General features: G+C 41.7%; 8 protein-coding genes, 1 long non-coding RNA gene and 2 other non-coding genes across 15 annotated transcripts; 4 read left to right on the top strand and 7 right to left on the bottom strand.

The window, feature by feature from the left end:
• The first annotated feature begins 8,616 nt into the window (after positions 1-8,616).
• On the top strand, positions 8,617-9,243 carry rasd4 (rasd family member 4). The gene has a single exon (XM_073495317.1). The coding sequence runs from the start codon at positions 8,617-8,619 to the stop codon at positions 9,241-9,243; it is 627 nt and encodes a 208-aa protein (XP_073351418.1).
• A 3,137-nt stretch (positions 9,244-12,380) lies between these two features.
• Positions 12,381-22,859, bottom strand: LOC141019266 (phosphoribosyl pyrophosphate synthase-associated protein 1). 2 transcript variants are annotated; one of them, XM_073494121.1, is made up of 11 exons: positions 22,461-22,859; positions 22,007-22,059; positions 21,058-21,124; positions 20,789-20,961; positions 20,570-20,685; positions 20,389-20,444; positions 20,066-20,211; positions 17,027-17,097; positions 15,871-16,017; positions 14,917-15,099; positions 12,381-14,726 (listed from the first exon to the last, which is right to left on the bottom strand). In XM_073494121.1, exons 1-10 carry the CDS (start codon positions 22,541-22,543, stop codon positions 14,941-14,943), a joined length of 1,071 nt encoding a protein of 356 aa, XP_073350222.1. In that variant the 5' UTR covers positions 22,544-22,859; the 3' UTR covers positions 12,381-14,726; positions 14,917-14,940. The 2 variants fall into 2 exon arrangements, with proteins under 2 accessions (XP_073350222.1, XP_073350221.1); XM_073494120.1 differs by having other exon boundaries at positions 12,381-15,099.
• Positions 22,860-26,430: 3,571 nt separating this feature from the next.
• Positions 26,431-33,048, top strand: LOC141019818 (cytoglobin-1-like). The gene is made up of 4 exons (XM_073494837.1): positions 26,431-26,498; positions 26,592-26,734; positions 31,436-31,667; positions 32,433-33,048. The coding sequence occupies exons 2-4, from the start codon at positions 26,592-26,594 to the stop codon at positions 32,595-32,597; spliced, it is 540 nt and encodes a 179-aa protein (XP_073350938.1). The 5' UTR covers positions 26,431-26,498; the 3' UTR covers positions 32,598-33,048.
• Positions 33,049-39,473: 6,425 nt separating this feature from the next.
• On the top strand, positions 39,474-50,915 carry LOC141020266 (fas-binding factor 1 homolog). 4 transcript variants are annotated; one of them, XM_073495362.1, is made up of 31 exons: positions 39,474-39,856; positions 39,974-40,004; positions 40,769-40,816; positions 40,935-40,980; positions 41,074-41,143; positions 41,230-41,280; positions 41,394-41,535; positions 41,650-41,730; positions 43,077-43,220; positions 43,312-43,444; positions 43,744-43,898; positions 43,984-44,077; positions 44,153-44,608; positions 44,856-44,921; positions 45,009-45,079; positions 45,323-45,529; positions 45,610-45,662; positions 45,746-45,793; positions 45,885-46,016; positions 46,296-46,396; positions 46,545-46,751; positions 47,484-47,591; positions 47,787-47,926; positions 48,049-48,167; positions 48,259-48,381; positions 48,463-48,639; positions 48,848-49,024; positions 49,107-49,244; positions 49,336-49,435; positions 49,541-49,671; positions 50,722-50,915. In XM_073495362.1, the coding sequence occupies exons 1-31, from the start codon at positions 39,854-39,856 to the stop codon at positions 50,803-50,805; spliced, it is 3,636 nt and encodes a 1,211-aa protein (XP_073351463.1). In that variant the 5' UTR covers positions 39,474-39,853; the 3' UTR covers positions 50,806-50,915. The 4 variants fall into 4 exon arrangements, with proteins under 4 accessions (XP_073351463.1, XP_073351462.1, XP_073351461.1 ...); XM_073495361.1 differs by lacking the exon at positions 50,722-50,915 and having other exon boundaries at positions 40,940-40,980; positions 49,541-49,860; XM_073495360.1 differs by lacking the exon at positions 50,722-50,915 and having other exon boundaries at positions 45,613-45,662; positions 49,541-49,860.
• On the bottom strand, positions 50,633-52,209 carry LOC141020269 (uncharacterized). The gene is made up of 5 exons (XR_012180806.1): positions 52,112-52,209; positions 51,712-51,775; positions 51,464-51,531; positions 51,212-51,273; positions 50,633-51,023 (listed from the first exon to the last, which is right to left on the bottom strand). It is a non-coding gene; the product is annotated as an uncharacterized lncRNA (long non-coding RNA).
• Positions 51,107-51,176, bottom strand: LOC141020280 (small nucleolar RNA R38). Its single transcript, XR_012180808.1, has one exon. It is a non-coding gene; the product is annotated as a small nucleolar RNA R38 (small nucleolar RNA).
• On the bottom strand, positions 51,352-51,425 carry LOC141020281 (small nucleolar RNA SNORD49). Its single transcript, XR_012180809.1, has one exon. It is a non-coding gene; the product is annotated as a small nucleolar RNA SNORD49 (small nucleolar RNA).
• Positions 52,210-54,554: 2,345 nt separating the features above from the next.
• Positions 54,555-69,975, top strand: LOC141020268 (sphingosine kinase 1-like). Its single transcript, XM_073495363.1, has 5 exons — positions 54,555-54,988; positions 62,767-62,916; positions 65,742-65,836; positions 67,508-67,623; positions 69,066-69,975. The coding sequence occupies exons 1-5, from the start codon at positions 54,562-54,564 to the stop codon at positions 69,973-69,975; spliced, it is 1,698 nt and encodes a 565-aa protein (XP_073351464.1). The 5' UTR covers positions 54,555-54,561.
• Positions 69,976-84,603: 14,628 nt separating this feature from the next.
• LOC141019753 (uncharacterized) lies at positions 84,604-90,293 on the bottom strand. Its single transcript, XM_073494752.1, has 2 exons — positions 87,877-90,293; positions 84,604-85,600 (listed from the first exon to the last, which is right to left on the bottom strand). The coding sequence occupies exons 1-2, from the start codon at positions 89,878-89,880 to the stop codon at positions 85,049-85,051; spliced, it is 2,556 nt and encodes an 851-aa protein (XP_073350853.1). The 5' UTR covers positions 89,881-90,293; the 3' UTR covers positions 84,604-85,048.
• On the bottom strand, positions 90,051-97,906 carry LOC141019243 (protein FAM83G-like). Its single transcript, XM_073494098.1, has 5 exons — positions 97,209-97,906; positions 95,369-95,536; positions 91,352-91,476; positions 90,219-91,009; positions 90,051-90,130 (listed from the first exon to the last, which is right to left on the bottom strand). The coding sequence occupies exons 1-5, from the start codon at positions 97,659-97,661 to the stop codon at positions 90,051-90,053; spliced, it is 1,617 nt and encodes a 538-aa protein (XP_073350199.1). The 5' UTR covers positions 97,662-97,906.
• A 5,115-nt stretch (positions 97,907-103,021) lies between these two features.
• Positions 103,022-133,534, bottom strand: grapa (GRB2 related adaptor protein a). The gene is made up of 5 exons (XM_073494595.1): positions 133,174-133,534; positions 128,039-128,136; positions 126,876-126,995; positions 114,548-114,716; positions 103,022-104,205 (listed from the first exon to the last, which is right to left on the bottom strand). Exons 1-5 carry the CDS (start codon positions 133,249-133,251, stop codon positions 104,020-104,022), a joined length of 651 nt encoding a protein of 216 aa, XP_073350696.1. The 5' UTR covers positions 133,252-133,534; the 3' UTR covers positions 103,022-104,019.
• Between the last annotated feature and the right edge of the window lie 977 nt (positions 133,535-134,511).

The raw sequence follows: 134,511 nt of genomic DNA, 5'->3' as shown, positions 1-134,511 counted from the left end.
TCTTAATCTGTCAAAGTTTAACGTGAGCAGTACCCAGAAACCACAAAGGAGTGACAGCTCCACCACGAATAAACTTCACCTTACGTAACCCTGCAGCAGCCTGTAGTGAGGACACACATACTAAACCAACAACACTGGTAAGGAACATGAAATACTGAAGGGCAAAAAGTTTCTTTGTAAACTTCTGTGTGGAAAATGTTGTGTAACTGTTGTCAAAATTGGGTCAAGTAAGAAAAAAAAACAGCAATAAATATGAGTAGCAACAACTCTGACTTTGTGCTCCAACAAATGTAATTTTCACATCTTCACCTCAGAGACACTCTGATACAACGCTGAAAATAAAGCTATCCAGTTATATCTGCAGCTCTCTGGGTCTCAGCAGTGTAACAATGTCACTGCGAGAGGGACAGCAGTGCTCTCATGACGAAAAACATTTATTTAAAAAGATAATGATGCTGTAGGTGTCAGTGAGGTGCAGAGAAAGTAGCACTCGTCTTAAGTTTTTAATTTTAATATAGCAACCTCATGATACATAACACCTTTCACCAAGGAAACTGAAAACCGAGCACTGAATCATCGAGTCTCCAGGCAGAAAACCAACAAACAACTGTTCAAATTAAAGAGATGCTTTCTGCAGACCGCTCCCTGATGCCTGAGACGAGAACCGAAGGCAGGCTGCACCTCGCAAGTGAGCACGGAGGAGCTCATAACGTCTGCAGTGATGGAGAAGCTCTCCGAGGGCTTTTATTTCTGTGAACCGTGGCTGCGCGGCACAGATCGCAGTCATGTTTGGCCTGCTCGGTGCATCGGGGGCATCGGAGGCAGCTTTTAGGATTAAGTGTTCCTGAATCTAATTAGAGAATTATCCCACCTCTTAGGCAAAACAAACTATTTAGAAACCCATCGGATTATCTGAAAATGTATTGTCACAGCCTGAAATCAGTGCTCATGAAAGAGAATTGTAACCAGACTGGTTTTCAAAATGTTTATGTGACTGCCCTGGGTATTTTTAAAGGAGACCTTGTGAAAATTTGTGACGACAAACTCCAAATATATTTTTGACAAGATGTCGAGACAGCTCCAGCCGTGTTCGTGTTGACCAAAACAGGTATTTTTAGCCAAAGCATGATCTTTTTCTGGATCAGGGAACTGAATATCCCAGATAAAGTGATTAGATAACAACCGACCAAAGTATACAGGTATCTGCTTTTCCTAAAGTAAAACATTTCTTCATGGACTTGCATAAAAATGTCTGTTTTTCCACTTTATATCATACAGAATAAATGTGTGACTCTAAGTTCACTGACTGTATGAAAGAGGAGACTGTAAGTCATACCTCCCTGCCATTTCAAACCTAATATAAATGCTGCTTTTCGATGACATTACCCAGCTGCCCTTCACCTTCGAAGCCACATGTTGCATAACGGCGTCCTCGAACACCCAGTCCAAAATGTGTTCAGCTTAATCATGGGATGTCCTGATTCACTGTGTATTTTTATCCGATTTTCTCACCTCGCTGTGCTCCTCTAATGGCCTGACAGCTCTGCAGACCTTTGATGCTAACAAAGACTTTCCTTCAATCATCCTCTTGACAAAGAAAAGAAGCTGCCAGTGTTGTTTTGTCACATATTTGTTGACCCAGAAAAAGAAAGATGAAAGGAGACAGGGCTCCATTGATTGCTATCGATTCAAGTCTTAGAACATGAATGCAACATGAAAAAAAAAACCTGACACAGTTTATTCTCAGTATGCATTTATAATAAATTGTGCAGACAGGTAAAGCCTTTTTAATGCTTCCACAAACAGAGATAACACCCTCTACTGCAGCGAGGTGTAATGAGACCAGCCTCCTCTGGTAAACTGCTGTTGTTCCTGCCCCCGCCATCGCCGCCACACCTCGTACTATCCAGGACATGATGTTCCAGAGCCAAAGGACAATGTCAGAGGACCTGTAGCCAAAAACTTAGCAGGGAGGAGGTTTGAATTCACACCTGTGAGAGTGACCTGCTTGTGCACTCCGTCTTAAGTCACAAAGCCACTGAATGAAAAGGACGGATTAAGAGACAGGTTAAGAAATTATTGGAGTGGTGTTTGCTTTTGTGAGCTTTCTGGCCTGTACTACTTGTTGACATGCATGTTAAAGGTCATATTGATAACATTTTTATGTACACAAATCAGTTTGAAAAAATAATACATCTACAGACCTTGTAGAAAGGTTTAGAATAAAAGTATTTCTTTACTTCTAAACTCTAAACATTATTATGACTGCGAAGTAATAATTTGATGTTCACACTGATATCATGACCTTCATGTCACTGATGTTCGGACATTGAACATGAACGACAATGGATATTAATCACGGATCGTAGCCGTTTGCGGACACCCAGAGCTGTACGATAACACATCTACCCGTGCCAAGACAGGACAAATAAGGGAAGTGAGCGAGAAAGTAAGACTACCTGGTAAGTTTTGGAAGTTTGTCTCAGCACAGCATAGCTCTGATCGATCTGAACTCATTTCAGGGAACAAGCATTTTAGTAACTTGAAGGTGTTGTTTCTACGCTAGCATTCAAATCAGAAATGTTGGTTTCTTCACTGATTAGCTATTGATATTTAGCATATTTAGCCTTCACCTTCATTAGTGTGTATGTGTAGCTGTTAGCTGTTTTTAGTATCCATTGTATTGGTCATTATTACACTGAGTTTAGTACAGAGCTGAGCATGCTTGTGTACTTTGACACTTTCATCTGTATATCAACATTACAGTGATAATGCTGCATTGTGTCTTTTCAGTTTCACTCCAATTTTACATCTTCGTGCACCTTGAGTGCGCGATAAATATTTGGAGCTTGAAGGCTACATCCTGACTCATGTTTTTTGTGAAAGACTGGTGCTTGTGAAAGTTTGGCTTGCTGTCTAATTGAGGTTGCCACACGGTAAGGAGGACATAGGTCGCAACATTAGCATTAGCAAGGTGAGCTATGACAAACCACTGGAGGGGGCAGATGATCCTAACAACAGCGGTGTAGTAACGCAGATGTAATGAAAGGGGGATGGAACGGCTCATTTAGTGTTATCAATAACACCGTGAACAGAAGTCTGGAATAATATTAATAAGAAGAAAACATATGAAAACAAATTAAGACAATGACAAGAAAGTTCTGGATTTATTGTCTCCATTTCCAAGCATATGCACAAGCAGATCAAGCGATATCAAGCTGTCTCCCTGGTGACATACGTGCTGTGCAGCTGTGTCTTGATGCCAAAATCCTGAAATAACACAAACCTAATTTGTATCACCGCTTGGCTAAACCCCGCCAAAATCAATCATTTGTCGCCTTTCATTTTAAAAAAGTCACAGAGCTACAGTCTCCACGGGGGAAGCATCCATCCAAAAATCCACTGTCTGAACGCTCCCGCGTCCAGGCCATTATGTTTGTGTCATATTGCTTCCACTGTGAGATGGATGATGGAGCAGTCTGCAGAGTCAGACATCAGAGTAACATCTCTGTCAGGCAGTGTTACTGTAACTGTTTGTACCAGCAAAATAATTAGACAGTCCGTTAAAGTCAGGCCTGCCAAAGCCAGTTCTGGCTTAAAAATGTTAGACATGCGGTGTCCTAATTAGCCAAAGACATTATATTGTTTCTTGTGCAAATAAGTAAGAACAAACTGTACTGTAGTTAAATGAGATTAATAGCCTATTGGCCTCGCCATTACTCCATGAGCAAACAGATCGTGCAGATCCTGTGTCTGTTCTGACTTCATCATACCCTCCACTGGAGTGCAGAGTCCTTAAATTGCCCACTTAGCTCAGCTGTAAAGAGCAAATGACTTTACAGCATGGTGCAGTGTTTCTGGGTCAGCCTCCATAACAGCCAATATCACATCTGTGTTAAATCATGCCACAAGAGAATATTTATACTTAAATGGGACACTCCCATATTATACAATATTAGCATTAGCTGTTTGTATTGCACTCCAAACTCCAAGTATAGACTCGTGACCTTTTCACCTGAGTGCATATCGGTGACGGGGCTAAATGTAGGCTGCACATAATGAGACACGGCATGACTGTTTGACTGACGGGCCGGGTCCACCTCTCAAGTCAACACACCCTGCTGAATAAACACACACAGAGAAACAAACCACTGTTACATAAAATAAATACACATTTACCCAACTACTTCATGCTCCTGTATTGGCTTATCAAACACTGTTGTGTAACTCATCAGGTTCCATCTAATGAAACTGGATCCCTCTCTTTTCTTGGTGTTCTTCTTATGAACTGGACAAACTAGTCATACAGATTAAACATCCCTCCCACTCGTCTTGAGTATGAAACTGGAGAGCACTGTACAAAACGCCTTGTCCTCTGCGAACAACTGTCCCTTCCATTACCACCGCCGGTCATAATCCCAACCTGACACCTCGGAGCCAGTGAGGTCGACCAGCAGCTCAATACTGCAACACAGAAAACTCTCAGCGGCTGGAATGGTGGCTTAATGGTCATGATATAGTAAGGCTTAAGAGATAGATAAGACTAGCCATGCTTGCATCCCTGTGACACGGTTTGTAAGCACAAAGTTGCTTCTAGCTAAATGCACATAATGACTGATGTTTAGCGTGTGTAATGTTAAAGCAACATTATGTAACCTTTAACCTTAAAACAGCTTCAAAATCATTTTGTTGGTACAGTGTCTTGAATGGTGTCTCTGCCCCCCATCAATTATTTCTGCACTATGTAACTTCAGTGAGAGGGTAGGATATGATGTAAAGAGGTTTTTACACCGGTCTGACAAATCACAGACCTGGGATCTGTCTTTACAACAGTATTTACAACAAGTTTTACATAATGTTGCTGTGAGCAGATGGAAGTTAGCATAGGTGCTTCTATAGCATCAGTTTTTATAGGACTGGAGAGCCTTTCTTCATTGAAAGAAGAGCAAAGAACAGCACTAAAGACTTTGTTGATGGTAAACTTTTCTTTCTTTGTGTGTGCTCCTGTCCTGCCCAGTTTGATTTACACCGTTGTAGCGGTTTCCTACTGTTGATCTTGTTGAAGTTAGCCCATTATAGATGCGAAAAACAGATGGTTCATCCAATCTCTGGCCAAGTAGTTTTTTTAAAAAAACCTGCCCTTTTCTAAACAGCTTCCAAGAATGAGGTCCCAAATGGCATAGGGTAAGGGTTGGACCACCTTGCGTGTCAGGTTGGGTCAGTGTTGCTAGCATAGCTAATTGATTTAACAACAAATCAATACAAAAAATGTTAATATTGTCTGATTAAAATGACTGTGAGCGAGCTGAATGTGGCTAAAAATACATTTAACCTGTCAAACGTTGTGCTGTCACCAGTTAATTTCTTTTCTTTTCCACATTGTTTTCCACACGTTTTTCATTGAACTTGAAGCTGCTCTAATCAGTATTTCATGTCAACGATGGCTCATATGACAATGTGTAATGTGAAAGGAGACGCTCACAGTGAAGAATCCACATAATAATCATCCAATCGCAGGTCCCCTCAGCATTTTAGTGTTTTTTAGCTGTTTGTTTAGTTTTTTATTGCCTACAATTCAACCTTGTTTTGTTTTTTGAAAAGATAATGCTGTATTCATCCCTCTATTCCTCAAAGTTTACTCTTTTTTGCTCTTTTAATCAGTTTTGACAATATTCTGGTGGATTCTCCTGACCCGAAACGCTACCAAAAAGAATCAATAGTTTGACAAATATAAAACATATAGGCTCCGACGCTGGCACTGTCTTGCTCCTGTTTTTAATGAAGTGAAGAACCTGAAAGATGGAGTTGAATTGCTTGGGGGCCTTGAGCTGCAGTCTGTAACTGCAGCTCAAGGCCCCTGAGAGGGGAGGAAGTAGAGGTCAGAAGGTCCAGAAATTAATATCCCAGAGTCCCTCGCTGAGAGAAATACAGCACACAACGGTGACATCAGGAGATGTACTTCAAGCGTGATTGAAGAAGACATTTATTTCCAAATGAAACAGACCTGCTGCATTACTGCAAAAGAACAAGGTTTGTGTCCACAGCAGAAAACTAGATTTACACAATTATAACAGAATTACGAACACAGGTCCACACTCCTGTAATCACTTTAAATGTATAATCTCGACACTGACATGGTCAAATCTCAGTGGACAGGCAAAGAGAGACGCCGGTGTAGAAATCTTCAAATAATGTGCCTGAGGCATAAGAACATCAGACTTCAGAGAAAAGCTACTATAAAATATTGTTATTACTCTAATTCACATACCCAAGGTCTTAGGCTCATTTTAATACGTCTAATTAGCTCATACACACCATACAAGCCATAACCAGTCTCCAGTGTGAGCAGTTGGACTAACTAATGAATGATAGCACTAAAAAGCTGCACATTTCTACTCATATATCCATTTTAGCTCAGGTAATTGATTCGGTGGTATCATAGCAACAAGTGACCGTCTGGGCCGAGAGCATGTGAGAGATCCGAGTATGATAATGAATACTGTCATGTATTATTTTTCTACATTGCCCAAATTGAATGCAGGCCACAAAGCCTCCTACACAGCTGACATTTGAATCCAAAGAAGCGCAGCGAAGACAATGAAATTGCATCTTTTGTAGAGGTCGATGCATTATGATAAATAACAGTTGTGTTAAACATGTTCAAAAACATCACGTTTGTTAAGAGAGAACATGTGCGCCGTCCTCCTCAGCCTCTGACAAGTGAGCCTCAGAAGGTGAAATGAAACGTGTCCCTTTGTGAGGGGTTGTTAAAATATGCAAGAAATGTCCACTGGAATAACATCCGTTTCAAAAAACAAGACCAAACAGCATGTTGCAAGTAACATATTTGCACGTGAAATGAAATGACAAATGTATCAAATAAAAGGGCATTTACAATCATGTTTTAAAGATATAATGTGTAACACTTCTGCATTAAAATGTCTGTAAACATGTCGATCTTTGGTATATATTTTGTTGAGTTGTGTACTTACATGATCCCAAATGTTTCCCACAATGTTCAAAACCCAAATAAATCTAAATTTTAACTCAACATTACTTCGTCTGTGAACATTTCCGCCTGAACTGTGTCAGAAAGATTCCAATCGGCAATGGTGGTTGTTTAACAATGAAAAACAACAACACTTTTTTTTTTTATTGGTGGACTACTAGTGGCAGAAATTACATACTGTGCGTTAAAAGTGACCACACGGAGTCTAGGGAAAGTTAGATTATATTCAATGTTATTCTACTTAGACGTGGTCAAGCAATTGTTCTATTTAGTTTGTATACTATACTTATTTTCATAAATATAAGCCCAAAAATGCTGGAGCTTTCGATCATATCCCCAGATCTTCATCAGCAGACAGATGAAGATCATCAGAGTGTCCGCTAATCGAACCCCAAACTTTGTCACCTGCTTTCTTAAAGATCAAGACCATGAATTTCCTTCATATTAAGTTAATATTCACTTCATTTAAGTGGAATTTTGGCAAAAAAAAAAATTATTTTGTATTTTCAACAGAAACAAATGAGCTATTGATTATTCATTAGAATGTTTAATCAGAAATATTTCAACACTTTTGATTGTAAGGAGGATTTTTTTATATAATGAATTTGTTTGTTTTCCTCTGTTGAATTATTCCGATGTAAACTAAAGCTTAAAGGTGAAATATGTAACAACTGACCAGCTGTTGAAGTCATACTCAATGTTTAGGACAGGAGCTTTGGACCAGGACATGCTAACTTCAATAGATTTCTCTGCAACACAATATAGACATCATAACGTCAAGAACTGTTACTTATTCACACTCTGTTGATCATTTTAGTTCATTTTTTTAACATTTTCAACTGAAAAACTTACATATTGCACCTTTAAATGATATTGAATGCAAACGATTAGAAACCAACACTTTCTTCTTGTTGTTTTGGTGATTCAGATCCAATCTGTTTTTCAGCTGCAGTCAGGAGAGACCAGTGTTTCATGGAGACTTGGCATTAAAAAAGCATGACAGTATAATGCTTGTGGCTTTTCTATGCCTTCACTGTAGCCGCTCTAATGATCTGAAAATCGTTGCTTATGCACATGTTGATAAATCTGCAACATTTAATCAGCTGCTGTAACTCTCAGCAGTAATTAACAAGCAACACACATCATCAATAAGACAGTGTGAGATGAAAGATTTGTGGAGAATTGATTGATTATGCAGAACACGTGCAGTGAGATCTGATTGAGCGTCCTCCCTGGATGGAAATGTTTTCTGTTCGCAACAAAAGAATTTTAAGTGAAGTTTCTTCTATCACCTTTTCTTTTGTTCTTTTACTCTATGTATACGAGTGTCTGTGATTGGCTTCTGAGAGAGAGGGAGACACTGCTCACTCCTTATTGGCTGGGTGCAGGAGGGGGCAGGTGCTGTGTGTGAACATAAATAGAGAGTGCAGCCTGACAGCAACATTCATCTGCTATCATCCTCTCGAACACAACGGCATCCACCAGCTCCATCACTGACATCAAAGCCAGTTATCAGACAAGGCAAAGAAGAAGAGAATAAAGGCAAAGCAAAGGAGGGAGATTCTTCTGTGCAGTGTTCTGGAGAAAAGGAGTAGCAGAAACTCATCATGTCTTTTGAAGTGAAGCAGAAGACAGACGTGCGTCTGGTGTTTTTGGGAGCAGCTGGAGTGGGGAAGACAGCCCTCATCCAACGCTTCCTCAAAGACACTTTTGAGCCCAAGCACCGCCGCACGGTGGAGGAGCTCCACAGGAAGGAGTACGAGGTGGGGGGCGTCAAAGTCACCATCAGCATCATGGACACCAGCGGCAGCTACTCCTTCCCCGCCATGCGGAAGCTCTCCATCCAGAACAGCGACGCCTTCGCCCTGGTCTACGCCGTGGATGACCCTGAGTCCCTGGAGGCGGTGAAGAGTCTGCGGGAGGAGATCTTGGAGGTCAAAGAGGACAAGTACACGCCTATCGTGGTGATAGGCAACAAGATAGACCGTCAGGACGAGCGTCAGGTGTCAAGCAAGGACGTGCTGTCCACGGTGGAGCTGGACTGGAACCACAGCTTCCTGGAGTCCTCGGCCAAAGACAACGTCAACGTGCTGGAGGCTTTCAGGGAGCTGCTCCAGCAGGCAAACCTGCCCAGTTGGCTCAGTCCAGCGCTGAGCCGGAGACGGGAAACTTTCCCCAAGGAGGGCAGCAAACGTCCTCCTATGAACAAAACCAACAGCTGCCTCATCTCGTAATGATGTGGAGCAGCACCAAAAGACACTGAGAGAAAACTGCAGCCTGAAAGGGCTTTGTCAGTGGGGAGAGACAACCAAGAGACAGTGTAACATGTGTAAAAACTCTAATCAGACACTGAGGCAGACATTGAAGTCTTGCGTGAAAGCATCGCATAGAACCCCACAGCAGAACAGGAAGCACAGAGATGCTGCAATGATGAAAACAGATCCCAACTTAAAGACTTAAAGAATGCAGTCGGACAACAGCCCGAACGGCGACAGACAAGAAACTGCACAGACACTTACTTTACTTTGAATGTCCACAAAAGAAACACAAAGAAATGATGCAACAGATCGTGACAGTGCAGAAGCCATGAACTCGGCTTCTCCCCACATGTATATGTGATGTTTTTTGGTTTTTGTGTCGCTGGTGTTGAAAAAGTGCAATATAAATAAAGTTGTTTTATGAATCAAGTGAACGACAGAAGGAGAACTTAACCTGAAAATGATGTATATACAGTTTAATATCAACACATCCAACATTATTTTGTGAATTCTTTTGCAGCCTGTCCTGCACTGAACTCCCAAACCTCATGTAAACCATGATGTCACATATACTCTGTTTGACTAATATATTGTTTTTGTAATGGGAGTTTGCCTTCTTACATAGCTGACTAATGTCTCTGTACATGTGTGCACCACGGCTTTGAGAATTTAAATTTTGTATTTTCTTTCCACCGTAACAATTAAAAGATGTTTGATGAGTTTTTTGTCCTTGTTCAGTGCTTATTTAAGATGAATAAAACAGTTTTTTTTTTACTACTGATAACACTTTTCTTGACGTGACAGAGCAGACGGACAGGAAGTGTGTGTGAGGATATGGTATATAGATCATGTAAATCATGACGTCCCACTGAATTACAGTGAAGGTAAAACAAAGCTTGCACGGTCTGACAGAGGGAAACACATTCTGAAGTCTCTCGATGTCTCTAAAAGCCTCTTAATAAAACATGAGCATATAACATGTGAATATAATACTGTACACAATGTAATGCTCTTTAAACTGCAAACACTTCTGTCAGAGCACGTGAGTCTAAATGCTGTTTTAAAGGTGCACTGCGTAGTTTTGGGGAAGAAAAATCTTCACTGACTGATTTTTTTTTTTATGCCTAAACAAATTAAATAAACAAACTCTCTTTGTTTTCATGACTGAATATACTGAATAAACAAACTGACCTTAAAGGACAACACAGTTTGTTTTACTTTGTTTATATTTGGCAGACCCTGCCACCTTTCTAGCTTCAAACAGTGTTCATGGGGACTTATTTTCCTCTGAGAACAGCTTGTTTATTCAGTTATGGAAAAGATAAATATTTCTGAGTTTGTATTATTACCTCATTAATATTGTAAATATTAAAATTCTGAGTCTGAATCTCTTCTCCAAAACTACATAGTGCCCCTTTAAATGACCAAGTTGAATTGTGTTGACAAATAGTCTAAGAAACTAAAACTGCTGCGACACTTGACAGTCCTGTCTGTATTTGAAGTGACTGGTGTTCATGTATGTGCAAAAAAACTCCCTGTTGAATGAAATAAAGTTAATTATGGACTTCTTGCACACACAAAATCAATGTGCTCTCTGTTCTGTCTTGTACTGCCCTCTGGTGGTCATCATGCACCTTATTTTCTTTCTGTAGGTCAGTGTGAGAGGAAAGATTTTGTTCAAACTATGTCAGGATATCCTCAAGAGAAAGATTACAAAGGAACCATAAGCCATATAAAAGACATGTTCAACTCTGAACAATCACTTTGGGAGATTAGCGATTCGAAAATGTGTTTTGAAACATGATGACTGGTTAAATGGATCAGACTATTTGTTCTGGACATTAATAGCCTGACATACAGTTTAATACAGTGAGCACACTCCCCTGACTGTTATAAAGGCCACACATGCTCTAACAGAGAAAAAGGTATGCTTCCTCTTTCCAAAACAAAGTTCAGAGACAAGGTGCATTGTTTCTTCAGAATCAGACAAGGAAGTGAACTATGATTTTCAAACCTCTGGTTCCTCTTTGTGTCGTGTTTAAACTCACAGCTGCACGCAAACCCGTCTTTTTCCGCACATGGACGGACACGGAGAGCCAGGCCAACCTTTTTAAAATGCTCGAGTGCACACTGAACTTTCCATTCAGGCTGTACAAGTAAGAAACGTAGTCATTCGATTCTTGTGTGTCTGTGTGTGTTTGTCTCTGCTCCTAGACTTGGTCAAAGCTCCTCAGTGTTGCATAGATACCTGAGAAGTTGTGAACAAGTATAGGATCTCTGACTGTCACTGCATCAGGTGTCCTGTGCCACAGACTATCAATTACCAAACAACTTAAAAAGAAAGTTTACTGTTCTAAAGGTAAGCCTTCTCAGACACCTACAATATTTTAATGTTTGCATAACCTTTTACTTTGCTACTTACTAACTATTGAGCTATATTCATCAAATATCTGCAGGCATTAGTCAACAAAACCATTGCTAAAGATTGACTTTTTTGATTCAGTGCAGCCACCGTGAAGAGGAAAATATATATATATATAAAAATTTGCTTAACCAAACAGGTGTGCACTGATACATCTTGACCATCAATACAAATATGAATAGGATAGGTTAAGATTTAAAAGGGACAGTTCACTCAAAACTCCATGTTTTTTTAGGTGTAGTGCTATTTATCCAACTAGATAGTTTTCATGTGAGCTGGAGATGTCTGCCTTCTCTCCAATGTTGAACTAGATGACAATCAGCTTACATTTGAAAAGCTCAACAGCCAATGTTTATTTTAAGAAAGCGTAACCCAGCTACTCAAGACAATCCACAAACCTTGTTGTGAGCAGTTTCATGCGGGAACTATTTTCTTTCGACCGAACTACACCTGCCAAACGTATGACCACGCAGAAGGAAGTGGCATCTACTCATCGACGAGAGGCTCTTTAAAAAGGGATATTGTGTTACAATACAGTTGGAAGAGATCCCTATTCCAAACTAAAACCTAATAAAATCACATTTTTCGATAAATAAAGTGACATAAATACACCTTGGACTAAGTCCTGTACCCATAAGGTCATTGACCAAACCACAATCTTATTATTTATTTGGTAGAGAAGAGGCACAACGAGAGGCAACTGCTTTATTTTCATACACATTGACAAAAGCCATGGAGCGAGACAGAAGGGTGTGAGTGTTTAAATTGTAGGTCCTCAACATCACAGACACGTCAGGAGAACAGTGAATACAGGGAATACATCATGAAATACACTAACGACAGATACAGTCTGAGCTGGCATAGCAACAGTATTTTAATAAAGACAACCTCCAACTTTGTGCCGACACACCAGCAGCGTGTGCACTGAGCTGTCAAACAGCCATCCAGTAGCACATCAGGAGAAATGTAGTATCTAAAACAAAAAGTGGGAATAAGACGTACCGTGCTGCCGTATGGAAGACATTCTTAGCAAATGTTTTTCAACATGTGAAACAGGAACAAAGCATCGAAAATAAACGTGAGAACAAGTAGTTGTGCATCAGCTTGTAAAGTATATTTCCCTGAGCAAAAGGCTCAATCGACACTACTTTCTCCTAAAGCATCACTTTGACATTTACTCAGAGAGTCAAAAAAAGGTGTGCACGCTCAAATGACACGTTTCTAATGAGGAAACACCACAGATATTGTGGGCAGACATCAAGATCACACTGGTGTTTTTGCATGTTTATGCCAATCTACTAAAGAATGCTTAGATATTACACTTCTGCTGGCCTTGATTCAGTTTGTATGCACACATATCTTATCATCCAGGCAGACATCAGTTTCCATTCACTTTACTGCAGTACAAAAAACAACTCAAGTAGCCCACCCTTTTGAAGTAGTCATTGTAAAGTGATGCACCTAAACCATGGATCAAGTTGACACACCACACAAGCAGCCTTTCAGTCCAGATAACATTACTGTAGGTGACGACAAGTAAAACCAGGCAGGAGGTTCACAGGCTCCGGCAAGCTGATTTTTTTTATTGCTAACTGAAATTAAAACGGCTGACTGCTTAGAAAACCTCACACAACATACATAAAGAAAACCGTTGCTATGCTTTGAAAATTAGTAAACAGTAACGTTTAGTGTTAATGGTTTGTGGTCAGTCACAGTCAGCATCAGGCAGGTAAAATAAGCCTAATATCTGACTAAGGAGAACCCACACTTCCAAAGAACTTGGGACGCTGAGTAATAGATAAATAAAACAGTGTAATTATTTGCTAATTCTTTTCTTCATGTACTCAATTGACAACAGTACAAAGACAATACATTTAATCGTTGTAAATAAATGCTTATTCTGAATTTGATGCCAGTAACACATTTCAAAAAAGTTGGGACAGAAGCAACAAAAGACTGTGAAAGTTGTGGAATGTTTCAAAAACACCTGTTTGGATTATTCCCCAGGTAAACAGATTGATTGGAAACAGGCCACGGTATCATGATTGGGTATGAAAGTGACATCCTCGAAAGGCTTAGTTGTCCACAAGCAAGGATAGGGCGAGGTTCAATACTTTGTGAAACACATGGTTGTTGGCAAATGATTGCATTCTGTTTTTATTTACATTTTACACAGCATCCCAGCTGTTTTTGGATTCTACTGCGAGAAAGATACAGCATATCAAAGGGTTGGTTTGTCCAAATAACAATTAAAGTAAGATAAAACATTTCCAACCTGCTGCTATATGTAGCCATGCAGTGTTAAAGACTGCCTGCTAAAGGCACAATACAATGGGAGTGAATGGAATTTAATTTATGGTCTTTTAGGATAATCCGCAGACCTATCTGAACACCGAGAAATATCATTTTCAGTTCCTTCAGCCAGATATTGATAGCATATTGATGCTTTGAGCGGCATAAAATAAATTACATTCACTTCCACTGTACCGGGGGATACAGCAAGAATCTCAGAAGCAGATTTCTCAAACCCACAGCATCAAACCAAAACTCTCTTCTTGGCTAGATACAACTAAAGGTAAACAGGAAACATCTTTTGTTATAATTTAATCGAACTGACCCCTTAATACATGCATGGCGACCCATACATTTCTGCAGATACTTGTTGTGTTATATTGGACATTTTCCCAAACGTTCCCACAAACGGTGCAAAAAAAGCTGCATAAAAATATAATGCCGGCAGCAATAAGCAGGATCAGCTCAGTCATGTATTTGTGGTTTGAATCAGCACAGCCCGTTAAACAGAGAGAAATCACACCGCTGAGCAGCTATGCTTGAAGGTCAGTCATTGGATATGAGGTACCGGCGTGTATGACAAAATACATTTTTAAAATACAAAGCATCTTTTGTTGAAGTTGGAAAATCAGCAGGAGCAGCAAGACAGGGAAAAGGCTTCAAAACGTGACTGAATGCATCGAAAGCTCAAAGTCATTCTTTGCTCTTTTATCCTTTCTCGACAAGAAGAAGATGCATTTCTCACCTTGGAAAGGAAATACATTTTTACAACTTTTGAAAAGAAGTTAAATAACTTTGGATGATTCTTATCATTTCACTTACTGAAAATTAATTAGGATACATGTAATCCTGACATACACAATGCATGGAACATGACATTAGCATGTTTTTTTACAGCACTGGGAGAAAGTGCCCTCGGTCGCTATCAGACCCACCTCAGCCCTCCCTCTCTGACTCTCTTAGTCGTCCACCGTGATGTTGCGGAACAAGTAGGCCATGGACTCTCCGTTGTGGATGCGGCGGATTGCTTCAGCCAATATCATGCTGACGTCCACAGTCTTGATTTTGGGACACTGTAGCTTCTGTACTTCATGGGGGACTGTGTTGGTCACCACCACCTGAGGGTCGAACAAGCACAAAGGTTGTGTTTAGACTCAATGAGACGGTTTCATTTTGAATTAAAAAGCAGTTTAACCCTGTTTCACGTAAAACTGCTTTAATTAAAAAAAGGCTGATGTGGCACAGTTGATAGTTACACTTTAAAATATTGTTTAGGGGAACTTGAGACTACTACACTACTGTTTTATTTAAATTAGAGCACACACTCGTGTTCTCATTTGTGCAATATGGGTAATGTGCAATTTGACACATACATGTAGCTAAATTAAGCTACCCGGTTTCCGCCTAGTACGTATAAACAAACTATGTTATACGTTCATGTGTTTTTTATTAAAACAAATATCATAAGCCAAAACACACCTCATAAAATGTCCACTTAACTGTTATGGCTGTATTCTGAACCCTGGATAGTTAGGAGGAACTGAAAATTGAAACCAATGGTTTACAGAAATGCAACTGATATTATTACACTTTCCTTTGTCTGGTTACAACTTATTTTGTGCCCTAACAATTCAGAGGAAAAACCCTCCATTAAGAGGAAGTATTTTCTCTCACATTGTGTTCATAAAAAAATGAATGAGAACTAATGAACAGGCACATTTACTGCTGGTTTCAAATGAGTTCTTCAGCTTGGAATTGTTTTCTTCCCTTATTACTTCTCCTTTAGGTTCTTTATAGATATTTGACATTCAAACTCAATAAACACTGATTTTACTTAAATATGGGAAGAGACACACATTATTAAAAACAACACGTATAGGCGTCCTGACCTCATTGATAGCGGATTCCTCTATGAGGCGTGGAGCATCGGCAGACAGTAAGCCGTGTGTGGCCATGATGTAAATCTTATAGGCTCCTCTCTCTTTCAGGATCTCTGCAGCGGCAACAAAGTCTCCTACATCATCTATAATGTCATCCTGGAAGAAGAAAGAAGAAAGAAAAATATGGATTATATATAAATGTCTCTGGCGAAGACTTAACAGTCACACCCCCCTCTCTTTCTCTTTGGTTATTTCTCTGATATCAGTTGTCTGCTAGCACAGTATGACTGACTAGCTTAGGATAATGAACATGTGAACAACAGTATAGGGCCACTGCATGGAGTAAAAGCAAAACTGGATATTGTCAGAAGTGTTTTTTTCTTGAAAATATAAGCATATGGGAGAAAGTCTTGTTAATATTGCTGCATTGTAGTTACACGGTTTGGCCACTATGTCAAATTGGCTTCAAAGCCAGGGGCTCTTCAGGGGACTTAGGCCACTGTGGCTACAAATGAGATCATTATAAGTATGGGATAACAACAAAAGCCAAAAACATTGTGTATTTATCAATGAGCCAGTAAATTGACTCTACAATGCCAATTATACAGGAATATCTATCTAATGTTTGCTAACATTAGCATTAGCCACCAAAAACCATACCAGATACCAGATCAAATAAGGCTATAGCAGCAAAAGCTACAAATTCCTTGATGTATGCATCAGTATTTTTTATTACTTATTAAACTTTTTTTATCTGTATGAGGAGGAAAGTCTTATTACTTCTTTAAAAAATTACATAGTCTCTCTTTAAGGTGTGAAAATGTAACTTAAAGGACCAGTGTGTCAGATTTAGGGGCACCTAGTGGTGGGGTTTATGATTTTACCCTGTCCTACTGTGGCCGCTAGAAAGGCAAAAGAACGTGAAAGGCAAGAAAACATATTTATGAATAAATATTCCAGTTCTGCCAATAGATCCTCTTAAATCGGCCATCGCATTAGCCATTTAACAGCCATTTGCAGTGGTAGTACATGAATGAATGTCCTGAATTGCTCTGAAACGCTGTAAACGAGAACTAGGAGAGAGTAATAATTAGAAGACGGCAGAGCAGAGGCCGATGACAGCTCCACCACTTAGGCTACAGGAAGTGAATTCACTGCGTCTTACCACAATGATGGCAATTCTCCCTCCCACATCTCCGACTACAGTAATGGGAGGTTTCTCCTTGGCCATCATCACTGCAAAGGAAAGTGGGACTGGTTACCAGGTTACCGTCGAGGAGGTCATGTGTGCTGCATTTCACCTAATCAAAAGTAAATCTCAGTAGATTGGGTAAAATGGGTTGAGAAAATGCGATTTAGGCAAATTTGCACCCTCATTACTGGATTATTGAAATGATTTGTGGAAGTTCTGTTAGAGTAATACAATGCTGTATTGAATTTAAATTGACAATCAAGAGTTGATAATTTTCCCCCCATTGTACCCCACCTACCCCTAGAAGATTAAACTGAAATACCAAACTTAGTACAGCACATGCCATGCAAAAATCAAATGACAGGGTTTTCTGCCCAGGATACCCAATCAGAAGGCAACATATAACCGCCTGAACACACACAACCTCAGGCCCGGGGCTGTGGCAGGCATGTGGCAGCAGTCTGCATATGAACCAATATGCACCAGACAGGTTTATTTCACACAGGACAACAGTGGCTGAAAAAGCACTGATGAGGGTTTCTTCATACACACTTGCCAATGTTCTGGGGTCAGTCCTCAGTCGAACATCACTGCTGCCAGCGGCTACTTTTACATGCACACAATAATCTAACTGCATTTAACCTGACAACCACAGGAGATGCAACAGCTGCACTGTTATTTTAGTTTTAGTTTTTTTACCAATACCACACAAGAAACTATTGCATTAGTTACATTACTTAGTTTTTATTTCTCTTCACCCCCCACCCAGACTACAGGCAGCACCCATTTACTCCAGACAAACTGTGATGTGCTTTTGGTTGCTAAAATAATACCATGCAACGTTTCAATGTCTATAAACTGTCACAACAACATAACAACTAGAAACAACTAAATTACTCTACACAGCATGTTGTGAATCGATGCATTACAATTAAACTGGGATTAGATTTAGATTTTTTTTTTCATATGTAACCCAATCTGAAAAAAACAAAAACACAGCTGCATTCGAAGTATTGTTCTGCATGTAAATGTAGTAATTCAGAGGGTATAAGGACACAATCAACTGGTAAACAATCAGCCAGCCAAGCCGATTGTAAAGGAAAACGTGTAAAGAAGCAGAGAGAGGAGGAGGCATGCCTTGCAGAACACTTTGCTGAATACCGTGAGTCCCACAGCATCAGAAAACCTGGCAGTGTCACATTCAGATTTTTATCACTATCAACCAAAAAAACAGCAGAAGCCATGTTGTTAGCAGTACACACACACCTCTCGAAAAATATCTTGTTCTTACAGCTTGCTGAGATACTGAAACAAGCTACCTGAGAAATGTTTGGTCAGATATCTTGGAATTAATTGAAGATGTTGTCAATAAAACACATTAATCAACATGGTCCTCTGACAGATTTGAAAAACTTAAAGGAAGATTTCCACAACGGGTTGGAATTGCGTTTCAAAAACTTCTACCGTAGAGATAAAAGTAATGCTATGCTAAATGCTGCTTGTAAAGCAGTGCTTTTAGGACACTAAAACTTGACTTAGCAACCATTCAATTCGTAAAGTTCTTCTACACAAAATTACATGTTAGGTTTCCAAAGCATGCTGTTCAGTTACTGTCACATGCAGTTTATGACCAAATGTTAATCAGGTTTAAGAGAGCGGGTTTAATATGGGTGCACCATGTGTTGATTGGCAAGATGAGTCCAGATGTTTACGTAAAACGTAAAAAAAGAAAAAAAAGAAAATGTTTGGCATGGTTCTGGTTTGATTTATGGATTTCGAAAAATAAAATCAGAACACAACAAAACAAAGAGGGTTTGGCCATCTTGTAGAACTCGCTGTCTGGAATCTTAGAAAGGTGCAATAAACATGAGAACTGCTCTTACAACTCAAACATGCCATGCAGGTAGCATTTTATCACAGAGGACACTGGTAAATGCAAATTTTCTGTGCACTGTAAACCAGTTTTTTCACTAACTCCCCCTCCTGAATCCAGACTGTATTTTCACAAGATGCAACACAAACCCGTCATCTACACATGCACGATTTGAGGAACCATTTGAAGAGGAAATCATTTTATAGTCAGATGTAAGTTCATGTTTACGGTCGTACTTGGGAGCTCTATGCCAGGGAACGGAGCTTGTTGTTTGCCTGCTATTACCAACAAATAAACACCACGTTAACACAAATGCACAAATATTTGACATGACAAAACACATGATGCCAAGACTTGGAAAATCCTCTCACTAGATTGACAGAAATTAAAAAAAAAAAAAAAAATCAGTCAATAAACCAGACTCATTGTGTTAAAATTGACATCTTCTTATGGTTGAAGCAATTATCGTTCCAAAGGAGGATTTTTTAAGTCAAGGGCGAGAATAGAAAACACAAGTAAGAATAGAAATATTTTTTGTAAATCATAAAGTGAGTACTGGACGCAAATACTTCGGAGTCATTTGCCAATGACACAATCGTTTGATATTATTATATAATGGCCTTACCAGGAGTTAACACTGTGAATATGTTAAAAACTAAATGCCAGCGTCACGTTAGTATTTCTCTCCAAAAATAAATATTTGAAAATCAAAGTGCCAAGAAACAGCGACTATGATTCTATGATTATTGAGCACGTCACTCTTTGTAAGTTAGGACTTGCAGCTTGTGGAGGATGCAGCATGAGTAGAAGTAGTGTATCTTTGGAATTAAAACATGCAGAAACACAAAAATCAATTTCTTGGAGTATGGTTGATGGCATGAGTGAGAAACAGCAGAAACTACAGCTCGAAAGAGGCTAGCACAAATAAGAGCTGAACTAGCTAAACTAGCAGAAATTATAAGAAATTTCTTGCTGAATTAATTAATGGTGTGACAATAAAAAGACACCTAACTATGAGAAACAATAAGCAGGATAATGTTTTCTTTTCAGGTAAAATCTATCGAGCTTCGGACCTACAAGTCTAATGCAAAGGAAAACTGAAAACGTCAACAGCGCTCTACAAAAATAGGTGTTCTTACAAGGAAGCTCCAGCCCTGTGTGTCCAGTGGTGTTGCGTACACACGGTGGGGAGTGTCTTCCATCGGCCATGTCAGACTCTGAACACTGAGCCTCGCCGTGAATCACAGCCAAACCCAAACGCAGGCGTTCTGCATACGACTGAGCCCTGGAGGGGAGGAAAAAAGGGGGGGGGTCAGCACACATTACAAATAACACACTTTATCTATATAAAGAAACATTTGTATGATTGGATGGTTATGACATAATGTAATGTTTTATTTCAAGATCATTCAATATTTGTAAATAAGTGAAAAGAGTTTCTTTCTGGGGTGTTTTCAGTTACCTCTTAGCTGCTGCTGGGGACTTTGCAACAATGATGGCATTTCTGTAATCAGGAATCTGACAAGACAAAGGGAAACAGAAGTCAATGTTTCATATATCACACCGTTTGATTGATTTGGTTTATAGAGGCTGGGATACCAACACTGTAAAACACAGAATAGACATTAAAATGGAATTATGACCTCTTCTTGGATGTACTGAATCAAGAAAGGGGAGGCACGCAAGTTGTCCACTGGAAAACTGAAGAAGCCCTGGATCTCTTTCTGATGCAAGTCCATGGTGATGATGTGTGTTAATCCTTTAGGGCAGAAAGACAGATAAGTATTTTTACTGTAATCTTATTGTTGAAGGATAAAGAGACTGAACTAATCAAAGGTTGACAACCATTTGGTTCTCTTTACCTGCTTTAGCTAACATCGAAGCTAACAACTTGCTCACTATCGAGCCTCTCTTTCTCATCTTGCACTGTTTGCTGTAGGGGAAGTAAGGAATAACGCCAATGATGTTCTTTGCGCAAGATGTCTTGAGGGCATAGGCCATAACCAGCAGCTCCATGATGGCTGTGTTGACATCCCTGGTCACAAAAAAAAGAACACAGGTGTGTGATCACCTGAAAGAATGTGAAACAAGACTCTTTTGCAATGAAAATGACATGCCTCGCCTTACTCACCGTGGAATAGTCTGGATGATGAAGATAGTTTGTCCACGAACAGACTCCTTAACATCCACTCTAGTTTCTATTTTGGAGGCAAAAATGAGGACATAATCAGTGAATTTAGCAAATCTGCATCTTAATTTTGACACTTTCTTATTAGGGCTAGGCATGCCCGTTGTACCCCCCCACAAAAAAGTTCAATCAAATGTCTGGAAATACTATGGAGTCCACACTAAAGATTGACAGGCCACCTGAGGAATTTGCCAGAAGGTGTCTGCCGTGCAAACTAGCTGCTCCAATTAGCACTCACATCTCTGTGACTGTTCATCCAGCTCTGCTCGCTGAACTAGAAAAATATGTTTCCTGTCTGTGACGCAATAAAAATATTTGTCTCCTAACAAAATGTAACTTTAAGTTATTCCAGTATGTTTCCAATATTATCGTGACATTTTCAAATCATCCCATGCCTAGTGGGCAGAAAAATGCCTGACGTGTTTATGTTTTCCATCGTGTCCATTTGTTTGTTTTGTTGGTTGGTTTATCAATATGTTGATCATACAAAAGCTACACAACAGAATCCAACGAAAGATGGATGGAAGATGGGTCTCAGACCAGATTAGACCCCATTAACCTTTGGTGCGGATCCAGATATATTTCCCACCTGTTTTAACATTGCGAGATGGGGCTTTTATCAATATTTTCGTTAATTTCAAAGGAAATAATGCATGGATCTTGATGAAAAAAAAAATCAGACATATTTAGGTTGCTGGTGTCCATGAGTGAGTACAATTTGATACGCAGTTACATGTGGTTTGACATTTAGAGTGGGGCAGGGCTGTGAGTTTTGATATTTGATTAGGCTTGATTGAATTAAAGTGGACTATTGGGCCTTGGCAGAGGTCGGCACCATTCTAGTTTAGAATAAAATCCTGTCAATCCAAAGCAATGATGACCAATCCCTCACCTCTGTTAGACTCCTGAAAGACCACAGACTTCCCCAGTTCAACTCCCAGCCGCCTGTTAAACAAGAGCACAAAAGCACAGCTAGCATGTAGACAACTGAGAGGTGTAAGTTAATGATCATACTATCTTGTCAAATGCTGTCTCACTGACAAACCAGCATTAGAAATTTAGCACATCATTCATTCATTCATGATCAGACAGACTCTTGTTAGCAGAAACGGATGGAGGTGTTCCTCAACAAATGATTTTGTCTCATGTTACACAACAACCAAGCATCAAATGATGTCTGTCGTGGTGGTCAGTGCTGTATTTAGAAAGCCAATGGTCATTAATCCTCTAATATAGTCTACAGCTGAGTATTATTCATGCGTGTCTCGGCCTTGTGCAGGAGAACAACACTGTTTTTTTGTCTGTTTTTTCACATTAACATGAGAGAAACGCAACACTTCGCTTACTCTGTTATCTTCTTGGCCAATTCTGTGCATGCTGCGGACGAGTTAGCGGAAAACACACGGTAACAACTTTTAGGGACGTTCATTCTGGCACTCCTGGTGATTTTATTTCCCGGACACTGAGACAGCAGCGCCTTTCACTCGACCGACCACCGCGTTTATTTCCGTCTTCCTTCTTGCGACGCTGCCGTTAGCTGACTAGCTAGCTAACCTAGCTACCTACCTACTGCTGCACACTAGCCTGCTAGGTGTGTTAATTACACGACAGGGCGTTCAGTGTGCGATATAAACTCAACTACAGCATACCTACTAAATAAACATTAGTTACTGTCGGTATCCGGCGTATTTATTCGGATTGTTGGTGAGCTAACGGATGATACCTGTCACTTAGGTAGTACTGCAGCCTAACAAGTGACAACTACGGAGTCCGCTTCGGGTCAAAATGACCAGCTACGCTTTGCGGTTTTGGCTGAGTTTCCTGAAATAATGTTGATGATTTCTGGATTTTAAAAAGAAAAGAAGAAGAAGCAGGCGTTTTAATCCAAATCGACACAGATGTGCCTGTGTGACTGAACAATTTTTAACTAGCTTTTAAAGGACTTACATCTGGTTGGGTACAAATGAGATACATTCATATTGACTGATGAAGGGTATTAAAGGAAAAGTTCACCAAAAAGTAAAAATGCATACATTATTTCCTCTTCATGCCGATGGAAAAATCAGGTGAGGTTCCTTAGTCAACAAAAAAAATTCAGGAATGTTGCAAAACAGCATTGAAGCAACAACTAAACAACTGAAGTACATGGGGACTTGTTTTAAAATGTAAAAAATAAAAATAAAATAAACAACTAAAAGAAAGAAAGAAAAAAACATTAAATGGCTTCATATAGCTTGTCCAATGTAATCCAAGTCTCCGAAAGCCCAGAGATCCAAAATTGATTTGAAAAGATGTTATTTACACCTCCTTTCAAGCTGAAGTCTTCACTGTAGCTGCTAAGCTAAGGGTGTTAAAGGTGCACATTAAGGGTGTTAAAGGTGCACAATCTAGTTTTGGGAGAGACATTTTTATCAGAAGAAAAATATCTTCATTGACTGATCATATATATATATATATATATATATATATATATATATATATATATATATACATATATATATATATATATTACGGAAGCCCTAAAGGGCCATGCATTCATTCATTTTATTTCCTCTGTTTTCCCGTGATAACGAGTTAATTTCATTTGTTTTCTCGAGATCTTGAGTTATTATCTCGAAATAACAACTGCCGTTTTCCCGAGATAACGAGATAATTTTCTCGAGATCTCGAGATAACGAAACTTTGTTTTCCCGAGATAACGATATAAATAATTCGAGATCTCGAGATAATGACTGTGATATGATAGGCCCGAGATTATGGAGACGCCCGGGACCTCGTAGCTGGTCAGCTATGTAGTGAACGACGACATCAGGCTCACTTAGATTGTGCCGCCGATATAGCTGAAGCCTTGCTAACGTCTTTTTAGATTACGCACACTAATGTGTATATTATCTGTAATAGCAAAGCATAATGCTATTTCAGCCTGTGTCAGGCCTTGATTGAAAAGATGTGACGCGGTGATCGATTTGCTCCTGCTCCTCTGACATTGCTACACTGAATGATGTTTCCTGCAATGATTTAATATACTACACTATCGTTTTGTTTTCTCAAGATCTCAAATGAATTATATCGTTATCTCGGGAAAACAAAGTTTCGTTATCTCGAGAAAATTATCCTGTTATCTCGGGAAAACGGCAGTTGTTATTTCGAGATAATAACTCGAGATCTCGAGAAAACAAAATGAAATTAACTCATTATCACGGGAAAACGGAGGAAATAAAATGTATGAATGCATGGCCCTTTAGGGCTTCCGTAATATATATATTATTAATATTATTATTATTATTATTATTATTATTATTATAAACAAACTTTTCATTTTCATGACTGAATAAACAAACTGACCTTAAAGAACAACAGAGTTTCATACTGTTTTACCTTGTTTACATTTGGCGGACCCTGCCACCTTTCTAGCCAGAGTTCTAGGGACCTTATTTTCCTCTGAGAACAGCTTGTTTATTCAGTTTTGGAAAAAAAAATATTTCTGAGTTTGTATTATTACCTCATTAATGTTGTAAATATTAAAATTCTGAGTTTGAATCTCTACTGCAAAACAATATAGTGCCCCTTTACATTTTGAAAAAAGTCCCCATTTACTGCAGTTGTTTAGGAGTATGCCGCAAAACATTTTTTTGCTGTAAAGCTCCAGAAATGTTTTGTGAAAAATTACAAAACTTAAATCACTTTTCCATCCGCATGGAGAGGAGATAATAACTGAATTTTCATTTTTTAAAGTAATTATCTTTAAAAAAAAAAGAAAGAAAGAAAGAAAGAAAGAAAAGAAAAGAAAAATACATGACTTGCGTGACTTTGCCTTCTGTTTGACAGAGGGGTCCTTCTCATAGATAATTAAAAAGTGACTTTTCCTTTAAATAATTTAAATAAACTGCCCTCATTTCATTCATCTCAAACATTGCGTTTCTGACCGCACCTGAAGAGCAGTGTTACTCCAGCTGTCCACTAGGTGTCATTACTCATTAGCCTTGGATCTACTGAGTATATGTCTTTGGATGTAACATAATGAGATAACAAGATCTTTGTTCGTCTGAGGAAAGTGGGTTAAAGGTATGAAAGACAGACTGGATTTGCTAGTGTGGGTGTGGGCAACAGAAATAATCAAAAAGCATACTGTATCTGGTTTCCTCTGTAGAAACATACAAGCAGATACATGTTGTTCTACAGCCATTGGCCAAGTCTCCTTGTTTGACTGATCCACTACAACCTAATCTGACCCATTTTCTGATCCAATCATGAACCTGGGCAACAGGTTGAACTCTTGTTCATTGTAATAGGGAGTGTCTTCACAATTAACCAGCATTCAAATATTTACAGTGTGATCAGTAGATCGGTAGATTAACTGACTGTTACTCTGCTGTTGAGGAAGGTGATATAACTGCCAGCAAAGGCTAATCTTCTGAGGTATTTGAGACACAGCAATCCTGGAAATATGAGGTGCAGCTTCCTTACGCACAGTTTTTTCACCAACTTAGGACTCTGTCAATGATTAACATGTGGCACCTACTCTCCATTGTCCCACGCCGCTGAGACAGCAAACGTTAGTCTTGATTTTTATAACAATGTCAGGTGTCTTTTTACTGCTACCACACATTCTTGGCTAATTGGCCCTTTTTGCCTTTATCAACCAAATGTGAAACTTGAATCCCAACATTCTCAGAATCTCAGCTGTGACAACATAAGCGAGATAAGACTTCGAGCTGATAACCCCTGCCACAACAAAGGTGAATAATGTAAAGTGCGAGGTGAGAGCCATGTGTGTCTCTTGAGGGTGTGTGCATGTAATGAAAAATGTAAAAAAAAATTTAAAAAAATGGACAGAAAACATACTGATCTCGTTAGATACAGGTTGGCCTATTTCTGATGGACGTCACGCTGTTTAATTTTCAGGGTTTTTTACATTTACGTCGGCAGGGCTTTGCGAGAAACTCAATATCATTACAGGTTAATCTCCTGGATGGTCTGGGATGGCGATGGTGGAGGAAAAAAGGTCAGAGTGAGTTCCTTTATTTTATTTTGACGTCATAATCGTGCATCGTGTCCATGCTACATTGCACGTAGACTTAAGGATTTGTTTTCTCATCTCATTATGTTTTCATCAAAACACCACCTACAAAGGTGAGTGGTAAAGGGAGAAAGAAAGAGAGAGAGAGAAGGAGAGAGAGGGAGGGAAGGGAAGGGAGAGTATAAAAGAGAGAGTACAGAGGCTCCTCCTCGTCCGCTGCGTGTGTTTCTTGTGTTTTTTCAGCCTGTTCTTCACTCACACTCTCGCTCAGCAGAGATTCAGAGAGCACTCACTGGGAAAAAAAGGGGGGGAAGGGATTTTCTTCCTCTCACACCAAGAAAAAGACATAAACAAGAGAAAAGAGGTAGAAATATAGTGTTTATTTTGAGGCAGGGGGTACTCTCATCAGAGCCCTGCCTTCTGCACGTGCTCAGCTCTGCACAACTGTGTTTCCCAGATGGAGAGGATGCAGGGAGAGGGAGAGCTGAATCACCTGGAGCGACCGAGTCCGCTGACTGAGAAGGAGAAGGTGATGATCCAGGACTCCTGGGCGAAGGTCTACGAGAACTGTGATGACGCCGGGGTGGCTATACTCATCAGGTATTTCTTTTTTCTTTATGTTTGAATTTTTTTTAACGCAGGTCGAGGTCAGAGTTGGGAAGATGTTCATTGGAATGTGAGGGGCCAAAGGTGACAAATGCTGAGGCCACTTTATTAGACACGCCTGTACGATCTAATGCAATTCAATACAACAGCTCAGCCACTGCGTCTGCCTTCGTGAAGTTTAGAGTGTTTAGTTTTTGTTGACATTTTCAGAAATGTTCAAATGCAATTATATGTTTGTCATTCTACCAGCTTGATATGTGTTTTATGAGGAAATCTATGTACTTTATAGTCTGCTGTATAGTAAGTAAGTTAGTAAGATTTTATTTATATAGCACCTTTCAAAAACCTATGTTACAAAGTGCTTTACAGGAGGAAAAAAGGTTAAAGGTTAAGTGATAAATGTGACACCAACATTACAATTAAAAACAATAAAAACAATCATACATTCATGATATCCTGTTGAACTTTATACGTTCTGTATCTAGTCCTCTGTAGTATTGTGACTGGATCAGCCAGACTTTTTAATGTAAAACATGTTTGGATCTCATTATCTTAAGTAAAATGGGAATGTGTGTTCGTATTTTTGTGTGATGGAATTATGGTGGCAATTGCCAATAGTCTATTTATATTTAGGAATGTGACCATCCTGCATGTTCAGCTGATCAGCACCTGATCATTTAAGGAAACACACCTTGGCAGTTAAAGCTGCTGTTAACCACAGATTTATATAGAAGAACTAGATACCAGATGCAAAGATGGCACCCATTCAAACCAATGAGAATTGCTCGCCAAAGTCATGCGGCAAAAAAGTTTTCTACCTTCTGCGTTTACTTGCTGGTTTCCCTCATTGGCCCTGCCCACGAGTTCCTACTCAGCCCATAGACCTCACATTGGGATGATGTTACCGATTTTTAAATCGCTTTTCTGCCCTTGAGGGAAGTTTTACAAATATAAAACCTTCATCAAAAATCCATAATACAAAGAGTCATAATCAACCTTGTTGGCAGTTCTTGGTGTCCTGTCAACAGTTTTACAGACGTCTCTGTTATAATGGCAGTCTAAGGGGGAGAATGTTTTTTGGCATGCAGGGGAATTTTTCCCTTCATTACCACGAGTGGCCAACATGCCGGATTGGAAGCAAGGCTGAGCGGGACCCTCCAGGGACTGCTGTAAGCGTCATTTTTGCTAACTTCCTGTCCATTCTGCAGTTATCAACCCCGTCCCTCCTCTCTAGCCGTATCACCAGACATAGCAGCAAACAGGAGGATCCTGTTCTCTGCATGTTCATTAGCAACCAGGACCGCGTCTTCATGGAGTTCTCTGTCCTGATTGGATAAAGTGGGCAGGGATACCATGAAAATCTTTTTCTCTTTTGCTGCATGAGCAAGAGAAGGAGAGACATGGGTTATTGACCAAACACTCTGTAGCGATTAGTGTTGGGATGCTATTGAACACTTATTTTGATTTAAGAAAAACAAACGAAATCACTTACAGCAGCTTTAAGCACCGAGTGAATCAAATGAAGCAATATGCAAAACTTGTAGTTTGTTCTGGAGCTACAAGGCCTACTGATGCTTCTCTGTCACATCCAATTAACCATCTTAAGTCAAACTGTGGGATTATTATCTCGTTGACTTTACAAGTTTCCAATCTGCTCAAAGAAACACAGTCATTTTCATTTTTCCATGTTATATTCTCACCTCCCCTCCTTTTTCTTAATCCCATTTTTCAAATAGTAGAGGCAGAGGATAAACATTATAATCCATCAGTTGGACATTTTTGGCACTCAAAGGGCTTCCTCCCCTGGAGCAGGTCATGTTTTGAATGCCTGCAAAGAAGGCCGGGCAACCTACAGCAGCATGACCCCATCACAGGCAGCCGGATCTTTAAAACCAGAATCAAGGCATGAGGGAGTTTTTACAATGTCGGTCAGTGCAGGTGCTGAATTCTTGTCATTTCAACATTTTATGGTGAGTGTTCAATCATGTCGAAGGATTCCTACAGCTGTCAAAGTTGCTGCTGCTATGTACGCTAAAGGGCTTTGATGGTCTTGAAGTGTGACGAGATTCACAGCCTGACGCAGCATGCCTTTATAATCCTTCGTGATTGCAGGAGGTGAAAGTTGAGAGCAAGGTTAGTGAAAATGCAAAGCGCAATAAAACTCGGCATGTTTTTTTTTGACAGGGTAAGCTGCAGCAATTCATCAAAAAAAATCAGTATCCCACCCCTCTTTTTTCTCTCAAAAACATGTTGAAACTCCACATTCCTTCACAAAGACCCTACCAACCTTGAGGAATTTGAGGAATGGGGATTGATTGACAAGCATGACCACGGTAAATCCTCCTTTTAGCAGTAAAAGCACATGCTCGGCATCAACTTAAACCTTCAAACTAACTGTCTTTAGGGTGGCAGATAAGATCCAAAGTAGCAAATTATAGCTCTGAAATGAGAAACTTCCCCTGGATTCGGCTCTTCAGTTAGTCTTGGAGAACAGATAAGGAAGGATTAAGACTCCAATGACCATATAAAATACTAATGAGGCTATTTATATGCAACCACAGGTCATGCAATTACAAGAGAGACAGATAAAACACCACAGTTCCTCATTAGTTTCAAACTAGGAATACTTCGCTCACGCACTTGCCAAAGCACTCCACCCAGAGCTCGAGAGATTAAGACACCACCTTCTATCCTCCTCCCGTTTCAGACATTTAAATCCACGAGTGAGAGCAGCCATATGCTTCAAAACTAACATAAAAACTATTTGCTTACTTTTTGTGTTGTGACAGAGGGAGATGGGACATTGGGTTTAGATAGCCAGCAACCAGATGCATTGGCCGTCTTCCCAGACTGTGGGAGGGGGGAGTTTTTAGGTTCCTCTCTGCAAATTCACCCTTTGATACCTCCGAGGGTCAAACAAGGATAGAAATCAAAGAAAATGTTTCTGAATTGACTATTTGTTCACACTGTGCGTCAGGATGTGTAAAGAAATGTAAAATCGGACTGGAAAAAAAATGTGAATAATACAATATTGAAGCCAAGTGTTAGCTGTCTTTGCAGTAATGGTAATTACAATCTCAACCATAAAGTAAAAGGTGTGCTCACGGTAGCCTGAGTAGGCAGCCGCATTCATTTTCTCCATCTGCTCGCCCTCTAATTAGCACATTTCACCTTTTGTCAGAGATTGTAAAACAGTGCACAGTCCTGGGCTCTATTATTTTTTTTTCCAAGAGGTATGACAGGAACCACAGTAGAGAACCAGTCGGACGATGTTATCTTCATCGTGCATTAAAGTGAGAACAAGCACAGGGACACATTAACAGCCGAAAGAGACTATACAAGATTAATGACAAAAACAAAGAAGACACAATCGGAGCGAGGGATACAGTGTGACAGGATTCAAGCAGCGAAGAGGGAGGAACAGCAGAAACTGTGTATGCAGATTGATGCGTGTCTACGGTATGTGTGTATCTTGTTTGCACTCTGGATAATAGGAGTTGGGTAAATAATTAACAATAACTGTTTCTTCAAAACCCAGATTTAATGAGTTAACTGTCACACTGAGTTCACAGGGAAGAATCACAGCAGCAAATTCTATTTCTTTTCTGTATCGGCGTTATTTGCTCAAGGCTTGGCCCAACTTGCAAATAAGGTGAAGTCAAGTATGCATCATTGTTGCTCACATCGTGTACAAACGAAATAGAGATGGTAATCAAGAAGTGGAACCGTTGAGAGCCAGTTCCAAATAATACATATTGCATCAATGCTAGCAGGATTTTCTGACCAAACTCATGCGTGTATGTTTCTGGAAACTTGCAACAAGAAGGATTCCCAGGATTCACGATGACAAATAGTCTTTTGTTACAGCCAGCTCACCAAAAAAACACCTCCCTATGATGAAATAGACATAACAGCTAAGAGTAAGGACAAAAAGGCTTGACAAATAAAAAATAGATTTATATATAATTTTATATTAAAAAGCAAATACTACCAACAACATAAATATTTGGGTTACACTATAATAAACATGATTAATAAATGTTACATTTATAGTTGATTCAACTATATGAACACCAGTTGCAAGTTGATAATGGCCATCCAAATAATGCTTATAAATGAACTGCACAGTATTAATTAACCATTTACAAAATATTATCCATCAGTTGCAACTTCAAATAACTATTAAGTAAAGTTTAATAAACTTTAAATGTACTGTTTATTAATGATGGTTACCTGAAATTCCCTAAATATACAAGACAAGTGTGTCTGATAGATATGGATAAAAGATCAGCCAAATAAGCAGAAGAACAGAAGAGTCAGCTGGGATAAGATGAACTGATAAACTTGTCACAGTCACAATAAATGTATAGACATCAATTATTCAGCCATTTTGCATCATGTTTACTGTGCAGCTGGATGTTTTTCCTTCACTTTTTTTTCCTTTCAAGTATTTTATGGATGACATGCCACACAGTACCTAGATAACGGTTTAAAGCAAACACTTAAAGGGAAAATATGCAGCCCTCTCCTGTCAGTGCGGATATTTACTTATGGTATCTTGCCAGCTCCGAAAAAAATGAACGTGGGTTTGCAGGATGGAGCCGGTGCAGGCTGAAGGGCGATGGGATTAGCGGAGCTTCACAGCAGCTGCTCATACTCATATCTCTCATTGAGGCTAACTCTTCTCCTTCACAGGCTGTTTGTGAACTTCCCCTCGTCCAAGCAGTACTTCAGTGACTTCAAGCACGTCGAGGAGCCAGAGGAGCTGGAGAGCAGCGTCCAGCTCAGGAAACATGCAGGCAGAGTCATGAATGCCATCAATACACTGGTGGAGAGCCTTGATAACTCAGACAAGGTGGCCTCAGTGCTGAGGCTTGTGGGAAAGGCCCACGCACTCCGACACAAGGTGGAGCCGGTGTACTTTAAGGTAAAGTGTGTGTGAATAAAAAAAAAGGAAGTGACTCACAGAGACACTCAGACATTAACTATAAAGGTTTGGATGTGTTCAGCAAAGAAGTAAAAGATAATTAAACAATTAAAGCTGCATAGAGGGATTTTTCACCACTAGAGGGCAGAAAGTAGACTCTAAAACATAAGCTGCAGAAAAGTACAGATGTACGTTCTGTGATTTTTAACACTTCCCACCATCTTTGTCAGTGACTGGACTCAGATAATCACAGTGAAACAGTGAGGAAGCCTAGGTGGAGCTGAGGTTGGAAAGGAAGAGAAAGAAAACTCAGTCAAACAAGAAATAAAATACTTTTTGAGCCATAGCCTTGTATAAATGGAATAATGATTTTCAAAAATTACTAACCAATGAGATAGAACATGTGAGCTTTTGAGTAGACCAGGCTGACCCTCAGATTCCACCGGGCCCGTCTCCACCTTGTTCCAGCCTCAATAGTCGATGGTCATGTTTCCACCAGAACTGGGGCATCATATTTACTGTACAAACACGAAAGTGGTATCAATCCTTTGCAAAATGTCCCCATGTCTGGTTAAAAATCTATCATCATAAATCTGCAGCTGCTTTCTTCTTCATTTTGCTTCGACACATAAACATGGAGATACAAAAGACAGCAAGTTTTTAGGCCATTGAGGAAATGCACACAACGGGCAGAAGGAATGTTTTAGTTCCTTGAAAACCACTTCGAGTTGTCTTAAGTTCTGCATTTGTTTGTGTCTTGCCCAGATCTTGAGTGGTGTGATACTGGAAGTCCTCGGAGAAGCGTTTCCAGAGGTTGTGACAGCAGATGTGGCCGCAGCGTGGACAAAACTCTTGGCTACGCTCTGCTGCAGTATAAATGCCGTCTATGAGGAATTGGGCTGGACTTCGCTCTCAACATCAACTGGGTGAAGCTTCTAGTCTGGGTTTCTTGGACCACTGGCACCCAGAGACTTCACATCTAATTTTTGTGCCACAGGTCATTGGCTGTACTGACCTTTAAAGGGAAGCAATGTATCTTTACAGAAGTTATCTGACAAATTATGGAGACTACAATAATGTTATCTAAGAAAATTGTGGGTTATGAAACATACACTTACATGTGTGTGTGTGTGTGTGTGTGTGTGTGTTTGTACCTGTTTTTACGACCTACTGGGGACCTATGTCTGGCATTACCTATGTCAGGACCAATAGTCCAAAGACTGGTTGTAATACAGCAAAATGTTATTTTTGAGGTCCTGGTTAAGTTTAGGGGTAAGGTATGAATTGAGGTTAGGTTTAGCTTAGGTTTTGGGTTACGCTGTACAAATGAATGGAAGTCCTAATAAGGATAGCTGCGCAAACCTGTGTACCTGTGTGTGTGTGTGTGTGTGTGTGTGTGTGTGTGAGAGAGAGAGAGAGAGAGAGAGAGAGAGAGAGAGAGCAAGTAAAATACTAAAGCTCTCCGGTTTGTTTTGTATACTCTTGTAAAGGACCAAATCATTCAAAAGAGAGAGAGCAAAGAGGAATACAATGCAATCATGAACCCAAAATGGGACAAGAGATCACATTTGACTCGGATGTGCCTTCTACTTAATGTGTATATCTCGAACCTGCCATGTAAATACCATTCTTTCTAAATACCATCCATCAGTCTGTATCCACTGGTGTCCCGTTTATGAGATATTAAGAGGACATTTCATTTTTAACAGTTAATTGTGATTATTTTACATTTTTTCATGATGCCTTTGTACCTGTATCTGACAACATTTAAATAAAAAATACAAAGAAAAGCGTGTAACGTTACTGCCATAATGTTGAATCCTTTTAAATTCATCTGCTCCAATCTCATTCCCCTGCATTGCTGCTCACAAATGTGTCGACAAAATTAGACCTTTCCTCCGTCTCGCTTGGCCCACTGCTCCTTTATTCTCCACTCGAGTCATCAGTGCTAAGTACAAATGGCTCAGCTGCAGAAATACCCCCACTTATCCCACTTGGCTCTCTCTTTTAAAAGTATATGGTCGGAACTCTGCACTCGGCCATCGGTAATTAGTTTTATCCAGATGTACAGTAATTAGATTGGCATGCTAATCCTTACTGTAAACTGGTGCTGTTAAGTGCCACTCAAAGCTAATTTCAACAGGCCCTCTTACAACATTCAGCCCTTCCTTGACAAAAAAGGGCAAAATCGAGGTTGATGTGGCGTGCTGTGTTGACGACATGGTGGCGAGGTCGGTTGTTTTCAGAATAGAAACACACAGCATGCTCTGTTTACCTCCTAGTCCTACCAGCGAGATCCAACCCCCCTCCTTGATCCTGGCTAATCCTCTGAGCTAATCTTCCCAATCATGAGTCAGAGCCAAGAGGAGAGACAGGAATAGTCAAGATTGTTACACCATAAACTCTGCCTTTTACCATTCAAGCCTTTCGATGGAAGAAGTCTCAGACCTCTAAAACACCATCATACCCCAAAGGCAGGAGGTCCTCGGGGAGTAGGACCATGTGCACCACTCTGGCAGTCCTCACCACCATCGCTCTCATCCTGCGGCATAAATTCTCCAACAAAATCAAGCCGTGAGTACTGATCATGATGACCTCTTGTGATTATTAGCAGGCATTCAGGAGAACAATGTTTGATTTTTCAAACAATATACCAGCTCTGTCTCATTAAGTAGCGTGTGAATAACACATCAATGTCTTAATTTATTTTGCGTGTTATCAGAACGCTTTGGAAACACTTAATTTAACAGGTCCACAAATCTCATGCTAAGTCGATGCTCTTTTTCCAGCAAGTCAGCAAGCTAACTTCTGCTGATCACGTTATTTTAATTTCCAACTCGTTTCTGTCTAATTTCCCCTCAGCAAGCTACTAAATGACGTGAGTTGCTGCAGCTAAATTTCCAACTAGTTTCTGTCTAACTTCCCCTCGGCAGGCCACTAAATTAGAGTGAGTTGTTGAAGCTTGATTTCCAACTCGTTTCTGTCCAACATTTGCAGAACATGCCAGTGTAACTTCCTCCTAGTTTCTGTCTTACTGACATGCAGAAGTTGGACAGAAACGATTTGAAAAATTATAATGCAACAACTTGCTTCAATTTAGTGACCTGCTTTGGGGAAGTTAGACAGAAACTAGTTGAAGTTTCCTGGAAATCTATTAAAGAAACTACTATTTATGAAATACGTATTGGAAAATAGCAAAATATTATTATTAAATGATATTGGGGTAATTTCATTGTTCACTCACTCAGAACCGTTGGGTGTGTGAACAATGAAATTATTCTAGGTAGTAGTTCTGATCAGTAGAAAATCTGTATTTTCAACAACACAAGCTCTAAAATAGAAGTTCAAAAACGACTATGTAAGTTCAACAGCTTGAGTCTTGTGAGAAAAGCGTTAAACACATATAAAATAGACCAAATATGGACCCACATACAAGTGCATGTCTGTTTCATGTGTGGGAGAGTGAGGGAGGTCGGGTGAGACGTATCTGCACCATTGATTTGAAATCACTCCTGTGATTATTTTAGATCTCGCCTCGAGCAGCAGCATGTGGATTAAGTGGCTCGATACATAACAACAGTGTATTCCAGTTTTCTAATGGAGGGATGAATGGAGGGGAAAGCATCAGAGCTCTTGAGCTCATGGCTTCTAATTGACACAAAGTGCAATCTCCTCAGCCCGCGGGCCTGTTTAGCCACTCACACAGCGATGGCAAACAATACCTCGTGGCTACAGCACCACGGAGCATGGCAACAGCTAGTTTACACAATTATGAGCTTATAAAAAGCAAGACCTCGCCCTTACATCCTTTACCTGTTTCCAGATAACTGTGTGTTAAAGTAGGCACTGTGATGATTAATATGGAGTATTCTGTTCCGGATCAACCATCCCAGGCAGAAAGAGGCTGCTGAGAAAGACGTGCCATACATGAAGAGCAATGGAGCAGCAGAAACCAAAAAATGACAACAGTGAGCATCCCCTGGTGAGGACACACAAACAGTCAAGCTAAATGAAAACAGGCTGAGTCAATGTAATGTACTCATGTGATTTTGTGTTGCTCTGAGGATCAAAGGGACAAAACATTTAGCACCAAACTTCCACTTCCTGTGATGCAAATTGAAAGCATGTTTCGTTTGAGTTCCCTGCCTGGTAAACACAAAAACACAAATTGAGAGTTTTTTTAGTCAGTGCATAGTTGGCCATCTAAACATGCACAATTGTAAAGGAATAGGTTATATGACTATAAGTTGTTGACTATTTTTGACATTAATACCAATTTCAAATCAGTGCATTTGTCTTCTAAGTGTTATATAACATTAGATTTACCTTGTAGTTTTAGATATTCTTTTGTTGACAACTCACAATTCCTTATAAAATGCACAAGTAGACAAGTTCTTCCTCTTGTTATCTGATTTTATTTTTATGGAGGCAAGCGTATTCAGCTGAGTCAGAGTGATTCATTCTCTTGTGAATGGATATTTTCCTACATCATGCATGTTTGCTTTGTTTCCCATTGTGCTCCTCCTCCCATGCAGACATGAACTATGATCAGTGATGGCCATCAACTCAAGTCTGGTGAGCATCTTAAGGAATGAGTACAGGTACAGGTACTTGGTTTTGATTAGAGAAGTATCTTAAGGAAATTCCTCTGGACATCAACAGCAGAGTTTAGTGTCTGGAAATCTCCAGCCATGTTTGTGGTGACCAAAAACAGGTTCTTTAAGCCAAAAGATGATCTTATCCTAACTCTAACCATGTGGTGTTGGTGACAGCATAAAACAGGATAATTGAACCTAAAGAAACATAAAGTTGCAATATAAAGAAATGTAAAGTTTCAGCATATCTATGGTTATCAGAAATATCCATTGCCAACATGTATTCTGGCGATTGGAGCAAAATAAGTAGACAGACATTCATACACAATGTTAAATGGGTGTTGTACAGTTTTAAGAATATAAACTTTGTGCTTCACCTATAAAAAAGACCCACATTTAATCACCAAAACTGAGGATCACGGTGAGCGAAAAAGAGACATGAGAACATCCAAACAGACTTAGAGACACTGACAGTGATGTGGAAGAGGTGTTCATGTTGTGTGTGTGTCATTGTGTTAAGGCAGGTTTACAGAAGAGGCTCCAGACAAGGGGAGAAAGTGGAGCAGTGGAGCATGTTACAGAGGCACAGATGCATGAAGAGCTAAGACGCCTGCCCCACATTTAGCTTTTAAGTATTCACTGCTACACTGCTAATACTAAATGATTCAGAGGCAAAACAACAATCCATCATCTCTTCAGAGGGTTTTTATAAATACATTACCTCCCTACAACCACATGGTAGAGTTCAGCTGTGAAAGATCTCAAAGTAATAAACTAAGTTACTATTGTACCTGCAGATCACGGCCTTTGATGTGTTATCTTCCTCTTGTTATCTGATCTTATTTTTATGGAGGCAAGTGCATTCAGCTGAGTCAGAGTGATTCATATTTCCCTTCATCATTCATGAGTTTGCATGTTTGCTTTGTCTCCCGTTGTGCTCCTCCTCCCATGCAGACATGAACTAAGATCAGAGTTGGCCATCAACTCAAGTATGGTGAGCATCAGGTGAGCTTCATTTGCAATAATTGACTTTAAATCAACCGGAGAACAAATGTCTTATAGAATAACTTGTCAGGGAAAAAAAGGCGACAAATGCGTGTTTCCTAAACAACTTTGAAATCAACAAACCACAATTTGTTTGTTTTTTTCAGCAGCATCTGCTATCAAGGCTTCTTTCCCTGGATACTACAGGAGGAACTTCCCTTTATCTCTTTGTTGTTTTCTCTCATTGATCAGATTCTGATTCATGTGCACTTGACAGCTCACGCCAAGACTCCCACCGGGATTTAAAAAAAAAAAAAAAAAAAATGTGGGCTTGAAAAACAATGAGGCCTGTATGTGTCCTGCATATGCTCTCATTACTGAGCCAGGAAACAGCAACCGACTTAATTCCAAGAAGATGTAGCCGAACAAATGCTGCGTTTTCATCATAAAAGCTGAATTAACAAGGTTGTTTTCTGTTTCAGAACAGATGTGAAAAGGGTTTTAAAGTGATAGAACATGTTCTGTGCCTCCACATAAAACCTAGCCATGATTATTTCTTTGATTTTCTGTTTTGCTTGCTTTTAAAATGATTTGATTTATGTATGAGGATAGGATCTTCTCGTAAGATCTTCTATAAGTGACCTAATTTCTTCTGAAATAGGGGTTGAAGTCGTATTGTATCGTATATGGCCATTCTACGAATCCCTTAAAGGTTTATGTTGATCTCACAGGAAAAACCCACTGATTAAATAAAGCAATGAAATGCATTTGTGTGTCGTTTGTGTGTCGTTGAGGGACCCATAGATGAAGCAGGAGTCCAAGTTCAGCCATAGCATTGTTGATTTATTTGAGTTAGTATGTGTAGTTTAATTTCTGCAAACAGAAAAAATTATTAACGTGGAATCAAAATTCTCCAGCACATCAAAGACAACATCCCTGCCAGCCTGGACCCTCACCAGTATGGCACTCAGAACCAACAGATCCACAGAGGCCTTATCCACTGCCCTCCACTCAGTCTTCACACACCTTAAGAATAAGAACAGCTACATCATAATGCTGTTTGTTGATTTCCGCTCAGCATTCACACACCAGAAGTCACACCTTCTCTAATTTAGTGCTCAACACCAAGTTATTATCGTCACTCTGTGCTGTAAGCAATGTCTTTTGACTACAAGGAGTAAAATAAATATTCCAAATGTAATGAAATGTAGGTTGTCATTACAGTACATTCTCCATCAAATGTAGTACAGCAATTTCTGCCAGAATATTTACTTCAAAAACAATTTTCAATTTATAAAAGCTATATCTTTCAGCAATTTATGCCCTGATTGAATAAAGGGGTAGATTACCTGCTTTACAGTCTTCAATGAACTCAAACAACAAAACCTTCATCATAGTTATCTACAGAAGACACACAAGAAAGATGAACCCATCACTACATCACTCGCATGTACATCAATGAGCAGGTAAAGTCCATCAGACATTTGGTGCTGGTTTATCTATTAATTAATGAAATTTGTGGTCAAAGAGGATGTTTACAGATGTAAATGACTCCCCACAGCCACAAGTAAACAAAATACTCTCTCATGCACGGGCCAGATGTTTTAAACGGAGATTGATTCCTTGAACAAACTGTTTTCACATAGTGATAAAAGAAAATAAAATAAAATAAAATTTAAAAAATCTAGTCATTTTGGCATCCTATCCCACCTAGTCTGCTTTTGTGACATTGGGAAGCAGAGGAAGTAAGACTGTTAAAAAACAAAGTTTGAGCAATGTGCTTACAGGAGTTATCATTGCACTGATTAAGAGCAACATCTGGCCTCCACCTCACTGAATTAAACATAGGCTGAAGAAGATCAATTATTCAGCTCTTCAGTTTTGCTCCATCTAATTTGCTTTGACTGTTCCTTTAAGCTCTGGTGCCACCTGCTGGTAAAACTCTTTCCAAATTTTTATTTCGCAAAGTGACAAGCAGGCAAAGATGTCCAAGGAAGTCCGAAACGTGCAATTTCATGATTTAAACGCAGCACAAATCAAAAAGTCTTATCTGAAAACGTGTTTCCATATGGTGAACGTTAAAAACTACTCTACCCACAATGCAATGCGAACTGTAAACAGGAAACGTCTGTCTCGCGCCGGTTGGTAACGTCGCCGCTAGAGTTAATATCTCAAAAATAGATGCTTCTGACACGAGTTTTGCTTCATGTGCATCTCAAAGCCAAACTTTAATTCATAAAGTTTGTTTCAGACGACTGACTGAGCGTAATTGGTCATTTTTAGCTAACGAACAGCCTTGTCCATGTAGGCTATGTGAGGTTAGTGTGCAGCGGCGGTGTAGTTCGCTTCAATGTTGATTTATCTCGAGTTAACAGGCTTATTTATTAAGATATCCGTCGTGACTGAGCACGACTGTATTAAAGCATGAAACAATGCGATATGTATACATGCAACCGTTAAGACGATCATGCGTTATGTGTATTAGCTGCATGCTGACTGGTGTAACACAGTGGTTACCAATGGAGACAGGAGACGCCTAATCTGATTTGTTAGCTAGGTTAGCTAGCTAGCTCCTCTCGAATTAAACGCTAAAAGGATAGATTCAACATGGTGAGTGGAATAATATCGGCATTTTCACTATTTAATAGTGTAAAAATGATTCTTGGAAAAGCTAAGGCATGACCCTGTGAAACACAGCAGCTCATTATGTTTCTCTGTTATCTACAGGCTACAACGCAGAAGGGCAGGCCATCAAAAAGTAAGTTCCTCAAGTGTTTTTTTTAAAGCTATGCTACATAGGTTTGTGCTATATCATTTTACTGATATAGCTCATCGATGCTCTGTCTGTAGAGCCAGAAATCATGTGGATGATCCCTGAATCAGTGCAGAGAAATGATGGAGCAATGTAACAGTTGTACAAATAAAATTACAACCAAGAACTTTAAAGTAGTGAAGCTACAAAATGATTGTAATACAGAATAACAGTGTCAGTATAATCTGAATGGAAAGTATGTAAATAGAGATCAAGGCTACATAATAGGGGTCAATTGATATGCCTTTTTCAGGGCCGATACCAATAATGATTATTAGAAATCAAGGAGACAAAAAACAACAACAGATATTTGGGACCGATATTCATTTTCTGTAAAAAATAAAACTCTTTGTGTCACTGTTATTAAGTAAAATTTCCAGGTTCTTTACCTGAGTATTTTCTGCTACTTTATACATCATCTCCACTACATTTATTTGATGCTCTTATTTACTAGTTACTTTGCAGATTCAGATAATTCAGTGTTTATAGGCTATTAATTGTGACATGTTACCAATCAGCTGTGTGGGCTGGACATTGTGCAAGTATGCTGCATCAGAGCCAAAGTAGCACATTTTAAATGATCTTATTCTATTCGCAATCTGACAGCAATCACTAAAGGCCGATAATCAGTCTATCCCTACTACTCAAAGTGAATAAGTTGAAGTATCTGTATCTCACATGTAACGTGTGTGCCTTCATGGTTTCCCAAGGTTCTTTCAGAGATGACGATTTGCTTGACAGCTTATTTGAAGATACAAGTAAGTGAGCAGTTCTGCCATTTTTTTAACCAAACAATATTATCGTTATCTTTGTGGTGTTGTATAACTGTGAAAGTTTTGTGCGTTATAATAATGTTATGAACAATTTACTCACCAGAACAGCCTGTCAGGGGGAGAGCAACTCGCGGTGGACCACTGAATCGGTAAGTTGGAGGAAATCAAGTGTTACATACCATTAATTATAAATTATAACCCATGCTGTTTGTGAGTTACATCATTTTTTTCTTCTTTTCCAGCTCTTCTGCCACTGATAACATCTTCAGTATGCTAGCAGAAGAGGTAAAGAAGGATGGTGGGGATGCTGAGGTATGTGGCCGACAATTTCAAAAGGGGCATATGGATGCATGTATAATAATTTTGTGTCTTTATTAATATTTTCTATTTTGTCCAAGGACTCAGATGTCTCAGCAGCAGATCCCAATGACATCCTGAAGAATATGAAGGTAGGCCTTTATAATCCATGGAAATGCACACACTGAGTTCAGCTTTGTAATTGTCTGTAAATAGTCCCAGGTCCACTCACAATGCCTGTTGTTTTTCTCTTTATCTTGTTCAGGACATAGATGATATGGATGCTGACCTTTTTGCTCCAAAGAAAAAGCCTAGTTCAGCTCCTGCACAAACAAATCTGTTTGGTAATGAAGGGCCAAAGAAACACTCTTCCACATTAGAAAGTGATGGAAAACTGGAGGGAGCAGGTAATTCAATGCCAAGTGCACTTGCATAAATCATTTTTCTCATTATTACCAGCTTTGAGGTTTACATTAATAACAGCAACTAAAGAGAGCCGTGCCTGCCCTCTCTTCACTCAGATGAACGCACCAAAGCAGGGAAGAAACCGAACTCTGCACCTTCGTCTACTGCACATAACTACAAGAAGTTCACTTTCTCTGGTGAGTGAGCCTCCTGTCCCATCCATCTCTGATGCTGTGCTTTTCAACAGTTGTTAACTGACTTTACAGCGTTGTTTTGTTTTTCTCAAACTGCTGCATTAATGTAGATAGTGGTGATGATGATGAAGGTCTTGTTCAGACATCTCACATTAAAGGTACATTTGTAAAGATATGTGTTTGACCTTTTACCCGTGGTGGAATCGTATCAGTTTGTAGTTTCCGTGGGTGTGTGTGAGTAGTTTGAACAGGACAAGTGCACTAAATACAACACAGAAATACCACACAAATGTACAAATCTGCAGTGGGGATGTTCCTAACGATTAATTTTAATGGAAGTTTAAACTTACACTAATTGACTAGTTTAAAATTAAGAAAACAGTCATAAAACAGTCAAAATTGAGCACAATTTAATCCGTAAGGTTAGATATTGTCCATAAATTATTGTGTGTGTTGTAAGAGCCATTTTAAACCATTAATCACATTCTTTAATGTGTGTGGCACTTGATGTTGTGCATAATGGACATTGCACATTTTCCTACAAAACATAACAACAACTCACCAAATAAAATTTAACAACTAATATTTATTGAAAACGATATTCAATGTACCAAAAAATCTGTAGGAAACGTGCCTAACTATTCCAGTGGCATTTTCACTGGGTGAACGCAATCTTATGTTAAATGCATCTTAGGTGGAACAGGTAACTGGCTTTGTTGATATTAGTAAAAAATGCTTGCTTTTCATAAAAGCAACATTTGACTAAGAAAATGATACATTTCCGTGCAAATTGTATCAATATGTGTGTGTTTATGTGTACATTAAAGTGGAAACAGACGACTTTTACCCCCTAACGTTTCCAAGTGGTGTTGTTTTTGGCACCACTGTCATAGTAACAGCTAAGAGCAACACAGGACAAAGCTTGAATTTATTCATTCATTCATTTAGTCTATAATGGAGAAGTGAAAGCAGTTAGAAATGGTGCCAGTCACCCTTCATTGTCCACCCCGTTTACATACATGAGGGAGACAGTATGTAAAAAAGGCCTCTCAATGAATGCAATCCAACGCAGCACCACCCCAAGTATTGTATTGGTACAGGTAAACAGGTGTACCTACTAAACTGGTAACTCAGTGTATAAACAAACAGTGTATGCTCAGTTAAAACTCATTATAAATGATATATAATTTAATTAATATGAGCGTGTGTGTGTGTGTGTGTGTGTGTGTGTGTGTGTGTGTACAATTTTTGTGAACTGTGTCTCTCCATATACAATGTCTCTTTGTCATTCACTGCTTTACAGTCTGTTGTCCAGAAGCAGTATATAAAGAATCTTATTAATGCTGCAGATCCAGACGACCCCCTGGCTGATCTGCTTGATGACTTGCTTCCAGATGAACCCAAGCCTGAGGCTAAACCAAGCATCCAGCGGGCAAAACCTGTCAAATCTGCACCATCTCCTGCATCATCTCCTATCCTAAAGACTGAAACGCGTGAGCCTCAATTCTTTATTTTGCATCTTTTTCCGTGAAATCAAACAAACACTTATGCGTGATACGCATGTGTATATTTTTTGTTCGCCAGCTAAGGCGGCGAAGAATCGAGGTGATGTTACGTTTGATGATGATAAGGACGACCTAATGGATGCACTCGGATTTGACAGCGATAAAAACAATGCCAAGAAAAAAGAGACCGCGCTTTGGTCCAACAAGGAAAGGTAACAGCTCTGTTTTCACTCTTACCGTCTCTCTCTTATTGTTGTCTTTATTTATAGTGCTCAAATGATAAATAATTACTGCTCTAGTGCTGTGGGCTCTGGGGTGCAGCTAAAAACAAAGCCAAACTTTGACAATGTATTACAAAGCAACATCTTTCAGCACCTGGCATGTTCTGTTCTTTGTTTTGTCTTCACTTTGCCTGTTTATGTTAAAATGGCCAACTCTCCCTGACTTCTTTTGCATCTTAACACCACACCATTTCTCTGTCCCCTTTTTTCTTTGTCGTGTGCAACCTCAGGGGTGAGGGCCCTCAGAGAGCTCGGACCAGACTAGATGAGATTCTGGAGAGTTTGACGTCACCCCGTCTTCTGGAGCGACCTCCGACCGGTGAGAGGAAGGACCAGCCTCAGTCTTTAGAGAAGCAGCAACAAGGGAAGACCCCCGTTGTGAAAGGTAGAAGAGCACCTCGGCCTTCTGCCTTGGCATAGAGTTTTTAAAGACCGAAACATTTTAGGCTAATTTTGTTCCCATTCATCAGACTCACTTTTAGAAGATGACCTCACATTTGGCTCCTATCAGCCCACGCTGGTATCCACGCCTGAAGGGCGCCAGTCCCGCAGACAGTCTGTCAGGTGTGTGTAGTTCAATCTCGATTCTTTGCAGTAGGCTTTACCGTGTTAAACTTAACACTTTTTCCTAATCATCAGATTTTCTACTGAGGATGTAAGTTCCCCAGAGAAGAAGCCTAAACCCTCCACCCCCACCACCCTTCGACACCGAAACTCAGCTGACTGGTTAGGCCTCAAGACAGACGACGACCAAACCTTTCTAGATTTTGATGCCAAAGAAACCAAGGCTGCGACAGAGTCTCCAAAGGCTCCCTCCTCTCCTGCTTCAGAGAGAAGACCCTCTCTGACCGGTAGCCACGCCACATCTGCTGCTAAAATGGCAGCAGACACCCGAGCTCCAACTGATAATATCACCAAACAAACCAAGCCTGAGGTTTCTAAAAGCCAGAAAAAAGAGGAGGAGGATGATGACTGGTTATCAGGAGCACTGAGCAGGAAGAAGGCTCTGTCGGTGTCAAACTCCGAGGCGAGAACATCCAAGCAGGAAGAGTCTTTAGGCCTGGGAGAAGAAGTGGATCTGGAGTCTATTGTAAGGTACAGTGGCTTGAAAGTTTGGAAAATGTTTAATTTTGTTATGTTTTCAAGGTTACAAATACATTTGTAACAATTTAGAAGCAATGATAACGGCTTCAACAGTCTGGAAATGTTTGATGTAGGTACCTTGAACGTGCTTAAAAAGTTCTTAAAAAGCTGTACGAACTATGTGTGGAAGTCAAACAGCACACAATGACAGGAGAAGCTTGTTTCTCAGCACTGAACGGTAACTCACTCTTCTTTTCAGTAAACAAGTCACATCACAGGCTCCCAGGGGCAGAGAGGACACTCTTACATCTGTCAAGGAAACAAGGTAAGATATGTTTTTATTGTTTAAATCCGTTAAAACCACGAGTGACTATTTTGCTCCTTTGTTTCATCCTCTTTTTGTTTTGTGCAGTGGCACTTTTCTTGGACAGCCGAGCCCCACTGCTCACTCCACTCCTGTCAGAGAGAAGAAGACCACGCAAGGTATTTATCTTAGACTACAGAGTGGTGACGAGGAGGTGAAATGCAAAATAATTACATTCTGCTCCTCTTATACAGATACCATTCCTACTTTCCTATCAACCCCACCACAATCCCCCTCTATAGTTGCTAAGTATACACCTACCACCCAGCCTTACCTCCCCTCCACCTCAACACCCTCCTCACTGACCTCTCTCCATGCTCAAGTAGACCTCGAACAAACTCCTGGTTCATTTCATCCCTCAGATAACCCTCCTCAAGCTTCTGGTCCCCTGCCAGTCTCTGCTGCTAGCATTAGCCACACCCAACCTCAGCTTCAGTCCCAACCGCACCACCTACCGTCCGAAAGGGGATCCAAGGTGCTGCGAGGGCCCGGTCAGGTCTCAGATGAAACCTTGCAACAGCTGCCGTTGCTCAACCCTGTGTCTGCTATGGTGCCTGGCTCCATTTGGAGTAGGTAGACTTGGGGAAATCAGAAGTCATTTTAGATACATCGTGAATATGGCTGTTTCTCACAGTTGTTTTCTTTCCAGCAGTTCCACAACAAAACCAAATACAGAATACATCAACTGCTGTCCAACAACAGGTAATCATGCTTCTCTATAATCAGGTTATCATGATGTGGGAGATCATATGTCATCTTTAATCCCTTCCATGTCTTCTGAACAGGTGACACTGTCAGCAGACAGTCTGCAGCAGCTGCTTCTACAGCAACAGGTTAGGAATATAAAAGTCTCAACTCGCAGATATATTCAACGTGTCATTTATCAGCTGGTTTGTTCTTGACTTGCTCACTCTTCTCTTACAGATGATGCAGTCTCAGTTGCTGGGTCTAGGGGGCGTCATGGATGCAGGCGTCCTGCAGAGACTGAAAGAGAAAGAGCAGCAACCCGTAGATTATCAAGCTTTACAGGCTCGCATCATCCAGCTGGAGGGACAGGTATGTTGTAGCGGAACATGAGAGCCATATGTCTGTATGTATGTCTTTGTATGGATTGAATAATAGAGCTGCAACAATAAGTCGATCAGAAAGAAAATTGATGGAAAGTCATTTTTTGAGCAAAATGTCAAACATTTGCTGGTTCCAGCTTTTTAAATGAGGATTTGATGCTTTTCTCTCTCATTTATGAAAGTGAATGAAGAGTCTTTGGGTTCTGGGAAAAATAAGCTTCACTCCATATACTTGCGCAATCTGACCCTCCTATGTGTCATTGTCCAGGTGAAGACTCTGCAGCTGGAGCGAGACCAAAGCCAAATGTTGCTCGAGAATGTCCAGCAGCGGCATAAACAGGACATGGAAATCGTGGAGAACGCACACAAGTAGTTAGACACACACACACACCCACTCTGTCATGCAAATGTGTACTTCCTGTGTACATGTTTAACATACATTATGCAGTATTTCCTGCACTTCAGGCAGCTTATGTGCGTGTGTGTTCTTAAGACATACTGTTCTGTGCACGTCCAGGGCTCGCGTGAAGCTGCTCGAGGAATCGGCGGCCCAGAGGGAGACACAAACGCGGCAGGAGTGTGAAGACCTAATGGAACGGCTGGCCGCAGTAACACGATCGGCCGAGCAGGAACGCTCGGAGCTGCAGGCTCAGTACCAGCGCAAACTGGCACAGACCCAGCAGGACAGAGACCGCGAGGTGGAGAGACTCAGAGACCTCCAGAGGTACAACTTTACTATAGTGATAGACTGATTCTATAACAATAGCAATCATGTTTACTGAATCGTGACATTTATTGAACAATTATAATTACATGTACTTACTGAAAAGGTGTAATTTAAATAAAATATATACAAAAGACTAAAAACAAGAAGAAACAAAAAACCTTAACAAAAAATATACAAGCCAAGGGCCTCATTTATAAAAATGCTCTTAAGTTTGTACTTTATTTAATTTTATTTATCACGTTTATTTCTCAGGGAAAGCACATGTTAATGAACATTACTGTAAATAAGCCAGCTCCATGCTCACCATTCGGACTGCTAACTGCACTGCTTACTGAGCTAACTACCTAATGGCACCTACAGTTAGCAGCAAGGGCGGTATCTCTGGTGAAATGCTGGCCCCTATTTTGAGTATGAATTCGACAGGTGGCTACTTCTTGCATATTGCACCTTTAATCTGCATATAATTTAATGCAGCTTAATGTTTACTTACATCAGGAGTCTGACTCAAGAGGCGAGTTTACTGAGTTATCTGGAGGAAACTGAGTAATACCCAGAATCCATTGATGTCTAAATACGCGTCCTTGACTGTAAAAAGGATTTTACTCAATAAATTATTCAGATAACTTGGCAAATAACTAATTGAAGTCCCAGAATGAGCATAAAATGTGTTATGATTACATTGAAAAAAGACCTCAGATGACCAAATATTTGTCCTACTTTGCTGTCAAGGAAATCTATCTTAGAAATGAAGAAAGACCATGAGGATCAGGTCAAGAGACTGAAGAAATTAAAGGATGAGGAGATTGATGCAGTTACAAGCGCAACATCTCAGACCAGGTAAGAAGTTATCCAAGGACACCAGTCCCATTTACAGTCATACTAGTACTTATACACTTGATATGTGCTGATAAGTCCATACTACACAGAATTATTCTTTTTCATTGCTAATTTTCTTTATCCAACCAGATCTCCCTACAAATCTTGGTCAGAATTTCAGAGATTTTACCAGTATGTCTGTGTTTCTGTGTCCAGGTCTCTAACAGTGGTGATTGAGCAGATGGAGCAGTTTACCTCTCGGCTTGGAGAGCTTTCTTCTCGGGTGGAGAGCACACATGAACACTCAGCTCATGGCCTTGAGCAGGGGGCACGGCACAGAGATGAGCAGCTTCGAAGTACTTCACACAGACACATGCACACACTTTGTACAAATAGGTCAAGATACAAGCTGCCTAATAGCCTGCTGTAGTTTGGTATCACATTGCAAGTGGGTTAAGGTCGTTCTCTAATGTGTCAGTGATGCAGGACCGTCTGGCCCAGCAGCAGAAGGCCATGGCGGAGGAGAGAGCTTACCTCAAGGAAATCATTTCCAAGATGGACACTCAGCTCAGTGAGCAGCAGAGACAGCTTGAGAAGGTCGGGGAAAATTAGGCTTTAAAAATAGACATTTGAAATAAAAACTGATGCTTTTCCCCTCAAAGACTGATTTTTTTTATGTACACCTCAGGAACGCTGGAAGATGACAGCAGAGCAGGCCAAGGCAGAGTCTACCCAAAGAGGCCTGGAGGAAGAGCGGCGTTCCCTCAGCATGCAGATCAACATTGAAAGAGAGGAGCTGGAAAGGGCTAAGGTGAGGCTGATGACAATCCACATGTCAGTGCTGGTGGTGGACAAGTGTTCCACCTTACTGTCTGTCTCTCTTTTCCATCAGAGCGCGTTACTAGAGGAGCAGAAGACAGTGATGCAGCATTGCGCAGAGGAGAGGAGGAAGCTTGCAGCTGATTGGGCCCACTTCCACGCCATGGAGAAGCAGAGGCACGAGAGGGCTGAGCGGGAGGTCAGCAGTCTGTTGGAGAAGAGAGAGGGCTCCATCATCAGTCTGGCACAGGTGAGCTTCACCAAAGACAAAAGAGGCACATCCTCAATACTATTATGTTACACAAGTAGATATATTTTTTTTAATTGATATTGTGATTTTGTTTGAACCACTAAATACGATGGGACACATTCATTAAGTCAGTTTTTGACAGTCTTCTCCGAGACACATAGGACCCTCAAAGACACATTAAATGTATTTTTCTCTGTTTCTTTTGTAGGAACAAGCTGACCTTAAGCTTCATACTGCAGAGCTGAAACAAAAGGAGATGGCTGTGAAACAGGAGAGAGAGACTCTGGAAAGACTAAGAGAAGAACTGGACAGAGAGAAAGAGAGAATCAGCAGCACGGCCTTGAGACTCAAGACACGAGCCCAAGAGGTGGAGGCCTTTAGTAAGGTAAATTCAAAACCACACAGACTCCCTAACCTAGAGTTAAGTAAACAATATTTATTAATCGACCACGCTTTGTTGTTCGCAGCTTGCTGCAGAGAAACACGAGGAAGGAGAACGAGCGCTGCAGGAGGCAAAACGCGTTGAGGCTGAGCACGCGGCGAGGCTAGCTAATATCCATACGCAGATAGAGCGGCTGAGGCAGCAGGAACAGCGGATCCTTCAGGTACGTGTGTGTCACAAGCTTCTTCTTTGCAAAAACTATGAACAACAAATTAACAGTAACTGTGGTCTTAATTTAACATTTGTTATTACAGGAGCGAATGCGGTTAAGTCATCTGCAGAAGGAGACAGAGCAGCTGAGACAGGACCCTCCAATTTCCTCTTTAGCACACATGATTCCACCCATTTTACCAGGTCAGGTCAATTCTGGTTATTCAAAGTATGTTAAACAATCTCTCATACATAATAATCCTATTCAATATTACAAAAATAAAAAGGTTTTGATATTTTTTTCTGTAGATGCAGGTTCATTTGTGCCAAACCCTGAGCTGACATCAACCCTGAATGTTCCCCCTGCTGCTTCATTTGCCAACTCTCAGTCCATGGCTCTTCAGGCTAGTCTGGCTCTGTGGAGGTACACTGGAGAAAAGGTAACCAGTGAAGACACACTGCATGCTGAAGGTTTAGGAGGTCCAAGTCACATTATAACTACGTGTGACTTCATGGCTGTGCTCTAATACCAATACGACCATGCTATTTGGTCTACCAGAAAACTATTTAGTATGCCCCAACAGAGTTTCAAATTCAGTGTGCCACACAAAAAAAAGACTTTGACTCATTCTGACCCACAATCCTCCACTCAGCATAAGATGCGTCACATTGACTGAGTCATCAAGGGAGCAAAGACACGCTGAATCCAAATGTCGACTGTAGTCGTACAGTGTGACGTGTTGTCAGGATGCAAGGTTGTGACACTGCAAGGCTAATACAAGCCATTAATCAACAGGCCTAAAGACTACAAAAATAAAATATAGTGTATACCTCTACATGTTTTTTTGTGATGTGGGAGAATATTATTTATGGCCTACAGGATTCAAGTAAGGTTTTAATAAAATTGTTTTACACAGTCAAGTTCTTTGACGTCAAGACTGTATTACAGTGAATTGTGGGTACTTAAGTCCAGTTAAGTTTGCACACCAAGCAGAAATCTACAGAAAGTCTGCTTGAGGCCACTTGTGGCTTGTCAGTTTGGACTGCCCATGAACGCACCTGGCCTGAACATTTGGATTGCGCCACAGATGAGTTCATTAGCTGTGTCCGAATGCCATACTTTCACTTTAAATTTCAAGCAAGAGGCATGTTATTAAGTAGTATGTCCAGATTAGTAATGTTCACTGCATAGAACACAACTAGGTATTGCAGTGAATGTATTGACTTTAGTAGATACATTATACAACCAGTGACTCATGTTTAATGCATTTTAACAGTTTCATGACATCTGAGTAATCGGCCCTAAATAGACTAACAAACCATTTCAACTGATGACGGGTAACTGTACAATAAATTACCTGTCTGACTTCAGATTTCTTACCACAAATGAGCACAAGTTAGTTAATACAGAACACTTTTATTGTCAACCCAACATGTCTTCAAACATTTTTTCTTTTCCGTTTCTAATTACTTTCTTCTCCTGCACACAGGACCGTGAATACCTCCAGGAAGAGCAGATTTTCTTGGACAATTTGAAGAAGAAATCTTACAGATCGTCTTTCAACACAGATTGACCAGCACATGCTGGGTGCTCCCAGTAGGAGTCATGTTACATTTCACGTGCTGGACACTTGAATTTTATCCCACATCTATTCATTTAATTAAACATTTTTTTAAAGATCAACTGTGGTTTTCTAGTTTACATAAAATAAAATGCATTTAATTAAATTGTGGTGCAGACTTCTCGATCAGTCTCATGCTGGTAATATGTCCACTTCCTGGTGGGTTTCATCTGTAAGGTAAAGAAAAGGGAGATTAGGAGTTTTACAGTAAAGTAATAGACACTATTAAGAGTCAGCAAAAGCTATTCTGCAGTCAAGCCTCAGGTTACCATAACTCCACACTGTAGTTCAGACAGGGATAACTTTTATCATCACTGGCTTGACTTTAATCATCAAGTGTCAGTCTTGCGGCATTTACCTGTTCAACTCCTCTCAGCGTCCATGTGTCGTCTTATGATCTCGCTTTGCAGATCTTGAGACCTGTAGGGAGACATTTTATATCTAAATTATCAAGTCTTCACATTATACCCACCCAAGATAAAAAGGTGTGAAAAGATTTCTCAGAACAGCTATTTCCATCGTCAGTTATCGCATCAGACGGCACTTCCTATGCAGCAGTTTTCATCACTGAATCAATGGCAACGTGGTTAAGAAGCAGGATTGTACAAACCTTGTCACCATACTCCCGTCCTTCTCCATGTGGCTGTCGATCTCAAGTGGGACAGACGAGCCATGAACCTGCAACAACACATTTCATTAGTGATATGCAATCAGCAGCATGTGATCACACACTTCAGTATGCAGCAGGTCAGATACCATTGATTTCCACACATTTTTTCAGACAGGGATAACAAACTCATCATATATGCACTGCAGAGACACTGAAGTGAAAGACATTACACCACTTATCAGGCTTACCTTTCATTATGATGAAGCCTTTGTTGGCAGGAAGATGAGCCTCATTCCACATCCGCCATAGCTCCTGTGAAAATAAATTAAGGATTAGATCTGTGATCAAAGACATGCTTACCAAAGGCAGGCCACGTTTCCTATCTGTCCTTCCCTTAAGTTAACATTACAGGAAACAAATTGACATTTTAACTTAAAGTAATGGTTCTATACGTGCTTTAATGTAATGCATATTCAATGGTTTTCAAAAAGCACCTTCTTAAAATCCAATTTCTAACTTTTGCCCAGCATGGTCATCTTGCACGTGTTAGCCTCCTAGCTAAAAGCTACTAAGTTAGCATAGTTCGTATAAAACCTCCTCCAGACTTCCACACACTCAAGTCTCGTGAACTACTGATTAAATAGTTACCTGTTCACGGCGGCTCATCTGCAGTAAACTCCATATTCAGACATATATGCATTATAATACATGAAACCGGCATGTTAAAGCTTCCTGGTACAGGTCCGTCCTCCTGCTAACGAGAGAGCGCAAGAAGACCTGAAATCTCGCGTGATAACGTTTATATAGGTTGTTAACGTCACATCCCACGTGATTTCTGACAAGGTGTGGCTAAAGTTCAACTTGTGTTTTGAATTGTTTGCCAAAGTATTTACATAAACAGGCTTCTGGTCCAGACTGCAGGACTGAATAATAATACAGCTGTAATTTAGAAATAAATATAAATGATTTAAGTTATTATACAAATGTAATTATCATTAGAATAGGGCACATTTGCAGCAACAAACAAAAAACAACATAAAATGGACGGGTAATGTGAGAGGAATTACATTAAAGGGGCACTATGTAGTTTTGGAGGAGAGATTCAAAGTCAGAAAGTTATTATTTAGAGTATTAATGAGGTAATAATACAAACTCAGAAATATAAGTAAATAAACAAGCTGTTCTTAAGGGAAAATAAGGTCCCCAGAACACTGTTTGAAGCTAGAAAGGTGGCAGGGTCCGCCACATATAAGCAAAGTAAAGTGGTATGAAACTGGGTTGTCCTTTAAGGTCAGTTTGTTTATTCAGTTTATACAGTCATGAAAACAAAGAGAGTTTGTTTATTTAGTTTGTTTAGGCATAAAAATCAGTCAGCCTTTCTCTTCTGATTAAAATGTTTTCCCCAAAACTACAGAATGCACCTTTAAGGTACAGAAAGGTCACAATTTAATGTATTTAACTAGGATACGCTTAAGATTAAGCTTTTATATTGTTGAATGAAGAAAATATAGTTAATATAGTTTGTTTTTTGTAGGCTATCAAAAAGAAAAATAGCTCTTTTAACAAAAACATAGAAAAGAGACATGATATAGCCTTTTATCATTGAAGATATAAATCCAAAGTGCATGTTAACTTTCCTGCCTCAGGATGCGACATATAAACCATAATTAACGACTCACAGTCAGGTCTGTTTTGGGGGCAGAAATATGCAAACTAAGTCCAGCAGCCTCTAAACTGGTTCACAAGGAGTACTGTTATATAACTGAGGCTAATAATTTGGATCACGTTCAACAAATAATTTGAAATTCTCTGATCTTTTCTGGAGGACATTTAGGGGGCACAGACTTTGAGTGTATAAATATTTAACAGACTAATTAGGCCTCCATGATGGAACAGTTGATAGAGATTGTGCACAGCCTGGGCAAAATTACACAAATAAAAAGGAATTAATTTATTCTACAAATACGGGATCAAAAGCGTTCAGGGATATAAAGTCCTGCCTCTTCAGTTATGTCTGGTGTAGTTTTGTGATATTCTTTGTGACAAAACAAGACCCAAGCACTGTATTTAACGAACAGGCTAAACAGGCAAGCAACTAGAGATACGTATAGGCCTAATGGTTTCACACTTTCTCTGGAACTTTCAACCACAAGTCCTGAAAAAACAAGGAAACAAACTAAGAGCAAGAATGATCTTTCAAGCCCTTGTGTTTCAAAAATCAGAGTCAGAAATTAAACTCTTCAAATAATTGATGTTTTTTAAACATTTGTATACAGTGATGGACTCAGGATGTTTGAGGGAAAGAGGCAAAAAATAAAGAACAAAACCATATGTCTTCTGTTTATGTATATTTTTAAGGTCATATTTTTTGGCAATGTACATTTTTTTGTTATTGTTGTTGTTATTGTTTTTTAAAGCTATTTTGGCAATGTACATCTTGTCTTTTTTCTTTGTTGTTGTTGTTGTTTACTTGTTTTGCAATATACATTTTTTATTTTTGTATTTGTTGTTGTTATTTTTTATTTGTTTTGGCAATATACATTTTTTTATCCTTGTTGTTGTTGTTGTTGTTCCTTTCATTTGCTTTGGTAATGTAAACTGTCAAATGTAAATTAAATAGTGTCCTGCTGCAGATCTCTGTCATAACTTATCCAGGCAAGATGCCCTCTGTTCTGTGGGAGTCAAGTCAAATACAAGCACAGGTGCAACATACACAAGTTGAAGTAGTGCAGGTCAGATCCTCTGGTGTCCGCAGGTCAGATCCTCTGGTGTCCGCAGGTCAGATCCTCTGGTGTCCGCAGGTCAGATCCTCTGGTGTCTGCAGGTCAGATCCTCTGGTGTCTGCAGGTCAGATCCTCTGGTGTCTGCAGACTTCACAGTGTTTCCTGAGGAGCGGGTGGAGGGAGGACAGTCGGCTGCGCTCTCCTCCACCTCCATCACTGCCATTCCCCATTTCAGTCACTAGGGAGAGACTCTGAACTAGGAAAGCTGCTGTTGCCTCGCTCAAAGGGTCCCACAGCAGGCTCTCAGGATCACAGTCTGCACCGCACCGCCATCCGCACACCGGCCTGCGGGACGCGTCGTACTCTCCGTCCGGGATGGAGAAAGACGCCTCTGAACCGGACCCATCCCGCCAGCGGAACGGGGTCCTGGGCGTGCTTTACGGGGAGTTCAGCGACACGCTCAACGACAGGGTCCGGTACTCGGTGAGCCTGACGGAGAGCGCCCTGACCATCCAGAGGATCTCAGCGTCACCCGGCCGGACGAAGGTGGTTTTTAACCTGACGGACTGTGTCGGCTGCCGGGCGTACAGAGGGCCGGACAGCGCGGACGTCGGCGCCTACTTTACAGCCTATTTCTACCCGTTCAAGAGGCGCTGGATGAGCGCCGGAGTGGCCCGGCAGAGAGTGGAGCAGTGCTTTCGGGTCGCGCTGGTCCAGGACCCGCTCGCCAACCTCCAGGAGGCTGAGAGGTGGGCTCGAGCCATCAGAGATGCCTCTGTGCTGCAGGCGCCCCGGAGAGACGGTGAGCACTGTGGGACATTTTATTAACATGCAACTTTATATCACAAAGAAACTACAGGCCTTAAAGGAGAAGGCTGTCAGATAGGTTGTTACTTTAGTGTGAGGATGAGGAGTTGTACGATAAGAGAAGTGTTCTGCCACATTAATATCTTAATAATCTTTAAAGGATGCAGTTTTGGAGAAGACGTTTTAATCAGAAGAAAAAAGATCTGCAAACTAAATAAACAAACTCTCTTTGCTGTCATGACTGAATAAACAAACTTAAAGGACAACACAATTTCATACATTTGTGTACATGTGGCGGACCCTGCCACCTTTCTAGCTTCAATCAGTCTTCGGACCTTATTTTCCTTTGAGAACATAGCTTGTTTTTTCAGTTATGGAAAAGATAAATATTCCTGAGTTTGTATTATTACCTCATTAATATCATAAATATTAAAATTCTGAGTTTGATTTTCTTCTCCAAAACTACACAGTGGCCCTTTAATGTGATAGAAATCTTGTAACACCTCAACCACAGGACACCTTCCTGATGCCACAAACAGGTTTGGCAGAGATGTTGTACACATTCCTCTCAGCAACCTGCTCTACCTGCCCTGAAAGTGATCCACCTGCCAGCAGCAGTTACCACTGCCTCATTCCTTCCTTCATTCATTCGTTCATTCATTCAAACCGCCCACATCATTAGAGCGACGACTCAGGATCTGGAGCAAAACTCCCAAAACTGATCACTTTAGTAGTTACATTCTCTCCTGATCCCCCGTCAGCTGAGAGTGCAGCCTCCACTGTGCTCGGGCTTCATTATTCCTGCTCGGTGAAATTCCCACGGAGACTTTCACTGTTGACGGGTGGAAAAATCACATCAAAACAAAAGCCTTGTTTTTCATCCGGCTTCGCAGCAGCTTCGTCTAATTAGGTCTCATCATGTCTCGCTCTGTTTAAGATGCAGACTGTCCTCAGGTTCCTTTGTCTTCCAATCTCATTAGCTTCTCTGTGCTGCATCCTGGTATACAATGAGACAGTAATTAACATGAATACAATGTGAGAAGTGTTTATGTAGCTAATTAGCCCATCACTCATTTGGGAGGAAGTGGTGATACTTGCTGATGATGAGACAAAGCTGTTTTGGTCCCAGATTGATGATCATTAGGGTGCAGATCCTGAGTCGGGCCGTGTCAGGGCAGGTCGTATAGAAATATTCAGCTATTTAAAATATAAAGCAGGCATGCTCTCCTAGGCAGCCAGAGCCGGGGAAGCGGATATTTGACTTGACAGTGACGAATTAGGAATGTTGGTTGCCATGTTGGACAGAGGCGAGTGCTGCTGTGGCGGGATAAGGAATGAGGTCGCCCTCCTGGTTGCAGCCTCCAGGTGTACACAGTGAACACAGGAGGATGGATGAAGAGGGAGGGAGGGAGACTGACTGCCTCCCTCTGGTCTGCAGCCAGCAGGAGTTTGGGTTTCAGGCCTGGACGCCAGGCAGGCAGATGGTAACCTGAGAGGTAACTGGGCGCCCCCCCTCCTGCCTCCATCCCCGTCCTCTTACTGGACTCATCAAAGAGCTCCAGCTTGGGAGGTTTGCAAATCACACATACTAATGAACCAGATCATCTAACAGCTCTGTATGCTCTCCTCTCATCCCAGATTTTCCCTGTTTTTTTCCCCTATTCACACGGCGTCTCAGTGATGATGCGCTCATATCATTAATTTATAAGCTTGTTTTAGCATTCCAGATCCAGGCCAGCCAATAATACGGTATTTAACAGAATATATTATGCGATTTGAATGAGCAATGTTGTGGTAACAGACGCAGCAGAATAGTGGCCCGTCCCTTGTAGAGGGTGTATGAAAGTCAGTGCGATTCACTAATCCCTCATAGTGTATTTACCCCCCTAAGTTAATTGCATGTCATCTCATCTGGCATTGCAGATGGAAAGGTTGGATTAAAAGTGCTGCTGCAGCACAAGACTGGTATTTAGTCGGAGAGCGATCACTGTGACGCACTTTCACTGAAGTGTAAAATTAATAAACACTAAATATGTGAAGTTTACAATGAGGCTGTGGGTCCACTAATTTACTCAAGGCACGGAGAGTCTCTGAGGCTGTTTTAGTCTCGGTGAAGGTTCATTGGAATGAATGAGCCGTAAATAATGAAGTGCATACACTATGATACAGTCCTGCACACGCTAATGGTCTGCTACAGTATCCCCCATGCTTAGAGGAACCACAGGGAGATAGCATGCAAAGGAATGAGATGATGGTTACTTGATTTGACTTTTTTCTACCAGTGGCTGCTTTTATCGCTACTGGATGTTTCCTTTTTTGTGTTTCCAGCAGCTGCTCGGAGGACAGTTTCAGATTTAACATTTATACTTTGTAGATTCCTTTTTGTGCCACAGTGTCGTGATGGTGTTTGTGGATTGTACAGATTTTTCCAAAACTTCAGAGTCCGACCCTTCAAGGGGCAGTTTACCCCAAAAATGAAAGTTCAGTTAAAGTCGGAAGTCATTCCTGGAGCTTTACAGCAAAACAGTGTCGCAGCATTCTCTCAAACAATTGAAGTAGATGGGGACTTGTAAAAGCAGCTGAAAGAAAACATAAAATGGCTCCATACAGCTTGTCGAACGTAATCCAAGTCTCTGGATCCATTTCCGTAAAGGGGCACAAATGAGCCTCAAGGAAAAAGGGCGGGAAAACAGACAAAGGTGGGAAGTAACTCATGACAAATGAGTATGAACTTTCAACATAAAACAGGAACTCACAAAGCTAAAACTCAGGACTATGACAGACTTTCTATCAGCACAGGGTTGAGAAGAATACGACTGAATTTTCATTTATGGGCCAACTTATCCTTGAAAATGGCTGAATTCCTTCAAGCTATTCCAGCAAAATGTGAGCACGAGCCTTGCAGTGTGTGTGTGTGTGTGTGTGTGTGTGTGGAGTAACAAGTTGGTGTATGCAAAAGAGAGGGAGGCAATTGTTTCCCAGCAGCCGCAGGGTCAGGTGTGTGTCTGTCAGCGTGTGATCTCTGCTCCCCGAGGCTCAGCCGCTAAAATGCGTCACCAGACGACCCCTCACCCCCGTCCAGCATCTCGGTCCCTCAGGAGCCTTCGTCCTCCGCTCTGTGACACACAGCCGTGATGGCCTGTCAACACCACTGCCCTCCTCCGCCTCCTCCTCCTCCGCCTATTCCTCGCCCCCGGCCTGGTGATGCCTCAGTGGGCAGTTGTGTTTGTACCCTTGGACCTCCTTCCCCTCCTCTCCAGCAAACACTCACCCAACCTCGGAATGCAGCTTGTTTGCAGAGCTGTCCGGTCCAGTTTGGATATAGAGTTGCTCTCGAACAAGACAGCTTTCAGTGAATAAGCCACATATTTGTTTCGGTGTCACGGTTTAACAAATCCCACCTGTGCTGCAGTACGAAGGTACATCGCTGCTTTATTTAGCATTTTTGTAGCAATCAGGATACGCTTGTGGCAACAAGATGAAAACTGAAGCTCTGTCAGCTCTGCGCTTGTTAGCGCTGTCACACCGTCACACCCAGTCTGCCTGTCGCCCGGCTGCCTGTTGGTGTGTGTGTGTGTGTGTGTGTGTGTTTGCCCACTTGTAACTGTGAAATACATACACTGCAGTTGAAAGTTTGCTTTGCCGGTGTGACGGGCAGGATCTGCCTGCAGGAATCTGACTTCACATCATAGATAGATTTCACATACACCCTCACTCCCCCTGCATCTGTCTTCCTGTCACACACACACACACACACACACACACACACACACACACACACACACACACACACACACAGCTCAGGAGGAATGTCTGCGAAAAATAATCATGAATTAATCAATGCAGTATTGAGCTGCCTTGATGTCGGGAGGCCTTTTGGTTATAAAGTATAAAAGACTTTAGATTTTTTGACAAATGTTATTGACTTGCGATCGCTTCAAAAACAATTCAGAGTCTATTTGTGACCTCTCGTTGGTGGTTTCATGTCACTGCTGGTTATGTCAGTTCAGCCAAAGAGTGATTTTTGTTTTATTAATTTACAGAGACCTGAGGATGTCAAATTTTTCCGTAATTCACATAAAAAAGAAAAGAGAAAACACAACATATACATCATTTTGTGTATTTTTCTTGTCCCTGCCCTGTTATTAATCTTGTGACTACTCAGATTTATCTTGTGACCCCTTAACATGGTCCAAACCTGCAGTTTGGGAACCACATATTTATGTTTGAGAGTGCATATTCAAGAGAAAAACATTTGCTCTTTGACTTTATAACCTGCATCATCTTTTTCATAATGACGTTATTTCAAAATTAATCTAAGATGCATGTTTGATGCTTACACACCTCATTGATAACAACACTCTCACTAACATTAGACTGGAGAGGTTATTTATCTTTTGGGCCACAGAATAAAAGACAGCTTGAGTTTAACCAAACTAGCAGCCAGTCAGAGATATTGCTGCTGCGGAGATATCGAAGAGGCTGGCAAAGCAACACAGTACGTAAAATAAGCGGGACAGAAATATCAGATAGGTTGGACCACCGTGTTTAACCATATACGTTTACAAGCTCCTCCATGGTGGAGCTGGTAGCAATGTTACTATTCCTTTCAGCTTTATCTGTTGTTGCTGCGTGTTATGGTATGACATCATTACGTCAACAAGTCAGAATATTGACGTATCGTACGATGCGCTACCGGTATTATTGTGAACAATGACTTGGCACACCCCTGGTATCTGATGTTTTGTCCACCATATTTATTGTATCGATATCACCTTTTATCAGTGGGAAGATTTAATAGTAGAAACATGTCTGCATTGCCTCATAATCAAACGTCATGACAGATAAAAGGATCAGAACATTTCTATAAAACTTATCAAATGCAACATTTGTGCACAGCTGTTTCTGTATGTGGGCTATAGATTCATTCAAAACTCATCCCGATTTCTTAGCTGTCAGCTTCAATTACATTGCAATTAATGATTAATTTCATAGATAGATTAATCTGCTAATTAAGTTGCTGTTTGAAATTGCTTCTGTTGTCCGACCGACACTCTAAAATGTAAAGATATTCACTTTGTTACCACATCAGACAGCTCACATCAATAAAGGAATACATGCTTGAAAACTGACAGACGATTAATCAACTATCAAACTAGATGACATGTAAAACCACGTCTTAAATTCTGAATTTTGTTCTTCCAACCCAGAATTCCAGCCCTCTAAGTAATTCAAATCAGCAGAGTTGAAAAGTAGATTCTCTTCGCAGGACAAGTGATTTGAGTGGAGCCTGTCAGAGTGAAGCTGCGGCGTCGTAATCAGACTAAATCTCCATTTCTCTGCACTTTAATATTCATTATTCAGTTTGAAATCAGAGATGTGTGCAGTGAGTCAGAGGTCTGGACTCCGGAGCTATGTGCCGGCGACTGAAGGCGCCGGACAGGACATTAAAAAACATTTCTCCACCTTCTCTGTGCTTTATTAAGGCTGCATGAACACCCAGTGTCAAAGTTACAAGAGGAAGCCGCTGCATCTGTATCTGTGCAGGTTTGACCTTGCAAGGGTACGCCGTCATTTGGCTCCGCACACTTGAATCTAAAGCTCTTACAAAAGCCAGTTTCCACTATATTCTGGAAGTGCAGAGAGGAGCTTTTGTGTCTGAAAGCCACATTGTGCTCTGACACAAGTAAGAAAACAATGGTGACCCTGTGTGGCTGAATGGAGGCACAGTTTGGCATGTGCCTGTGTGTTTTCGCACTCGACGCTCACTCCTCTGGTGGGTTCGCACCTCTTTCTCTGAGATATTTTTGCACCTCCGCCGGGTCCCGTCATCACGGGCTGCATCACAGGTCACAGTACCTGGAAATTGAGGCAGATGTTCCTCTCTACTGGTAATTTCGTCCGCCTGATACCAAAGTCAGCCTCGTCCGCAGCCAAATAATGATGGTGGAAACTGATAGTGAACTTTCTGTCCTCTACCCCCAAAATGGATTTTACTTTTTGTCCACTCCGATTCATTTGATATGGTCTCTGGTGAGTCTGTGTCTGCTTTAAAGGTCAAGGGCGCATGCGGAAAAATCCACCTCTGGAGGAAGCTGCTCCCCGCAGTCACTTTATAAAGCTACAAACCTTTTAGTGGTTGCAGTTTGACAATGAACCTCATCCTCCCACATAAATATGGATTCAAAATGAATGGGAACTTTATGAGGTGGAACAAATAGCTCAGTACTCTTTAAGGTAAAAGTCATAGCTATTAATGCAATGTGATCATTTGGTTCTTTATTAGCTTATGTTACACTACAACCATTTGGCCAGTTTTATCCAACCACTACTCCACCACTTGAGCCTCCATCACATTGTCTGTTCATTTTAACTTCACAGACATGTTTTAATCAATACACCTCTACCCCATTTCCCTTAAAGCAAATGTTTGTTTGCTAGTTTAAACATTTTGGGAAATACACTTAATCCCTTTCTTGCTGAGAGATAGAAAAGGAGATTGATCCCTGTCCCTTGTTTGCAGTGTTGTAAAGCGATACCCACAAGGTCACCCATTCAAATAGTACTTGAATAAAATCATCTGATATTAAACAAACTTAAGTATCAGAGGTAATTTTCTGGTAAGAAATGTACCTGAGTGTCCAAAGTACAAGTAAAAGTAAGATTATACAAACATTTGCATGTGTATATTGTATACTATGAGTTTCCACTGTTTGCCTGGCAGCTGTTCCTGGACTAAACAAATGACAAAAAATCTAGAGCTGCATCAAATAACTGATAAGTTGCCAACTATTTTGGTAAACGATTAATCACTTTAAGTATTTTTTCAAAAAAAAGGCAAAATTCTATGACTCTAGATTCTTCAATGTAAATGTTTCTTTTTTTTTTGGTGGATCAATCGAGAAAATGACGGATTAATCGACAATGAAATAACTGTTAGTTGCAGCCCTGTCAGAGGTGCTGGCAGGTGGATGTTGTTACCTTTGGCTAGAGCCAAACAAACTGTTTCTCCATTTCCTGTCATAGTGCTAAGCTAAGCTAAGAGGTTTTGATCTATTAAAGCCAACTATCTGCAAGAAAGCAAAGTGTTTGTTACTTTTTTATCCATTACTTAAAGGTGCAATATGAAAGACTTTGCCACCACAAAAAGGGGCAGCTATCACAAGAGTAACCTCTAACTGCTGCTAGCTGTAGCTGCTGTTTGTTAGTTAGCTTGGTAAGTGAGCAACAGATCGAGCAGTTTAGAACTAAAATTCTTACATACTGCACCTTTAATTAGTCATTTAACCTAATTGCTCTCTTTAACTCTTTATCTAATTACCGGAGCCTTGAGTCTTCATGAAGGCAGTTGAATGATCGGTAAGTAAAGAATGTGTGCTGCAAAAGTGCCCTTGAGCAAGATGCTGAATGCCTGTCAATGAAGTGCAGCCACTCCATTATTCTGTCTTATGAGAGACATAAGCAACAGGAGGACTTCCACGTGAGGATTCATAAAATGTCACAGAATTGCTATTAATATTCGGTACGATCCCGACTGAGAGGCATGTAGGCCCTTGAAGAAAGGAGCACGTCACATTAACATTTAGCATTGTCTATCTGAACGCTGTCACAGCGTATGACTTCAACGTTTCATGCTCTTTTATCCCCGGAGAGACGAGCCTGTCCTTATACATCCTTTGAAATATTTCATCATGCATAACGAGACCTCCTCTTATACTCTTGCTTCATCTCTGTTCATGCTCTGTTCACATCCACCTCTCTGTCTCCCTTTAGGTGCGGTCTATATGGAGGTGCGTCGTCCCTGCAGAGTCATGATCCTGGTGAACCCTCACAGTGGCCGCGGCCAGGCTCTCCAGCTCTTCACCGGCCACGTACAGGGCATGCTCACTGAGGCTTCTGTGCCCTACACACTCGTCATCACAGGTCAGTAACATTCACACACACACACACACACACACACACACACACACACACACACACACACACACACACACACACACACACACACACACACAGACCTTTGAGCCCCTCTTAAGGTCACCCTGACATGAAATAAGGTTGAAGGGATTAATCCTCCGCAGAGTAAACAACTTCTATATTCAGCGGCGATTGTACTCTCTGCAGCCGTGATGCATTATTTGTGTAATGCCAAAATTCCACAGGCCGCGTGCGCACACGTCTGCAGCCACTTGAGCAAATGCACACTGATACTCATTAAATTCTCGTTGCAGTCTCCCCCAGCTGCTCCACATTCTGTGTGAGTGGCTGGTGGCTTTTTGTGACCTTAAATAGTGTCATGTGTTGGTTACTGTCATCAGAGGCTCTGAACTCCGAGCGACCCCACTCTGAATACCAACCGTGAGCCGCCGGGAAACAGGGAAAGGCTTTAATGCCTAAAGGAGAAACATGCGCAGTGCATCATTTAGCCTTCAAGCTTTAAAGGGGCACTATGCGGTTTTGGAGAATTTTAATATTTACAACATTAATGAGGTAATAATACAAACTCAGAAATGTGTATTTTTTCCATAACTGAATAAACAAGCTGTTCTCTGAGGAAAATAAGGTCCCCAGAACACTGTTTGAAGTTAGAAAGGTGGCAGGGTCCGCCACATATAAACAAAATAATACAGTATGAAATTGTGTTGTCCTTTAAGGTCAGTTTGTTTATTCAGTTTATTAAGTCATGAAAACAAAGAGCGTTTGATTATTTAGTTTGTTTAGGCATAAAAAAAAGTCATCTTCTGGTTTAAATTTCCACATACTGCACCTTCAACTTTCACTTTTCATCTCCACTACAATGACCAAGGACCAACAGTTTGACAGGTAAGACTTCGCTGTCTCTTCCAGCATCACCCGAACGTCTGAGACAGACTATGAAAGCAAAGACAGAGGGAAAGGGTCGAAATAACTGTTTGTTTACTTGAGAAAGAGTCCTGATGCATGTGCAGACTCTTTGTGTGGCCTCCAGGGGCTTAAAGGAAGGTCAGCAGCTGGATGGTGATGGAAAAAGACAGAGTAATTACCGACGGTGACCCAGGCCGAAAAGGAGCGGAGCAGAACAGAAAGGAGGGGGGAGAGATTGGGTCGCTGAGGGCCTTCGGTGGCCGGATACCGGTCGCAAGAAGTGACGATGAGCGGATTAACTGGCACATCCCATTTAGCCAGCACGCAGCTCCTTGATGAATGTATCACACTGCCTTTGCCTGAGGAAGGACAAGTTCCAGCAGAGGCGCCTCTTGTGTCAGCATGTACCTTTTACATACTGTATGAAGCATGCAGTGTACCGAGCTTCAGCTTCACCCTGGCTAACCTCAGAAGAAGGCAGCAGAGTGTGACACGAGGAGGAAAACTGCATTTAGAGTGAAACAGCTGGAATGAAAAAGGCGATATGAAGAAATTCAACCTCAGAATTTTAATATTTACAATATTAATGAGGTAATAATACAAACTCAGAAATATTTATCTTTTCCATAACTGAATAAACAAGCTGTTCTCTGAGGAAAATAAGGTCCCCAGAACACTGTTTGAAGCTAGAGAGGTGGCAGGGTCCGCCAAATATAAACAAAGTAAAACAGTATGAAACTGTGTGTCCTTTAAGGTCAGTTTGCTTATACAGTTTATTCAGTCATGAAAATGAAGGAGTTTGTTTATTTAGTTTGTTTAGGCATAAAAAAAATCAGTTGATAAAGATCCCCAAAACTACATACTGCACCTTTAATCCCAGATATCAAGCGGGTATCCATGTACGGAGTCTAATTATCAGCTATAATCTGTGCAGCCCAAAGAGGAATCGACAGTGTCTTCTGGTTTGCGTTTGGCAGTGACCCCGTGAATAAGGAAGTGGCTGGGAAGTAAAGCATCAGCCGGAGCCTCTCGGCAGGTTTGAAGTGCTGAGTCAGCTTTTGCAGTGCAGTTACTCCCTCTGCCTCTGTCTGTCAACACAGCACTGCATCACCGCCTCCACAGCGCACGGCAAACAAACAGCAGCAACAACGGGGAGCACCGTCGGGAGGGGGGGGTGAGGGGGGTGATAGAGGGGGGGGGGATGGGGGGGGCAGGTAGAGGTTGAGCAAAGTGAAAGGAAAGTAGAGGACAGTTGTTTTCATTCCAGTTCTGTCCTCGATCGATAAGTGAAGCTGAAGCGGAAAAATATTTCCTTCATGATGGCTGTGCATCAATACTGGCTAACTTCTTTGCTGTCTGCCTCCCCCCTCTCTCTCACTCTCACTCTTTCTTTAAAGCTGTCTCTTCCACACACACACACACACACACACTCACGCACCACTACTCTTGGGAGTCTCGGCTGCTAGGACTGTAGACTTTAATGCTGGCAGGATGAGCCCACAGAGACCTCCTGCAGAGGGACCCACTCAAGGACGCTGCCAATAAAAGTGGGCTGAACAAATAGCTCAGTCCTCCACCAGCCGCATTAACCAACACTTAGTGTACACTCACATGCGTACAGTGAGTGAACACACTCACACACACATGCAGATATTTGTCGGTCACAGATGTTTGCGGGGCGGCTAAGCTGCCTTGGAGCTGTTGAGTAGCCCCTGGATGGGCTAATGTGATGTGAGGAAATTGAATCTCTTTTCTGCCTAATCTCCCTGATCCTGCCCCAGAGCCTTGCCATGGAGGCAGCATGCCTCTTTCTCCGCCCTTGCCCTTGTTTTTTGTTTTGACACTTTTCCACATTTTCTGTTTAGTCTCCCTTATATTTCTCTCTCGTCTCGTGTTTCCATCAGAGCACCAGAACCATGCACGGGAGTTGGTGAAGAAGGCGGACCTGTCACAGTGCGACGCGCTGGTTATCATGTCTGGAGATGGGCTGCTGTTTGAGGTGCCTGACTTAACACATTTCTCTGTGGTTTCATTGTGATATGAGGATAAGTAAAGAGGACTTAAAGTGTCTACTAAACTAAAATGAAATACAATATTCACTGCTGTATGTATTTTCTTTGTATGCGTGTGTCATAATCAAATAAAAACAATTATTTGGCTTCTTATAACTGCTGGGAGTCACTTGCAGATGTTAGTCAATGTACAGTCAATTGAAGTCGCCCACAGGACACTGATTTAATGTGAAAGGCTGTCTGTCATGGCTGCCATCAGCTTCGCAGGCAATTATAATCTCTGCCTCCGAGCTGTGATTGGACAGTTGATTTTTTCTACACTTTGGCATGAGTGATGCATCTTGCTCTTAAAGGCGTATTACACTCATTTTCAGGTTCATGATTTTATTTTGGGTTACTACTACAATAGGTTTACATGCTTTAAAGCTCAGAAAACACAAATGTTTTCTCACACTGTCCAGTGCTGCAGCGTTGTATTCCCCCTCTGTCTGAAGCGCTCTGTTTTAGCTCCTGTCTCTTTAAGGCCCCCTCCCCTGAATATCTAGTCTGCTCTGATTGGTCAACGCACGCACGTCTGAGCCAGCAACATAGCAAACTAGCTGCTAGGCATGAAATTATGCAAATGTGTGACATGGTGACGTAGTGTGATGTTAAGAAGTCACAGAATTAAAGGCGGGGCCACTGATGAGGAGTTTCAGGAGCAGTGTTTTCTGTGGGAGAGAGGAGCTTCTGTTGGTGTAGACTTTGAACTTTCAAAACATTTTACATGCACAAGGTTATAGATAAAACACTGAAGAAAAGGAAAAAACAAAAAAATCACAATAGGTCTCCCTTAAAGGTCCAGTGTGTAGGATTTAGTGGCATCTAGCGCAGTGGTTGCAACAAAAACAAGGTAAACCTCGTCTCAGCCTCCCATACTCAAAACGGGGAAGGCCCCCTCGAAGGTCAACATTTGATGGTTGTGGGCTTCTGTAGAAACATGGCGGCGCGACATGGCAGAGGGCCTGCTCCCTCTGTATATATATATAAGGCTCATCCAAGGTAATGAAAACAAAACAATTCTTAGTTTCAGCTTATAAATGATACAAAAATGAATATATGTGAATAAATAACATTTCTGCCAATAAATTCCGCTAAATCCTTCACACTGGACCTTTAAATAAGGTTCCTTTGTATCTCCTAATGAAAACTAATGACTTAAATGACTAATGCTTTGCATTTGGCAGCTCTGTGATTTGGTTCACTCCTTTCCTTAGTTCGAGTGTTGTTGTTTTTTTGTTTTGGGCATTTTAAATCTTCCATTAATCAATTAATCATAGATTGAACTGAAGTTTCAAACCCTCTCATTCCTGTTGCTATTCTTAGTACTTTTCCGAATGGTCCTGTAAAAATTTAATTTGTACTTAGACAAGACAAAAGAGCCCTGTAGCTGTGAATCTACTACCTACAATATCTGCAGTCATTTTATAAAGTCCTTGTTTTGGTTCTGTAGATACTTCAGGTCATCATAATTGACTTTATTTACCCAGCGTGCACTCAAGCAAGGACTGTGAGAGCAGCTGCATCTAAAAAAGTAACACATTTTATCCTAACTTTTGGTCATACACACTCTACTTTCTATCTGATACCTTTTTTTCTATTTGTTCTCGTTCATTAAGGTGATAAATGGTCTGATGGATCGAGAGGACTGGCAAGAGGCCATCCAGATCCCTCTGGGTATTCTACCAGGTGGCTCCGGCAACGCCCTGGCTGCCTCCGTCCACCACTACTCACAGTGAGTTAGGCCATTAATGAGTCATTTAAATGCATGGACTAACAGCACAGAAGGAGAGCAAAGAAGAACCTTCCTGGGCCTAAAAAAGAATGATTTATCTCCTTTCTGTGTAATTATGCCAAAGGCTGACTGGGCACATCATTCCCCTGGAGGGAGGACAGACAGAGCAGACTGGAACTGCTTCGCTGTGCAGCGGAGGTCATTTCAGGCTGCCGATAACTCTCATAGGAGTGATGTAATGGGTTTAGAAACTTGCACATTATGAGTGATTATAGTACAGAGTGCAGCTGTGGAACCAGTGGACCCAGCACAGGACCAGGGTATCATCTCCATCTGCTGGCTAGCTGTGGGCACCACATCAAAGAAAAAACAAATACATATTCATCACCTCAGGGTTTGCACTTGTTTTCTCCCACCTACAAGCTGCAGGTGTTGACAGGGCTGTAGCCAAGAATACTGTGGTCATGAGTCCAGGTGCCCCCCCCCCCTTGTTACTTTCCTTCACCAAAACACTTGTCAAATGTCTCTCCCTCAGCCTCAGCTGTACTTCGTGTTTACTGCCAATTAGCGAATGTTAGCATGCTAAAGTACAAAAACGAAGATGGCGAACAACATCAACACGGTAGCATTGATTGGGAGTATGTTAGAATGCTAATGTTAGCATTTAGCTCAAAGCACCGGTGTGCCTAAGTACAACCTTCCACACTAACATTTGCTTGGAGGGATTGGAGGGAGTCCTCCTTATACAACTGTTTCAACTCAGCGAAGTTGGTGGGCCAACATCTTTCCAAAAACCTTTCTATTGGATAAAAATATGGACTTTGACTCGGCCATTCCAAAACATACATTTGTTTCTGCTTTAACCATTATTTGGTAGATGATTTGTGTGTTTAGGGTCATGCTGCATGACCCACCTTTTGTTGAGCTTCATTCAACAAACAGGTACGTTGACATTTGCTTGTCCAAAATTCATAGTTCCATCAATGATTGCAAGCTGCCCTGGTCCCAAACCAGGACACTGCCAACATCGTGCTTCACTGATGGGACGAGGTTCTTAGGCTTCTAGTTTAGAAGTTCCATATCGTACTCAATCATTCGCACAACATTATTCCAACAGACTTCCTTGTTGCCCTTAGTGAACTTTAGACGAGCAGTAAGTCTTCCTGGAGAGTCATGGCTTTCTCATTGCTGCCCTTCGGATGGTGGATGGAGAAGATTGACATTAGGCAATGCAAGAGAGGCCTGTAGATCCTCAGATGTTACCCTGGGGTTCTTTGTGACCTCCTGGAGTATCTTGCCCTTTGAGTGATTCCTGTTGAATGACCACTGGGTCCTCTTTATCCTGTTTCTCTTATTTTAGGACTTGAATGAAGATATGATCACATTTTAATGTCATATTTACGCAGAAATACCTCTTACTCTTGTGTGTAACCATCTCTCAGGTCGTCTCCTGCGTGGAACGAGGAGCTACTACTGAGCTGTGGTTTCATGCTGTGCAAAGGTCTGGTTGGTTCCCTGGACCTGGTATCGATCCACCTCTCCTCTCGGCAGCGCCTCTTCTCCTTCCTCTCCCTGGCCTGGGGCTTCGTGGCTGACGTCGACATTGAGAGCGAGAAGTACCGCCACGTCGGAGCGATCCGATTCCTGATGGGCACCCTGGTGCGTCTCGCCACCCTCAGAGTCTATCAGGGCAGGTTAGCGTATCTGCCTGTGAAGGAGGGGCCAAAACCTCCAAAAGGAAGCATCAAGGCAAACCATCCTCCCTCCACACCTCAGCACCCCTCGCTCTGCTCCTCCCTTCCCTGTCGGCTCATCCCCAACACCTCTCCGAACCAGAACTCTCGCCACAATCACAACAGCACAAATTCCAACCGCAACACCATCACCAACTCCTCCAACAACGCTATAACCACCAAGAAACCTGAGACTCAGAGCGATGGCAAGACCAGAGCACCATTGGACTCTCTGCTTCCTGGCCTGGACCAGCCAATCCCAGAGAGCTGGACAGTGGTCAAGGAGGAAGACTTTGTCTTGGTGCTGGCGATTTACCAGTCCCACCTGGCTGAGGACCTTTGGACAGCCCCTGGTGCAATGGCAGATGACGGGATGATTCATCTGTTTTATGTGACAGCAGGAATCTCCCGTCCTGCCCTCCTGCGCCTCTTCCTCGCCATGGAGAAGGGTGCCCACTTGGCGTGCGGCTGCCCCTACCTTGTGTACGAGAAGGTGAAGGCCCTGCGGCTGGAGCCCATCTCTCCACAGGGCATGATCACTGTGGATGGGGAGATGGTGGAGTACGGGCCTGTTCAGGCTCAAATCCACCCAGGACTCGCCAGACTTATATGTGGATGAACTTGGATTATCTTAATCTTTTTCTGGCTGTAGAGCTTTCTAGTTTGGCCTTTTATACTCAGTGTCAGTTTCTTTATGTATGCTGTGTTTTCAGAAGTGCCAAAGACGTTTTATCAGCCTCTGGAAATTCCTCTATTTTTCTACAGAAGCAACTTGTCCTATTTTTATGGACCCACCCCCGCCCCCCCCCATCCCCTCTTTCTCTCAATGTTTGATTCAGGGTCAAAGCCATGGATGGTTGTTTTTGCTGCTGGCTGGTCCCAGCTTAGAGAAATGGGGAGGGATTGTATGTGTGTGAGTGTGTATGTGCATAAAATGGATCTTTACGTGTGTTTGTGTGCACACGAGTGCGTGTATGTTTGCGATTGTGCATGAGGAGCTTTAGCACATACTGGCGCGGTGGGGTGGCTGAGAAGTGCATTGTGCACTCTGCTGTCTGACCTCATAAGCATGACACACGTGAAGAGAAGCACATTTTCTCGTCCTGCGAGGCTCGTGGACAAACCACACCCCTTGTCCCACCGTACTCCTGCCGGGGCGGCAGTCTCCCTCCTGGGCAACCAACCACTCTGGCAGCATCGCCTCCCCCTCAGCCTGGAGCTTTCTTACTGAAGGGATATAAATCCTCTGGGGATTTGATGTTGAAAAATCTTTAATCTTTGCATAGCTTATATTAAAAAAAAAAAAAAAAAACTCGAACAATACCAGATCTAAGCATTAGTGAATTCAAGCCCCTTGTCTCTAACCCTGTTCTTGTGTGTGAAAACTTCCTCCAGCTGATGATGAAGTGCTGGTGGAGCAGAGAGAAACCTGTCCCAGCTGAGTTTACACCTCCACCACTGGCCGATCCATTCCCTGTCCTGTCCGCTCTCTCACGCCGCTTCCCCTGCAACCATCATCAAACTATAGGAACCGCCTACACTCACACATAAACACACACTCTCACTTTCTCTCCCCCATCCCCCCCCCTCCTCCTGTACGCTCATACACACACATTCCCGTGCATCTCTGCAGCACTTAGTGAGGGGGAGGGGTATGGTCTGCTACTGTGCATATGATCCCCTCTCCTCTTGCCATCTTAAGATTGTACTCTCTCTCCCTCCTTTGGTTAATGAGCCATCAGCACCTAATGTGTCCTTAATATGAAGCTTTACTTCTGCAAAATAGAGTCAGAGACGGTTTTCTTTTTTAATCATGCGAAAGCTTTTAAGTGAGTTTCAGTATTTAACACTTCTCAGACTGGCCGCAGCTCACTTACGTGGATATAGCTGGGTTTCACACCGGTTCAGTCAGCGTTGCATATTGAGAGGCGTGCGATCAATGTGAGCTGCAGGGAGTCAAGTGCTCTGCTCCCCTGTGTGGCCTTTTTCAGCTGGTTTGCCGGTGCTGTGGTGATGAGCATTAGTGCACCGGAGCAGAGGAGAGTGCAAATGTTAGCATTATCATCAGTGCCCCCTTCGACACTCACACACACACACTCTCTTTCTCGCACACGACAGTTTATTTCAGGTCACGATGGCCGCGCCAGAAGTGTTACACCCACAGGTACGCAGCAGCAGCTCGGCCTGTCCTCCCTGACCTTAAAAAACAAATCATATTCTTCAATTCTAACAAAAACCGAATGTCAACAGGGTGAACGAGATCATACTGTGTGAATGCTGATGCTAAACACAAAAACACCTCTTACGCTCAAAGTGAAAACAGGCTAATGGGGGTTCAAGGAAACGCTGGTTAGAAGCTTTTCAAGGTTTTGATGAATACATCACTGTCATCCTGAGTGCAATACAGTCAATGCAGTGAGCTGATAGCGCACATTATTTTCCTGCTGCTTTCTGTTGAGCTTGTGAAAAGAGCAAAGTGTTGGTGGCTTCCACTGGAAGAAGCGTAAACATTAGAAGTATCTTCACATAATGAAAATAGAAAGAAGGTCTCCATAGGGACTGTACGGAAATTATTGTGGCGTGGACAAAAAAGGCTGAAGCTCTGCCAGTGTTATTGTATTTGGATGCTCCTTTTGACTAAGAAAAAAGTTGCTCCACTTACATTATAGGCAAAATGTATACAACACATTTGGGCAGGGCGATATGGCCAGAAAAAACAATCCCTTTTTTTCCAGGCTTTGGACGGATTCGCTATTTAATCGTTTTCTTACTTTTTGGTTTTGTGTTACAAAAAAATGATTGAAATATCATATCTTTTAGGAGCAGGATAACTGAGCATTAATAATAAACACCCTGCACAATCTGCAAGACTGTCTTAAGTATGCGCATTCAAAAAATACAGGTCATCCCAAACTGTTTTGGACTGTCAGTACTCAACGTTAGATGTTAATTATCAGTTTCAGCAGAGATACAGCACAAATTCATCTCCTGCTGTTTGTTTATTTTTCCTGACCCTGATATCTGCAGACAGATGCTTGCTCGCAGCAGGTAGAGGCACACTGAATAAAGTAAAAAAATCCACACACCAATCATAACGCTCCTTTGACTTCACCTCATGCAACCAGGGATCATGCATCGTCAACAAAAACAAACCGAGAACTGAGATTAGCCATTTTTCAGTCTGTTCCACTCAGATGTCTGATGCCTGATGACCATTACATTAACCACGAGACAGCCAGAGCCAGGTGGAGACACACCTGAGGTGATACATGTGATACATCTCCCAGCCTTTAAACATCACTTTACCGTAGTTCTGCTGTGTTGATCTTATATATTCTGATATCTGGGAAGTTTGGGGGCTCAATTTCCACACTGTTTTGTTTTGTGTCTGTAATAACAGACCCCTAGTGGTCAAGGCAGGGAAATGCGTGTCTTTGCAGATTGGTAGAAATACCGCCGCTTACGTGCCGGTCAGCGCATGAAGCATTATCGAGACAAAAACTGGACCAATAGACCAAAGTTGACCTGCCAAGTGTTTAGCCAGTATTGTGAAATGTAATGTTATGCATGCACATTATGACTCAGCTAGCATGCTACCAAAGTTTGTTAGCTAAATACGGCATCAGACTTTCCACTCAGAAAAATATAGCTTTATAAATATAAATATAGCTTTCTTACATTCATTAATCAGTCAGCTAATTTGCTCAGCTAAAAGAAAAAATATAACCCCTCCCCTTTTCCAATCCTCTCCCACCCCCCAAATAATTTTTGTACAGTCCCTTTATGAACTGTAAAATACTTGAAGTCGACCTCTTCCATCTTCAGTCTTCACTGCAGTGCCGATTTATTGCCTAAAACTTGATTTTACACATTTACACATTACATCCTCTGTATGATAGTCATAGCTGCGACTCGTGTACAACATACTGTATCTTCTACCATTACTGTATCCTCAGTGAAGATATCCAGGTGCTTTGAATGCATTCTCATGTTCTGCAGGCTGCACTCGTGCAACTGCGGCCGCCCCACATGCACTGTCCATTACTACATGTATAAAGTACATCTCATAAGGGTAGAGATTAGCTATGCAAACGCCTTGTCGTGGCTGCAGATATCTGGAGTGAGGGGTCCCTCTGCTGGACCCTCTCTCACACAGTATTGCTCACCGAACTGACATGGAGGGAAGATTTTTATCTTGAGTTACATCCTTATGTCATATAATACTCCAGACTGCCACCTCCCTCCTGCTTCTTGTATGACCGGATTAGTCTGACAACGTTAAGCTCAGCCGCAGGAGAATTCTTCATACAAGTGTTCAGTGATTGAAGCCAACATCCAGCTTATTGTAATCTATCATCAGAGAAATGTACTTGATACTTGCATAGAAACACAGCTGCAAATAATAATCAATGTCGAGATGTTGGTGTACAGTGTTGTTACACTACTGTTAATTATGGTACTATACTGTTAAAGTGTTTATTCCACTGACTGCAGCAGTTTTTTTTATAACACAAATGTTAATATTTGTCTATGTTAATATTGTTATGACATTTTATAAATAATTTCAGAAAGACGTGTCACAGAGCTTGAACTGAAATGAAAGCGGTGACCTTTACTGGTCTGGGAAGCCGATGGTGTTTATACGATGAAGAACGTTTGTGTCGCGCTATCATATCCACACTTATCAAAAGCCTGAATATGATTTACAAATCAGTGATGAATGTTTTCCTCGTCATTTTGTTGTTTAATGTGGTGACGGACGCTGGCTATTAGTGCAGTAGATCAGAGGATCCACGTGGTACACTGGAATGTGTTGCAGTGTTGGTTGTTTTGTGTGCCGCTTATTTGCAGCTTTTCACTTCCAAGTAAGTGCAAATAGGAAAAAAAAAAAGTTTCTTCAGAAAGTGCCTTAGCCATGACCCAAGACAGCAGATAGGTGGTGCACAGAATGAAATTCTTCAACACGTGCCATTCTCACATTTTACGCTCACGTGGCGGCCATTTTCCTCGAACATTACGCCCAAGGAGGGAGACTCGAATGTTGTACTGGAAGTGAAATGCACAGGATGTGATCAGATGGGGGGCTAATGCTAATGGGTTGTTTTCCATTGAAATATGGCCCGATGTCACTCCAGATTTTCACTAGCCATCATCTTTTTAGTTGCAGATCAATTGGAGAGTGGACATTATCCCGGCATCTGAGCTCCCCACCCTGAGAGTGTTACTTCAGAGGAAAATGGCCGCCCTGTGTATATGCTCTATGTGTCAGTGTTGAGGCTGCTCCCGGCTCTGATCTGTACGGGGCACAATTCAAACACAAGGAGTATCCTATATACTGATTCTTATTTCAGGCTGTATGATCTGTGAAGCATCGTAGAAGACAGGTTGACTGGGTTCTAAGTTCAAACATCCATATAAGGTTATTAACATACATGAACTCTTTTATTTTCTTGTAATTCTCTGTTTATAGACTTCTTTTTTAAAACGACCAATAAATAAATTCATACAAAAAAAATGCTTCATTTTTGTGCTTTCCTTTCATTTCATTTAAAAAACATTCAGGATGATTTGATCATTGAATACTCAGGAGAGTATTGAGGGCTCTGTACTTATGGGTATGCCCATCTTCAAACTTGCTCCTCATTTGAATCGCAACTACACACCTGTATCAGTCTGTGCACAAACAAACAGACATAAATATCAACACCTGGCAATATACTTAAATGCTCTGCTCCTGTGGTAGTTCCTGCTCCACAATACGTGTCTCCATGACCACATTTTTCCATGATGACACACACACATACACACACACACACACACACACACACACAGACCCATGAAGTGAGCGCAGCTGGTAATTATTATTAATATGTTCCAAATATATCCGGTGTTCCTTGGAGCTAAAAAGCTGAGACTTGGAAAAAACCTGAATACAAAAGATCAGAAGACCCGTAACACATACAGAGGGGTGGAAAAATCATTCACCAGAGCCATCATTGATAGAAGACAAGAAAATAAAAAACTGGAGATCTTCTAGTTAGACCTGAGCACTGTGCTGCTGCGTAGTGTAACTGGAAGGTGATTGAAAGACAAGGTCAGGCATCAAACTTTAACATCTGGCTTTATTGATAAGACAGCCTGAGAGATGACAGGACATGGGATGAGAGAGAGGGGGGTGACAAGCAACAAAGTGCATCCTGGATACAGATGTCTCTGAAGACAGCAGGTTGTGGTGACTGTAGTGCATTTCATTTTCTCCTCCACTAGAGGGAGACAGAGATTGTGTCTAAAATCACTTACCGCCTCCTGCTCTGATGATCACCTTCGGTCACAAGTTTGGATGCTTTAGTTTTGTGGTGCTGTTGAAAGTGCAGCCATCATTGACCATGAAGTGAAATCATTAGCGCTCAGTTTCAACAAGAACTGATTTTATAACCTCCACGAAGGGCGGATTTACTGCAAGGCTGCATTAGTCGACTCTTACCAACTGCTTCAAGGATCCATGAAACTGGACAGCCTGCAGGTGGCGATACAGTCTTAAGCAGTGATGGTTTTTGGGGGCAGAAGTGGGACTTGTCTGATGTGTGTGCAGTTGTGAGAAAGCCTGCACGAGTATTGTTCCACAGGAAACCACACGTCGCTGCTGCGTGTCCTGTCTCTGTCCGCCTGACAGCCACAAAACATGAGTCACAGTGAAGATCACCTCTGAGCTGCTGCTGTGTCTCAAACATGTCAATAAAAACACAACAGGATTAAGACAATTAAGTCAGAATTAAGGCTGCTATCTTGAGACTCAGATGTCTTCAGGGGATCAAGGTCAATCAGTGAACTCCACTGGGTGATGAGGTTCCAGAAAATGACTTTTAAAGACAGAAATACCCCGATGACATAATAAATACTGATGGTATTGCCATCTAAGAAAGCTCTGGAGCAGCTGTGACATACATACGCTCAGCTGCACAAGTCTTCTCCTGCACAGGTTGAACGCTTTTTGCTCAAGGGCTTGATGATAGTTGCACAGGGAGGGGACTGACATTTACTTTCACCACCTGGATCTGTGTTTCAGACTGCAACCCATAATAACCTGGATGCTTCAAATTACAGTGAAGCGTTCAGTAGGCTTTAAATGACACGCTGCAGATTTATACCTCCATCACTTACCCAAGCCTTCGTCTTTGTTATGCAGGTTTTACCAAATTCAGTTGTCTGAGGAGTGAAGCTCGGCTAAATTGCTTTTGGTGAAATTAATTGTTTTTCCGTTGGGGAGTGAGGCGTCGTACAGAGTCTCTCCCTCTGTCAGTGTCGTTAATTTTGTTCCCTCCCTTCTCTCTTCTCTTTCTTAACCTTTTCTGACAGGATTAATTAAATGCCACTCCAACAATCAGGTGCGTGCCAGAGGAGGGAGTGGACAGGACGGTGTGTGTGTGTGTGTAACCTTAAGCTATTTCTTTTATCTCTTCTAGGACCCTCCCTGCTGCTCTGCCTCAACAGATCCAAGATCATAGTTCTCTATCTATCTGTCTGTCTGTCTGTCTGTCTGTCTGTCTGTCTGTCTGTCTGTGTACAGTATGACCCCATCTGCTGTGAGACCGGGACAGAAATACAATTTTACAGCATGGCACTTTCAATAAAGACAACAGTTAAAGACAACCTCAAGCATACAGGTAGTGTTGCCGGAGCGCACCAGCAGCTTTTCTTTCTCCATTATCCATCTTTTTCCATTTCTAGAATATTTGCAGTTAGCATAATCCCATTGAAACTTTCAATTTATCGACTTTTTTTTTTTTTGGTGCTTGAAGATTCAATCATCACTGAGGCACGTCACGCCAGAGAGACACCAAAAACAATGGGATGGTGTCTTGATCGAGAAACAAACAAGAAAATAAATTCCACCATGAGAGCAGCGTTAAGCTGCCAGTAGCCTTTGTACGGAAGCACAGAACGGCCATTTCTTGCAATTATTTTATTATTTTCTTTACGTGTCATTATCTCGAGATAAGAAAACATTCTACCCAGTGATTTGAGGGTATTAACATCATGGGTAATTAATATTAATATAAGAGATAGGCTTCTGTGAACGTGTGAGCTGAACTTTGAACTAGTTCTTCTGAAGTGTAACCGGCTCAACACTGGCAAGCTTGCCACCTCAAGAACAGTGTACAAAGGCACAACTTAACTGTGCGATTGCTATTGTGCGCGTCGAAGCACTACAATGACACTGCACCTCTGTTCTCGAGTGCTTTTCGAGATGTGCCAGTTAGCCCTGAGCTAGTCTCCAAGTGCCTGGCTTACCCTCCACCTTTTAAAAACCAGGTGTGGCCCAATTTACAAAGTGCCAGCGTGGGATTTTTGACGCGTCAGTCACCCTGTGGCTCTGCTGTGAAAGACAAAGACTGGCTTTCACTTGCAACTTTCATGATGTAATAAATCACATTTCAGTTATACACTTTGTCGCACCAAATGAATATATGAGTTGTTTTTTGTACTTTTCCTTTACTTTAGGTTTTTTAAATGGAAGTGTTTTTCTTTCTCATCAAAAACAAACCGAAGCGCTCCAATGAACAATTTCTTTTAAGCATACCATTAGACGCCCTCCGCTTAGCAAACAGCGGATGTTATTTTTCCGGATGAAGAAGAAAGGCAATTTGATAAAGCAAACAATAGTGATTTATGGATTAAGTCAAGGGTTTAATATAAAAGTTAATGTGCTGCAAAGCAAAATTCCCATCCGCCTCAGCTGAGGTTACTTGGCGTGCCAATTAGCATGCTAACAAGCTAAACTAAAGGACAGAACAATTATTACAGCACAGTGTAACATTTATTTCTGCTGAGGTGAGGGTCCACTGCGTCAGTCTATTTAGTTCAGGCTTTCTTTGCAAGATTTAACCTGTTTAATAAAAAAAGAGATCAATTACAGCTTTCATTTGAACTACAGGTCATCTACAGCAGTGGTGGACTCAGGATGTTTGAGGGGCAGGGGCGAAAACAAAAAAATGGAGCACCAGTTGTACACCACGTACAACTGGTGCTCCATTTTTTTGCACCAGCACGCAGAAAGTTGTGTTTAGAGGGCACTTCACCACGTTTTGTCCACTGGAAGGGCACTCTACAATGTTTTATCCACCATAGGGGCATCCAAGAGGGCACGTTGGCAGCATTTTTTCAAACATTACCACCACCACTGCTAATGTTCAGTTTCATTTCTTCATCATAATGTGTCATGATCCTGTGGTTCCTGTTTCCTGCTAGTCGAGATGTATTCCCTCTGCACTCAGTGACTGTGTAAAGCCTGTTATTAACTCCTCCCCGACTATGAACGTAAACTCCAATACTGTAAAATAAATAAACTGTGTTCTCTGTATATCTTTATCCTGAAAGGAATGGAGGATAGATGCCAGGCTTTAATTCCAGTTTTACTGCTTTTCTCCTGCATCCAAACTTTAATGGAATTTCCCTCCTGCCGTAAAATAACAACGCAACAAATGATTATGCATTAGATGTGACATTTAAAGCCGAACAACCAGAGTCGGCACCACGCTCTGACCTTTACTGTAGATAGCTTTGAACAAGCCCGTGCACCTGACTGCTCTGTGAAATATGTAAACGGCCTCTCCCGCTCTCCCTCCCTGCAGATCCAGACACATAATTCACCTGGGTGAGGTCCCTATACTTCTGTCTGATCCTGTGCCACCTATGCATTTCTTCTAAGTGTTTTTGACCCCCTGTCAGCTGGTGTTATAAACTATGGGGCCTCCAGAGTAACTGCGACCGTGAGAGGGTTGTTTTCATGAAGTCTGTGCAGCCAGCATCTGAACCCACGCTGCTTTACTCTTGTTTCTCCGAGACAAGCTGCACCCAAAGCCAGGTGATCAAACCATTTCGCAGCAGTAACAGTTGTGTAACGGGGCGAGCCCTGCGGTTTCTCCAAGCTGCCACCGCAAATGTTAGTGTCCTGGTTTTCCACCGCTTTAACGCCGCTTCAGTGTCGTCTCCGCTGCCACCCTTCCTCCCACCAGATCGCAACAACCACCAACCAGCTGTAACTGCACAGACACCCCGAAGTTAACAACTTTATTCAAAACACAAAGCAGTTTTGTTAACGTCTGCATGGAATCAGCATTCCACTCCCGACTGTTGCTCACCGCGAGCCATCTGTACGTGGATTCTTTTAAACTGTTCATGCTGTTGCTGGTTTAAGACGAGATATTCAGAATTTTGTATTTTGCATCAAGTGACACATTTTCAACATTTTCTAAAATACATTTCTTCATCCCTTTCTTAAAAACATCCAGAATTGCAGTATGTCAACACCAGCTGCTGTTCCTCCAACTACGCCGTCCATCATACCGCTAAAAAATGTTCCCGAGCATTTTGCGGGGACTCGTATGGTGTGTTCCCACAGAAAGCGAAGTGTCAATGCAAAGACACGAATAGAAGTGAATTTGTCTAATCGAATCGAGAGCGAGAGGAGGAGAACTCAGAGATTACTCTTCAAACATTTGGGTTTAAAAAGTGGATTGATCTTCACTCCTGCTTATCAACCTGACTGCAGCAGCGATCTGCGTAGGTGAACTCCAATGTCAGGTTTTTTACGGACTGTATGACTGCTGACTGGGGCTGAAAGGGAATTATACTTTATGATATGAATGTAGATACTGTATATATAAATGAAAAGAGAAAAGAAGAGAGAGAACCGGAGTCTCACACACACACGCACACCCGAATAAAGAGGAATAAACACAAATAATCCCACAATCAAACTGATACACGTAATGTGAGGTGAAAATTGTAGGTTCTGGCCTCTCATTACAGGCATTATTCACAAGTGGGAAGCCAGTGAGGGATCACACCGTAGTAGCACATGTCACATTCCTGGCCAGGTCAACAGCGGAGTCTGTTTGGACAAGGAGGAAAATGGCCAGAAAAGCAATCCAGCTTGATATGAACTGTTTTGACCGGTAAAACACAACTAATAAGAAGACATGATGTGACACTTTAGTCTGCCAGCCCTCCACTGACATCTGTGCTCCTCTTTCTGTCAGACAACAGAAAGACCAAGAGCAAACCCAGCAGATAAATCCCAGCAGATAAATCCCAGCTGACTTCCAGAAGAGATTAGTGTCCCTGCTCCGAAAAGTAATATCTTACTTAATACTCAAAACCCATTGGCTTCATTGTCTTCAGCTGTTTAAAGGAACACACGTTTTCTGTCACACAAATGATGCGTCTGTTGGAAAGACACCAGGAAGAAGTGAACTTGAAACCTAATACTTTCATCTTCCATCATCGCCCAGTGTCACGTAAAGAAATGTGACCGGGCACGTGTGTGTGTGTGTCTTTAATCAAGTCCGAACTGGCCAGTAGGACACTTCATTACCCAGGGGACCCAGTGAGCATGAGAGCACGCTAATTAAAGAGTGACTCACGTTATGTGACGGAAATTGTTGACATCAGACGATGTCTTGACTAAACCCCTAGTCCACCTCCACCTTCATCTGCACACACGCACGTACACATGCTCACACACACACACTCATATCTGTGCATCTGCGAGGCAACCGATGTCGTGCGTGTCTGTGTGTGTGTGTGTGAGCTGCTTGGCAGTTGAAGGACCCGAGGGGCTGTCCACAAAGCAAGAGACCAAAAAGTGGGCTGAGTCACTGCTCTGTGTGTGTGTGTGTGTGTGTGTGTGTGTGTGTGCCATTGTGTCATCGTGGTCTGTATTGCGACCCCCGAGGCTGAGTGGAAGTCTGGCATTATCATTTATGATGAGCTCGGAGGGGCTCAGCTGAACGGAGGATGTTACGACGAGCCCTATGTGCCACTTTTGTGCGAGTACGTGCGCTTGTGTGTGTGTGTGTGTGTGTGTGTGTGTCCGCCTGGTAACCAAGTCTCTCATCTCCATATAAATGGCCTGTGGGAGAGGGGATGGTTTCTATTTAAATGTGAGTGTTTGAATGTGTATGGTGTGCTATTCTTGGACCGAGCCGCCGCTATCATACTGTCCAATCATCCACACAAACAAAACTGTCGTCACTCCCATGAAGGCTCTGTGCGTGTGCACGTGTGTGTGTGTGTGTGTTCACTGGTAGAGCGATTTGCATCATGTTTGAGTTGAGTGGTGAGGTAATGAAGCCTCGCAGTGTGTCGCTGCTGACTTCCGGCTGCACGGCTCGCTGACTGTACAGTATGTCTCACGGAGCCGGTTACCTGATTCTGGCACACATTCGCACCACAGATGGCTTTTTTTTTTCTCCTTTTGTGTTGCAACATGTCTGTCCAACCTAAATACCACCCAGGCTCCACCCTCATGACAACAGCAGGCTGTGAAAAAGGCAAGAAAAAGGCCTCTTTCTTCACAGTTTTTCCTTCTTTCTGCAACTTTTAAATAAGTCAGCCATGTTTGAAGTCAATTTCAAGGCGCCCAGTGTTTGGTGTTCACGGGCATGTCAGTTTTTATAAACTGTACAGAGCATTAAAAGGCTGGCGATACTCCATATTTCTCCAGGTGTCAACAATCCAACGAAAAGACCAAAACTGCTAATGAATCATGACACATTCCTTCACTGTAGTTTATTTTGACTCAGCCCCGCATACACAGTCCTGCTGCTGCTGTAAGAACTCACTACGGCACCAAATGTGTATTAATCCACGGCTGAAAATTGTCCCAAACAATGCCCGGATGATTTAGGAAATTAGAGTCCTTTTTAAACTGTAAACTTTATATTTGTGATTCATTTTTAAACAACCGATGGACTGACAGCCACAGACAGGGCAGGTAAGTACTGTGAAATGCACCAACGAACCGATGCTTGAATTGAAAAGTTGAAAGGTAAATTTGCCCGCCCGCACTGTGGAAGATGAGGTCGTAAGTCTATTCAGCAGATTTCTTGTATCTCCATGTATATCAGCGTCTCTCCGTCTTTCCCTGCCTCTCGCTTTATTCGCAGAATCTCCGCCGTTTGTGTCTCAGTCACTTCAGATAAGAACGAGGGATCTTGTGTCTCTATCCTCCTGCTCTCTGCATCTCAATCACTGCTCCGCATCCCATCCTCCGTGTGCGATATGAGTGTGTGTCTGACTCATTCCAAATCTGGATGCGTGACCCAGATATCTTTCCATAAAGCATTTCATCTCATGTCTATATGACTATTTTTTCCCCACCATCATTCACATTTGTGTCTCAGAGGGGAGGTAAGACAAAATCACACATAATTTTCAACACTTTACGTCTTTGTTCATACAGTTTGCACGTGACACAACCTCTGTTTACCTGAAATGAAAATGAAGGTGAGTCAGTCAGGTGTCAAGTGTATGACTCGTCCCTGCCGGTGTGACAGATGTGTGTGTGTGTGTGTAACATCACACAGAGATCATTTCACACATTAAAGCTACACGTTCTCCTGCTGTGAATATAAACCGTAAATCATCACACCTCAGCTGAGGATTTTCATCCTACTCGCACCACCTCACCTTTTGCTGTCTGAATGTTTGGTAACATTTGGGATCATCTTTATTGAAGTATTCTCTACTGGAAAAGCTTTTCACAGCTCACAACTGTGTCTGACATGGCTTACAACTCAAGTTTGTAACTCAACCAGGCATCATGGGATCGTAACCGTACCTCTGCTTGCTTACTTCTGACTTTTTTTGACAGGATTGAAGCTACAAGACATACACTGAGATGAATCAGATGTATAGTACATCTACTTCTGCGTCGACGTCGCAGATGCAGAGCTGCCTTTCACGGCTCCAAAGGGCAGCCATCCGTGATTCATAATCTATATTTTATAAAAGAACATATCCAATCGTGGTTTGCGCTGAGTTCCTCCCTTCTAACCCTGAACAAAGTGAGCACAAGCACTCGCAGAGCCGAACAGTGATATGCGGATCCACTGCAGTCAAATAAAGCTGGTTGAGAAGTTAAGACGCAGACAAACATTCAGCAAGTGCACAAATTCCTTCTCTGTTGCCATAACAAGGTGACAGACTGGAGCTTTTCTCATCGCAGTTGTTTTTTTCTGTCCAACACATGAATTACTGTTTCATTGATGCCATCGATGAGTTTATTTCTCCTGCTCATTTCCACTTTCCATCAGAGAAACTCAAGGGCACCATGTTGTAAACTGCTGTAATAATCTGCAGGACATCTGTAGCCTGTCTGCCTTCAGAGAAACAAAGCTGTCCCGCGTGGTGTTTATTGCTCTCGTCTCCGCAGATAACTTATGCTTTGTTCGGGCTCAGACGCTGTGACTTTGTCTTGGAGGCAAAAGAAGCATTTTGAATGTAAATGGGATTTGGGTGTGAACAAAGAATCGATAACCTCGCTGCTTTATAGTCTTTAAATGTACAGCACACAATGGAGGAACACTAAATAACCAAAATAAAGGTCTGAGACGTCAAAAAATAATGAGATGAGATTCTGCTTCAACAGTTTAAGCAGTCAAATTTAAATTGGAAGCACATTCTGTGGAAACACTTGGCTTGTTATAATACAAATGTAAGACAAACGCTCGCACAATACAGTATAATACATATACATTTTTTTTATAATTCACCTGTCATGAGGTCAGCCACTTATCTGTCTGCTCAAAGAAGGTAAAGAATTGTACAAAATACAGTACATCTCTAAATACAGTATTTGTATGGATGAAAAACCCTCAGATTGTCACAAGCATGTAGCGATAGTACCTATTTTACATGTGCATTTGGAGAAATGAATCCCAGTCACTGATAGAGATGAATTCTCCTGAATTCGCATTTACATGGCAGCAACAAGAGATGTCATATTATTGTAAGTAAACAAGATGCCCCACATATGAAAGGGCAAAAAAGGGAAAACAAACTTAAGTGAAAGTGGTTTACAAAAATAAATTTAAAGGGAAGTGGCAGCTTTAAGAATTTAGCAATAGGTCAAAAACTTGACCCTAGGACTCAACTTTAGGGTTCATATATTATTTACATCGTTATCCACAAGGTTGGGAGGGTTACAAACAAAAAAGTATTCTGATACAGTAACTAATTACCTGTTAAAAATGTAGTTAGTAAGTAATGTAAAGTGATTTCTTTGATTACAATTGGATTTCCTCAATACCAAAAAGTAAAAAGCAAATTAAGACTAGAGAAATGAAAAATCCCTAAGATTACTTTTATTTAATCTTAATAATCGTGTGCCTTCTTACAGAACACACACACGTATTCGGTTTCACTCAAGACCTGATTACGTCTTTTTTCTGTAACTTCGCAGGAATCCAAATCTTCATGAGAAAATCAACAAGAAAACCGTTCCAAACCATGCACTACACCATGTAATAATTTAAAAGCAGCAGCTATTGTTCGACTCCAGATGTCCAGACCATCGGTAGCATCCGAGGTCGTGACCTCCTGAAGAATGAAAGCAGGCAGCAGGGTTTTTAAACATGAAAAGACCTCGACATTCAGCGATATGAAGAAGACTCGTGTCCGGGGATGAGAAGCCAAGAGAAAAAGGAGAACACTTATCCAGTCACACTCTGTATGGTCCAGTTATGAGCATCATTACATGCTCTCAGGTTAAAAACTGCCATGTGGAAATCTACTTAAACCATGTCCTCTGTTTAGATATCCACCAAAACTGTCTGTAAGGTGTTGAAAAGGTGGTCCAGAACCAAGTCTTTGCTGTGAAAACTGGTATTTTATTTCAACTTGCCAGACTAGCTTGTGCTCTTACGTGACTGCACCGCAGAGCTGGTGCTGCCTCGCTGTGCTGGCAGCTTGCTCACCTTGTCCTTCAGGCCCTTTAGGCTGTACAGCCTGCTAAAAGTGAAGCCAAACGGAGCCTTTCCCTCTTCCGGGGAGTGCTCCACCTGTGGTGAGACCGTTTGGTTCTGGGAGGAGTGAGGATTAAGCAGTGCCTGGGAGTGTGAGTGGAGAAACGAGGCCTGTGGTCTTGGGTAAGAGTGTCGATTCGGAGACTTTCCAGCTCTCTGCCTGCTCGGCGTTGGTAGAGACTGCCGAGTGAGGAGGCTCTGCTGGCTGTGGGAGACCTCGGCCTGCTTCCGCCAAGCACCGACAGCACCCGCTACCGCTGGAGGAGTTGGCCTGGACGGGCTCTCTGCCTGGTTTGGCTGACGGCCTACCCAGGGACGAGGCCCCAGCCCTGGGTTGCTTGAGAGGGATCGAGCGGGTCTGGATGGTCGGGAAGGGGAGGACCCTGTGCTACCTGGCTGCTGCCCTCGTGAAGGTCTGGGAGGAGTATGCAAACGCTAGGGAATGAGACGAGAATGGACATTGTATAATGAAGTATTGATACAATTGACTACACATTGTTTATTTAAAACGGCAGACACCAAAGTCTCATATTATATTCTATTAGTGTGCCGGCAACTTATCTACAATGCAGTGAAACATTTTCACACTCACAGACGCAGAGCCAAGCGGCATAAAAGCTTTGTTGCAAATGGAAAAGAGAGGTTTTTGGATGTGAATTGGATGGATCCACTTTATTGTCACTCTTGTTAATATTACATGACAGAACTGAGTTAAAACATGCCAACAACACCTCACAGGCTTCAACAGACCATACTTAGATGAAAAGTGTAGACTCAGGTCAAAGGTGAGCGAATTAAACCGTGCCGATAAAAGTGAAACTATCAATCATTTACCGATTCATTAATATTTCAGCCGGGGTGAACGCACGCAGTGCTTCATTAAAAGTGTGTCACTTTAATTCACATTCAGTCTCCTTGTTCAATAATGAAGTGTCGTGTGTTTCAACTTAGTGACGCTCCGCTGGTGCATACTCAACAGAAGTAGACACACACACACACAAGAAGACAGACAGACAGAGCTTTAAGTTACATTTACAAAGGCATATTCAACACAAACACACTAACTTTGTTAAATATTTGACAAAATATTCAAGCAGCCAGCTTTGGAGCTGAATGAGAACCAACAGATCTGAGCTAATGAGTGTAACACCTCACTGAGACTTCATGACTTTAACACCTGAAGTTTTGCACCACATCATTCATTTATTCTTTTTTATTACCAACCTACTACTGATATTGCTTTGGCTTAATGAAATACTAATGATAAAATTCTGTTTAAATTTCATACAACATGAGTCAGACTAACTTTCATAGGTAATTTTATTGAACAGTAATCAGAAGGAAGGGCCATTAAAGCACAAGTTTGATAGTTTTTGAAATACCCTCATTCAAAATCCTCCAGAGTGTTAGATGAGAAGACGATACCACTCATGTAGATGGCTAATTTAGATCAGCCCAAAGGCTGGAACCATGGGAGAACAGCCAGCTCTGTCCAAAGGTAACAAAATCTGCCGACAAGAACCTCCTGAATTCACTAATTAACATGTTATGTGTTTGTTTAATCTGTACAGAACTGAAGTAAAAATCGACGTTTTACAAAAGGTATGTTCTGGATTATTTCTTTGTCAGAGTAATTACTTCCACCAAATTAGTTTCCACCTGCCTGGCATCTGGTCTTGACCAAGACATATCTGTCTGCCTCATAGACCCAGACGAGCTCATATTCAGTGTACAGACCCACAGACCGAGACTGAGTGGTGTTGGAGCCATTTTAATGACCAGGATGGCGCTGTGGGAACCAAGGTAGTCTATGGTTTATGGTTTTTGTGCGTGAGACGGTTGGTGTATTTATTTTGAGAGATGTTCTTTTTTGGTGTAATGTGAAAATAAATGGATTGACATATCAGACTATAGTTTTTGGCAACTTGTTTTTTGATGACAACAGACGATACAAAGAGCCAGGAAGCACGCCGTCTACACCGGAGCCATGTGCACATTACTGACCAAACAAAACGATTGGTATCAGTGTCGTTATCCAATGTCGCAGCCCACAAATGTTGAAATGCTGCACTCTTGCATGCTAGCTGGCTGTCGTTAGCTAGTTAGCTCAGTTAGCCATGCAGCTAGCGTTCCAGACTGGGAACTCTGAGCACTGGCTAACATACTGACTTAAATATCTCTGCAACACAATGCATAGATGTCATAGCAGCAGAACTATCATTCACACTCTATTTAGAAATGTAATTCATTTTTAAATTTACAACTGGATTTCTTACATTTTGCACCAGAAAGCTTGAACCCATCATTTTTCAAACAACTTTCGTTTGGTGACATCGTTTGGTATGTTGGACTGTGGTTAACCACTGAATGGAGAAGCATTCTCTGCTACTCAGGAGTGTTTAAACCTTTTTTCAAAACTTCATTTCATAATACAATTTCACTGCCAACCAGATAAAACGTCTTCACAGATGTTACGCGCTAATTTTTTCTGTTGTTTCAATTTGCAGTATGTGATGTGTCGTACGAATGGGATGCCTCATTTTGTTAAGAGCCTGTTGCTTCGACTCCTCTCTCCTTGTGTTTCTCCTTTGCCTCCTCCGCTCGCATCTCATGTAGGAGGGACAAAGATATGAGGGGAGGAGGCGAAGAATGGAGGCAGAGATGTAGAAACTGACAAATGTGCAGAGGGGCTGCTGCCTCACGGCTCATACCTTCTGTCCCTCGGTCTCTCTGCTTGACTTTGGTGAGCCTTTCCTCGCCACGCCGCTTGGTCCTAACGCCGCCCTGTCCACTGCCTTCTCTTTGTCTGGCATCTTTCCCTCTGAGGAATTCCTCTTCGGTGTGAGGTCACCTGCAGACAATCGCTTACGCTCTGCTCCCTCATTGCTTGATTGTCCTTGATTCACTTGGTTTGGCACCTTCTTTCTCTTGAGGACTTGGGGTTCTGCCTCCTTGTTTTTTTCCACTGTCTCTGTCAAGTGTTTGCCTTGTTTAAAATGGTCTGCTGGTCTCTTAGCCTCATCTCTGCCTCTCCTCTGTGTCTCCTGGGAATCTCCTTCTGTCCTCCTCTCTGCCATGCTCCCCTTTGCATCTACTTCTCTCCCATTTTCTTCATTTGTCGTTCCCTCCTTCCTCATTTTCACTCTCTCCTCAAGTAAAGAAGACATAGAGGAGACACTAGCAGGCCCAGACAAACTCTGTGATTCACTGCTAGAGCTATTTCTGTTTGTAGATTCTAATGTAGCAACATGAGTGTTATGATTTATGCATACGGGACTAGTAGCAACGGTTGTAGCACTAGGAGAATTTGTGTGCGTGAGGCTAACATGATCCTCTGTCGCACTGTGGTTGCGGGAAGCCGCTCGGTCAACAACAGGCTCTTGGAGGGGAGAGCAGCTACATTCATAATACTCGTCGGAGGCCACGGAGAGAGCAGAGTCCGGTCTTGGTGTGACATACCCATCGGGCGTGGGCGTTCGAAAGTCTGGAGTGAATGAGCGTGGATCAGGCGTGTGCGTTCGTGAGTCTGGGGTGGGCATGCTTGGAAGAAATCCGTCTGGAGTCGTTGTGCGTGCGAGAGCTGCGAGCAACGACGATTCTCGCTCAGGCGTCTGCGAACGCAAGTCCGGCATGTGCATGTCAGAGTGATATAAGCGCAGGGATTTTTCAGGCGTTTGTGTGCTTCCCCGTGATTTGGTAATGAGTTCTTGAGAGGGGCTGTGTGGGTTATGCTTCGCAGTATTTGGCAAACTTGGATTACCTTGCTCGACATGACGTGTGTCTGCAGGAGATGTTTGTGTGCGATCACCAGCACTGCCTTTGGATAATTGTGGATTGCGCGCTTTTAAAGAATCCAAAATGTCTAAAACACCTTTATTCTCCGGAGTCAGTCCACAATATGACATTGTCTGAAGTTCAGGTGCACTTGTACGCAATGTTTTGCGTTGTGTCACAGTCTTACTGGTTTCATTCGGCACTTCGGCAAACTCGCAGCCTCGTAGGGCTCTTTTTGTGTCCTTGGCCCCAGCCTGTGCTGCCTCCTCACAGTCTTTCTGTGGGGTTAATTTGCAGTCTATTGATGTCAAAGTCTCGGGCTCAACATCTTTTGGAATTATTTCTCGAATATTCACACTGTCTGCCTTTGGCACACCACTAATCAAAACGTCTGACTGGGTTTCTAGGTTGGTTCCAGCGAGGGACTGCATTCCTGCTCTGTCATCATGTAGTCCGACTGCTTTGTTATTCTTTGTATCTTGTGCAGTCCCACCCTGTTTGTGCTGTCGAGCGTCTATAATATTTCCTGCATTCTCTGCATCCTTTTGTGCTCCTGTTTTGCTTCCACTGTCCTTCTGCAGTTCTGGGACAGTGTCAGGCCCTTTTTTCTTCTCTACAGCGGGCTCATTGCAGACCGCTTGCGGCCCTGTGCCGGTCTCAAGTGCCCTGATGACACTCAATTCCGGCAGCTTCTGGCCACTGCTAATGCTGCTGTCTATGATAAGCAGCTGGATGGTACGAGGTTTAGGGACGGGAGGAGTTGGAGAGGAAGAAGGGAGGGGAGCGGTGAGAGTTGGAGAGGTAGGAGGAGGGCTGATGGAGGACGAGGGGGTACCTGCACTGGTAGTCATGCTTGTGGTGATGGAGACGGGGTTATTTACAGAAAGGGAGGTGGAAGTGACAGACTGAGAGATGATGGCAGAGGTAGAGGAGGGGGACATGGTGGGAGTCTGGACGTTAGGGGTTATTTCAGCAGAGTTTTGTGGCTGTGTGTGTGAATCTGTATGTGTCTTTGTCTGTGTGTTTTCTACTGTGTTTGAGTCATGCAGGTTTGAGGTTGGAGTGGTACGTGTCCTGTACACGACAGCGCGAGTTTGTTTTATCTTTGCGTTCAATCCAGGGAGGGAGTCGGGCTCAGGATCGTTCGTGGTTTGTGAAGGCGTTCCTGTGATAGGAGGTGATGCTTCGCTGCTGAATTTGGGAGGAGTGTGTGCATTGAGGTGAGGTGTGGTGTTGTGACACGCATCTTGATCGGTGGGTGTGTTTGAATGCAGTTTACCCTCATTGTTAAGAGTCTTAGCAGTGTCCCACTTTGGTCCAGATGTAGGTGAGTTCTTCTCAGATGCCTCTGCTTCAGTTTGTGCTCTGAGTTGTGTTGGCTGAGCCTTGGTTTTATCCTGTGCTAGTTGGACTTTATTCTTCTCCCCTGGCTTGGTAATAAGCTGTCTGGGCATGGCCACCTCTGGAAGGGTTTCCTCAGGCTTGCTGAATGGACTGCTAAACTTGATCGCTTGGCTGGTTCCAAACATCTCAGATCTCTGTAGATGGACCTGATTTGGTTTGTTGGCATCCCGGATGTTAATGAACCCAATCACATCCTTGGATGGATCAGGCTCTGGCCAGGTGGGCAGATATGATATCAAGCTTGCCTTCTCTAGATCAATGAGTCCAGGATGGATCGGAGGCTCCTGTATGGCTTCTTTACTAACCCTCCTCCTTCTTCGCCTCCCTGTCTTGTTATCAGAGATATCTGGACTCCTGGAGTTGTCTGGACTTAGGGTCTTTTTGGGGCTGTTGTCGCCAGCAGACGAGGTCGGGCTGGGGTTTCCTAAAGCCAGGGCATATTTGGGGTTGTACAGCTTCCTTGCGACAGCAGCAGAAGGAGGGGCCACTGCGGCTGGTTGAGGGAGGGGCTCCGGTTCAGGTTCAGGCTCCTTGGCGACCTGCCGGAGGTCAACCGAGCTGGAGGTCCCGTAGAGGGTGCGAAAGAGCTTGTCGAAAGCATCCACTGCCTGGCCTGTAACCACGGTGATGAGATTTTTGTCCAGCCGTGATGACATCCAAGTGAAACTACAGAACACACAGTGAACACAAATTCAGGCTACTTTAGAGAACAGCGAGGCACTACAAAACAAAAACAACTTCAAGGAAAATGTGAGCGAAGTAAACACAGCTCATCTGAAGTAGAGACCTAAGTAAATGCATCAGGAACTGAACTGTTCACGTGTTTATGTCTCTCGTACATCAGATACATTTACAACCTGTTTGTCTAGTACGGTGCATTCTTTATTCATATCTCTCCATGCCACACTGATGGGTGGAGCACATGCAGATAATCTGATTCTTTAAAGTCATTATCTCTTTCTCACACTCTCGCTGACAAACACACGCACACGCATGAAGTGCACTGACCTGTAAGTCCCAGAAACAGCTTTGTCTCCATCGATGAACATGAATCTGTGTCCCATTCGCCCTTTAACCTTAGTGGAGAACCGGGTGTGGAACACTGAACCTTCTGTACAGCGGACACGGAGGTGCTGTAACAAACAAAGAGTAGAGATGTTATACCTTCTCCACATTCAGATTTTACTTTGTAATCTGTGAATAGAAGTCTAAAAACAAGTCTAAACAAATACCTCAAGTGCTTGTTAGACATTAGAGTACTTTTTTAATAAAAACCCTGTGGCCATACAAACATAATGGGAGCAGTGATGTTCCATTTAAAGCCTTTAAACTCAATTTTTTCAAAGTGCTGAGCACTTCCAGTGTAAGTACTTTGATTAAATCTTGCGTAACCCGCGTCATGTTAATGATAACCGATTGTGGTTTTATCTCTGTCTTGTCTTTACTTGATCTGAGTACACCATGGATCACACCATTCTCATCATTATCATTATCATTATCTTGCCTTCTCGTCTCTTGCCTCATGTCTGTCTGCGTGTAAATGAAAAAGACACTTCTTTATCAGATTAAAGTCTGGTGTCCCACAGGGGTCGGCTCTCTTTCCACTTTAGATGGTTCCTGCATTTGAATCCAAATAAAACCTGTTTTTCTTTGTTTTCTTGTCCTTTGGTCCAGCCAGTCAAGAGTGCTTTTACGAAATGTTTTAAAAGCATTGATGGCAACACAATCTCATAGTAATACAGTTTAAGGTGCAATATGTAAGTTTTAGTTTAAAACATTCAAAAATTAACAAAAATTATTAACAGAATGTGAAGAAATATTAGTTCTGATGTTAAAAGATGTCTATGTATTGTGTTGAGGAGGTGTCTACTGAAGTTAGCATGCCAACTAGCTAGCCCCTGTCCGTCAATTCTTACATACAGCACCTTTCAACACACAGTATGTAATTTATGCTGCTAGGTGCCTCTCAATCAAAATGAAACAGAAGACGTTTTCGGTGTGTTAGGTGCTGTTGTGTCAAGCTAATGCACAGTAATCAGGCTTTTGTTTTGGCAATTTGTCCACATCAATACACTCTGACAGGCCTACAGATGTGACTGTATAGCTGTGCAGCATCATAGTCAATGAGTGACGGTGTTTAGATATAACCAGCATTCATGATCATAAATGGGCAGTGCAGTATATGATGCTGTAGTCATAAAACACTCTTCAAACAACATTTCAGATAAGAGGTTACACCTTAAAGGTACTTTGAGCACTTTCTGTATGAAGTCTTTGTCAGTGCCACCTTGACACGACGCTGTGCTTACCTTTATCGGTATTTAATGAATCTTGAAAATACCTGAACTGCATTATATGTGTCTTATTAAAAAGATGCCTCTATTGAATTTTTTAATATCATGGTTGTTGTTCTCATTTGGAGAGTTGAAAAGATGCAACTTCATGAGCTACATCTGTCAGAGCGGCCAGGTCCTGAACTGTGAAAGCAGCCAAACAAAACTGCATAACCAGTTGTCATGATGCAGCTGATTATTCCTGGCATGGCTTGTCTCACAGCAGAAAGTCCTGTTTTCCCTCCTTCTGTTGGTTCCACCCTTCACTTTCTCTGTCCAACGGTACATTCCTTTCGCTAACTGATTAGATAAAATCATCAAAATGATTTATTTGTGAGTAGTCAGCTCTAAACTGTGGATGATGAGTAGCTGAGCTGTCCTAGGAAGAATTTTAAGCGACAATACCACCAAAAAAACACTCAGGGTGAAGGGTCGCTGCTATAGAGCTGTGAATTTTGCAGAAACACCCTCAGACAACTGAAGAGTAAGAACAACCTGGCACCTCATGCTCCTCCTCCCATCGTGTCTATCCACTCCTCCCTCCTCCATCTTGTCACTTACAAGTTACAGTAGAAACTCAAGCTGTTCTCAAGCTGTCCCACCTGTCGTCTAGACTTTCTGCCATCATCTCATTCAGCCGCCCGACAGACTCGTCACAGATTTTGCGTCAGCTGCTCATTACTGTTCCTGGTCATAACTGTCACTTGTACAGCTGTAGTCACATTTTCTTGGAGCCAGATTTTTAGCCAGAGAATTATATTAAACGTGGACAGGACCATTAAGATGTTTACGCAGCTTTCTTGGGCAGAATCATCAATGTGTGATGCGAAAAAAGTCCATTTTGGTTCAAAATAATGTAATGTAATCCTGCTACATGAGTGGTATACATGTGCTGCTGTTGGTTGATAACTTAATGCGAACTAAAGTCCTGCTCAAAAATTCCTGTTATAACAGATCCACACTGACATTAAATGGAAAACACTTGGGAAAAGCTTAAAGGAAAGCAATGAAACAAGTTCTGCAATCAAATATTTGACTTATTTAAATGCAGACAGCTTGAATTTGAGGTCTGCACTATGTGTTCGGAGTTTGGGCTGAAAAACACGACGGAAACTTCCCTACGAATCGAAGTGAAAACAACAAAATGCCAGATATTTTTCAAAATATCAGGCAGTCTCCTCTGTGATCTATCATGTGTAACTGCCATATGTTTATGGCAATAAGGCACAAACTGCCACATGAGACATTTTCTGTTGTTTTGCTGATGATCCATATACAGACGATATTGGACGTCTGTCATATTCCTCCCAGACAACTGGCAGAGGTTTGGGGTGCGTCTGTTATATGAATGTGCACGTGCCTGATCTTGTATATCTGTATGATCTGTGTTTGTGTGCCAGTAAGTCTGTTCACACACCTATGCATTTGTGTGCACACCCCATGTGGAAATATCTTGTGCTCAGGGTGAAATTGCAACATGGCCAAGTGCAATATCCAAATCAAAGAAGCTGCAACTTTTTGGTAAAGGTAAAACATGTGACCAATCAGTAGTGTAATGAAGAATCGTAGTGCAGCAAAGATGCCCTGGCCCAAAATCTTCTTCTCTAGATGTAAGAAAATATGTTTTGTATTATGTTGTGCAGCCCTATTTTCTATTAATATCTCTTAAGGTCTCCTACATGCGTTGCCTGCATCATCAATGTCTCACTTCTGCCTGCCAAATACTGATCTAAACCATTGAATACCTCAACAGTGAACATCGCTTTAAACATAATTAGTTGAGTACATTGGAGGCATTTGTGGGAATGATCCAACACTCCTTCTGTTGTATGTATGTTTTCTAAATGATCTCTACCTGAACAACATGCAAGGCTGACTTCCACCCACCAAATACTGTACTGCTAACCATTAAAAGGGCATTAACTTACTGTTCACCTGAGTTATTTGTGTTGGCTGAGTTCACTCAGAACAATCACGGTTTAGTGGCTTGGCAGCCTAACTGAAGGATTTATGTCTCAAGAAAACAATACACGTTCCCTGTAACTAACTTTTACCTGTTCAAACATGACCAAAAGATAGAAATTTCCATGGTAACCAGTATGGTATAAAAGACTGGAGGTAGATAAAACAAGATAAAAGATTCCTCTATGGTGCAGTGCCAGCTGGACGGTTTAGCTGCTTGTGTGCGTGACAGAGAGAGATGGCATGTGCTTTCACTTTTCCATGTATAACAGTTGCTCGTCTTTCTTTCAAAACATGTTTTGCATTTATTGTGTTCTAACAGGAACTTACAGATTATTTAAAATCTCATTGTGAGGTGAGAATTTCTGCTTTTCTGAACATCTGGAAATTCCCCCTTACTATCTAAAGGTCAAAGATTCACTCTCCATCAGTAAAACATTTACTCTCTATGAAGTAATTACAACATTTTATCCGTACACAATTGATAATGAACTTTCACTTTCTGTCAGCTTATTATTCTTGTTATCATGAACAATCATTACCTTGGAGAAGCCTACAAACAGCAATTAAAGGCCAGAGTGCTGTGGAATTATGCCCACCAGAGGATGAACGTTCATGTTTTCACCCATCAGCTTACAAATATCACTTGCAAAAGAAACCTGGCCTTGCTTTTTGATGCTAAACATCAGACCTGTACACAAAATCACCAGGTGGGGTGACACTGGCTCACCTTGAGGTGTCCGGCGTGCATGTCGGCCCTCCGACACATGGACAGGAAATGAGGTAGTGTTATGTGTTCCAGCAGGATGTAGACAGAAACCTTCCTCTTGAAACCAGCATCGAGCAAATCTCTAAAGATATCGACATCGGTGAAGACATCCATCACCACTCCTATAACCTGGAGACAGACACACAAAATCTAAAACTCCTGCACAAACGGTCACAGGCATTGTCCACGCATGCAAATTACACACATGCATACAGTGACAGTTGAAGACGCTACCTGCAAACATTACACAGTGACTTTTCTGCCAAAACAAATAATATTCAGGTTGTTCTGCTGGTTTATATGGAAGCCCATTTCAGCCAGTTAAAGGAAAACAATGAGATGAAAACTACGCCTGATGAAAGAAAATATTCACATGATAAGCCAAGAAAGGACAATATTATAAGACAAAGAGTCATAATTATTGGATAGAAAAGTCAAAATTATGATGTAAAAACAGCAATTAACACACAAAATATTTATCTCATAATTTTGCCTTTTTATCTCATAATTACAACTAACCATAGAAATATATCTTATTTATATATTTTTTTCTTTAACTGGCAGAAATGGGCTTCCATAGATTTGAGTAAAACATGATCACACAAGATTTCCAGTGCAAAAAAATACTCTGAAGTTCAGGGGAGCTATCCATTTTCTTCCAGCTCTCCAGTTAAATGACACATATTTATCTTTTTCTGTCACACAACACTGAGAACTGCTCCACGAGCAGACAGAAGCACTCTGAAACACATTCAGCACATACACATGCAAATATCTAACATAGCACACATGCTTCCACATTTACAGCCGGCACAGTGTTGTGTAGCACTCTTGTCTGCACTGATAAAGCTGCTTAATCAATTTGCACTTTAGTTTCGATTGTCTCTTTTGGTTAGCAGTCTGTACTCTGACCTCATACTGACTGAGAGCCATGGCTGCTCATGGTGATATTGTGTCTGTGTTACAGTGGATCTTTTGAATGAGTACAGCAGGAAGGAGAACGAAGGAGTTCATGAATCCTCAAATTTAGGCCATTAGGCTAATTATGAAGCCTGAAAGAGTTCTGAGTTAAACAGACAAACATTTTCATAGCAAGTACAGGCTATTTAATTGGAGATAACTTTTATGGCTTTACAGGTTTTATGACTTTTATCTCATAATTTTGACTTTTAGACTCAGAATTTGACTTTTTTTTCCCTGAAGTTCCGACTTTCTATCCCATAATGACATTTTATCTCATAATAATGACTTTTATCTCAAATCTATGAATTTTAACTCATAATTTTGACTTTAAACTCATAATTTTGACTTTTAGACTCAGAATTTTTACTTTTATCTCATAATTTTGACTTTTAACTCATAATTTTGACTTTTAGACTCATCATTTTAACTTTTTATCTCGTAATTTTGACTTTTATCTCATAATTTTGACTTTAAACTCATAATTTTGACTTTTATCTCATAATTTTGACTTTTAACTCATAATTTTGACTTTTAGACTCAGAATTTTTAATTTTTTTCTCAAAGTTTCGACTTTCTATCCCATAATGACATTTTATCTCATAGTTTTTGAAGTTGTATCTCATAATAATGACTTTAATCTCAAATCTATGACTTTTAACTCATAATTTTAACTTTTTATCTCATAATTCTGACTTTCATCACACAATTTTGACTTTTTTTTTATCTCATAATAATGACTTTTATCTCTTATAAGCCTGAACATAAACCCTACTTTCACACCTAGCTACGTGTATGCTACACTTCGCTAATTTAGTCCAGCAGTGGTGGTCCAACATACCTTCTGCGCCTGCGCGATCATCTTCCTGACCACCTCCTTGATGTGCGCCTGGCCATCCAGCGGTGGCTGCGAGTAGATGGTGGCGCGCGTCACCCCGCGGTAACCCTCGCTGTCCGGCCAGCCCAGGTCCATCTGCGGGATGGACACGTCCGACAGCTCGGGCCAGTAGTGCAGTGACAGCGGGGGCTCGTCCTCCTCCGCGTCCTCCGGGAAGAGCTCCGAGCCCGGGTCATAGGGCTCCACCTCGCCGGCGAAAGTCTCCAGCTCCGGGTCCGAGAGGAAGCCCCGCGTGCCGCGAGCCTCCAGGAACTTGAAGAACGCCTCGCGACCATCCTTGAGGAGAGCCTCCAGCGCGAGCCGCTGGTCCTCACAGTACAGGAAGTCCGGCTTGGACTCGTTCGTCCGCGGGTTCACGTGGTTAGCGTCGAGGCACTGTATCTGGGACAGAGCCATGGCTCCTGATACTCAACAAGAAACAACTTCAGGAGAGGACAGAGGACAGCTCCTCACTTCAGAAAGCTGCTTTGAATTCCTCCTGTCTGCTTCAAACAGCTGAGCACTGCACACTTGTTGCACATTACTTCATGTAATTCCCTACTTCGGTCAGCATCGTAAGTCCTCTGAGCCGCCATGGCGCACTAACACTCAGCCATTGTCAGCCCCGGTCCCCAGTGAAGGACCTCACCGGCCGGAGAGAGGGCGAGACTGACTGACTGACTGACTGACTGACTGAGTGACTGACTGACTGAGTGACTGACTGACTGACTGACTGACTGAGTGACTGACTGACTGACTGACTGACTGACTGAGTGACTGACTGACTGAGTGAGTGAGTGAGTGACTGGCTGACATCCCGCTGACGGCACCGCCCGACAGGTGTGACCCTGACAGCCAAACACCCACCCACACACACACACAAACATGCACACCTCAGTCACGTGACATGTAGAGCTCTCCAGCTGTGTGTGTGTGAGAGACAAGGAGATGTGTTTGACTGGAGAAATGAGGCGATCACTGAGACCAACCCTCTAAATCGTTAGCGTGCCAGCTCCCATTACTGAAAACCATCAGCCGAGTGCGTTTCACCTGTTCTGTCATGTTTCCTTGATGCTAATCATTTTGACCTTTTATGTCATAATAATGACTTTGATCTCAAATATATGACTTTTAACTCATAATTTTGACTTTTAACTCATGATTTTAACTTTTTATCTCATAATTTTAACTTTTTATCTCATATTTTTCACTTTTTATCTTATAATGATGACTTTTATCTTAAATCTTTTACTTTTAACTCATCATTTTAACTTTTTATCTCATTATAATGACTTCTATCTCAGGTGTGACCCTGACAGCCAAAACACCCACCCACACACAGAAACATGCACACCTCGGTCACAGCCTGTAGGGCTTTCCAGCTGTGTGTGTGTGTGTGTGTGTGTGTGTGTGTGTGTGTGTGTGTGTGTGTGTGTGTGTGTGTGTGTGTGTGTGTGTGAGACAAGCAGATGTGTTTGACTTTGACTGGAGAAATGAGGCGATAAACCCCCCTAAATCATTTAAATGCCAGCTCTTTCAGCCCAGACTGAAAACCAAGTCTGTTTGACCTGTTCCATCATGTTTCCTTGATGCTCCTGTCAAAACGGGAGAGTGCAGAACTGTGTTTTGAAAAGCTCCAAATGAAGCACATAATTACTTTATAGAAAGGCAAAAACAAGACGGAGAGATCAGGATGGGATTTATGTGATCTGACAAAAAAAAAAACTGGAGGGAACAGACTGTTTGTTTAAAGGAGCACTATGTAGTTTTTAGAGAATTTTGATATTTACAATATTAATGAGGTAATAATACAAACTCAGAAATATTTATTTTTCCCATAACTGAATAAACAAGCTGTTCTCAGAGGAAAATAAGGTCCCCAGAACACTGTCTGAAGCTAGAAAGGTGGCAGGGTCCGCCACAAAGTGAAACAGCATGAATCTGTGTTGTCTTTTAAGGTCAGTTTGTTTATTCAGTCATGAAAACAATAATTAAAATGTCTTCCTGCACATTTTTAAAAAAAAAAAAAACCCAAGCTACGTGTTTCACCCACCATCACAGGTAACCTTTTAACTCTTTCGCATTAGTTTGACGTGAGGACACCGAAAAAACACTCACTGTGTCTCAGTTTAGGAGAGCTTCAACTAAATTCCAGTGCTTGATAGCAAGAAGAAGATAATAGCGGTATAATTTACGCAGTGCTTCACAATAAAAGACAGCGAAACAAGTCTTCACAAGGACTGCAACCAAATCAAAGACAAAGCCTCGAGGTTAAAAAACATAGTTTAATAACCCCATCTGAACTTGAAAGTGCTTGATTTGTGATCAGCAGATTACAGTCACATGATGCGGCCAGCTGTGATCTTTGCAGTTGTGTGTGATGTAATTACATGTCATTACCCTGTAAGACAGCGGGAGACAAAGAGGTGACATGGCTGTTACTCTGCAGCAGGGAGGTATTAGAGCGTGCTGCTCACTGTGAGGTGTTCATCAGTCAATATGCCTACATGGACATTAATTATTCACTCCCTGTCGTTATCCAGATGTCTCAGGCTGACAGGGATAAAGAAAATCCAAAAGGGAAACATTTACCTTTTTTAAATGTTTCAACTCGACATCACTGTGATGGCCAATCACATTAGCCGACGATCAGGCAGACTTGGTCCAGAGTTTTGTTGTTTAAGCCGATTACAATAAATGTATAAAATGACACCATGAATATAAAGGAAGTTTCTGGTGTTTTATTATAAGGTCTGATAGAAATGACTGATATGAATGATAGATTCTGTCCCATAGACTTAAAAAAAAAAACACACATGCGCAAACATTCAGAGGTCCGTTGCTTTGTGCCTGAAACAACATGTCAGGAGGAGACAGATTGTCAAACTTGTTGCGCATGGACGAAGCTTCTCTGGAAGACTTGATACTGTCCCAGTTGTGCGTCGCCAGGATAAAATGTAGGCAGTTTGTGCGGGTTATTACCATAATGACATTTCTACAAAATGTGTCCTATAACACTCACATTACATGTTTGTGGCCTGACTGTCATATCTGGAGGTGGAGGTGACGGTGGGTTTGTTATAGACGAGAACGCTGCCAAGCCAGTGACCACAGTTCAAGACTGCGTTCCGATGTTTGTAAATTTTAAGTGACTGGTTGTTTTTGACAAGGGTCCATGTTGTGACACCACAGGATATTTTTTCAAGGAGACCTCGGGGCATCTGTAGCCGTGTTCGTGGTGAACAAAGCAGGTATTTTAAGCCAAAACGTGATGTTTTTCTAACCCTAACCAAGTGGTTTTTGTGCCTAAACCTAACCAGACCATAAGCACAGCGTTGTCACAACATGAAATAAAGAATTTAACATAAAGTTAAACAACGTAAAAAAAAATGTTGAGTCTTAACATATCCATGTTTTTGTCCTACCACCTGAACACCCTGCACCAATCTCCACAAAACTTGGTCTGAGTGAGGCGAAAGTGACACAGCATCGGCACTGCAGGGGTCCTGGCACCTTTTCCAGCGGCCTCTCTGCCACTGCTGATCACATGGGTGAATCACTCCCTGGCGTCTCTCTGACTCATCGACTGTCGGCGTCATTTTTTGATTTGTTGACTCAATGATTGCCAGTTTATCCGATAATCTTTCCTGCTAATTTACAGGGCGTTCGACTGATTCGCAGGAAGATTGTGGTTATGTCTCCCATCACTGCGAGGGCCCAAACAGCCAGAGGCAGTCAGTCAGTCAGTCAAACTGGTTTAACTGTGTAGTTGTGTTTGCTCCTAACGCCTATAAACACCACTGATGTCACAGCTCACATAACTTTTCCCTGTAACATGCTCTTTGACTGTCACTCTCATTCAGTCAGTTGCCTCCTTGACCTATTTCCATCTTTCATCAGTATTGTGCTTCTTCATCTCCCATTTTTTACATGTCTTTATTCTCTATCTCGTCTCGTTTAGCTCATGTCTCATAACTCCGGTTCAGTTTAATCCTGTTTCGTCTCGATCTCACTTTATTTCTCTCATCTGTCACTTTTCACTGAGCGTTTTTTTTTTTCCCTTCTTCGTGACAGCGTGTCTGCGACGTTTAGCATTCTTCTGTCGTCTCACTTCTAGAGTGTGACACAGATACGTCACCATAAATGCGCTGGTCTGTGTCAGCTCTTTATCTGCGGCACTTCAAAGTGACTCGGCACTTTTCAAAAAAGGAAGAGTGGAAGAAAACAGCAGTGCTATTTCTGGTACACCTTTAGCATCCTGTCTTCTTCTCCTCCCGCCGCCGGTGGAGTATTGACTGAACTGTCATTGGCGAGGCAGAGGTGACTCTTGTCGGGAGGAATGAAAGAAGTGGTTTGTTAAAAAAAATAAGAGGAGACAAAAGAGAGAGGAGAACAGAAGAGATTCATTCGAGGTGTGTTAGAGGATGTGACTCTGCTTCCTGCTTCATTTTCAAGCGCCGCATCCTGGTGAGAGAGGCCGCGCCGCATTCCTCACATAGCACCAGTCAACTGCTGTATATTTTATATGTGTGTGTGTGTGAGTATGTGTGTGTGAAATGCCGTTCAGTCGAGCACTCACAAACACACTTGGACCTAATGCCTCTTGTTGACAGCAACAATAACATGGCAGTGAAATCACTCCTGGCAGGTGCACGAGTTGAGACGAGACATACTAATTACAATATTATTACCCTATTAATATTCATTACACACGGTATTAAAAGCACTTCGCTGAACGTTGGGCATGATTGTGAGTTATTTACATCGTTGATTAAACGTTTATTATCACTATTACATCATTTTTTTAATCATTTAGTCCATGAAATGTGAGAAAAGTGCTTGAACCGTGTGCAGACATTAAACTTCCGTCCTTCCAGTAGTCGCTCCATTAACTTCTACGGCTGACTCACAGGTCAGAGTTCACCTTTGTTCAGCTATGACCGGGCAGATGTGCTCGGTCAGCCTATAAAAGCAATCATGCACTGTGTTTGGAAATGGAGAGGTTATTATTCTGGTCTGTTTTGTCACTGTAGCTACCACATTATCACAGTAGTAGACTACAAACTGTGGCGTCGCTCTCACAAACTGTTCACTGATCAGTGTTATCACCTGCTTCAGTGATGTGACTTCACGTCCTTTTTGGGGACAGAGTGCGGGCGATTTCAGACTATGGCTAAAGTGGCAGATAAAAGTGTCAAATATCAAGGCGAGTGTCATGAAATTGCGATTAACATGGCTATTTATGTGTGAAAATGTATTTTAGAAATGCATGAAGTGAATTTTTTTCAGTCGATACCGATAACCGATAATCACATGCCCGATAAATGGTTGATAATATAAATTTCCAATGTATTAATACTGTGCATTCCTATATTCTGGGACATGAAATGAAAGCAAAAAAAAAAAAAAGCTGAAAAACGTGTCACAAAGTGCAACTTTATGTAAGAGATGAAGTTGCAGTATTGTTTCAAGTCATTGTTCTATGTGGATAGTTGGTCTGGAGCCAGGCTCACACAAAACAAAAAAATGAAACCCACAAAAATTTTGGGGCACACCCAAACAGCTTCAACAAAAGAAACAGTGACCATAATTTAAATCTGTTGAAATCTGAAGAACATCCTCACTCCATTTCTAGTTTCTAACTCATGTATTTGAAGCCCTCTTTCACGAAGTGTGTTTTGTGCACCGTATTATATTTGAACGGACGTATTCACATAATAGAAATAAATGTTTAATGTCCAGGCTTCGAGTTCAAAGAGGTAAATGTTTCACTTTATTTAAATGATTTGTCGTTACAGGTTAAGGAAGACCGGTCCAACTTCTTACTATTAATCACATAAAATGTGCTTTTCTTAAATTATCTTCTGCAACAGAAACAAAACCTTTTTACAATGTTTAATCTTACTTGTAATATATGTTTTTTTTAAGATTACACATGAATAAGAATAAATACATACAAACAAACAAATGATCCATAAGTTGTATTACATTTTAAGCTGTGTATTTTCAAAACAAAGCGTCGTCCGTGCAGCGTTCATCTCACTGGTCACTGTAACGCAGCGACCTCCTTTCACACATGCACACACACCAAACTCACACACTCATGCATTCACTTTAGCACACACACACACACACACACACAAAATACATGGACACAAAGTTTGCAGGTTTACACGTATTCACACCCACGTTTCACAAGCAAACCCCTCCACACACTCGCACACACACACCAGCCTGGTGAGAGAGGAATCTGCTGCGTCAGTATCCAAAGAGTGTCTGGCCCAAATATTCACAACACAATGACTCTCTGTGTCCCTCTGCTCAGCTCACCGGAAACTCCTCGTGGGAACGGCGGGAAGGAGAAAAGCCTCCGCAGCCTCCCATGGGCCACACACTCAGGTCAGTGTGAGTGTGTTTGTGTTGCCTTTATTTAGCCTTCACCTGTGCTGGTAAGCTGCAATAAATGATTATGCTCGGGAGTATGTGTGTGTTTGACTGTGTGCAAATCTGTACGTGAGTTCTCCACAGTGTCGAGGTCCATATCTTCGTTTATGCTTTACATGTTTAAAGAGAGGTGGAGTTGTGGGTTCAGGTGGAAGCGGTTGGCGAGCCTGTTGCAGCTGCTTGGACAAAAACTTGTGATCACAGGGAGAAGGGAGGAGTCAGTAACGTAACGAGCAGCTCGTCGGTCGTCTGCTCCAAACATTGTGCAGAGCAGGGGTGCAGTGTGAGGGGCAGGGGTCAAGGTGGATGTAGGTTCGAGTGACGCGCCAAGTCATTGGCATTGGTAAATGGGCTGGACGTACTCCGGGGGGAAGAAGCCCACGTGTCCATGGCAACGGCCCCTCCAGCGCAGCGAATCGGAGCAGTCGAGGAGTTCGATGACGTCGCCGCGCAGGAAGCGTAGCTGGGAGGGGTGGTGCGGGGTGAAGTCGAAGAGAGCGTGGGCGTGATGAGGACGCTGTGGGAGAGAGAGAGAGAAGAGAACGTTAATGAAGAATTGGCTTTACAACTTTTGATCATTTTATAGGCTTTAATAAAAGATCTGTGTGGTAATTAGTGTCAACTTAAAGGAATAGTTAAGTCATTTTGGGGAAGCTTATTTAGGCTACTTTCTTGCCAAGACTTACGTAGATGAGAAGATTGTTTCCGACCGCATGTCTGTGCACTAAATATGCAGCTACAACTAGCAACCGGTCAGCCAAGCTTATCATAAGGACTGAAAACAGGGGGAAACAGCTAGCTTGGCATATTTTGTTAGCTTTGGACAGAGTCAAGCTAGCTGTTTCCAATCTTTGCGTCAGGCTAAGCTAATCAGCTGCTTGCTTTAGCTTTATATTTACTGGAAAGGCATGACAGTGGGTGGCTGACGAAACAAAAAACAAAGTGTCGAACTATACCTTTAATTTACTTATTTAGTTATTTATTATTCTCTTATTCCTATACGTTGGTTTGTAAAATTCTTATCAGCTCAACAACAAAAACAGTACAGTAGGTGAAGTTTTAAAGTGTTTCTTTGAAGCATTGCTTGTTGCTTATATAGTAGTATTGAAACAGAGCAAAACAAACACCTCATGGAAGAATAATAATTTCCAGATGTACAGTACGCTCCAAAAAGCAGTCCTTGTGTTCGGGTTAAAGGACCAGCTAACATTGTGTCCATTTAATAAACAATGTAGTCTTCATTCCTTTAAAGTACGCATATATTTTATTCATCTTTTTCATTTAACATTTATTTAACCAGACCACAGTCCGTCAGTCCTTTCATGTTAAATATTAATATGATGAGAAGAGTCTGACCAAGACGGCAGCACACAGACAGAAGAGGAAAACGGACATTAAAGTAGATATTGCATGACGATTGATAATATTTGATCGATCAGTTATAAACGCCACTGCTGTTACCTGTCGTCAGCCTCACTGAGGACTCAGGACTCGTTCAGAGGTTATTCACTCTCTACATCAAATGTTCGGTTACTGCCTGCAGCTGGTTAGCTTAGCATAGTACAAAGACTGGAAACAGGGAGAACCAGCTCACCAGGTAGCAAAAACTGCCTACCTCATAATGTTGACTAACTAAAATGTTAAAACCGAGTGTCTCAGATAGAGGGGGAATACAGTGCTGCAGCGCTGGACACTATGAGAAAACTGAAGTTTTTTTCTTTATTATATAAGAGCCTGTAGACCTTCTCTAGCAGTAACCCATAATAAGTGTAGGGGCCTGAAAATGAGCATAACACACCTCCTTTAACAAAAATGTGTGCCGGATTGTTTAAAAGCAAAGCTGGCTGTCTCACCTTGTTTCCAGTCTTTCCGTTAAGCTAAGCTGCCGGCTGTATATACATCATTTACATGTACTAACATGGCAGCATCAATCTTCTGTACCCTTTGGCAAGAAAGCGGTTAGTTATAGAGTTTTTTTTCAAAAGTAAAAACTATATATTTCTTTAGAGTGTGCAGCTTCAGGGACATTTGATTTAATCTCAAAATCTGTGAAGACAGACATGTCTTCACAGCATGTGACACACTGACACACAGAAAGGCAGTGACAGGTAGACTGATTTAGCGACGTAAGATGTTGGCAGAGAAATCTGACAGACAGCCACGCAGATAAATAAGTCAGCAGGTTCTCATTTGGGCTGCATATGACATTTTTATAGCTAGTTGGCATTTTGACATGCTGTCGAACAAACGCCCTCTGAGACATGATGACTTTCTTTATTTCGTTATTGTGCGTTTGTCTGCGTACTTTAGTTTCGATAGTCTTAATAAGGGATCCTGTAGATTATCGCTGCACTTTGTGTTTCAGATATGAAACATTAAATCAGGGCAGAACAGATTTAAACAGTATAAATGACAAAACTGTAATTTGTGGAGGCCTATAGACGAACAGAGAAACAAAGTAAGACACTGATACAGATACTGGTAGGCCCTCGATGTGTGTGAGGTTGAGATTTGAGTGCACGCGTATGCACACACACACCTGCTAAAAACAGCGCTCTGTAAATCTGTGATGTTTGACGGGAACGTGCGTCGAGGTGTTGTGCTTTCTCTGTCTCTCTGTTTTTCTTTGAGTTCACAAAAGGAGTGTTTTTCCTCCCCCCTGATAGCCGGCCTCCTCTGATCTCTGTTGACTCGCGAAGTAAAAGCAGTTTAAGAGCAGCAGAATAAAAGCGGCTATTTTAAGGAGAGCGTCTTGAACTTAACTAACCTCTCCGAGCTGTCAGTTGCACTCCCACAGAGAAAAGTGGATGTGATATGAACTGGGAGGGAGCTGAGAGACTGAAAGGAATACCAATATTGTACTTTTCTTTCTTTTTTTCCATCAGTATCAGTGTTGCAGTTCGGGCCTTTATTGCCGTTGACTGTTTTGTCTTGGACCAAGCCCTAATGCTGTATAAAGGCAACCAGGCAGAAGCGCACACAAACACACACTAACTAGACAACAGGATCAGGATCAAGAGACACAAACACATTTATCAATCCCACAAATCTATAAAATCCTCCAAGACTTATCTGTTATTCTTTCGCTGATCTCGTCTAGACCTCAATGTGTGTGTGTGCAAGTCTCTATTTGCTCGGTGAGTTTGCATGTGCAGTCCTGCACCTTTTGTATATATTGTGCAGTGGTGGACTCAGGTTGTTTTACAGGGGCAGGGGCAAAAACAAATGGGGGCACCAGCTGTATGTGTGTGTGTGTGGGGGGGGGGGGGCACCAGCGCTCAGAAAGTCAGGATGTATTATAATGCACTGGAAGGGCACCTTATCAAGTTTTTTCTGCTGTCTTTGTCACATTCTATCTACCACAGGTTCATCCAAGAGCAAGAACAAACACACAGAAATGACACAGATATATTGTCCATCCATATCGTCTCTGCTCGGCCGCCTTGTGATCATCATCCTGCCTCTTCAGTGCCTGAGCCGACCCAAAGCAAGCGCTGACAGTGGAACAAATTACTCTGGACTACAGCTTTATACTAGATTTGTCTCTGCGCACACTCGGCGCATTTAAGCGAAAAAGAAAAAAAAAAGCCTCTGTTTCCACTCGATAATGACGCGGTGTCGAAAAGAAGGCAAACTTTTGCATGAGGAGGCTTTTGTTTGAGGAGAGAGCTCCTAGACACGAGGACATTGTGGATAAGTTGGGGAAGAGAAGTGAAAAAAAAATATATAATTATTTCCTATCCTGCTATGGCGAGATAAGAAGCGGTCGAGGGCCATGTAATGAGCTGATGCGGAATTAGTTTGGAAACCACACAATAGAAAGTACAACACGAAAAAAGCACTGCAATGTGATACTCAGATTAAGCCCGACCCCGACGGATTTAACTTTACGTCTGTGAAACTGACCCATATAGTCAAAAAGTAAGTAAGTAAGTAAGTAACTGTGATCATGTGGGGTGTCAGAGACAGAGAGGAATTAAAAAGTAGCAAAAACAGCGACGAGATCAGCTTAATTTCATCAAACGTTTACAGTACGGGGGTTGAATTCAACAGGATTTCTTTTTATAATCTAAAGTATCTCTAGTATTTTCCTTGTGTTTTCGTGCTTTTAGTGTCGCAGCCTCACACTTCTGTGAAAGGGGAAGATGAAATGCTGAAGAAGCGGGTATGGTATTAATATTTTAGATGCACATAGAGCATACACAACACGGTTACAAAGACAGAGAGGGGAGATGTGGGATAACTCAACGGGAATTTAGGTGTCATGTACGAGGCGAGAAAAGGTTTACTGCATCTCGCAATTAAGTTGTCTTGTTATCTCTCTGATGTCATTGTTTCTGTAAGGGAAACCTTAGCGGAGTGAGGACTGTGTTGTGGGCTTTGCAGACGTGTACTCAGTGAGAGAAATTCAGTGGGCGTTGGAGCTTTGTTGATGCCGAAGGCCAAGATGAAGCCCCCAGATAGGAAGACCAGCTGACCCTCGGTTTAAAAAAAATAAAAAATGACAGTAAAAAAACAGATCCGAGCTAAATGTAACGTTCCTAATGTGGATCTACCTACAGCGTAGTGACGAGGGCTGACTTGAACTGTGTATGACCGCGATGTGCTAAATGTCTTCGAAGCCATAGTGAAGAAAAGGCAAGATGGGGATTTTTGATTTTGCTCCCTTTGCTCTGCTGCCAGACTAAAAGATAAAGATAAAAACTGGCTGTACAAACACCTTCAGGAGAAACTAAATACAGATTAAGTAAAAAAAATATAAATTTAAATGATAGTCTAACTATTTTGGAATGATTAAAAACTGAGATGAGTCCAAAATTATAAAAGATTTAGAGTTACAAACCAAACATAATAAAATATAACTTCGTAGTGCAATTTATCATTTTTCCTAATTGCTTCCTTGTTGCCAAATCCTCGTCTATTTGTACTGTTAAAATAGACAATACTAAATGTACAAATTACCCCTTGAGACTCTCATTAAAACAGTTGCAGAGTAAACAACGCTACAGAAATAAAAGCATGACTAAGCCGCTGTGATCCAACCTGGAATGACAGATTTCCTCTCGGGCTATATAGCCATTGAGGTAAACAAAGCACCTCCATCACGCCACCCTCAGCTATGGGGCATGTTGTGAAGCAGATACACAGGACGGAGCAACACGGTGACCTAGAGTACATGAAAAGTCTTAGCAAGTGTGCTAATTTTGGAATGAGACACAGATACTGTATATGACCAACAAAAAGTCCTGTCAAGTGTTCTGGGTTTGTTGATTGGCTCATTTCAGAGTACAGCATTTGAAGTCCAATGATGGCTATACAGTCCATTTTTAGGACTGTACAGTCATATATGTACACAAGGCCCGCCTGACACACAATGCTTATTAGACCCTTAATATTAATACGGAACAACAAGGTGACCTATGACCACATCCTTTAAACCTGAGGTAGAATAGCATAGAATAAGTACTGTATGGCCCTAATGAACGCTAAATATAGGCTGCATAAGTTCCAGTGCAACCTGAACACAGAGATTTCAGGAGGGAGGCAGAAACAGGGACATTTCTAATTCAAACCTTTTCTAAATCACCCATTTTTGACACCAAACACACAAATGTCAGCAATAAGAGTTACAGTCTTTGAGTTAGAAGCAAGACTAAAAGAGAGATGATCCTCAGCTCATGTCTCAGTGAAATTAACTTTCTGAGCCAGAAGTCACAAAGCAGCTACACAGGCACACACACACACACACACGCACACACACGGAGGACTTCGACATTCTCACACTTTTTCAACAAATTTTCAAGTCTTACCTTCTTAGCCATACTAGAAACTCCATTCAAACTGTAAAATGTTTCATATCATTCATACATTATGAGTTCTGTTTAACTTTTCATTTCATATTTATTAGACCATTTCCCTCTTTCCCAAATCTTCACACTCCTTCAGCTGCTTCTGAATACAAAGTTAGGCCAGCTATGCAGTTTAGCTCCCAGCTTTATTTTATATATTTTTTCCAACTACTAATACTCTTTTCAACTTTCATCTTCTCATTCATACTATAATGTCCACATCTTTCATACATTAGTAGTTGGGTTTTATTAAAATGTTGAATCCACTCTTTCCCACTTGTCCTACCCTTTATACTCAGCAATTCAGTTTAGCATCAGCTTTTAAACGAACTTAAAAAATCCCACGTCTTTCAAACATTATTGATAGTATTCAATTTTTAAAGCATGAATTTGCCTTCTCTTGTTATTTTTGTAATTAATTGGTTCAATATGGTTTATACATTTTGCTTAACATTCTTTAATAGACTTGTTATTGCCAGTCATTGAATTAAAGCACAGTTAAATCACACTGCGCAGCATATTTAACTTTGAGTGTTATTGCTGCAGGCTTGTGGTAACATGATACATTTCTAGCAGCTGTGAAGATGTGGGTGGGGTAGCTAAGTTTTAAGAGGAACACCAGCCGTTATATTATCAAAATAACTGAAGAGACTCCAGTGAATGCCAATATCTGATTATTCATGAAGAATACAGAGCAAATCCACTAACTCTGTACATCATAATCACACTAAAATATAATGAAATGAATAAATGGAGTATAAAATAGCAATGAAATTAACAAGCATAAACATTCTGTTACAGTCTTCAATCAGTTTTATAACAGCATTAAATGCCCATAAACAGGAGCATCTGTTTCTTTGTTCTTTATCCAGAGCTCACATCCCTTTACTTTGCTTGAGTTTGTCCGAAATCATGGCAGAACAAAAGATCTAGTGACAGTGCAAAGACGACATGGACAGTGGCAGAATGATAGTTATGAATTAGTATTTTGATAAATGATTGCAATGTCATGACACCAGCTCCACAAACGTTGGTGCACGGTGCAGCTACATAAGCTACCGTATGAGTACTTCAAAATAAAGTCCTAAAAGAAGTCCTGGTGTTTTTTCATGTGTTAGTCGCTCACATTAAAGAGATTTAGATTGTGACAGTATTTGGGTCATACAGTTTTTCATTCTCCCATGAGATTACTGTCTTCAGTTTAACTAGCATCAAAACACCCTAAAGCTAAATTCTTAACTTGCACCTGCTCCAGCTGCATTTTTTCCGAGGACTGAACATACTGTGCAACGTCCCCAGTGAATTAGATCATGCATGAAACTGTTTAGGTGTGAGGAGGCAGGATGCTATTAAACGAGAAACCTAAAAATCTATTTCTAGGACCAAAAGTCTCCTGCTCTACCAGGTGAAATACTGCAGCAGCCTGGCTGCTCAGCAAACTGTCTTCCAATAAATGAAGGTTATGAGGAAAAGCATTCCCATCTTAGAAATGGAAATGAAGTTCTGAGAAAGAAAAGTTGATGAAGCGCCCAAATCTTGCTGACTTCAATGCAGCACTTCACTCCATTACACAACAGCAAGTATATGAAGAACGGGGCGAGAAGAGCTCTCTGCTACTGGAGGAGCAGATTTATTGAACAAAAACTGACACATCACGAAGATCAATACGTGTGGATCATCTTCAAAAGAACATTAGATTGAGGCAGGCTTATGTGCTCAACACATTTTGACCAACCAGATTTACGGCTTTTGCCGATCATGCAGGCATGAAAAAAATTAACTATACTGATATATTTCTATATATATATTATTAAAAGTATTAAAACACATTCAGTTGTGCATTATGTGAATTCTCCAGGCAATGCATTTAAAGATATTACTTTGACCCCATTCTTTAAGGTTTTATTTCTAGTAAATTTCTGTCAGCTGTCATTCAACTGCAGGCTTCTAGCAGAATACAAATAAGGGGAGAAAAGTGAAAGAAATAGGATATGCTGCTCCGCCAGAATACCTATACCTGCTTGAACATGTTACTCGTGCTCTGGACTGAGGAGGATGTATATGCATGTGTGCTATTTCCTCCTTTAGTTTAGCTCTATTAACAGCAATGACTCATTGGCTACTAAACTCCTCACTTCCCATCTGATTATCTCAAAAGTACCCCAGAGCAGCAGTGACAGGCAACCTGCACGCCAGCACCTTTTGATGCAAATGCACTACTTTTGATTTACTTGCAGTGCATTAAACCAGCGGAGTCGAAGAACTTGTCATGAGGGCTGTTCTCATCTAGGTGTCTTTGGGCTGATGCCGTAAGACTGAAGGAAACAAAATGTTTCTATTCCCCCTAAAATGGCCACACACGTCTAACAGAAGACAAACTTGGTATATTTTTTAATGTAAAATCTGATCCGCCATTCAAAATAAATGAGAATTTGAAATTGCAGCTCCGCTTTTCCAACCTTTCCCACGTGGAAAATGTTGAAATCAATCAAAATGAACAAAATGAAAACGATTAGAGGCGAGCTGAAGAACTAGTAACTAGTGAGATAATTAGCTCATCGCCATAAATGACAAGATGCATCCCTAATGATAATGCGACCTTAATGTAACTTGTCACTTCCTGTTAACCCTTGATTGAAGCATGCCCGGAAGCATTAAATGAGCTAAGTGCCGTATGCTATATAGAACGTGAGTTGCCAATATTAATGGGCATATTTTTAAAGATTCATGAGAATTGCAGTATGTTGATATCCTCCAATGTTGTTGCAGCTCAAGTATAAAAAATGTGAACAAAATGGATGTCGCTGTTTCTTTAAAAGGTAAATAGTATATCCTTCTCCTCAGTGTTATATTACTGAATGTCCATATGCAGCCTCTGAGAGAGTCATCCCTGGAGCTGAATTATCTAATGCATTGTATATTGTATCAGAGAATTATACATTTTTTGGCACCAACAACAAATGTAAAATGCATAATGTAAAATTATTATTATTATTATTTTTCACAAGCTGTCACTCTGCTTCCCTTGCAACACTTGAGTTTGACTAACAGCTGGAAGAATCATTATATTCCCACAAGGTTTTCATGCAATGGAGACGTTGTTCACTTCCTCAGTAAATAGGATGAACCTTTGATACGAAAAACTCGTCCGCTCAGCTCATAGAACCCTTCGGCTCTGCTATCAGCCAGAAAGTTAACGTTACACTAGCAAGATTCAAACTCAATAACATTGTGTGCAGTTGGCAAACAGCAAATATAATTTGCTAGTATGTTTGAATACAAGACTAGCTAGCCAGTCCATGTCCTGTAACTAAAGGAAAAGTCGGAGGATCTCCAGAGGATTTATCCTCAGGCGACCATGATTCTCTGTACGACCCATCCCAGGTCTCATTGTTGGATTTCTGATTTTCCTGCCTATTTGAAATCAAATCTGCTCTCCAGGCACTGTTTTCTTATCCTGATATGACTTCCCATGTGACGTGCTGCATGTTCAGCACCCCTAATGAATGGCGGTCTGCTCTCAGGTGCCATGCAGTCTCCAGAAGTGAATATGATGGGATGAGTATTAGCACGTGGCTGGTGTTGCAGTGAAACGAACATGCTGTCGTGTCAGGATCGCTGTGGATCACAGCCCTCCATAACGGCCGGGTTCGCCTCTGGGTGCGGCTCTTCTGCCACTCCTAGGAATACTTAACATGCAATGTGATCCTGCCTGCCTAATGACTGCACAATAGCAACAACAACAGCTTCTCCCCAGGTGACACCATCATGGGAACTACCTACCCGTTGTTTTTATTGTCTTTGACTAAACCCTGAACAGAACACTGAAATCTGGGATACGCCTAGTCGTCCTACAGCATTATTTTCCCCTTACAGTGGTTTTTATAATTAATCGATAGTTAATGTTCTTTACAAACTAACTTGGAGCATGCTCGAGTACCTTTTTCACTTTACTAAAGGAGCACAGGAATGGCTAATAAATGGTACGAATGGGAGAGACAACCTCAGCCCGGCTCGTTACGTGCCTAAACTCTAAAGTAAAAACTGGACTAAACACAGCTACCTAATGTTCTGTCCAAACTTGATACATAGCAACTTAATCATGACTGATACACATAATAATTGCCTCTTAAATCAGTTTTCTTCGCCGCTGCGGTGCTCACTCCCTCTGGCTCGGCGCCCGAGATGACTGATTTGGTTCCTGCTCCAAACCGACGGCATTCCTGTGATCTTTCATTACAAGCTGCAACTCTCGTCAAAACCCTGCTGCCACAGTCACAGCTCCGGATATTTCACCAACATATGGAGTGTTCCCATAGCTGTCAGCTCCATTAAAAAAAAAAACTGGTTATGCCTCGAAGTCACCGCGAAATGAAATATGAACACCTGGGTAGCTTGTTATGTGGTGCGATTTGACAACAGTCAGAAATAAATGCACTTTTTGTCAAAATGCTGCTTCACTGTGTCTTATAGTCTCATCAGATACTTAATTAATTCTCTTGCCGCTTAAACTGAGGACGGAAGACAGAGGAGACAGATGACAACAAGAACAGATGTGTTTTAAATGTTTTGAAGAAGAGACTGAAACTGACATAGCAAAAGAAATAGTGCTAAAAGCCTCCAGTGGGTTTAGATGGATTCTAAGAAAGAAACGGAAAGAGCTAAACTTCATTTTGATCTGTCGTGTGACAATATGAAGGAAGAAGAATTATCTTTTTAAATCAAAACAGTAGTAACTTCATTCAACTTGATTAAAAATCAAACATTATTTTGGGGGAAATACTTAAAGAAGTGTAAAGAAAGTCTATATTTACCAAAATGTCAGATGTGAAAATCACATTTTAGGCTTCTTTCACATATGAATGGAAATTTGCACATGAGAAATGTAAATCGTTCCAATGTGAAGACAGAAAGAAAGAAAGAAAGAAAGAAAGAAAGAAAGAAAGAAAGAAAGAAAGAAAGAAAGAAAGAAAAAGACACAAACAACCAAACCAGGAATCACATGCTCACCCTGGCGAACTGCTCGGGGTCCCTCAGAAAGACGGTCCTCTCCTTAGCGATGCTGTTGCAATGGTAGAACTCCACCAGCTCGTTCAGCGAGGAGAAGAGCTCGTCCCACACGTAGTACTGAGAACTGCGATCCTGCAGCACCTTGAAATGCTGAACGTGGTCCCCATAACTGTGAAATAAACAGACAGAGAGGTTTAAAATCATTTCTCATCGTAAAAGAACATCTGTGGTGACAAAATAGTTAATATCTAGTTTTGACTATGTGAAATGAAATATTGTTTAGGGGTCGTCAAGTTTTTCAGATAAAAGCTGAGTGGTGCGTGGTGGTGTAGAGACACTTAAAGTAACATCTGCGTTGAGCACGCTGTTGCAGCAGCGGAGAGTGACAGACAGTCGGACATAATCAGGTCTTGCCTGAGTCCTGTCTCACAGTGTGTGTGTCTTCACAACACAGCTTGCTTTTTGCATACAATTAATTTGGAGCAGCTTTGGGTCGAGACCAAAGTCTTGGCCTTTTGGGCCTCAAAGTCGCCTCTTTAACTCCGCAGCTGTCAGGGCTGGCATGCATTTCACTGCAGGCCAGGTCATTTGGAGTCAGCATTGTCTTATTTCCAATTTGAGTTTGTATTTTTATTAAGTTATCTTTTTACAATCAGTTACGGTAAGTCCACAGTAAAATACCAAAGGCCAAAGGAGGTGATAGGACAAAAAAAAATTATGAAAACAAGTGATCAGACAGACAAAACGATACCAAAGCAGACAAATGGTTAATACATTCGCTACATACTGTATATGAACAGAACACATAAATATGATAAGATTCAAATATAATTAAAAGAGCAAATAAAGTGAAGTGTCATGCCTTAGAAAATGAATGTTTGTGGTTTATCTGTGAGAATCTGTTCTGTAACACTGATTTAGTAACATTTCATATCAAATTTGAATGAATACATGTTGTCAGAGGAACAAAATTGAGTGTGGCTAAGGAAATAATAAAATAAAGTCAGTGGCACAAACAAAAATAGCCACAGTGTTGGAGTGCATGCTTAGTTGTGATGATTAAAAGAGTTTGGCCAGTGTTCATTGGCAATCATACCTGCTCCCCTATTCTGCTCTACGGTGGTTGCTAAGTAACTTGCCAGCTTATCTTTAGAAATCTGGACATCTCACCATGATCGTACCGTTATATAACTGCATCTAATACGCAGCCGGAAGTCAATACAACTCCCCCATATGTCTAAACGCATCACGGAAGTAGGTGTGTGTGTGTCAAGCTTATGTTAATGATCGTTACAATCTCATTTCCCATGTTTGGAAAAAGAAATGTAATCCTGTAAGAGGCTCATTGTTGCATCATTGGGTTGTAATGAAATAAAGCTGATTCCTCCTATAAATGGCTTTTGCTTCAGGATAGACGGAGTATAGCATTTGTGGTGTTTCCCACCAGACTCCTCCTCTGTCAAGTCTGACTGGCACTGCTCCAAGCTCGAAGATGAGCATAAATGAGCATCGGCTTGTTTCTGCCAGAATTCCTCTCTCTATTCAGACGCTGAGCTCCATGAACAAGCAGGCCTGACTCCCCGATGACTGGATGGCATTCAGCTACACCTCCACCCTGCCCTTCTTTCTCTGCCTGCTCCGCTTCACCCCATGTGTCCTCATTTCTCTCCTCTCACCCTCGCTCGCTCTCTCAGATGCGATGAAGCTGCACTGGAGTGTAAAAATAAATAGTCGAAAACATTCATTCAAGCTTAATGTAAAGTTTTTTGACTTATTTGTGGGTTGGCACTGTACCAGCCTGTGTAGCCTTTGAGCATGAACTCTTTCTGTGTGAGCAGCAGCGCTATCTGTCTTTTTTTCTTCAGCTTTTGCCTGTGGATCTGTATTCCTCTTCTCTATTATCTGACATCTAACTTTTTTCCCTCTCTATCACAATTCCTCTTGTTATCTGCTCCACTGTGTCTCAGTCAGCCTCTCTCAATTCGGCCTTATCCCTCCGCCGACTCACACGCACACACACACATGCACACAACACAAAATTGTGTTCGTCTCCATGAATGATCTCCATCAGCCCCACCGCTGTCCCTAGTTGTCTTATGCAATCTGCTGCACCCTACCGGTTGGGCTTTGCTACTGCCGCCAGCTGTGCAGCTGCTTGTCTGAGGGATACAAAAGCATTGTGAGCCGGGCCAAGTCCTCACCGGATGGCAAAGAAAGAATAAGCAGAATTTAGATCCTGTGAAAGGTGAATTGTGGGCCGTTTGTGCTAAAGACAGGATGTAGCCGGAGAAAGGACTTTCCCTTGAGGGGATTCACAATAATGTCGTGAAACACACCAGACACTTTGAAGGAAGGAAAGGGGAAATCAGTAAGCTCTACCTGTTCGCCACATCTAGCTATTTCCTGCAGCTGTTATTGCAACAATAACCCCATAACTAACAGGGACTTGGGCAAAGTTTATAATACAAAAAATGTCCTGATTGTAATGAAAATGTTCCAGATAAAAACATGAAGTTTTAAAGTTCCCATATTGTAGAAAATTAGATTTCCATTCTTGTTTATAAAGTAGGTCTAGTTGCTTGTAAGAACTGACCAATCAGAGCAGACTTTTTGGAAGGGGGTCTTAAAGAGACGGACGCTAAAACACAGAGTTAAGACAAAGGATGAATAGAGGTGCTGCAGCAATGGACATTGTGTTTTTTTTACATAAAAGCATGTACATTTTCTAGTAGATGCCCAAAATAAAAATATGAACCAGAAAATGAGCATAATATGAGACCTGTAAAGTAACATTTAAGGGTTAGGCCTATTTCCTGAAAGAGATTTCCATTCATCCAGTCATCCACTGGTTGTAAGCTGACTGACAGTAAGGATAAGATGATGCATGCACTCCGATATGAAAACTCTAATCTTGCTCAATGTGATAATGATACAATAGAAAGTAGTAGACTTAAAACTAAACAAAAATGCTTTAACTATCAGATATAAAATCAATGACAGCATTTTACTACAGATACTATAATGGTACATGAGACAAAAAACAATCTCCAATATTTATTCTTGTATTTTGCAAATCACTTCTACAAGCTGTGAAACCTCCTGCTGAGCCGGTTCTGAAAAAAAAAAATCCAACCAAAAAATTCCTGGAGCGTCTCCACACAGTTGCTTCAAATATTCATGGAGCAACACTTAAACCACAACATCACATCTTCACACTCGATTTGCCCTGCAGTGCAAAACACTACTCCACCTCTGTACCACTGGAGGGTTAAAACACAAACTAATGCACTTTTCAGACCACATTTGAGATGAACTGTGGGAAAATTACAGCTAACAATCATAATGAAAACCACAAAATATTAAAATCGATACTACAAACTTGCCTCCCACATGCTGTTATAAGGTCATGAACAATGGAAATTAATAAAAGTATTTCCATAAACTCTGACCTCTTCTTATTCATGGAAATGTATGTAAAATGATCCTGAAATGCCTATCCCAGTCTAGCCCAAAGTAAATTCAAAGGTGACGTGGAATAATTTGGAGTACGGGCATGATTTAAGGCTAAAAATAAGCCTTCCGATGACCTACTACCTATGGTACTATCCTGGCGCCTGGCAAAAAATGCTATTTTATGACCTCAAAATACCCCTGCCTGAAAGTAACAGGGCAAAAACTCATTATATAGTTCTTTATTTCCTTATTTACACTAACTTTGTGCGTATACAATCATTTAAAAATAATGCGTAGGTGGCCTATTCAAAGAGCAAAATGCATACAACTACATAAACTTGCATAACTTCCAATTTTAGGGCTTTAGAAGCTATAATAAACTATATATAACTGGATTTGAAATCTCATTGGCTACATGATGTATTAATCATCCGGAAGCTGGCATGTAAGTGGCTCAGGAGAGAGGAGAAAGAAGAGAGAGTGGGTCACTTGTCTACACTATTACTCATTGTCTGTTGTAGGCTCTAGGGCGGGCTTAGAAGCTCATATCTGCTCAAATGAGCTGTCAATCAAACGGCAGGCGTTCAGGGATAATGGTGTCTGCTGTGAAATGAGAGGAGCTTTTTCACAGATAAAAGCAGCAACCTTTGCTCATATTGATCTACTTTGTGTCACGGCAGTTTCTCAAATAATGCCAAAATTTGATCTACGGGATTCTAGCACATAGGCACAAATTGTCATTTTTTTTGTGATGCTCGAAAATGGAAAATTTGTGTCCATGTACATGAATCCTGGAGATTATATTTCGCGACAATTTCATGAACTGCAGTGATACTATGTAGTATTGGGAGTCCTTTACATCCTTTACATCGTCATGGTGAAATACAAACTCTTACCAGCAAAAATACTGCTGTAAAGCTGTTGGAGGAGGAGATGGAAGAAAGATAGCAGATGTAATGTTGTAGCTATATCAGTGTTAGGTGGTGTCAAGTAGATAGACGTTTCTTTTATTAATTATTACCCAGAGACATTAGAGAACCAGTGTGCGTAACACAGACAGCATCTGTCTCAACTTGATCACACACACACAGAAAGCACACTGCCCTCTCATCTCCCTGATCCAGTGTAATTAAGGCCCACAGCGATAGAGAGATTATTTTCTATTTCCAAGTCAAAGGAAGCCAGAGAGTGAGAGATTAAGATGGAATGAGAGTGAGAACGATTGAAACAGCGAAAAAATTAAATAGATGTCGAGATAGAACGCACAGAGACAGATATACGCTCCAGATGAGGACAGAAGTTATTTTTTAAAAAACTTTTACTCTGCGCAAGCACATTTCAAGACTCGCGAAGGTCATCTGTCCATCTTTCTCTCCACTTTCTCCATCAATCTATTCTCACTTCCCTGTTCTCTCCTCTGTCTCTCATCCTGCCAACCCCCCTCCTCTTCTCTAATCTGCTGTTCGGCTTCTTAACCGCTGCAGATGTCTGGAATACTTCACACAGTCGCACTGACACCTCCAGCTGTCAATTCAACTCGCTGACTGTGTGTGTGTGTCAGTAACTGATGACGGTGTCATGGAGTTGTATCAGAGTGTGTGTCAGCCCGTGTGCCCGCCGCAAATCAGCAGTTGCATCAGTGTTTACATGTTCCGACCCCCGTGTGTCTGTTTGTGTGTGAGTTGTGTCTCATGTGTCACAGGCTGAGTGTAGTGGCCATTGGTGTGTGCATGCGTGTGATTTCTCTAAGTGTGTGTCAGCCAAGCATGTAAGTGGGTGAGGTTCAGCTCCTCCTGCAGCATCAATAAAGCATCGGCATGACCTGTTTTGATAGATGGACGAGGAGGGAGGGAGGAAGTGTGTGTGTGTGTCGTGTGTGTTGGCGCTCTGAGGGTGAAGAGAGGCAGCAGCCGGGGATTGAGCGAATGAGGTAAAGAATGATAAAAGATGTTTGGTGGAGGCAATTTAGTCGAAAGGGTGTTGATGGTTCAATAAGCCTCTCAGACAGAGATGATATGAGCCTGAGAGAGAGGGAGATGTAGGGCTTCCTCTCCAGTCAGTTATCATCATAAAGTAAACAACCATCCATCTACACAAACACCGAGAAATGCAGAAATGCATTTTTTGCTTTTAAAAGGACATCTCTATATAACTTGTATCATTTTCAGCTGCCTCTAGCTAAGATTTAAAGTCATTTAAAAAAATTAGGGCCAACTTAAATGATTGGGATCAAAACTGCAGTCACCGCTTGAGATACAGTTCCGTTTTCAGGAGGAATTGCGCCCGTTTCAGCAACTTTTTAACTGCAATAAAGCAACTCCTGTCATAAATATAAATTTGAGTAGGCATAGAATGGTTTGCCAGAGCCATATGTGCTTCAAGGAAGGAAATAATGTAATCCGTTTAGTTAAATCTCATCGCACAGAGCCAAAGAGCCACAGGTTTTCTAGCCGAGCAACATTAGACTAACAAACCCTGAAGCTAAGATGAAACTAGAGAACCGAATGAATTACACAAGGAGAAAGTTACCACCAGACTTTTAGCACTTTTTAAGTCTTGTTTTCTACCTTGCTTAGTTTGCCAAGCTGACTCTCCAAGTTCTGACTCGCCAAACCAGCCTAAAGCGACGTGGGAAAGCTGGTTAGCAACGCTGACGTTCTTCGATTTTATATTTGTTACCATGCAAACCTTGTGAGTTGTATATGGTAAACTCTTAAAGGAACAGTTAGACATTTTTGCTTTTTCACCTAATTTCTGAGACCTGCACAGAAAATATGAAGCTAAAGCTAACAGCTGACTAGCTTAGCAGAAAGACTGGAGTTGCGGGAAAACAGCTCACTTGGCTCCTTCCACATTAATTAATTGGTTGCTGAGCTTTAAAGATTCTGGGAGGTCGTTTTTTTTGGAGCTGTTTCGCCATGTTTCCACTCTTTATGCTAAGCTAAACCAACCTGCTGCTGCTGGCTTCATATTTAACGGACAGGCCTCAGAGCGGACTCTCAAACTAAAGTCATATGAAGTCATATGAAGGTGGAGCCCTTTCAGTCGGAGCAATATCAGGCATTTATGATTTTGTTACACTATTGCTTTTATACTGGGCTCTTTCACAAAACTTTTGATATAAAACTACATTACTAGATCCAGAGAAGAGATGGACAGAGAGAAAAGGTATAGGCTAGACTAAATTGATAAAATATTGAATAAAAAGAGATAGAGAAAAGAAAGGACAAGACCCTCTGGAGGGTTTATCTCCCTCCCAGAGGACCAGACAGTATTATTTCAGCTCCACAGTCAATATCTGAAAATAGAGAAACCATGCGCCCCCCTCCACCTGCCATAAGCTTTTCCCTCTGCTGTTTTGTCTGCAGTCACTGCTTGCTCTTTCCCGCTGTATTTCTTCATCTCTCTTTAGATTTTCCCCTCATCTCTCTATTTCCCTCTGTATTTACGTCTCGCTTGAGTCTCTCTCAATTCTGTTTTGGTCACTGCACTGTGGTATTGAGATGTGGTGTGAGCTGTGAAAGCTGGACGATTGAAAAAAAGAGACCAGGTCAGTCGTGGCAGTTATGAAGTAAAACAAAAAAAATATGTCATTGTTAACGTTATTTACAAACCCTCCAGTGCTCCAACTTAGGGTGGATTTTGTTAAACAGAGCGAGGCTAGCTCTTTTCCCCTGATTTTATGCTAAGCTAAGCTAACTGTCTTCTGGTATTTCCCTAAATAACAATAGCTTCAGTGTCTTGGGGATGCATAATGCAAAAACACAACTTGGAATGAGAGGAGAAATGAAGCTAATTGCTGCACGCCATGCATTTATTCCAACATGGAGTTGCATAACGTTGACTCACTTCTCCTTTTCTTCTCTGTCATGTATTTTGTATAACCACATTTTCTCCGCATGCTTTCATTCGTCCAACTAAAAAAAAGAAACTAACCCACTTTTATTTGAGGGTCGTCAGGGGTCACTTAGTGTGAAATTGTCCCCCCGGATGATGACATTCGTGGAACGCTGAACCCGCAGTGCGTTGCTTAAAGCTTAAAGAAGATTATGTAGCTGTAAAAGAAGCGTGGCCCAAAGGGTCAGTTCCCTTTATGGTCCCACTTTGGAGACGATAATGATGACGGATTACAAGAAAGCTTGAATGAACATCCTGATTCAGCACTTGCTGTATGAGCCATCAGCAACTAGAAGTGTGAGTCAGTGATATCTGAAGCCATGTCAAGAAATGGTGGAGTCCACACTGAAATGGTTGAGTCTGTTTTCATGAGCCATTTCAGCGAGCAGGTTTACAGTATGTCACCAGGCAACATTATTCCCATTGGTAGTGCTGTTTGAAGTTCACAATGCAAGAAGCAGAGCAGAGCAGCAGAATAGGGGACTGGCGTCAGGAGTGCTTTTGGGTGGCCATGACGATTTTTACTGAAGCTGAAAATGGTGGTTTAGGCAGAGAAAACAGGTGACCTATGTAGTTTTGAGGAAGAAATCTTGATACTGTTTTACTTTGTTTATATGTGGCGGACCCTGCCACCTCTCTAGCTTCAAACAGTGTTTGGGGATCATTATTTTCCTCTGAGAACAGCTTGTTTATTCAGTTGTGGAAAACATAAATGTGTCTGAGTTTGTATTATTACCTCATTAATATTGCAAATATTAAGTATCTTCTTTGATATTACTGTTATCACACTAGGAACCAGTGGAAGGAAAGTTTAAGAGCAGCTCTCACGGAAAGACACCTCAATCGAAGTCCCGGAAGAACAAGAGAATGCAGAGAGTTAAGCTATAAAACACACACACACACACACACACACACACACACACACACACACACAAAGTTGTTGGCAAACCAAATCCGAATGTGAAAGCGAAGAAAATTGACTTTGTTCTACATGACCTTCACCTGACACAAGAGAAAGACCAAGGAGAAAAACAAATGTGCAGTTGTTTGTGCATGAGCATGCACATGCGGGTGTGGGTGTGCCTGTTTGTATGCGTGGGCTGACCACCACGCTGTTTAAAACTGCGTCAAAAGCACAGATCGGACCAAGCTGTGGTGAGGCAACCTTGAGCTCCATCACACAGCCAGACATCCAGCAATCAAACAGAAGTTCACTCAAAGAAAATATGCACATATATCCCGTATCAGGTGGTGTCTTAACAAGTAAAGGCAACTCAAGCAACAAACAAAAGAACCACACAACTGTACATCTAAAATAATGAAGTTAAAAATATCACTGTAATCCTCTCGTGGATGCACTTTCCCTCAGTGCTCGCCTTTGCCTCACTTGCTAATTTCCTACAGTGTCTTTTGATGACTCACACAGGCTGTGCCAATTGTTACATTCAGCTGTGAGATGGAAATGTAGGTGGAAGGGCTGATATTGAGAGAGTTGATACTGGCAGAACAATGAACAAGGAAGTGAGACTTTACATTTAGAAAAGTGAAAGTTATGTCTCCACTGGGCGAAAAGTGTGAAAAATATCAACGACTCAAGAAAAATGGGACCAGAAACACAACATGCTGCCTTTTAACTGTGTCGGTGTACCTCAGCTCCGTTTCTCCGACATGATTTTTTCAAAATAAAAGATCTAAGATTTATAGGATTGTGGAAGATCCTTTGGGTGACTGTGCTGCTGAGTCAAAGAGCGTTGTGAAAGCCCAGCTAATCATAATGGATTCCTCATCTCTGTCTGTAAAAGTCTAGGTTGACATTACTTTGCTCCACTTTCCAAAAATAAGCTACTAAATAACCCATCGGGACAGTTTCGCTTGCATAGTCTGAATCTAGTCCCCCGTCACATATTCTTTCATAACCGCCTATCAAAAAGTATCTTGAACAAAAACCTTCATTCAAACATGGCTCCCTCTGTTCTGCCTGTGGACGATGAATCTCTAATTCAGAGCACAGCAAGCTTTTGCGACCAATATTGCGCAATGTCGATATAATGTTAGCAGCATTCGTGCAAGCACAGATAAATCCAAGGTTGACATTTGTACCAAACGTGGAATATCACATTCATATTATATGCTTATAAGCTGACTTTCACATCTGGAGGGGGAGGGGTTGTGGTGGTGTTATTACAAGCCACAAGGGCGTCAAGTGGTAACAGGTAGGCTATTTTAAGCCAAGCCATGTTGTTTACCTCACCCAATCAAGCGGTTTATGTGCCAGACCATAAGCACAGCATTGTGACGAGAGAGAAATAGAAAATTGAACCTAAACAAATATCAAGTAGCAACATAAAGAAACGTCAGGTTGGAACTTATCTGTGGTTTTGCAGAAACGTACCTAGCAAACATTTTTTGTGTTTCTTTATCCTACTTCTTTGGCTGAATAAGGCATTTGAAACCTATCAATTACCTGATTATCCAAAAACTTGCATTCTCACAAGTTTGCAGTCATGACTACACTGTATCTATGAACCCTGTCCCCGGTCTGCAGTTTTTCATAATCTGACTGCATTGGAATGATGAGCAACAACGGCTCTGTTCGATAACCCGGTGACTGCTTTGTGAAGGTTAATTAAATTTTATTTTTCGCTGGAAATGAAGCCTGAGAAATGCAACACCAGAACACAAAAGAGATAATAGCGGTGACTGTTTATGACTAATAAGTTTGAAGTCATAAAATCATTCAGGTCTGTAAGAATGAATCACAGTTCCTCTCCTGCACTTTAAAGTGGCAATTAAAACTTTTCATCACAACCAAATTACCAAAGCAATAATTGGAAACTGACCAATAGTGTGATTAGTGTGTATTATCACGATGTTGATTATCAAATCTACAAAGCATCGAATATAAAAGATTACAAACTGCTTCTATTTTAATTAAAAACTGCAGCGAGAGATGTTCAATGAAAATATCACAAATTTATATCTTAACCCCACGCCACGTTCACAGTGTTGCATGATTCCTGGCTTCGCCACCAGTTTTCCTGTATAATAACAAATAGACTCCCTTTTTGGCTCCATTCATGGCTGTGAAAGCGGATCAGATTTTCACGGACTGACGTCAAAGCCGGACCGAGCTGAGCTGGGCTGAGCCGGGACTGAAGCCCTCACAGTTAACTGCTGTCAGGACGTCTCCTCTGACAGGGGAGCTGTCAGCACTGCAAGGACCACACAAACACACACCCTCACACAGACACCTGACCCAATTTTCAAGCTGCTACACCATCCAACAACAACAGCCAGAGAGAGACATCAACAGACAGCCAAAAAAACAAGAAGCATCACAATCCTCTCCGTCCCCTCCTGGCAATCTGCACCTCCCTTCTCTTCCTTCCCTCCAATTTTCCCTTTCCATTCCCCAAATGCAAACAACTTATTTTTCCCTTCCTGTGCTAATGCTTCCAGAGGCCTGTCCTCAATCCACTGGGAGTGAGATATCATGCACAGACTTTGTCACAAACAACCGCAAAACAACCCACAAATCCAACTCTTAACCCTTCGCCCTGCGCCAGTTCTTCTTCCAGCTCCAGCAGCTCAGAGAAGAGCCAAGCCTCAGTTCCAAGTCTTGTCTCGGGTGCCAAAATTCAGACTCCGGACACACCCCGACTCTCCACCTCTAATATCCAAACATCCCCCAGGAGCGTAACACCAAGCCTCAGCTGCACCCCTGACCGCCATCCCTCCTTCAAGACACCCGATCGGGCCCCATTAGCAGCTCCAGATGCCGCGGTGTGCCAGACAGGATTAGCTCACAACAGGCCAGCGGGGTGGCAGATCCTCCCTCTCTCTCCGCCCTGCACCTTATCCTCTTTACCCTCCTCCTCTGCCTGCTCCTCTGATCCCCTGCCACCAACACACACACACACACATACACACACACACACACACACACACACACACACACACACACACACTCATGCATGCACACACTGAACGTTTTATTAATGAATACACAAAGGCCAGCAATGCTGCTTGTGCAGGGATGTGTGCATCTGTGCATACAGCACGTTTACATAGATGTGCTAATTGAATTAGATGCATAAAAAGAGATGGAATGAAACTTTAATGACCCTGTGGAGAAACAGGGCTGTTGGAGTAATAAGATAACGCATAAAGAGTAGAAATAATATGTAAAGAATACATAGATCAAGTTGGAGTACGGAAACTCTTAGACAAATTAAAGGGACAGTTCACCCCAAAATCAAAAATACATATTTTTCATCTTACCTTCAGTGCTATTTATTCATGTAGATTTTCTCGTGTGTCAGTCGCAGAGTTGTGGAGACATCATCCGTAGAGATGTCTGACTTTCCTACATGAATATAATTGAACTTGGTGGCTCTCGGCTTGTATGGCTTTGAAAAACTCAAAAGCAGTGTCTCTTTCCAGAAATCATGATCCAGTTACTCAAGACAATCTAACTTTGTTTTTTCGACATCATGAGATGTAAACATAAATTGCGTCCTCTTCGGCTGAGCGGTAACGCTACCGAGCTAAGTTTGCATACCTAGCTAGCGTCTCGTCCACGCTTCCATCTCCACAGTGATACAGTTGCCGGGTGTAGTTTGGTGGAAAGGAAATAGTCCCAGAAACTTTTCGCAACAAGGTCTGTGGATTATCTTGAGTAACCAGGTAATAATTTCTGGACAGAGACATTGCTGTTGAGTTTTTCAAATGTATTTTTTGAGCTTAATGTCATCTAGTTCCATTATATTGGAGGAAAGGCAGACAGCTCTACAGACAGCACCTCCAAAACGCGGCAACCTACACCAAAACTAGACAGGTAAAGGGATGCGGAAAAATATGCAGGCATATTTTTTGATTTTGAGGTGACATGAACCTTAATAATGCAATGGATACATGGGCAAAAAAAAAGTTAAAAATGTGCATAATGTGGATGCTGGAGGAATCCTTTATGTCCTACCTGACGGACATTGAGAACTCTCCAGGGGCGCTCTCACTCTCTCTGACCAGAAAAGCCCCACACTCCCTGTGTCTGAGTCGACTTTCCGCCACACCGCGAGATATACGACCGGCGAACCAGCTGCAGGAAATAAAGACAAAAGGGAAGCGAGTTAAAAAAAGAAGAGATCATGCATTTGAGGTGTGTTGTTGTGGGGTATGTGCAGCTTCAATACCACTCTTCACACTTGAACTCGAGAATGAAATTAGTTTGGACGTCTCACAACTTCTGATGCTTGTATTTTCAGCTGAAACGAACAGAACTCCAAAGAACAGCAGCAGATCAATGCTGACAGAGAAATGAAAGAGAAGCTGACGGTATAAAAGGAAAATGAGCCCATTTTTGAGGCTATTTTTAAATACGCTGCTAAAAATGCACACAATACAAATCCCAGAATGCTGGATTTCAGTTGTCAGCTGTGGAGCGTAAGTAATAGTGTCATTTTTCATTTCTTTCCATTTCTTCTTTGCTCATTAGTCTTGCTTAGCAGAGCAGTTTGTTTGGATGCGTGGTTTTCAGAAATGGCATTCTGCTTTCGTGAACCTGTGCAGACTCATTACGGAGCCCACACCACTGGACCCTCTCGGTGAAGGTCATCAGGTCACAATCTCGAGCCCTTTTATTTCGTTTCGTGGCTCTTTAACGCAGTGTGGAGGAGGAGAAGCACTCACAGACGCACATCCCAACACATCTCCCTACGGTGCGCGCAAACTTAACTAGGCAGCTCCACCTGGGATGTACATCAGCGTTCATTAACGAGAGCCAGAGCCGCTCTAATGGCTGCGTTGTCAGTTTGGGGTTTTGTCACACGGAAAAGTGGAACCCAGCTGGTGTAGGACCATCTGATGGAGACACAGGGTGTACCAGCAGCTTCACTGTAAACACACACACGCACGCACACACGGCTGTATCGTGTGTGATTACGTAAGGCAAGCGAGTGAGTGTGTCCCTTTGGGTAGGCTGCCTTATGCCGGAGTGCAGATGTCCAAAGCTGAGCAGAAAACTCCCCCAAGCTGCAAACACTCGCTGATGAGCTGCTTAGATAGACCAGTGCTGGACGTGTGAAACGCATTCATGGAGATGCATGTGCTTGTGTGTGTGTGTGTGTGTGTGTGTGTACTTACGCGTGTGGCCGCAGGTTGATGTAGTTTTTTGGCACAAAGCCCTTCCTGTTGTGGAGCTCAGCTGTGTACCAGTTAGGATCATCCTCCATGTTAGTGATCTAGGAGTGCGCACACACACACACACACACACACACAAATGAAATATTACTCATAATGATGTTGACGCAGGCTATTACTAGCGGGTGAAAGGCGACTTTCATTTCTCTCTGGCCTCGCTGCATATCAATCTCCTCGCCGGGTCCCTCTTCTTCCATTATCCGGTACAGTGGCTTCCATTCATCTTTGTGCAAACCGAGGGCCCTCGACACACACGGCGTCCAAAACACACAAGATCATTGGCACGTTCAAAATGCCACATGAAGCCAATCATGATTACACACGCATTAACCCATACATTTTGCCGCTGCACATAACAGAACAGAGGAAGAGAAAGGTCAGACCGGTCATGTTAAATTACTTTCTCTGATGGACGGCAGGACGTCTGTGAGAGACACACTGTCACCTGATATGCTCCGGTGTAGCAGCTTTAATATTTACATAGTTTACCCATTTCTATTTAATTTCTCTTTTTTCTCTTCTGTTGTCATTTTTCATTCGGCGTTCCAATCCAGCTGTGACAGTCCTCGTCGTTTTGATATTTTCAAGCTGTTGTTTTGTTTGCTCTGCTTGGTTTGCAGTGACACGTTTTATAAACTCTTTATCTCTGCCTACAGAGCTGAGGTTCACTGCCTTTTCTTTGCTTTTTTTGTAATCACAGTACTGCTGTGTTTTTATCAGTAAAACTCTGCAACACGAAGTTAAAAACGTGAATCCTCCCGATAACGACAAACGATGGTAAAAACTCCTTTTGGCGACGTTGCCCATCTGCCAAAAAGTTGCCCTGTCCCCTCTGTGCCTTCGTGAACTTCATTTCATGCACCATCTATTTTAACGGTTGCACCGTGCGAGCATTTTAAAATGTGTTGCAGGCAATGGAATGATTTACTGCTCATTGCATCAATCATCGTTCAATCCTACAACTGAATGATTGCCCCTTTAAATCAGTCGGTGGTTTCAATGTCGGCCGAACAGCGTTTTATTCGAATGAGAGAAGAAATCCCTCTCAAACGGCCCTTTGCTATATTCCAGGCAGGTTAACACAATACATTGGACCGTCCTATTGGATGATTTCTCCTGTCTGCTATCATTTATCCAACCCACTGTGCCACAGCCTCAGTTAATTCATCACTGCGACTCTGTGAGTCAGAGACGTTAACTTTTCTAACAAAAGTTTGAATTGAAACCCTCTCATCTCCGTTTCCCACCTCCCTCCCCGTGTCCTTTCAGATTCTGCTTCTTCATTCCGCTTTGTCAGGGTTAGATTACAGAACAGCTCATGAATTTGCAATAAAATCAATCTTCTTATTCTGCTTCCTCTCAACTGCATCATCACTGCCTCACCATTTATTAGTTAAACAATGAAACAGTCAAATGAGGATTAGAGTTTGAGTAAAGTCCTGCATCGTGGAAAAACCCCCAAATGATCCTAGTTTTATTCATGTTGATTCTTTGGATATAACCCAGTCTTAGTCAGCCTCAGCTAAGTGGAATCCATTAATCATTTCTTTCTTTCCTCTTCGTGTTTATTTAGGATACGAACAATTGGGATGTTTATCCAGGGCCACTCCCACTGAGTTGGCTGTGACTGTCTCAGCACCTTCCAGAGAAAACCAACGGATGCACACAATTAGCTCGACCAATAATACCCATATAAACCCCACAGTTCTGACATGAACATCTGCACTAGGCTCTGAACATATGAACAAAGCTCTTAATGAGGCTGAAACAAATCAGGAGATATCCTGGACCTGCCTCTATAAGGCTGTCTGCCTTTCTGGGCTCAGGAAGCACTTTTTCAGGATAACGTTTTGAATATAAGAGATGAATGATATACTTATTTCATCAACTCACGATTTAGCTGATGGGACTGCTGATTGCGAGATTGTGTTCAAAACTACACTGGCTGGACCGTACTACCTGGCTACTCCCTATAATTTGAGCTGCTGCCAGTAACAGAGGAGTCTGTCACACAATCCAAATCCACTTTCAAAACAACAACATAGCTTCTGCAGAACAGGACCAGAACAAAACAATGTAGACCAACAGGACAATACACAAAAAATCCTGCTGTTCAAGACCATTGGGGAAAATTGCCACAACATTAAAGGCATGACATTTTTGACTCCCTTTTTTGAAGATCAATATATCAAGGCTTGTGCACTGTGTGTAAGGCACAGCAGCACCTTTGTTGCACCATGTACTTCTAGGGGAGTTGGGACTGTGTAGGTGCTACAGCAGCGTATGCTTCAACTTGCTGTCGCAGAGAAGAGCGAAAAACCAGCTGGTACTGAAGAATTTATCAATATTTCAAAACTCTGGACAAAACTAGCATGGCGATCAACAATAAGTGTCTAGTGAGTAGAATATGCGCTGAATGTACAGGCTGTGTGCGAGCTGATACATGAAATGTATGTTATAACTGGCTTACATTCTGACAGGAATTTAGCATGACATTGTGAGACAATAATCATTAAAATTACACTTCACACTACACACAAAAATCGACAGTGATATAGCCCACAAAGCACTCATATTACATTCTAGGTTTCCACTAGAGATTCACGATATATCTAAGAGCATATTTGAAAATTTGGGGAAGTGTCCCCCCAACAATATATATTATAATTACGGCCCTGCTCCTTTTATCTGCACTGGTGACAAGTTGTTTAAGGAGCAGCTCCGGGACTATAAGAAAGCTTTTTAACTTGAAATAAATGAGCACCAATAAGTAGTGACTGGAAAGTATCTGACAGACAATTTTAGAATATTTCTTTTTACGTGATGGACATTTTGCTCCACGCTTACGATTTGTTATGACACTGTAAATGCCAGCCCATCTGCTGCTGCGAGCGGGACTGAACAAATGTGAAGAATTATTTAAAAGCACTGTTTGACCCACGTCTGAACCGGAGCAGTTTGGCTGAGAGGAGCCGGCACTTTATCCCAGTGGGCGGAAAGAAAAAGTGGCACATAAGCTGAGCGGTGTTTTTAAGCGGCGGCCCCGTTTTAGTGACAGAAATTGCGTCAGCGTGGCCATAAAGCATGAGTTCACTCTGATACTGCTGACCTAGCCGTCAACGTAAGCAAAGGCTTATGTCACTTATGTTCACTGACCAAAGCCGAGAACTCATTTCAATGTGATTTACTGGAAGACTTTAATTAGTGATAGCTGCACACTAATACAGCAGGGGTTACAGAATCACATTTATTTACTGTAACAACTCTCTGATACGGCAACAACACTAAATGCCAACTCATTCTGCTGGCTGCATCCTGTGTTGACACTCCAAGAAAATGACTTTCTGCAGAAAGCAGAAAAGAGAAGCGGCTTTATTCATGTGATGTCTAATACTGAAACAGTGTGCGTCTGAGATTAATAATATACCAGCCTACTGCATGCAATTAAAGGTAAATTTCACCCTCAGGCATTATTATCCTGTTAGACATAATACAATATGTGCGATCTTTTCCTCCACCTGCTTCTCTTCTTGTACCTCGGATTATTTATGTGAATACACAGAATACCTTTCAGAAACCCAACAGCGAACAGGCTCAAGCTGGTAATATACTGTATGGTCTGCACCAGTGGCCATAGCGGTATCATGATAAGAGCAAGAACATCACAGGTCAGGAAAAAGTTGCGCTCTGGTCTGTCGACTGCAGCTTATACCAGCAGAGAAATTGATCTCGCTGTGTCTTCTTCCATTAACTTGTCCATCTACTGCAAGAGCATCGAACAGCTGGTGCCATAAGTCTATCAGAGAGAAGCTCTTGCTCTTTTAATCCTAGGTTTACTGCTGATGTCTTAGGGGGACAATTTTCTACTACAGTAATTTCCAGCTGTGCAGGATACATCTCAGGACAGCGCTTGGTTTGTTATGCGTCGGAAAAAAACGCAACAGCTGCAGTTTTCAGGAAGTGTTTTGCATGCTGTACCAAAAATTAGGCTGATTTAAAGGAGTGGTTGATCATTTGTGGGGAATATTGATACCGCTGTCATGTGTTGGCTAAATCGCAAGCTAGAGCTAGTGGCCGGTTAGCCCAGCATAGCCTAAAGACTGGAAACGGGGAAATTTTTCTTGTCCATGAACAGAAACTTGAGGAAATTAGATGTCTTTGCCGAGAAACAGTTACACAACAAATCGCACCAAGTTATTTTTACAGTACACTGTTACACTGCGCAAATAAAACAAATTAGATATAAGGTGTTATTTAGTGAGCTTTAGACATGCTAGTAGTTGGCTTTTGCTAGTTTGGACAGAACGACGTTTGCTATGTAGGTATTTCCCTCTGTTTCCAGTCTTCGAGCTAAGCTAGCCAGCTAACTACATATTTTCCACATATTGGCGTACAAACATGAAAGTGGCATCAATTTTTCCTATAAACCAGCCTAATCTGGGCTAAATCTCATGCTCAGTTCAGAGTAACAGGCTTATGTGAAGAACTTTTCTTGTCCGGGACCAGAAAACTCGAGGAAGTTAGGTGTCTTTACAGAGAAACAGTTACATAACAAACCACACCAAGTCATTTCTGCACTTTTACAACTAGCAAATTAAACAAATGAGATATAAACAGTTGATTAGCGAGCTTTAGACGTGCTAGTAGTTGGGTTTTGTCAGCTTTGGACCGAGCTAGCTCGGTATTTCCATCTTTTTCCACTTTTCAACCGAAGCTAGCCAACTAGCTGCACATTTCACATACAAACGTGAGAGTAGCTTCAATTAAAATTGTAATTTTTTAAATGCTGTTGTCAGTTGCCAACAACTTTCTCAATTAAAAATGTTGGTAACTTTTAATTCAAGCTCAAGCTGTCATGCTGCTCTGTCTATTAGTCAGCAACAGCAGCACCTGGATACAGAGTGTCAAGAGCTGTGGACGCTAAAGTTATAATTGCTGTAATTATCACAGTGGAGGCAGAGAGAGACACAGAGAGAGGTTAATCTGTGGGTCAACTACTTTGTCTATAGATAGATAGATAGATAGATAGATAGATAGATAGAGAGAGAGAGAGAGAGAGAGAGAGAGAGAGATCTTACCTTCAGCATGTCACCCTTGTTGAAACTGAGTTCATCGCCCTCTGTGGCACGAAACGTATAAAGTGCCACTGCCTCCATTCCGACACCTCCTAACACACACACACACACACACACTCACTCACACACACACATATGCACACACACTGGGACCCCCCACCAATGCCCGTGGCACATGGAGTGGACAGAGGAAGAAATGAAGAAAAGAAAAAAAGAAAAAAAGAAAAGAAAAGTAAGAAAAAGAAAGAGATAGAGGAAGGGGATGCAATGGGGGAAAAATAAAAACAGATGGGGAGAGAATAAGAGGAGCCAGAGAGGAGAGGTCTCGTCTGTCCGCCGAGCCGGAGAGCGTGGAGAGTCTCAGAGCAGGAGGATGTAGAGAGAGTGTGAGCTCGGCGAGGGGAAAAACACGACTGGCTGCTGCTCAGCAACACACTACCATGAGTAAGAGAGAGAGAGAGAGACAGCAACGAGGGGCAAGGGAGTGGGAGGCACTTCCTGTGTATATATTTGTCTCACACAGTTGGTGTGGCTTCTGTGGAGTCGGTGTATGTGTGTTTCGTCAATCAGGTGCCTGTGTGTGTGTGTCGGTGTTGTTACACTTCTGTCATTGTGTGAACCTGCTTTCATTTCACACCTCTCGAAGTGAAGAGTGAGCTCATCTTGGCTGTTACTCATTTATCACCTTAACGGATTACAAATATAAAGGTCAGGAGAGGTTGAGAAGTAAATGAATAATTCAACCATAAATGAAAAATATTGAGATGATTTTTATTGGCATTCATGAAAGAGCAGCTGTTACAAGGGCTTGATTTCCCTTGTATTCATATGCAAGTGGGTACCTGGGCGGCTGGATGAACCTTCACATGTGATCATATAGCCCAACTTAAGTCATTCGGTAAGTTGCAAAAAGTTCCCCAGGGTGAAGTTGGATATAGCGGCCTGTGAAAAGAAAAGAAAAAAGACAAGAAAAAAAAGTTTGCAAGGGAAGAGCTTTTCATTTCAATACTGGAGGGACACACTCGAGATGAAAGCAAATCACCCTGACACACTGTGGGTGTAACAAAAGCTTACATGCCGCTCTACTTTTCTCCATTTCACCTGCAAGGAGGACCCAAAACAGACGTCATGTTCAAAGGTCTGCAGGTTTGAGACACACTGAGGAGAATTATTGTTCCTTCCTTGCTTATTCGTCCCGTTAGGAAATGCTCAACTGAGCCACCAATTTGAAGGATGGAAACCTCAAGAGTAGAAGCTGATCTATTGATTGTCAAACTGCATTAAAGCATTAGTATGTAACTTTTTACTACCTTCAAATAACAGTTACAAAATCATTTTGAT

This window comes from Pagrus major, chromosome 23 (genome assembly GCF_040436345.1).
Source record: "Pagrus major chromosome 23, Pma_NU_1.0".
Classification (NCBI taxonomy): Eukaryota; Metazoa; Chordata; class Actinopteri; order Spariformes; family Sparidae; genus Pagrus; species Pagrus major.
This window is presented reverse-complemented; position numbering and strand designations above follow the sequence as displayed.

Bases quoted from the DNA above. Each gene is read 5' to 3' on its own strand.
- rasd4 (XM_073495317.1), top strand. From the start codon at position 8,617: ATGTCTTTTGAAGTGAAGCAGAAGACAGACGTGCGTCTGGTGTTTTTG.
- LOC141019266 (XM_073494120.1), bottom strand. From the start codon at position 22,543: ATGAACGTCCCTAAAAGTTGTTACCGTGTGTTTTCCGCTAACTCGTCC. The intron at 20,962-21,057 runs GTGAGTAAGGCG...TTTTGTGACCAG, and splicing joins ATCATCCAGACTATTCCACG to GGATGTCAACACAGCCATCA. The intron at 20,212-20,388 runs GTAACTGAAAAC...CCTCCCCTCCAG, and splicing joins TCCCCAGCAGCAGCTAAGAG to GGCTCAGTCGTATGCAGAAC.
- LOC141019818 (XM_073494837.1), top strand. From the start codon at position 26,592: ATGGAGAGGATGCAGGGAGAGGGAGAGCTGAATCACCTGGAGCGACCG. The intron at 26,735-31,435 runs GTATTTCTTTTT...TCTCCTTCACAG, and splicing joins GGGGTGGCTATACTCATCAG to GCTGTTTGTGAACTTCCCCT. The intron at 31,668-32,432 runs GTAAAGTGTGTG...TGTCTTGCCCAG, and splicing joins TGGAGCCGGTGTACTTTAAG to ATCTTGAGTGGTGTGATACT.
- LOC141020266 (XM_073495359.1), top strand. The intron at 45,080-45,322 runs GTATTTATCTTA...TTCATCCCTCAG, and splicing joins AGAGAAGAAGACCACGCAAG to ATAACCCTCCTCAAGCTTCT. The intron at 48,382-48,462 runs GTGAGGCTGATG...CTTTTCCATCAG, and splicing joins AGGAGCTGGAAAGGGCTAAG to AGCGCGTTACTAGAGGAGCA.
- LOC141020268 (XM_073495363.1), top strand. From the start codon at position 54,562: ATGGAGAAAGACGCCTCTGAACCGGACCCATCCCGCCAGCGGAACGGG. The intron at 54,989-62,766 runs GTGAGCACTGTG...GTCTCCCTTTAG, and splicing joins GCAGGCGCCCCGGAGAGACG to GTGCGGTCTATATGGAGGTG. The intron at 65,837-67,507 runs GTGCCTGACTTA...TCGTTCATTAAG, and splicing joins GAGATGGGCTGCTGTTTGAG to GTGATAAATGGTCTGATGGA.
- LOC141019753 (XM_073494752.1), bottom strand. From the start codon at position 89,880: ATGTCCCCCTCCTCTACCTCTGCCATCATCTCTCAGTCTGTCACTTCC. The intron at 85,601-87,876 runs GTATGAGCCGTG...CTCATTCCCTAG, and splicing joins GAGAGACCGAGGGACAGAAG to CGTTTGCATACTCCTCCCAG.
- LOC141019243 (XM_073494098.1), bottom strand. From the start codon at position 97,661: ATGGCTCTGTCCCAGATACAGTGCCTCGACGCTAACCACGTGAACCCG. The intron at 95,537-97,208 runs GTATGTTGGACC...GTCTGTCTCCAG, and splicing joins TGATCGCGCAGGCGCAGAAG to GTTATAGGAGTGGTGATGGA. The intron at 91,010-91,351 runs GTCAGTGCACTT...TGTGTTCTGTAG, and splicing joins GCTGTTTCTGGGACTTACAG to TTTCACTTGGATGTCATCAC.
- grapa (XM_073494595.1), bottom strand. From the start codon at position 133,251: ATGGAGGCAGTGGCACTTTATACGTTTCGTGCCACAGAGGGCGATGAA. The intron at 126,996-128,038 runs GTAAGTACACAC...TATTTCCTGCAG, and splicing joins ATCAACCTGCGGCCACACGC to CTGGTTCGCCGGTCGTATAT. The intron at 114,717-126,875 runs GTAGGACATAAA...TTTATTTCACAG, and splicing joins GAGTTCTCAATGTCCGTCAG to TTATGGGGACCACGTTCAGC.